At 44.6% G+C, this 144,179-nt stretch overlaps 2 protein-coding genes across 4 annotated transcripts; both read left to right on the top strand.

Annotated features, from left to right (window-relative positions):
- The first annotated feature begins 15,152 nt into the window (after positions 1-15,152).
- On the top strand, positions 15,153-42,963 carry RRP15 (ribosomal RNA processing 15 homolog). Of its 2 annotated transcripts, none has more exons than XM_056110720.1 (5): positions 15,153-15,268; positions 21,895-22,163; positions 25,989-26,086; positions 28,076-28,271; positions 41,658-42,963. In XM_056110720.1, the coding sequence occupies exons 1-5, from the start codon at positions 15,154-15,156 to the stop codon at positions 41,781-41,783; spliced, it is 804 nt and encodes a 267-aa protein (XP_055966695.1). In that variant the 5' UTR covers position 15,153; the 3' UTR covers positions 41,784-42,963. The 2 variants fall into 2 exon arrangements, with proteins under 2 accessions (XP_055966695.1, XP_055966696.1); XM_056110721.1 differs by having other exon boundaries at positions 15,153-15,322; positions 21,913-22,163.
- A 13,683-nt stretch (positions 42,964-56,646) lies between these two features.
- Positions 56,647-134,503, top strand: TGFB2 (transforming growth factor beta 2). 2 transcript variants are annotated; one of them, XM_056110734.1, is made up of 8 exons: positions 56,647-57,310; positions 74,629-74,715; positions 104,130-104,293; positions 123,783-123,915; positions 124,032-124,142; positions 125,821-125,998; positions 128,597-128,750; positions 131,768-134,503. In XM_056110734.1, the coding sequence occupies exons 1-8, from the start codon at positions 56,965-56,967 to the stop codon at positions 131,924-131,926; spliced, it is 1,332 nt and encodes a 443-aa protein (XP_055966709.1). In that variant the 5' UTR covers positions 56,647-56,964; the 3' UTR covers positions 131,927-134,503. The 2 variants fall into 2 exon arrangements, with proteins under 2 accessions (XP_055966709.1, XP_055966710.1); XM_056110735.1 differs by lacking the exon at positions 74,629-74,715.
- Positions 134,504-144,179: the final 9,676 nt, after the last annotated feature.

Genomic DNA, 144,179 nt, shown 5'->3' with positions numbered 1-144,179 from the left:
GGATTCAGTAACTCATGTCTTGTGAATGAAGAGGACAAGATTCAGGAACATCCAAATGGGCAGAAGGAATCTAGAATGCTAAACTTCAGAGGATGTTCCACTTTTCCTAAGAGAAAATTCCCCAGGTCTGTGAAAAAAATGGAGTTCTAGTTCATTAAAGGTTTTCAAATGCCTTAAGGTAATGCCCATGGGAGACTCTTGCTAGGAATTCCTTCTGTCCTGAGGGTTAATTTCCAAAGAGATCCAGAGGATCATGTGCTCATAGATATCTAAATTCCAGAAGTCTCCTCCCCTAAAGGAAAGTTATCAACTTGACTGTATTTGAGTCATGAGGTTTTGTGAGGAAGTGACAAGAATGCTAAAGAATATAGTAATATGGGCCAGAGCCATAGTACAGCGAGCAGAAAGACTCTTTCCTTGCACATGGTCAACCTGCTGATCCCTGACTTTTCATACAGATTTTTGGACCCTATCAGAAGTGGTCTTTGAGCACAGAGTCAGGAATAACCACTGCTGGATACAGCCCAAAATCCAAAAGAAACTTTTTTTTTTGTATTTTGGGTCATACCCAGCGATGCACAGGGGTTACTCCTGGCTCATGCACTCAGGAATTACTCCTGGTGGTGCTCGGGGGACAATATGGGATGCTGGGAATCACACCTGGGTCGGCCACGTGCAAGGCAAATGCTCTACCCGCTGTGCTATTGCTCCAGCCCCTAAAGAAACTTTTTAAAAATAAAGAATATAGTCATAGCAGATGGGCTGGAGTGATAACACAGTGGTAGGGCATTTGCTTTGCGCACAGCCAGCCTGGCCCAGCCGGGTTCGATTCCTCCACCCCTCTCAGAGAGCCCAGCAAGCTACCAAGAGTTTCTCGCCTGCACGGCAAAGCCTGGCAAGTTACCCGTGATGTATTCAATATGCCAAACACAGTAACAACAAGTCTCAAAATGAGACATTACTGGGCCTGCTCGAGCAAATCTATGAACAGCGGGAGGACAGTCATAGCAGATTAGAGAAGTCATAATCAAGATTCAACACCCAATACACACACACACACACACACACACACACACACACACACACAGAGTCCAGACCTAATTGCATAGGGTAAGACTGTGTCTCACTTGATCACTTGATCACTTGACATCCCGTTACTTATCGATTTGCTCTAGCGGGCACCAGTAAGGTCTCTATTCGTCCCAGTTGTGTGCTAGTGTAGCCTAATGGCGTCTGCTCACTCCAGGAACATGAAGAGCCTCAAACCGATCATTCAGGGTCTTTTTATTTATATAGGAGTACTTCTATTTATTCAGCCACTTATTAACTGATTGAATTCGGCATGAACTCCACCTTATTTTTTTTTGTTTTTTATAATTTTATTTATTGAATCACCATGAGAGCAGTTACAAAGCTTTTGGGTTTAAGTCTCAGTCATAAAATGAAACACCAGTACCTTCACCAGTGCCCATTGTCCACCACCAAAACCCCCAGTATGCCCCCATCCCAAACCCTCCCCCTACCTGTGGGGCAGATGATTTCCATATTATTCTCTCTCTCTACTTTGATCACATTCAATATTTTGAACCAGACCCACCATTATTATTTGGGATTTTACCCCAACACTCAGATCTGCTGAAAAGGCAACAATAAACAGTTTCTTTTCTATTGCTGGTTAAGAATAACATATTATGTAGTGTGGCTGCAGTAGTGGCCACACAATTTTGAAATTCTGAAATTTTAACACTTAAATCTGGAGGGATTTCTGCCAAAAGCCAGTGGGTTTTGAGATTTGTTTCTGAGCCTCTGGGATCTTGGCCATTAAGCAGCTTGATCAGGAGCCAGAGAGGCCATTAGTGGGCGGCAACTCAGGGTTTCATTGGGGTGGGGGGAAAAGGCCGGCTCCACCCCCATCCCGTGATGCCCTGCGTTTCTCATCACTGTGATCCTAGACTGTCCAGTGGCCTCTGGAGGACGGCGGCCACTGGGCCACCAGGGGAACAGGCCAAGGGACAAAACCTAATCCTCCCTGGGTTGGCCCAGAGCCTGTAACCTACTGCAGGGACTGGACGCATTTCTTCCAAAAGCCGCTGGGTTTCAAGATTTGTTTCTAAGTCTCTGGGATAATGGCCATTAAGCAGCTTAATCAGGAGCCAGAGAGGCCACATGGGCGGCGACTCGGGGTCTCACTGGGATGGGAAGGAAAGGGCTGGCTCCACCCCCATCCCGTGAGGCCCTGCATGTCTTGTCACTGCGGGCCCAAACCTGACTGTCCAATGGCCTCTGACAAATGGCGGCCACTGAGCCACCAAGGGGGAGCCAGTGGAGGAACAGCACCCTTTCCTCCCTGGAGTGGCCCAGTGACAGTAACCTACTGCGGGGTCCAGACGCATTTTGGCCAAAAGCCATTGGGTTCCAAGATTTGTTTCTGAGTCTCTGGGATCATGGCCATTAAGCAGTTTGATCAGGAACCAGGGAGGTCATGCCTCCAATTATATAGCTGAGCCTGAGGTGGTTTGTGGGTGTGTCTTCCACATACCTAACTTCTGGCCGTTTACTTTCTTGGTAAACTTTGCCCCAAGTTTTTGGGGTCTGGCCAAAGGCACAACAGCAATTTTGGGGTATCTGGAAGTCTGAAGGTGCCATCAGAATGCTGATGTACTCGCCTCATAGTTACAGATTGACCTGCTGGTGGCACCATACCTCCTCATTCAGGGTCTTGACGAAGAAGTCTGACCATCTCGTAGGTGGGCAGCCACGCGATCTTTTGACTTCCGTGGAATCCAGTTGGTAATGGCTCTAGTCCAGCGGTTGTCTCCAAATCTCATTATGTGTCCAGCCCATCTGATTTTCAACGCCTTGGCAAACGAGACAGCATCCCTGATTCTTAACCATCAATGGAGGTCAGAACTAAGAATTCTTTCTCTCATTTGAGTGAAGCGTGATACTCCGAGCATAGGTCTTTTGAGACCTTTTTGGGAGACCCGAACAGCGTTCTAATCCTGTTTTCGTAGGGCCCAGGTTTCTGAGACGTATGTTAATGAAGGAAGAACAGTGGAATCGAAGAGATGAGTCCAGAGCCAGAGGTTCTTCGTTCTCTTAGCTATTTCTTCAATGCTCTTGAAGGCGTTCCAAGCCGTTCTCTTCCTCCTGCGCAACTGAGGTGCCAGGTCATTTGTCATGTTGACTTCTTGACCTAGGTACACATAACTGTTGCATTTGGAGATGTTCGTTCTATTGAGACTGAATGGAACATAGGAATGAGTCCATTTATCATAAACATTGTCTTCATGAAATTCAGCTGTAGACTGACCTTTCCATGCTCACGGTCGAAGTTGGCCAGCATTTGTGCCACTTGGCTAATGTTTGGTGTTATTAGAATGATGTCATCAGCGAAGCGGAGGTGGTATAGTTGCTGACCGTCTAACTTCACTCCCATTCCTTCCCATTCCAGTCATCACATGAAGTTCTCGAGGGTGGCATTGAAGAGTTTCGGTAAAATGGTATTGTTAGGGTCCGAGCTCAGGACAGCCTCACCTGTCAAGGAAAACTCTGAGAGACCAAGTCCATGCAAAAGCAAGAGGTTTATTCGAGCATGCTCGGGCTCACAGCATGACCACAAACCATCAGTGACTGAGAGCCCCGAGACTCTTCAAAGGGGGCTTTTTATAGGGCATCTTCCTGCACATTTCAGAAAGCCCGCGCACAAATCACCCAATACATTTGAATTATCACATTAGATGCTGCACGCAGGAAGCCAATCATTTTGCAACAAGCCATCAGCACCAGCCACTCTCTTCTGTACTTGTCACCAGGCCCTCCCACCGGGCAGTCAATTAGGCCTTTTCATTAGGCCTTCTCGGACCTTGTAGCCTTATCTGGTGAATTCCAGGTGCAAGGAGGAGATGGGGGTACTTGGTGTTGGGCCTTGTTAGGCGGATTCCAGGATAAGGAGATGCCTCATTAGGCCTTCTCCGGCCTTGTGGCTTTATCTGGCCAATTCCAGGTGCAGGGAGGAGATGGGGGTATTTGGTAGCCTGCAGCAGCTGCAGGACGGAATATGGGCTGGGACTTGCTTTGCTAGGGCCCAATTGTCATGGGGCTATCTTTCATCCCCCCCTTTTCTTCTAGTAGGTCTTCTAATCCTAGAGACCTTCATTCTGTAATGCCTGGTATTGCTGCCTCATCACTAATAGCTTGACCTTTCCCAGTCGGTTTTGTATAAATGCAAGCAGGCGACTAATAAGGCAAGGGCCAATTGTGATTATTAGGAGGAGCAGAACGAGAGGTCTCGCTAGGGCCGAGAGTAAAGTGGTCAGCCATGGGGACTCGTGGAACCATCCTTCGAACCAACCCTGCTGATCCAGCAGATGTTTCTCCCGGGCCTGTATTCTTTCTCTTAACTTGGCCATAAAGTCTCTGGCCACTCCAGTGTGGTCAGCATAGATACAACACTCCTCCCTTAGGGCCACACATAACCCACCTTCCTTCAGGAATAACAAGTCCAGCTCTCGCCTATTTTGGAGGACCACTTCTGACAAGGATGTTATATTTCTTTCCAAGGCTGATATGGAGCCTTCAATCGCCTTTAGGTCCTGATTAATAGCTATGTGCAGTTGTTCCAGCTGTTTAGGAGCCTGGATTAGTGAGGCGGTTCCAGTACCTATCCCTGCGGCTACTCTTAACCCCAACAACACTGCCAGGGTAAGGCTAACAGGCTCTCTCTTAAACCGGATTTAAGGGAGAATGACAGAAGGTCCATCTTCTGGAGCTGCTTCATGCTGACAATGGGGCGCTGGCCCTGCCTACATAAGGGGTGAAATCTCATGCTACCTCAGCTTTTTAGTGGCCCTCAGCAATGAATTGGTTATCTGAAAGAAAAGATCAGTTCGATTAGACTGAGGGATATTACTTTGAAATGGTTAGACCCTGGAGGAGTAGAAGTTCCTTTTTGACCCAGTAAGGACAGAGTTGTTTGCTGTCTTAAAAAAAAAAAAACAAGAGTTAACTCTACCCACAGGTTTGGCTGATAGGAAAATGACTTCCTGTGTCCAGATTTTTCTACTGGACACAGAAACACCAAGCCATTCTCTGGCTTTCTCAGTGCAGATTAGAAAAGCTTCTGCCCATACACTAAAGCTATCAATAAGAACCAACAGATATTTATACCTTGACCATATGAGCATTTGATCATTTGCATAAGGTCAAGCTGTGATCCTCCTCTAAGTTCCTTGATGCTGAACAGGTGTTAGGAGAGGAGGGTCAAGATTTCCACTAGGTTCATTAATGGCACAGAAAGCACAGTTCTGAGTTACTTCTGTCTTACTTGCTACTCAGTCCCTTCCCATGGAAGATGATTTTCACTAGTGTTAAAGCATAACTCTTTAATAATATTCCACTGCATTGGTCCAGGAGTTAGCAACTTTCCTTGTTGGTAAATCATCCATCAACTTCCTTTTGGAAACCTCCAATGTCCATCGTTCCTCCTCTGCAGAGCATTCTGGCGTAGAGGAAATATTCTCTGTTGTTAATCCCATGAATGAGACAAGATCATGAACGATCGGTTTGAGGCCCTTCCTGTTCCCGGAGCGAACAGATGCCATTGGGCTACACTAGCACACGACAGGGACAAATGGAGATGTTACTGGCGCCCACTCGAGCAAATCGACGACTAACGGGAAGTTAAGTGATTAAGTGATTAATCCCATGATGCAACAAAAATTAAGAGCTGTTAACATCCTTATTCTCTCCAAATGACTCTTCACAGAAAATGAGAGGCAATACAGAAAGTATAGAAAGAAAATTCACAGTATTTTAGAACTAGATATCAATCCATTCTAATTTAACCAGTTTAGATACCCTTTCTTGACACTTTGGCCAATTCACAGACTGGGGGAAAGCAATTCTGCACTTTGAGATGAGCTCCACCCTAGCAAAGCTCTGGCTTCCAATGCTCTGATCAGACTGGTGACAGCATGTATAACATTGAGTTCCTTTATAGATTAGGCTGTCTTTCTACAGTCAGTAAGCCAAGTTTTATCTAAATTTCCCCAAAGGGGGTACCTTTTAGATCAAGATTAGGATACATTTATTCAATCACCTCTGTGAAATTAGAACCTGATTCTTACAAAAAGCAAGTTACAGAACTATGGTTTTCTCTCTACCTTCCATTTAAAACGTTGCAAGATAGCTTAACAAACCTGGCTTGTTCTTTTGCATAAACACAGTAAGATTAGAGAACTCTCCATTTGGGAGACCCCATTAGTTACTGAGAAGTCCTGGGGATCGGCTAAAGACAGGAGACACACCAATAGTGGCATTAATCTGATTTGGCACATCAGAGCTACCCAGGCCTGGCCAGATGTCCCGCGATGAACTGGATGGATGACCTTGAGCCTTCAGGTTGAGCTGGATGTAGATTTGGGCCTAATTTTTCACAGAGATGTCCTGGCAGAAAGGAGTCCATCCCATCCCTTCTACAGGGCTGGGAGAAATCCTGGTTTCCAGGTTTTTCCTTGACTCTGAGAGTAGGCCCAGACTGAGTTAGTCATTGCAGAGCCCTGGATTCCTCATTCTCCATAGCAGTGATGATTTCCAGTCTTTCCTTGAGCTGGCCTGCCTGTAGGGTCGCCCTGAGGTTTGTAGAGTACTTGAAACAGTACCTGTTAAATCCCTGCTCCTATCATTTAGACAGATCCACTGTTCCCTGGAAGAGGGCTTTGGGGTCCCATAGTTGGTTTTTCCTGTCTGCATGAGGGGCAGACCCTATTACAAAGAGGAAAGATTTATCTGGATTTATGCAAACCAACATAGTGCCATGAAACATCAAAAACATACTGAAGGTACAAAAGAAGAGAAAAGCAAGCATTTCACTTTACTCACAGAGATGTAATACACCTGTTTGCTGTGGGTCCTAGTCAAAGAAGCTAAAATCTGTAGAGATAAAGCATACAGTTTAACATCATGTTTTCATTCCCATGTTGAAAACCTTAATTTCCCATTAATAAGAGCACTGTACCAGGAGTTCAGAGTACAGTTTAACGTGTCTAATTCACTTAACCCCATGTCAAAAAACCCTTGATTCCCTGCAACTTTGGAAAATTCAATTATTTTAAGAGCACTGTAACAGGAGTCCGGATAATCCACCTATCATCTTTTCCATAGATCTTATCAAAAAGGTACTAGAACAATTCTGCATGTGATTTAAAGAGTTTCTTACAACAAAACAATTTGATCAGTTCCTTTTCTTAAGCAAACCTCAAACCTTCTACACATTCCTTTTACATACATTCTGTAACTTTCATTCATTTAAAAATCAACTTAACAGGATTTCTTCCCTTTTTTCCCACAGACGATATCTCCATCTATTACTTTCTGACTTAAGATACACATCTATATCCCTAATAGTCAACCCACAAGTTTAAACTCTTATTTTACTGAACTTAGTACAACATGATCTCCCAAGTTTAGACACTAGTTACCAATCATCTCATTTAACATGACAAAACTACTCTGAAGTACCATTTCAAAAGCATTACATCAGTTTCTATAGGTATTTAAAAGGCTTTAGAGATACTCACAACTCAAGTTCTTACAACATACATTCACTGGGCAAAGGTTCACTTCACATTAGAAATTAACCACATCTTAGAAATCTGATTTCTAGGAAAACACAAATACAAAGAGATTAAACACTCAGATTACCATAGAACAGAAAGCAGTTCACACCTGTGTACTAAGCTCTCTGAAGGTCAGGACTAGGTTGATACCTGGAGACAAAGCTTTGCAGTTATCATAATAGCATACATTTTCATATACTGGACAGGCTGATTAATAGTAAAAGTTCCCACATTCCCATGCCATTCTCCATCTTTTCTCAAATTTTTCCAAGGCACAATGCTATGGCTTAACTCTATCAAGATGACATCTGAGATCACTTACAATTCTTTGCTAAATACCTCTAGAAATTTTAGTTACCAAAAGTCTCAGAGAGCAAACAAAACGCTGGTAAGATAGGTTTTGCAACCAACTTGATAACTCTAGAAACTCATTTTAAAATAAACATGAACCTGTTTTTATGTACCACATTATTTCAACTCACAAGATTTTCTAGGTCAAATATTCTAATAATCCAATGCAGATACAAATATGTGCATTGATATAACAGCATAAAACCTTTTGAAAGAATCCATATTAGGGCATCAAATTTTTGTGTACTTTAGCTAACTTGCAACATTGCTTTCTGTAAAACTGCTTGGCTGCTTTGCACCTGGGGGAGAGGGGACTTGGAAAGTGAACAGGGCATAACTTCTTTCTAAACCAAGTGTGACAGGATTCAGGTGTATTTACTGTTCCTGAAATGTATTGTCTCAGTAAAGCACCCTGCAGATTTGGGTAAAGGATAACTCAGGATGCGGGTGGTTGGGGGAAATTACCCTTTCCTGGAGTGTATTGTCTCACTAAAGCACCCTGCAGACTTGGGTAACTCAAAATGTGGATGGTCAAGGGGGATTACCTAAGGCTTAATGATTCCGGCTATAACCTTGCTTGTGCTGACAATCTATGTACGTAAATGCTGATCTTTGAATCTATAGGCTAAGGAATGAGGTACTTTTAAATGGATTGGTTAAGAAAGTATATGTTGTTACAAATCTATTGGCTATGAAATGTGCGGTCCTTGCTGTAACGGCCAGTGAAGGCCTATATAAGATCCCCTTTGAAGAAGCTCGGGGCTCTCAGCCACTGCCCACTCTGGCCTATGCTGTGGAGACCCAGCATGCTGGTCTAAATAAACCCCGTTTTTACTCCTGCAGGAATTGTGTCTATCTGGTCTCTCCGTGCCTCCCAGGGCTAGGGAACTCCCGATCCCAATACTTTGAACCACCAATTCTTATTAAACATGATAAAACCTTCTTTGGCTTAATTTCAATAGTTCTTGTACCTTAGTTATTTAAAATCATGAGCTTTCTACACCAGATACTTTTACCAATTCCACAAAAATACAAACATGTTTTCAGACACAGAAAAAGGCCTTGGGATTTTTACCAAACTCTGATATTAGCATAAGAAAAAGCACTTGGACTGTCAATGTTTATGGAGACATAAGAAAACTATTTATGAATATGAGGAAACTTTATTTTAGTGGCTTAAGTACCTCTGTTGTTTGTGAAACAGCTAAATTCCTCATATAGATCATGGTGCCTCTAAAGTGCACAATACAGTGATGTAATCAAAAGGAGTTACAGAAAAAAAACTTTGAGGCAGCGAAACGTACATTGTTTCTTTACATCTGCAAGCCAGTAATTTTGGCCTCGGGAAAGAAGATACAAAACCAAACTGAAACCTTTCACAAGCACTTTTATAAGCTACAAGAACTTTCACAAGCTACAAGCACTTGGGCTTGCATCCCAAAGACCAGTCTGCTAGAGCTTGGAATCTACATCCCACAGACAAGTATCTGAGCTTTGCATACCAAAGACTAGCCTGGCTAGAGCTGGGAATCTACATACCTAAGACCTGCTAGGTTTCTGTGAGAAAAGGGAAACTGCCTCTTACAAACTTTTCATAAAAGTTAGCTGAGGCTTGCAAGATAAGTTCTTGCTTTCTCTGAGCTCTTATTTCACTTTAGTTTTAGGCTCTAATTCCGCAACTCTTCCTGGACAGTACAGAGTCTTAAATTCAAAAGAATTAAAACTGTCAATAACTATTAATGTTCTTCCAATAAGAAATTTAGAATGAGAATCCTGCTTTCTCTGTAGGTAACTTTCTGATGAGAAATCTTCATTTAAACCTTGTCTAACAAGTTCCAAAAACAACTGCATTCCTTAAATCACTGAGTTGCATATTACTGACATCTCTAGAATTTCTACTTCTGATTTCAACCTGGTTCCAGCACTCGAGTGTTCCACACAGACAGACAGACAGACAGACAGACAATGAACTGACAAAAGACCACCACACGTACATGTGCACATATCTGCAGTTGATCGATCGATCTGACCCTTCAAAAATGGCAGGGAGAAAACTGATGGACTGAGAAAGGAAGGAGCAGTCCCCAGGGCAAAGAAGCCCTGTCGGCTGATTGGGAACACTGCTCCCCGCTTCCCCGCCTGACCAGCCAATCTCCTGTTTGTTACACGCCAAGGGGACAGGTCTTCCAATTGCTGGAAGGGGTACCGTAAAAACCTCACTGTTTCGCTCTCTGCCTGGAAGGAGGTTTCCATGTCTCCTTCCCCCAAACGGAGACTTCCGGGCGTCCCCGGAACTCCACCACCACTGGAGCGTCCTCCAGGGTTGTGGCCTGTGGTCTCAGAACACGTCTGTTCACCACAGTCAGGAGGTCCTTACGGACCCAATCTGACAGCCACTGCGAGAGTCCCCTGACTGGTCGGCACACCAACTTAGCGATCGCCGGGTATAGGCGCCTTACTTACCACGGAAGGTCTGTCAGGGAGGTCCTGATCAGGTGGGCAGGGGTCCCTTTGCTCCCAATCCCGGGCGAGCCCCCAGATGTTAGGGTCCGAGCTCAGGACAGCCTCACCTGTCAAGGAAAACTCTGAGAGACCAAGTCCATGCAAAAGCAAGAGGTTTATTCGAGCATGCTCGGGCTCACAGCATGACCACAAACCATCAGTGACTGAGAGCCCCGAGACTCTTCAAAGGGGGCTTTTTATAGGGCATCTTCCCGCACATTTCAGAAAGCCCGCGCACAAATCACCCAATACATTTGAATTATCACATTAGATGCTGCACGCAGGAAGCCAATCATTTTGCAACAAGCCATCAGCACCAGCCACTCTCTTCTGTACTTGTCACCAGGCCCTCCCACCGGGCAGTCAATTAGGCCTTTTCATTAGGCCTTCTCAGACCTTGTAGCCTTATCTGGTGAATTCCAGGTGCAAGGAGGAGATGGGGGTACTTGGTGTTGGGCCTTGTTAGGCGGATTCCAGGACAAGGAGATACCTCATTAGGCCTTCTCCGGCCTTGTGGCCTTATCTGGCGAATTCCAGGTGCAGGGAGGAGATGGGGGTACTTGGTGTTGCTAGCCTGCAGCAGCTGCAGGACGGGATATGGGCTGGGACTTGCTTTGCTAGGGCCCAATTGTCATGGGGCTCTCTTTCAGTATCACCCTGCCAAATCCCTCTCTTGACATCGATGATCACTTCTTCGTAGAATGGTGAGATCCTGGTAGTGAATCCGTAATATAGCTCATGGATTGAGTTTGAACACCCTGTTTGGCTAGGGCTTTGATGACCGCTTCAGTCTCAACAGAATCAAGGGCCTTCTTTAAATCAATGAACATTAGACAGAGCAGCATCTTGAATTCCTGAGAAACCTCAATGAGCTTGGTTATCCTGTGGACATGCTGATCGTGTCTCACTAGAACCATGCAAACACAGCATCTATTTGAGATTACAGGAATCAAGGCCCTTTAACATGACAGAAAATTTGTTCACTGAGAGGTGTTCCTTTCTGAAATGACACCCAGAGGACAGAGGATGCTGGGAGTAACTGCTGTCTAGAAGGTGCTGATGGCCAGTATGACTGCAAATGTCAGAGGATAGAGAAACCCAGTGTCACCTGAGTTGATCTGGAGGAGGTGTGGAGAAGGCTAGGGAGCTTGGTGGAACCAAGAAAAAGGTGTCTTCTTACAATGTCAATCTAGTGCCCTCTACTGTCAAGCTGAATATCCCACTGGTAGGATACAGCAAAACAAAATCTCTACCTAAATATATATATAATATTACACATATATATTATATGTTATATGTAAGACCCAGCTGGATTTTCGTAGAGCAGCCAAAAAGGATTAAGATAAAGCTGAGGCTTCAGTGGCAATGTCCAAGAATGCATAGGGGTTATTGTAGTCAGACAATGAACATTCTATTTGCACCATGTCAATGATTTTAGTTCACTATAAAGGCAAAGTTTTTCCCCCTTCTAATTTATGAATTCCAGAGCTTGCCAGAAACCACCACTGTCTACTTTTAACATATGGCTAAATACTAAAGTGCATCAGTCTGAGTGGGCATGAGTAGGTTTGGTGGCATTGTAGCTGAACAGACCATTTAGGTTTGAATGTGTTTCTGTCACTGACTGGCTGCACTGTTTGAGGCCAGAATGTTTCTGTACTTCACTTTCCATGTCCAAATAAAGGAAAGGACAGCATCTAACTCATAATTTTACTATGAAAATCAAACAGGCTAATATGGCTCTCCCTTAACAGCAGAATTACCCCTTTCTGAACATCAGATTTTTTGCCAGAAAATCTAGAACCTATTTAATGTCATTTCCAGAAAAAGAAAACTTAAATTTCATAACAAATTAACTGACCTTACTTCCCCAAGAAATTTCTTAAATTTCATTTCAAAATATAAATTCCGGGCTGGAGCCATAGCACAGCGGGTAGGGCATTTGCCTTGCAAGTGGCCAACATGGGTGACCCGAATTTGATTTCTCTGCCCCTCTCAGAAAGCCCGGAAAGCTACCGAGAATATCTCGTCCGCAAGGCAAAGCCTGGCAAGCTCCCTGTGACGTATCTGATATGCCAAACACAGTAAAAAGTCTCACAATGGAGACATTACTGGGCCCGCTAGAGCAAATCGATGTACAATTGGAGGACAGTGACAGCAACATATATACATAAATTTTCATAGTAAGATGCAAGATGCCAAAACTATTCGTGGTCACAGTATACTGTTTACCAAGAGTGTGTCATATGCATGACAGGTATTTTTCCATTGAAATTAGATTTCTTTCTCATCCTGCCTCCATGTCTACTGTTCTCTTCAATGCTTTCAACTTTGTTTAGAACTCATTGCATAATGCAAGGCAAAAGCAGAGTCTAAATATAAAAGTCAAAGGAACTCAACTTCAAGACCATGGATTGACCTGGGTTCTGAAAACTTTGGGGTGCACTTCTCTGGGTGACAAGACTCTTCCCTTTTAAAATGTTTATGCTGGAATCCTATATTTTGGCAAATGTATTTGGGATATACATTATCCTCCAAACTCTTTTGTGTTAAACTGTGTTGAGTTTGGAGGACGTAAATACCAGACCCTTTCCCTCTTATCAACTGCAATGTAATGAATATTTTTGAAATTTTGAATATTAAAATCCAGTAATCTTTTTGAAAACAATATGGACATTCCTTAAAAAAATAGAAATTGAGCTTTAATATGACACGGCAATACCACTTCTGGGAATATATCCCAAGGGTGCAAAAAAGCACAGTGGAAGTGACATCTGACCTATATATTCATTGCAGCACTGTCCACAATAGCCAGAATCTGGAAAAAACTTGAGTGCTTGAGAACAGTCGACTGGTTAAAGAGACTTTGGTACTATGGAATACTATGCAGTTGTTAGGAAATATGAAGTCATGAAATTTTCTTATAAATGGACGGTTATGGAGAATATCATGCTAAGCGAAATGAGTAAAAAAGAGAGGAACAGACATAGAATGACTGCACTGATTTGTTGAATATAAAATATCATAATATAAGACTAACACCTAGGTTGGAGTGATAGCACAGCGGGTAGGGCGTTTGCCTTACACTCAGCTAACATGGTCGACCTGAGTTCGATTCCTTCGCCCCTCTCGGAGAGCCCAGCAAGCTACCAAGAGTATCTCGCCCGCACGGCAAAACCGGGCAAGCTACCCGTGACGTATTCGATATGCCAAACACAGTATAACAACAAAGTCTCACAATGGAGATGTTACTGGGCTCGCTCAAGAAAATTGATGAACAACAGGAGGACAGTGACAGTGAAGACTAACACCCAAGGACAGTAGAGACAGGGTCAGGGAGATTGCTCCATGGTTGGAATCCTGCCTCATGAGCTGGGGGAGAAGGCAGCTGGGATAGAGAAGGGATCACTAAGTCAATGATGGTCTGAGGGATTGTTTGGGATGGGAGATGTGTGCTGAAAGTCGATAAAGGACCGAATGTGATAGCCTCTCAATATCTGCACTGCAAACCATAATGCCCCAAAATAGAGAAAGAGAGAGAGAGAGAGAGAGAGAGAGAGAGAGAGAGAGAGAGAGAGAGAGAATGGGGAAAACTGTCTGCCATAGAGGCAGGGGGAGGGAGTGGAATGGGTCAGAGATACTAGGGACATTGGTAGTGGAAGATGTTCATTGGTGGATGGATGGGTGTTCCATCATTGTATGCCTGAAACTCAAAAATGAAAACTTTGTAACTTTCTCATGGTGATTCAATTAAAAAATTGATTAAATTGAAAACAAACCAAAAAACCTTCAGTAAGCCCTAAGTGGAGCAAAGAAAAGGGAACACAAGCCATTAGAATATGCTTGGCTTATAGAAAAAGAGGTTAGGGTTTCATATATCAACTTGGGACTCATGAGCCATTACAGTCTTCCTCCTCGACCTCCTCCTCCCCACTGTCCAGAAGGATAGACTGGTGGGACCTGCACTCCCTGCTTCCAAGGAGCAATGCTCTGTCTAAAATGGGCACAAATGTAGGTAGCTGATTCTAGCTAGATAGCGCAGAGCTGCAAAGCTGGGGTGAGAGCTCAGCAAGAAGCTGGCCTCAGGCCATGGAGAGGGTGAGGGTAGGGTGGGGCTTAGAGCTCGGGATGCAGAGATCTCGGTGGGCCTGTCCTGGCATCCCCAGAACCCAGGTTAATTTGCACTAGCTTCTCTCATAGGCACCTATGAGGATGTTCTGCAATCAAAACCCACGGGCAGCATTGATCCAAAGCCGGCAACCTGCTTAGGTCCCTTGCTGTGCAGTTATGGGCAACTTTGGCAGGGATGCCGGGGGTCGAATATAATCATCGAATATGGTCATCTAAGGATCATCTTCTGCTGAGCGACCCAAAATGCTCTTGGTGTCTTTAAAAGGCAGGTGGGGGCATTTGTGGGCCCCCCCCCTACTGCACCCGGGCCAATGGAAGCTAGGCCCAGCGGCTAGCGGAGAAGGCAGAGGGCTGACCGGGGTACGGGTGCGCGTGGGGTGGCGGGGTATCCCGGGGAAGGGCTTCCCCGAGACACACGCCGGTCTGACCTCGCCGGCCCCGGAAGTCGCGAGGAGGCCCCGCCCAGGAACTTCGTGTCGGCGGAACCAGCGGCCCCAGCGCCTTGCTCGGCACCCGGCCCCGCTTTGCAGAGCACTTCCGGCGGGCCAACATGGCGGCAGCCGCGCGGGACTCACGTGGGAGCGCCGGGAAAAAGCTGAAAAGTTCGCTGCAGAAGAAGAAGAAGATGAAAGCGGTGGCCAGGGCTGTGGCGGCGCAGCTGGAAGGTGAGGACGAGGACGCTCCCGACAGTGGAGGGAACGGCCGGCACGGCGCGCCTAGCGCGGGGAGCAAGGGGGAGCTCACCCACCGTTGGGGTTCCCCCTTTTCCCGGGGGCGGCCAAGGGCCGGGGAGCAGGGTCCGGCGAGGCGTCGGGGGCGCAGCTGGTGCTCGGGAAGGAGCGCTGTCACCTGCACGGCCGCCGCGGGCGCTCGTGCTCGCGGGCGGGCTGCTGGGCGCCGCGCGGGGCGCGGCGGATCGTAGCCGAAGCTGAAGCAGCAGTAGGGGTGGGGTGGGGGGAGGCGGGAGTGTCGGCAGGGAGATGAATTCACGGGGAGTGGAGCGAAGGGCCAGGCGCGTGAAGACGGCCGAGGGGTGTTGTGCGTGCGTGCAGGTGACACTTAGAGACCCGCTGGTGACCGTCGGAGCGACTCGGAGGGGATTGGACTCGGTAGAGGGAGATGCGGCGCTCACCGAGGCTGACAGAGGACAGGAGAGGTGTTCCCTGCTGCAAATAGGACCCTTAGTTTTCGAGTGAGACCCATCACTCATGCTGCCCCTCTGCATTGTCGTCGTTGCACAAGCTTCTCTCTTGGGCACTGCAGCGGACACACAGCCCCACCTGCCCTATTGTGAATCCTTTCTACTACCTGAAACCCACCTAAGAGCCATTCATTAGTTCGTTTTGGCTTAGGGCCACACCAGCGGTGCTCAGGGCTGACTCTTGTCTCTGCGGTCGGGGATCACACCTGGCAAGGGCCCTGGAACCGTTACGTAGTGCCGGGGATTAAAAACCCAATTGGCCATGCATGCAAGACAAGGGCCCTACCTCTATACTATCTCTCAGGCTTCCCATTCATTCACTTAAAATAGGTCGTGGGTAGAGAGATGGTGCAGCAGGTAAGACCCTTGACTTGGATGCAGCCCTTTAGGTTTGATCCCCCAGGAGCCCCAAGTGCAGTCATATATAAGGCACGAGAACTGCCAGATGTGCCTTAAAACCCAAAACTACAACCTAGAACTGTGGTTCTGATTTTCTTCAACCCAGTACTTTAGTTTCATGGTTTCCAAACTCATTCGGCTTTCCACCCCTTTTTCAGAAAACATATCACTCATAAAAATATTTGGGGCTGGAGTGATACTACAGTGGGAAGGACATTTGCCTTGCACGCAGCAGAGTCAGGTTCAATTTCCAGCATCCCGTAGGGTTCCTGAAGCACCATCAGGAGTGATTGCTGAGTGCAGAGTAAGGAGCATCACTGGGTGTCACCCAACCCCCCCCAATTTGTTTTTAAAAATTTTTTATATTTTAATGAATCACCTCGAGGTATAGTTACAGACTTACAGACTTTAGTGCTGACGTTTCAGTCATACAATGATGGAGTACCCATTTCTCCACCAGTGCTCATTCTCCACCACCAATGTTCCCAGTATCCCTCCCATTCTCCCACCATTTTCCCATCTCTCCCCACCCCCCTCTGTGGCAGGCACATTCCTTTTTTTTTATTTTTTTAAATTTTTAAAAAATTTTTTTTTTATTTTAGTGAAACACCATGAGGTACAGTTGTAGATTTACAATTTTTTGTGCTTGGGTTTCGATTATACAATGATCAAATACCCATCCCTCCACCGGTGCCCATTTTCCACCACCTGGATAATATCCCTCCCATCCCCATCCCTCCCATTTCACCCTGCCTCTGAGGCACATTCCTTTTTACTCTCTCTCTCCTTTGGGGTGTTGTGGTCTGCAATGCAAGTATTGAATGGCCATCATGTTTGGTCTATAGTCTACTTTCAGCACGCCTCTCCCATCCCGAGTGGGCCCTCCAAACACCCTTTACTTGGTGTTCCCTTCTCTGTCTGCGCTGCCTTTTCCCCCAGCATGTGAGGCCGGCTTCCAAGCCATGGAGCAAACCTCCTGGTACTTATCTCTACTATTCTTGGGTGTTAGTCTCTCATTCTTCATTCTGTTACTTTATATTCCCCAAATGTCCCTCTCCTTCTGACTCATTTCACTTAACATAATACTTTACATGTTGATCCACTTATATGCAAATTTCAGACTTCATCTTTTTTAACAGCTGCATCATATTCCACTGTGTAGATGCACCAAAGTTTCTTAAACGAGTCATCTGTTCTCTGGCACTTGGCTTTTTTCCAGATTCTGGCTATTGTAAACAGTGCAGCAATTAACATACAAGTGCAGATGTCAAAAAAAAAATTTTTTTTTAAAGAAAAACATAGGTCCCTTCCCACATGCAGCTTCTCCCATGCAGTTATACCACCAGTCTGAAATGATTTGGGGATTGCAAAGTCCTTGGAGTATGCCACAGGGCATCTGCTCCTAAGTATTAACAGTAATGGTTATGGCCCCTTTCTGTCTTGCAAAACGAAGTCCCACTGCTTTGTTACCGTGTAAGCCTCCTGTCCTTCGGTAGTGGGGATACTTACAGCCTCCAGAAAAAAGAGAATGTAATTTCCCCAGGCTGCCTAGCATTTGTATTATTTTTTTATTTTTTATTTTTTGCCTTTCTGGGTCACACAGGCCTTGCGCAGGGGTTACTCTTGGCTCTGCACTCAGAAATTACTCCTGGTGATGCTTGGGGGACCATATGGAATGCCAGGGATCGAACTGGGGTTGACTGTGTGCAAAGTGAGCTCCCTCCCCACTGTACTATTTTTCTGGCCCCTGGCATTTGTATTTCATACATGAGAAAAGAAGCTGTGGTTGTTAGTGTTCATCTAGAACAGGGGGCAGGGCGGGGGGGCTAGAAGGCAGGAAGAAGATGGGCCTGGAATCAGGAGAGGAAGTTCCTTAAGTCTGTGGAGGCAGAGAGGCTGCTCCTGCTCTGTTATTCTTGATGTCGAATCCCGGCATTTCATCACGTATGCGTGGGAAGGTCCCAATGAGGGAGAGTGACCCCCCGCTGGTGATCGTCTGCTGTGTTGCTCCAGAGACCCCTTAAAGCTTCTGTCAGCCATAGTGAGTCCCTTCTATTTCCTGTGTGACTCCAGGAAGGCTGAGGACAGGGTGTCTCCAAGTAGAGCTGTACGGTTTGCATGCCCTAGACATGATCAGCCTGGGTCATGCTCGGGCTCCACGCCCTTCTGATGCCTAGGGACTTCTCTGTGGCTGTCTGGGCCCCGCGGCCCTTTCACTGTGACTGCATCTCAGTGGCACATAAGTGACAGAGGTTTTCTGATTTACTGCTTTCTGTACTATAGGTCTGTTGATTATAAAGATGGAACATTCACATTTGGTGTAACTCAGGAATTGCTGTTGACTCTTGGAAATTGTTTTTAACTTCTGGTCAAATCAGTGCTTTCTGAAAAGGTGACCCTTGGAAGTCATTTTTGTGTGTATGTGGCCTTGGCAGAACTACTGAGTATCCAGAGATATTTTAGATGATGTATCCTGAAGAGTCCTAGAGGTAAGAAGACTGATTGTGGCTTCAGACACACAAGGAATCAGTGTGCAAATTGCAGGTGTGTTACTGAGTGTATGACTTCTTTTTGATTTGAGTTTGATCATCAAAATCGATAGGGTTGTATCAGGTGATAAGTGCTGGATGGTTCCTGGATCTGTGATGATTTCCCATTCCTCATGGTTGTGCCCATGTGACTATAAACTAGTACTTAGGAAAGATAACTTCACATTTTCTTGAATTGTTTTGGTAACATGTGAAAAATGGCTGTAGGCTTCCAATACCTAGTAGGTCCTAGGAGCTAATCCTTCATTTCTGATGAACTACAAAGCTGTGTTGGGGCATCCTCGCTTAGCAGATAAATGTGCTTTTCGTTAAACTGTAACTCATGGTCTCTTCTTATCACTTACTTTTTACTTTAACTAGCCTGGGAACATTCATAGTCCCACTCAGGAGACAGGCTGCTTCCAGCTTCATCTCCTCTGCTCTGGGCTGTGCTGAGCTGTGTGATCACGTCTGATTTTGTCCCCCGTAGCATTCCTATGCTTCCATTTCACTTTCAGTTACTTTTATGGAATGACTTCATAGTTTTTTAAAGGAAAGTAAAGTAGTAAAGCATCAATTCTGAATACTCTGAATCTGGTAGTCTTTGTCAGGACAGGACTGTTGCGTGAGCAGAAGAGTGATTTCTGGCTGAGAAGGGGAGCATGGTTTCCTAAAGCTCTTACCTGCTAAGGGGCCATCAAAATGAGCATGTGGACAGAGGTATTCTGGTAAACTGAGACTTAGATCAAAATTGCTTTTTTTAAATTTCAGGTTTGATTAAGTGACTGTTTTCTGTGTTGGTTGAGTACGTGTTATGTCGTAGTTGTAATTGAATCTGATTCAGAGCTTTGCAGGCCCTCAGGTGTCAGACAGTAGTTTTGATTTGCCCTGCCAATTCAATTTTGAGATTAACTATTTGAAGCATTTGAGGTGTAAATAGAAGATTAAGAGCCAGTTCATAGACTGTTGTGAGGTTTGAATGGTAAAGCATAAATTGTAGGAAGGTTTACCCAAGTTTGCTACAATTTCAACCACCTATCTCTTGAGTGTTTACAAAGGTTGATTCCTTTTAAGTTCTGGTCCCCATGCTTTTGGGATTCTGCCTTGGAGTGTTGGTGACGATTTTAATTTTCATGTAGAGCATTGACTCAGATCTAAGATATTTGGGTCTCTTGATGGAGTACCCCCTCCCCCCATCTCTTCATTGAATCTTTCCTTGTGGCCTTATCTCTTCATTCTGACTCTTCTTTGCCCTTATAGGAGCAACTTGAACATTGTGTTTATAAAAGACATCCCCGGGGGCTGGACAGCGGGTGAGAGCAGGTGATCTGGGTGTCCCCTGTGGACCACGAGGAGTGATTTCCGAGTGCAGAGCCAGGGGAGGCCCCCAAACAAATAGTAAAAGATCCCCAGTCATTTTTCCCTTTTTATTTGTTCTCTTAGAAAAACATTTCAGATTCTTGTGCAGCCAGTTCTGCGCTGCCCCTATCCTTGGTGTACTTTCTCCCTCCTTGAGGGAGAGTATAGGCTTTTTAAGCACGCTGTGAACGATGCAGGGCTCTGAGCTCGCTTAAAGCCTAGTCCCAGGGTGGAGGCGAAAAGCCCCCTTTTCTGACTGAAGCCGATGGTGCTGGGAGCAAGAGTTTGCCGAGGAGGAAGGAGCAGGTGCCCATCTTTTGGAAGTTGGAGGGGCGAGGGCAGAGTGTATGAAACAGGCAGCCTCTTTTCTGCAGCCTCTTTTCTGGGTGCCTCGTGCTTCTGGGGTCTGTAGCCTGGATGCAGAGGTGACCCAGCACGTGTGCAGCCCCTGAAGGAAAGCCAGCCTCCAGGCTGGTTTGGAAGGAAGAATTAGCTGGAGGGGCTTCAGACAGCAAGATGCCCAGGCCGCCTGTCTCCCAGCCACCTGGATGGTGGGCTGCAGCATGCAGGGCACTTCCTGGGACGAACACTAGATGTCAGTGTTGTCCTTCCCCTGCTGACCAGGAGCTGGTGGACTTCTCTCAGTGTCCCGCACCGCCATTCCCCACGTGCTTCCCTGGCGCCTTGCGTTTCAGTGCCTATTAGAAGTGCTTTTCAGATAATTGTGTGTGCAGTTAGTGTCCAGGCAGGGCTTCTGACTCAGGAGTAAGACTTACCCTGCCTGAACTACACTCTCTAGCTGCTGCCATTCCATCTACTGCTTCCAGATACTTTGGGGGCGAGGGGGGGGGGGGGGGAGAATTGAATTGTTTTGGAATCAGGGATAGAGTGAACTCTGATTTTTGATACGTTGCTAATGTGACTAGGACTAGCTTTTGTTGGGTAAGATTGGAGTGAATTTTTTCATACTATGGGCAGGAATGTGGCTCATGTACTGACTGTATTTGCATACCAGTCCTGAGCTGTTATGTTGTCTCTGGCTTGTGAATTTCTATTTAAGCAGTGGTTTTGTTGTTGCTGCAGTGCAGAACAGACAGCCTCTTCGGGCAGTAAGAACTTTTTTTTTTTCTTTTTGGGTCAAACCTGGCGATGCTCAGGGATTACTCCTGGCTCTGCACTCAGGAATTACTCCTGGCGGTGCTCAGAGGACCATATGGGATGCTGGGAATCGAACCCGGGTCGGCCATGTGCAAGGCAAACGCCCTACCTGCTGTGCTGTCACTCCAGCCCCATTCTTTAATATTTTTTTATATCATCTCTGAGCATCTTGGTACTCAGGGATCACTTCTGGCGGTGCTCAGGGCACTGTGTATGTTTGTCTGTTTTTAAACCAATAAGCTACTCTTCAGGTAGTTCCTGGGTTGTGAATATGCTAACCAACAGCCACCTCAAAGTCGGCTCGTTTGGGGGACCTTGACTATGTCTCTGCTGCCTGCTCTGAGCCCAGCAGCCCCCCTGTGACTGTGCCCAGGCCCGTTCTTCCAGAGCTGGTGTGATGGGAGGGGATAGGGGTGTCTACTTACTGTCCCGTCCCTGCAGCTATGGAATCAAGGAATCCGGAAGCCAGTCTTGCAAGACCAAAGGTAGATGGGGAGCTATTTGCTCTGTGCAGGATTGTGTGTGTGTGTGTGTGTGTGTGTGTGTGTGTGTGGCGCGGGGGGGGGGGGGGGGAGCGGAGGAGAGGGTTGGCCAGGGCCTCCGTAATCTCTGCCTGGGGTCTGCAAGTTTGATTTCCTGCTCCTAGACCCTGTCGGAAGGAAAGAGAATCCCCTTCCATCTGATGATGAAGCAGTCGAAGCCGACAACGAGGAAGAATTTGAGCCTCAGGCTCCCAGCGGCCTTGAAAATTCTGCAGAGTGCAGCCTGGGAGCTAATGGGGGCTGGGCAGATGCCATGGCCAAAATTCTTAACAGAAAAACTCCTAAAAGCAAAGCCACCATTCTGGTCAAAAACAAGGAGCTGGAGAAGGAAAAAGAGAAGTTAAAGCAAGAGAGACTGGAGAGAAGAGCGCAGGTGAGCCTCCACGCTGGCCCAGTGGGCGGGGAGTCCAGCTCTTGTTTCGCCCTGCCCCACACATCCCGTACCCTCTGCTCAGGTGATGCCCCGCTTCTGTGGAGGGCTGGGTGGCCATGGGGAGGGCTGGAGAGCTGATCTCGCTCACTTGGGTATGCTGATGGTCTAATCATCTGAGTGACCAGAGAGAGATATTAGCCCTTGTATTTATTTATGTACTGTGTATGTAATATATTTTTATTGACACACTGAGATAGACCCTTACAAAGCTTTACAAGGCGGTTCATGATCAGGTTACAGTGATACAGTGTTCCAACACCCATCCCTCCACCAGTGTACATTTCCCAGCACCAGTGCCCCCAGGTTTCTCCCATCAATCCCCCCATCTCTATGACAGGCACTTCTCTCTCTCTCTCTCTCTCTCTCTCCCCCTCCCCCTCTCTCCCCCCTCCTCTCCTCTCTCCCTCTCTTTCTCCCTTTCTCTCTACCTCTCTCTCTTTACACCCCCCCCCCCCCCCCCCCCCGCGCGCTTTGCTTTGTGATTTGAAATGCAAATACTGAAAGGTTATCATGTATGTGTCTTTACCTACTTTAACACTCAGTTCTTGTCCAGGGTGATCATTTCCAGCTATTGTCATGCTGGTCCTTCTCTATATTACCCTCAGCCCCACACTCTTGTGGTTGATTCCAACCATTGACTCATCCTGCTAGTCCCGTTTTTTCCCTGGCCATGGTATTAGTGTTCTAGTGTATTTTTTTTTTTTATATACCACAGATGAATCGAGTAGTTCTTGATCGGTCTCTCTCCTTTGGACTCATTTCACTCAGCATGATACTCTCCATGTCCATCCATTTATAGGAAAATTTCATGACTTCATTTTTCCTAGCAGCTGAAATACTATGGTATTCCATTGTGTAGATGCGCCATAGTGTCTTTATTCATTCCTCTGTTCTCAGCATCAGCCCCCCCCCCTTTTTTTTTTTTTTTTTTTTTTTTTTTTTTTTTTTTGCTTTTTGGGTCACACCTGGTGATGCACGGGATGCACAGGGGTTACTCCTGGCTCTGCATTCAGGAATTACTCCTGGCAGTGCTAGGGGGACCATATGAGTTGCCAGGGCTCGAACCCAGGTTGGCCGCATGCAAGGCAAATGCCCTCCCCTCTATGCTGTCGCTCCAGCCCCAGCATCAGCCCTTTTAAAGTCAAGTTGTCAGTGCAGTGACTTCCTGGGTCAGACTTTTTTTTTTTTCCCAGTTGAGCTCAATATAACGATAGCTTGGTTGGATTCTGAACTTTTAGGATCATGATTGCTTTTTTGCTAACAACCTATTTCATAATGTAAACTGTAAAGATAATGTCGGGTTGATTATAGTTTTGAAAACCAGTGATTTAATTTTCTAGATAGTACAATAATAAGGTTTTTAATACTTTGTGCTTTCTTTCTTTCTTTTTTTTTTTTTTTTTTTGATACCCAGGGATGCACAGGGGTTGCTCCTGGCTCATGCACTCAGGAATTACTACTGGTGGTGCTCCGGGATGCTGGGAATCCAACCCGGGTCGGCCACGTGCAAGGCAAACACCCTACCTGCTGTGCTATCACTCCAGCCCCACTTGTGCTTTCTTAAATGAAGTATTTTTACATTTAAATATTTTGTTTTTATATATATATATATATAGAGAGAGAGAGAGAGAGAGAGAGAGTTAGTTTTTTGGTGGGACCACATAAACAGTGCTCAGCGCTTACTCCTGACTCTGCTCTACTCAGGGATCACTCTTGGCAGGACTCAGGGACCAACCTTATGCTGGGTATCAAACCCAGATTGGCTGCATGCAAGGCAAATACCCTGCCAGCCATATATACTCCCCCTGCATCCTCCGGACTCCTGACGCAATTTTTTTTAATGAAAAGTAACTTTCTACAGTCATACATTGTAAGAGTACTGATTTCCAGGAAGTACTTAATAGGTAGTAATAAAAGAGTAGATTTGAACTGACATAATTCCTTTCAAGTTCATCAGCCCCTTCTGTTTCCAAATGAATGTTTTCTTAATTCTGAATGCTGGTTGCTTGGAAAGTTTTATGAACACAGAACTCTTCAAGTCTGCCTTTTAGAAACAGAATGTACTCTATTGTTATGCACTTACCATACTTCATTTAAGATAAATTTTGTCTCTGAATCTTACTGATAGCTTTCAACTGAAAATTTGAACCTTTATTATCTGGCAAAAACTAGAACAGGCTTTCAAGATATTAGAAGCCTTCCTTGCCTCTCGTGCTAGTGTTTTGGTGAGAGGAAGAATAATATCTTGGCACCACAAAGAGCGAGCGTCTAACTACTGTTGACTGATGCTCAGAGTGCGGGAGAAGATTCTCGCATGTGATGCGGGACCACATGGTACACTTGGTGCCTGAGGCCAGGACACACCACTGCGCCTGCTGTGCATCTTTAGCACTGTCCTCCCGTTCATCAATTGTTCGAGCGGGCCCAGTAACGTCTCCATTGTCAGACTTATTGTTACTGTGTTTGGCATATCGAATACGTCACGGGTAGTTTGCCAGGCTCTGCCGTGCGGGCGAGATACTCTCAGTAGCTTGCTGGGCTCTCCGAGAGGGGCGGAGGAATTGAACCTGGCTTGGCCAGGCCGGACGGATGGCCACACGCAAGGCAAACACCCTACCGCTGTGCATCAGTGAGTGCAATCACTGTGCAAACACCCTATCGCTCCGCATCAGTGAGTCGGAAATCAGCCTATTGTTGCCATGTTTAAGCATGAAGAGCTTCCAGACTTGTTTGCTAATGTGGGTATAAAGATACATTTCCGGGGCCCGAGCAATAGTACAGTAGGGCTCTTGCCTTGCATGCAGCTGACTTGGTTTTGATCCCCAGCATCCCGTATGGTCCCTCGAGCACCGCCAAGAGTGATTACTGAGTGCAGAGTCAGGAGTAACTCCTAGACATTGCCAGGTGTGACCCTAAAACAAAGCAAAAACACATTGTGGAGTTAAATGCTTCCGGGCTTGGGACTGGGGTGCCTGCTGTCTCGTTTCCAGCTGTCCCACAATCACTCTTGCAGGAGATTTTATTTCAGAGTGGGCAGTTTAGTTTTCCTTTGCTCAGACAATTTCTGGTGGGTGATTGGAGAAGAGGAGAGGGAGGAGAGATTCTGGAGAGACTCAGCCCCTTGGAACTGGTGGATACTGGGGAGCTGCTGACCCCACTGCTGGCTGGCCTGAAGCAGGCACAGCTCTGAGCCTGGCAGAGTCCTGTGGGAGTCCCTCGCCTCCTCGCCCCCCTCTGCCTTAGATGGTGAGTCAGTGTGCAGTAGCTTGTGGATGACAGCGAGAAGAGCGGGAACTGAGGTGATTTTTGCAGACAGAAACTTGTTCACTGTATGAAGAGGCACTCTGCATACAAGACTGCTCTTTGAGAAGCTGATGGAAGTTTCTCGCGGGAGAAGCAGTACTCCTGTGGTTACCAGAGAGGCAGTGGGGTGTCTTCCCAGGCAGCCTCTTAGCTGGGAAGTGTGGGTGCTTGGGGTGCTCTCCTGGGCCCCCTCGCTCCCCCCGAGCACTCGGCGGTTGGCAGTGCTCCAGGCCCAGTCCCAAGCCTGACAGCTGCCCACTCGCTGCCTGTGCATGACTCTGAGTGCTGACCGCAGGCTCCCTGTGCTGGACCCCTCAGAGCCGGGTGGTTTTCACATTCCCCCTGACATGCTTAAGCCCGGATGATTTATTACCTTTGTCCTTTCACAGAGTATCATATCAAAGTCTACTGCACTTTCAAAAAGGCCTAATACTCTTTCACATCTTACTGTTTATAACACAGCTTGACAAGAAGCGGGAATGGGAAATGATGTGCAGAGTCAAGCCAGATGTCGTCAAAGACAAAGAAACCGAGAGAAATCTTCAGAGGATCGCAACGAGGTGAGACAGCGAGCCAGTGCTTTGGGAGGAGCCCTGCGAGCTGATGGGCCCCTCTCCTGAAGAGACTGGGTCCACACGCAGGCCTTCTCTCAGCCAGGTGGTTGGTATCCGCTCCGGTCTATCTCGTGCTGAATCCAACCCAGGATCCTGCTGGTCTCACATGAATATAATGTATGAAGAAAGGGGGCGTTTGGCTGTGCCCTGTCTGCAGGGCTCTTGTTTCTGACCATCCTGAGAACAGCCCCAGCAGACTTTCCGCAGCATTTCTTTTATGCTGACTTTCTCATTAGTGGCCTGCATGGTTCTTTCTCCTCCGGTGCATTAGTTTCCTGGTCTAGTACCTCGTCTTGGGAAGCAGTTTATGCTGTCCATAGCCTTTGCTCTTCCTCATTGCTGTCCTGGCCCCACATGTGTGCGGGATGACTTGGGTGACCAAAGCTGAGCAGGATCTGCAGGTTGCTGGGTGCTCCTTGCCTTGCCCACTACTCTGTCAGAATGACAGTCTCTTTCAAAGCAGACGCCCCTGGAACCCGAGGGATACATGGGCACACGGGGTGTTAGGCGCTTGCTTTGCACGTGGCTGATCCCGTTTCAATCTCTGGCACTACATAGAGTTCCCCAGGCCCTGCCAGAATCTCTTGAGTAAGTCCCGAGTGAGCACTGCAGGATATGGGCCCTGCTCCCTCCAAAAAAAAAAAAAGCCCCCAAAAGTGATTATATGCAGAGTAGGAGCCCTTTTTCCCCAAGTTCTTTTTGTGATCCAGTGTCTGAGAGCAGTCGGCTGCTGGGTGGTTTGGGCTGGCACCAGTCCTGCCTTTACGCTGCGTGCCCAGATCTTCTGCTTGGTGCCTCTGCCTCTGTCCCTGTAAAGAGAGGAGCACAATTCACCTTTCCGAGGGCAGACCTGGCACCTGGGGGTGAGCACCATGGGACACCTCCCTTGCCACCCCTTGGCTTGGGCTCTGTCTGAGCTGGCCTGCTCTGGCAGACGAGACTCTGAGTTAGGGACAGCGGGCTTCACTGTTGACAGCAGCAGCTATGACTGAGCGTCCTGTGAGGCAGGAAGGTGCGTAGGGCCTGAGGCAGGGATATGTCCCAGTGCGTGCTGTAGCGGGGAGGTTAGGAGAATGACAGTGTAACTGGACGGTGAGTGACAGTCTCGCATCTATGCTCTCCAGGGGAAAGGGAAGGGAAGCTGCACAGGTAGTTGAAAATGCTGTTGCAGCCCCAAGAACATATACAGAGAGGCGTCATGGATTTCAGTGCTATGTTTTATTTTACCTGATCTTTCCATATGATCAGTAATTAAGCATGCAATCAGTGTGAATACCGTCATTAACACCTTCTTTAGAATGCCCTTTTTCTTACTTGGTCAGAATCTGATGTACATTTAGAACTCGGTGCACTTTGCAGTGTGGATGAGCTGTGTCCATCCCCACATGGGGCCACTGGGCCACGGGACGCTGGGGGTCTTCATCCTCAGCCTCACTGGAGTGAACCTAGTCTAGGACTTCTTAGGTAGGATTTTAAATTAGTTCTGTATCCTAAGAGTCACAGAGAAGACAACCCAATGCTTTTAAAACTACTTGAGGTTTTTTTTTCGCATTTACAAATGAAATTTTAATCCAGAAAAATCTTTCATTGGGGACCGGGGGAGTCAGGCTTATTTCTTTATAGTGCCTGCAGTCATTAATTATGTTTTGAGGCATAGATGTTAGTTTAAAAAGGAATTCTTAGTTCTGATGCACAGAGGATAATTCAGAAAGATCACAGCCGAAAAGAACAATCATCTCAGTTCAGTTCTGACTAGAAGTATCTGTTCATCGTTGAAGTTGATGGTGCTGACCGTGAACGCAGCTCTTGGTCCAGCCTGCGCCTCGCATACTCCCTTCTCCAGGCACTCAAGAGTGTTGTGCTGGCCCCTGCTTGCGCCTGCTCTGCTTGACGTTGTGTTGGCTGTTTCACTGCAATGTCTGGTGGCTTTTGTAGGGGCGTGGTGCAGTTATTTAACGCTGTTCAGAAGCATCAAAAGAACGTTGATGAGAAGGTTAAAGAAGCGGGAGGCTCCATTAGGAAACGTGCTAAGCTGATCTCAACTGTTTCCAAGAAAGACTTCATCAGTGTTCTGCGAGGCATGGATGGAAGTTCGCAAGAGAAAAGTGGGAAGAACCCGAGAGACAAGCAGGTAAGGATCTGGGACCGACCTCCACGCAGTCCACTCTGCACCCTTCATTCTTTGATGAGTGTTCAGAGGGAAGTTCAGGGTAGATACTAAAATATATATATATATATATATATATGTATATATATATGGGGCTGGAGCGATAGCACAGCAGGTGGAGCGTTTGCCTTGCATGCACCCAACATGGCCGACCCGAGTTTGATTCCTCCACCCCTCTTGGAGAGCCCGGCAAGCTACTGAGAGTGTCTCGCCTGCACGGCAAAGCCTGGCAAGCTCCCCGTGACGTATTCGATATGCCAAACACAGTAACAAGTCTCACAATGTTACTGGGCCCACTTGAGCAAATCAATGAACAACGGGAGGACCGTGACCGTGACCGGTATATGTGTGTGTGTGTGTGTGTATATATATATATATATATATATATATATACATACACACATGAATATATATGTATGTATGTATGTATATATATGGACATAAAGATTTTCTACATAGCCCCTACCTCCTGTCAAAGCTGGATTCTTTATAGTGTCCTAATGCCTCATTAGCGTTGGGTGTTTTGTTTTGTTTTAATATTGCTTAAAATTAAGGTGTACGTGCATGTATGCATGTGTGTGCATGTGTGTGTGCGTGTGCGTGTGCATGTGCATGTGTGTGTGTGTCCCAAACAGGACTCAAGGTCTCGGGCCCCGCTGGTGCTTCTCATCCTGGAGGTGCTGGAGTCTCCGGGGACTGTGGGAATCAGACGGTCAGGTGCTTGCCTTGCACTATCCAGCCTGCTGTACTTTCTCCTGGCCCCAGACACCCTCTTCTAGCTCTTCCAAACAGAGAGACTGCTGTGTGCCCTGGAGTTCCAGATTTTGCTACATCTGCTTTCGAAGAAATCTTCATAATAGTTTATTTTCATTTTAGGATCTTCAGTTCTGACACGTAGTTTCCTGTAAAGCAAAGAAGAGAAAAGCATTGTTTTTGCTCTTAACCTGGGGAGGTATGTGGGGGGTGTTGGGGTCACTCCCAGCAGTGCTCAGGGATGAGCCCAGACCTTCTGCTTGCACCAGGCACCCCTGCCCGCCACCCAGCTCTCCTACCTGACAGGTGTTTGTTAAATGTATCTGTTTTGCTTTCCTCTCAGAGAGTTGCCCAGAGTTATTCAGATTCCTCTCTTTGCCCCTAGGTGTGATTTACAAGTTGGGTTTGGGGTGTTATCTGTCCACCGCACATTCATGTTTCCACTCCCACACTTATGTTTCTTTTTGTGCTTTTATAAGCATGACTTTCACGAGAATGCCTTCAAAACCCAGATGATCTTCAAGCGTTTTGGTGCTTACAGTGATTTTTCTATTATATATTTCAAAAGTGCATTTAATCATTAGCTGTTAATTAAGATACTTTTGTTCTTCTGATCCTGCTGAATTGGAGAATATTGCTGCCCTTGTAAAAATTACATCTGCAAATGTTATTTCTGGGGACAGTATCATTTTTAGGAAAAAAGAATGTGAAAGAAGAGTATTGTCCAAGATAGCCTGTGGATACACAAAATTACGTTTGAGTTGGTTGTTACTGTACTCTGGCTTCTGGAACTCAGTCTGAGTGCTGTCAGGGACACAAAGGGGCACTGGATGTGCTTTAGAAGAGAAGATGGGTAGGCAGGAAAGGCAGAATGTTCCAGACACTTCTCACTCATATTTTTCTCCTGTGAAAAATGAGTTCTATTGTCAGATATAATTCCTTTTTAATAAGGACATTGTCCATCTTATATTAAAGCTAGTCATTTGTACTGGCTGTTTTTGTGCATTATTGGTAGTACACTTGTAATGCACAGAAACTCCTTATACCCTTGGTATTCACAAATTTAACAGCTTTTTTTTTTTTCTTTTAAGAATTCTCATACCGGAAAGCTTGTGTACAGACGTGAGTCACTTGGTGACTCACTGCCCAATGTCTACTTCCTACTGATGCTCTTTCTTATTCACTATCATATTGGGTCACAATAAATCTTTTAAAATTAATATAAGGAGCTTAGTTTAATATTAACATTTTTTATTCATGTATTGGTGAGACAAGGCAGCAGAAGGTGATGATACTTAGCCAAAAAATAGAAGTTTGGTTCTGTGGAACAACTCAGTCTTGCCACATATTTCATGTGGAAAAAAGAAGAGCAAACATTTGCAAAAATGTTTTAGTAGGGTTTCCAGATAGTGCAGATACTGCTTGTGAAGTTCAAAAGTGTTCAGCTTGGAGAAATAGTGACAGTCATCAACAGTTCGGCTCTGATTCTGAGCAGTCAGGGCACAGGTGCCTGTCACGGCTTCATGAGGGTCCCAGGTTCTGTCCCTGGCACTGCCAGGAGTGACCCTTGAGCACAGAGCAGGGAGTAGCCCTGAGTCCCACTGAGTGTGGCCCTCAGAACCATTTTTCACTGTGTCCTATGAATTTGGATGGTAACTGGGGAGGTATTTTTCTGTTGGATTATTTCACTCTAGGCTGAAGATGCTCTTTGAGACATTCATAAACCAGGCATCAGCCTGATGCAATTCCCTGTCCTGGGCGAGCTGTGATCTAGTTGGTCTTTGAGGAAAGGGGGACTGTGTCATGACCAGCCTGTCGGGACGGTGGCCTCTCGCCTCTCTGGGGCTGGGCAGGGGAGTGGGTAGGCGAGGGGGCCCCTGATTCCAGGGGCTCCAGGCATTGACTTGACCTGAGATAGGTGAGGCAGGGCACTGCCATGATTCCGAGGGATTTGGAGAAATAAGAAATTGCAGGTTACTGAAGGTGACAGGGGACACAGAAGCAGGGACTGGCATTGTGACCAGATGGCAGTGGGGAAATGTTGGAGATGTGGCTCCTGGGCTGCCTGGGGAGTCCAAGCTGTGATAAAGGAGGCAGCCGGCGTTGAAGACAGGGTGAAGCAGTGGAGCAAGGAGAAAGGGTCTTGGCAGGCACAAAAGCGTCAGCCCCAGAGGAGGAGGCGCTGGGGATAAACACTCTGGGAGCCCATCGGGGGAGGGAGAGGTACCTCTGAGAACCTTTGCCTACTCGAGGGTCACTTCAAGGTTGTAGGTGTGTGCGTTGTCTGGCAACAATTCTCTAATCCAGACCTTAGAATCTTTCCCTTGGGCCCAAATGAAGGAAGCACAACCTGCAGGCGTGTGACAGGCCTGTGTGGCCCAGGCTACCCCAGCCATGCCCCTGAGCAGAGAAACTGATGGGCGCAGTGTCCGCAGACTGCCTGGGCTGACCAAGGGCCAGGAGAGCACCTGAACCCGGGATTCGGGGCCTGCAGGAATCCTGCCTTGTCTGTCCCCAGAGAGAGGCATGCCTCCTGGAAAAGGGGTGAATGGGACTTTGTAGAATGCTAGAGGTTTCCCAGTTGTTGGTCTCCCACTGGCTCTTTGCTTGAAAAAGTTACTAAACTCTAGTCTGAGATTAGGGGTTGTAGGTTGTCCGTTTGCTTTGAGGTGGACAGAAGCAGGACCTTCAGCCCAAGTCTTCGGGAGAGTGCTGGCTCTGGGCTCTGTTTACACTCCTCAAGTACAGACTTGTTGCACACTTTTCATGACTTGGAGTTTCCAGTATATTGATCTCAGCATGGGTATTCTGAGAATGAAGCCACAACAACTTCTCAGTAAAGGGACAGGCGATCTGGTCCCTGGTGGAAAGTAATATCTGTGATATTTGCAGAGTAACAGATTTCAGTAAAAATTCCTAAGGGAGAGAGAGAGAGAGAGAGAGAGAGAGAGAGAGAGAGAGAGAGAGAGAGAGAGAGAGAGAGAGAGAGAGTGTGTGTGTGTGTGTGTGTGTGTGTGTGTGTGTGTGTGTTCTGGTCTTGTGAAATGAGCATTTTCAACAAGGGACCATTTTTCCTGAGGGACAGTGGCGGCTCTGCGTTGCCCAGTGGCTGGCAGTGGGACGCTCTGAAGCAGCACCCAGCTTTCTTGGTGGCTCAGGAGCAGCCTCAGATCCCAGTGGATGTGTCCCTGCAGAACTGCACTGTCCTTCCGGTCTCTGGCCCCCTCAGTTCTTGCTCCTTGGGGCAGGCGGGGACGAGGTGGGGCTTCTCCCCGGACTGTGTGCTTCCGCAGCAGTGCTCTGGACTGCTTTAACATGCAGAGTTGGGGGTCGGGGAGGCAGGCAGGGGGGTGGAGGTTGTCCTTAAATCGCCCTGGAGCCCAGGGCAAAGGCATTCTGCTCTCACAGAAAGTCTGCTCTGCTGGGAATGCGTGGAATTCGAACTTAGTAAATAATTCTGCTTAATGTTTGTTTACTGAACATGCCTAAATAGATTAGAGTTTAGACAGATGGGAGACTCCGAGCTGGGCTGCAGAGGCGGTTGGGCAGCGTGGAGCCAGGTCCCCCTGGGTTTTGCCTCTTTCCCAATAGACTGCTGAGGGTTTCTGAGCCGCCAGGCTGGACGTCAGGGTGCCGGGTTGTGTGGTTGGGGGCAGGGGATGGGGGTTCCGGGAGGACTGTGGGGCTGCTGTCCAGTGTTTGTGTAGTGAAGAGCAGCCATGGTCCCGTGTGAGGGGACGTTCTCCGTCTTTGCAATCACCGGGGTCTCGGTTTCTCTGGGGTCCCCATAAAGACGCTGAGTGTGGAGTTTCATTTTCTGCTGTCCTGCAAGAAGAAAGCTTGTACTACAGGTTTGCACTGATGTGCATTTTTATTATTTGTGTGTGTGTGTTGGGGGAAGGAGTGAACACACCCAGTGGTGCTCAGGGTTCCACTCCTGGCATGCTCCGGGGAGTGACCTATATGTGGTACTGGGGCCTGGAACCAGAGTCCTCTCATGCAGAGCAAGTGCTTCTCTGGCCCAGAGACTACCTTCCTGTTTCTTGCTCACAACCATCCTTTTGGAGTTGTGAGCAGCTGTGGGGATTGGGATGCCTAACACGCATTCTGCGAGGTCCACTGACCACAGCACCTGGGTGGGACCCTTCATACTCCTTGCAGAGATGCTGGGAGAAGCAGCTGAATTCCCAGTGTTTGCGAAGTGCTTCAAGCCAGTCTCGGCACATGGTTGGCTCCAAGTCCGGGGTGTGATGATTTTTGTTTTGCTGGCGTTTCATCCTTAGCATGAATTTCTGATTGACTTTTCATGTTTTCCTAGCAAATTGGGAAACAATTTGAAGTGAAGCTGTTAGTACTTTAGGAGTTACCATATAATCCAAAATTTGTTCATAATTAACTATAAAAATGGCTTTCTTGGATCTGGAGAGTTGTCCCTCATCTTCAGTATGTCTGGTCTGGCAGTGTGTACTTCTTGTAGAATCATGAAGCTGGACTTTGAAGACCTTCAAATGATCGCATTTTGCATCCTGACCAGCGGTGGTTGGACTAACTGGCCCTCCCGTCATATGCCTCCCCGGGGAACTTGCTGTCCCGGGAGCTTCTCTGCTGCTTGTACATCCGTATTGTGGAGAATCTTAGCCCAGGAGGGGTTCAGGGGTCTGCCCCTCACAAAGGTGGTTGGAGAGGGTCTAGAAAAGGCCCCGCCTGTACCACGTACCACAGGGATGCCCGATACACACACCGGCAGTGACTTCTCCCAGCTGCAGAGTGGGTGTCTAGGGGAGCTGGGTCACTGGAGCATGCAGAGTGGAAAGCACCTCACAGCACGGGCCCGAGTCGTGAGTGGCTGCCCCCGTCCCACTGTCTGGAGATCCTTTTCTCAGCCCCCCAATCCCATGCGTAGAGACAGTACAGGGGGTAGGACGCTTCCTTGCACGTGGCAGCCCAGTTCAGTCCCTGGCATCCCTTTGGTTTCCCCGAACCCCACCAGGAGTGATACCTGAGTACAGAGCCAGGAGTAAGCCCTGAGCACTGCTGAGTGTGGCCCCAAATCAAAATCATACAAAAAGAAGTATAAGTGGGCTTGTCGCTTGGAGTCCTGGGAAGCAATTAAAATGAGCTGTCATTTGGTGGAGAACTGGAACAAGTGAACCTTGATAGAGACTATCAGGAATTGTTCTCTGGGGATTTTTGGGATCCAAGGAAAGCAGAGTTTATGCTGGAATGTTGTCTTTCCAGATGATCTTGAATCTTTAGACTTGTCCTTGGACTCCACATATAATCCAGATGGAGAATTTTGAATTCTTTTTTGATTTCTGGGCTGTTAAGTTTTTGCTACTGAAAAGATCATTAGTTTTCTTAGTCTTGAAGATTTGTATCTGACTTCCATTCATTTCTGTCAAGTCACAGTCTTCACCTGGAAATCTCGAAGAATCTCCTGCCAGGGTGCAGCTCTTTGATTCTCTAGGAATTCTTATTAAACAATTCCTGATATTCTTGATCAGTCTGTGCTTTTTTACTCCTCCACTTGTTGTCGCTGATTTTAACTGCTTTACTAGACTCCAAGAACAAGAGTTAGCTTAGATGGAAAACATTTTGCCTTACATGTTTGAGGCCCTGGGTTTGATCCCCAGCACTGCAAAAAAAAAGGGGGGTTGGGGTGGGGTGGGGAATTCCCACAGTCTTCAGTCCTACAGTCTACAGTTCCTACAGTCACAGTTCATAAGCAGCATATTAAGGTTGATGAGAAGGGTGATTGAGGGTTGAAGTTCTAAAGAGCGTACTGACAAATGCACAGCAGCCAAGTTACTGAGATGAATCTGGCCAATTCTAAGACCCTTTCTTAATTTAGGTGAAACAATTGAAATGAAAAGGGAATGTTCTGGGGAAGGCTGTGAAGTCAATTACTTTTGGGGGGACTTGGCCTTAATTCTTCCCCCTTCAATATTGAAACGAAGGAGCCCTATTAAAGGCTTGGTGGGAAGCTGATGATCAGCCCCAGCCTCTGCTCCAGTTCCCTCTGCAGGAGCTGCCAGTGTGGGTCTCAGCCCTGCAGAGTGAGCGCGTGACACTTCCAGAGCTGTCTCCATCGTCCAAACCGACACAAGCTGCTTCTGTATGATCTTGATTAATTGTTGGTCTAAAACCAGGCCCGTGAGGGTGAGGACCATTGTGCTTCCTTGTATCATGTGGCTTTCATTAAGTTCGTGCGTTTAATCCGTTGGACGCTGCAGTTGCTGTCCGAGCAGAGTGATCTTGCAGGCCTCCTTAGGCTGCTGGGCTGCTCCTCAAGGCCGCTCCCCCCAACTTCTAGCGCTGTTGCCGGGGACTGTCCAGTTTGCCCCACAGCACTGACCTGCCTTCCCTCTGGTGGCTGCCTGGGCCTGACATGTGTGGTGTGACCAGCGGTCTCTGACATGCACATTACCACACACTGAGGAAGCTGGGAGGCTGCTTTACATTCTTAAAATCTGGACCTGTAAAACACTCTGATTTGCAATGCTAGAATGAGGAGTGAACTACAATTCAAATTACGATTCTCTTGTCTTTTATTTTTTTTATAAAAATAATCCATCAACTTGCCACTATTCCTACTTTACAAGCAAAACAAAACCTTTCGTTCTCACAATGACTCAACATTTAATGAGTCTCTTTAGTGGTCACCCCGGCAAGCGTTCCCAGTGAATGTCACATTTGGAATTTGCCTTAGGTTTTCTCCTTATGCTAATCTTTGATCCATCTTTTGTTTGTGAGTGTTCCAAATATTTAGGAGGTTTTCATTCTTCATAGTCAATCATTTTTATGGAAAAGATAAAGTTGAGATTATGTAAATCATTGTATGACAGAATTTGCCAGAGTTCTGACTTTTGTATAAATTATCTTAAACGCGGTCTTTTTTTTTTTTTAAGTTTTCATTTTATTTTATTTAGTTTTCTTTTTTGTAGGAGTACTGCTATTTATTCAGCCACTGATTAGCTGATTGAATTGTGCATGAACTCCACCTTACTTTTTTTTTTTCCATTTTTTATAATTTTATTTATTGAATCACCGTGAGAGCAGTTACAAAGCTTTTGGGTCTAAGTTGCAGTCATACAATGAAACACCCGTACCTTCACCAGTGCCCATTCTCCACCACCAAAAATCCCAGTATACCCCCATCCCACACCCTTCCCCTGCCTGTGGGGCAGATGATTTCCACATTACTCTCTCTCTACTTTGATCACATTTACTATTTCGACACCAGACCCACCATTATTTGAGATTTTACCCCAACACTCAGATCTGCTGAAAAGGCAACAATAGACAATTTGTGTTCTATTGCTGGTTATGAATAACATATGATGTCGTGTGGCTGCAGTAGGGCCATGTGGTTTTGAAATTCCGAAATTTTAACACTTAAATCTGGAGGGATTTCTGCCAAAAGCCACTGGGTTTAGAGATCTGCTCCTGAGTCTCTGGGATCATGGCCGTTGAGCAGCTTGATGAGGAGCCAGAGAGGCCGTTCGTGGGCGATGACTTGGGGTCTCGTTGGGGTGGGGAGGACAGGCCCGGCTCCCCCTCCCCCCCATCCCGTGAGGCCCAACAACTTTCGTCACCGTGGGCCCAAGCCTGACTGTCCAGTGGCCTCTGGAGGATGACAACCACCAAGTCGCCAAGAGGGAACAGGCGGAGGGACAACACCCTTTCCTCCCTGGGGTGGCCCGGCGACAGTAACGTACTGTGGAGTCCGGATGCATTTCTGCCAAAAGCCACTGGGTTTTGAGATTTGTTTCTGAGTCTCTGGGATCATGGCCATTAAGCAGCTTGATCAGGAGCCAGAGAGGCCATTCGTGGGCGATGACTTGGGGTCTTGTTGGGGTGGGGAGGACAAGCCCGGCTCCACCCCCATCCCGTGAGGCCCTGTGTGTCTTGTCACTGGGGGCCCAAATGTGACTATCCAGTGGCCTCAGATGAATGGCGGCCACTGGGCCGCCAGGGGGAACAGGCCAAGGCACGAAACCTATTCCCACCTGGGTTGGCCCAGCACCGGTAGCCTACTGCAGAGACCAGACGCATTTCTTCCTAAAGCCACTGGGTTCTGAGTTTCGTTTCTGAGTCTCTGGGATCATGTCCATTAAGCGGTTCAATCAGGAACCAAAGAGGCCTTGCCTCCAATTATATAGCTGAGCCGGAGGTGGTTTGTGGGTGTGTTTCCCACATACCTAACTTTTGGCCATTTACTTTCTTGGTAAACTTTGCCCCAAGTTTTTGGAGTCTAGCCAAAGGCACAGCAGCAATTTGGGGGTATCTGGAAGTCTGAAGGCGCCATGAGGCTGCTGATGCACTCGCCTCACAGGTACAGATTGACCTGCTGGCGGCACCATACCCCCAAACACGGTCTTTTTCACTGTATTTTGATAGCGGTTCAACTGTGTTTCTAGTTGATTGCAGATAGTTTATAAATACATAGCATTCTCACTGAAGATGTTGCAGAGCTGTGTAGTATTGTTGGAAGAACTTGGAATCAGATGGTTGTAGAATTGAGAGTCAGTTCCATTTATAAACTCTGAATGTAAGTTGCTTCACTCCTTTGAGCTTGCTTTCCTTAGATGAGGTGAGCTGAGAGGAGCCTTGCTCCCTGGCCTGAAACTGGAATAGAATTAATAATAAAGTGTTTGGCACTTGAGCATAGCATTCATGTTTTGACCATCTCTCCCCTGTTGAGGAAGAACTGTTCTGCTTCCTAAGCCAGGGGGTTTCTCAGGGAAGAGCTTTTGAATAAAATCTTGGGGGTGAAGCTGAAGATGATGGGTTTCAGAAATGGCTGAGGAATAGCTTTCGCCTCCCCTGCGGTCCTGGGCGTGTTGCCCTCCGTTGGTTTGATTCTCTGTGAGGCCCCTGCTGGCTGGACAGTATCAGATAAAGCGATTCTCTGCCCACTCGCCCTGTCTTGCTCTCTCTCCCTAGCCCGGTTGACTCCATGCTCCCTGCAGCGCTCCTTTCCTGACTTGATAGCACTGGGTTGTCTCTCCTGACTCATTAATTTGGCCTATTACCTCTGGACTTTTGCTCACCCTAAGGGAAGATTTCTCTGTTTTATGAAGTCAGCTTCCCTTGCCCTCATGTTGTGTATATTCTCATGAAGTAAATACTTTCAGAATCTCATGTGGCCCAAACCAGCCTCACCAAAGCTGGGTGTTGCCATGCTTCCTTTTATTCTGAAGCTGTTCATGCTCTTGTCCGTGGCTGTCCCCAGCCATCCAGGGTGCCATTCCGTCTGACAGTCTTGTCTATTCACTTCTGGCACTGCATGCTCCCTGCTCAGGCCGTGCTGCCTCCTGGGACAGTTTTTCCTGGATAGGTTCCCTCTTTCCTGGGTCTTGAGTCCCTGGGTTTGAAACAGCTGCTCCCCCATGGTCTTTCAGGCCTGGCGGATGGCCCCCAGGCTGAATGGTGCCTGCAGCCCTCCTGCCCTCCTGCCTTCCTGCCCACGAGTCCTGACTGCAGCTTGTCCCCCCTTGAGTGTGGATTGCCTGATGGGGGTCTCTGCTCGTTCATCACAGCACCACCCCAGCCTCTCATTGACACCTCTCCTTTTCTCCCCTCTCTCCACTTCCTCTTTTGTGTAGTTTACTGAGAAAGGCTTGGTTGGCGGTGAACGTCAGGAGATCCACAGGTCTGGAAGGACCGCCCTTCTAACTGCAGGATAGTTCTGGAATGATTCTGCCTGGGTTGGACATTCTCCCCCATCAGCACTTGGAGCCCAGTGTGGGAGGAGGGCTGGGCCACATCCTCTGGGGAGGTGGGACTCCCTCGATGCCAGACCTCTGATTGCTGCTCCCCTTCTCTGACAGGTGCCTGGGACTGCCAGTTCCTGGGTTTCTGGAACATTCCACTGTGTCAGTGAGGGGGCTGACAACCTGACAATCGAGTCTCAGTTTCAGCTTCCTTGGCTGCTTCACCTGCCTCAGTGGCGTATCTGGTCTGCATCCCTCCTGCCCTGTCCTTGTGGGTCTGTCTGAAATGTGAAATCAGGTTTCTTTGGCTTTGTTCAATGTGACAGTTTAGCGCGATGCATCATTTCCTTTCACACTGCCACCGAAATACGTGGATGTTAGAAATGAAATGATTGTTCTGTTGCCGGTAAAACAATTTGTGTCTTGAGCTCAAGGGTCCACACCTGTTGCTTTCCCATGTTTTCCCTCTGTATCACTCCTTACAATGAGAAGGTACCAAGGTCACACCATACCGGGTCTCAGTGCAGTTCCAGAATCAGAAACATCTCTCTTGTCCCAGGTGTTCCTATAGTGACTCCTGAGAAATATTTGCCCATTTGGAGACGCAGGTTCTTGGGTTGGTGCACACTGGAACTCTGGAGACTTGTCACAACAGGTCACTGGGCCAGCCCCACCCTGAGAGTTTGAGTCTATCTGGAATGGAGCCCAATTTTGAATTTTCTTAAAGTGAAATTGAAGCCAATGCTGCGGCCCAGAGACCACACTTGGAGGACGCTATGAATGCTTTTTTCAACAAAGGTAATACCCTTTCCAACCCCAGGTCACGCTTTACATCACATCGTCACATCGGACATCTGTGACTGCCCTCCTTACCTTGAGGTCAGGACAAGCATGGAGGCCCTCTGGCTTCAGCGTTTGGGTTACCAGTTCCTGCCCCTGGGGGCCACCTTCCTTCCTTTGTTTCTGAGACCTTGGACTCACATTATGATTCTCCCTGTCTTTGCACCTGCCCATTTTCTGTGACCTTGCCACTCACTAGGCAGGTGGAGTCAGTATATGGGTGGGCAGATGGAAAGACCCTGCCTGGTTGTGGGTCCCCTGCGGTCTGCTCTAGTTGGGAGCACAGGGACTGCCTGGGGGACGCGGTGTCAAATGTGAAGGACAGACTACGAAGTCTCTGGAACCACGAATGCTCATGCCGGGTGCACCTCCCGGACAGCAGGAAGCACCGTACCTGGCGCACCGGGCAGTACAGAGCTGTCGCTCCTCCATGGATCTCTGCTTCTTGGAATCCGCGTTTTCTCTTGGTTGAGGCACTTACCTGGGTTGGGTCGAGGAGAGCAAGCGGCCTTTATCCAGCTGGGTGACTGCCCAGCGGCAGCAGAACGGGGTTGGCGTGGCGGCTTAAACATCGGACCAAGTGACCGGTCTGGTCTGTGCACTTCTGGGGAATGTCACGAGTGACCTTCCCACTTCCTTGCTCTGACAGTGTCATGAAAGGTATTGGGGCTGTCAGGCTGTGGGCTGGGAACAGCCCTGACTGCATCGCACTCCAGGCTGCTCTGACTTGGCAGGCCCACGCTGTGCTCTGCTCCCCTCTGCCGTCCGCATGCCTTGCTTGGTTCTCTGGCCCCAAGAAGATGTGTTGGCCGGTCCACCCTGCTTTCTGGCGCACTGCCCTGCTGTGACAGTAGGACTTTCAGGACTCTGGTGGCTGTCATTAGTTGGTTGTCATTAGCTCAGCAGAATTTTATACAAGTGACCTCCCATAGTCCCGCCAATGTCCTCTATATCTTTTCTCTTAAAAATTGCTTGATTTCTATCCCTGGCCCCACATAAAGTCCCCTGGACACCACCAGGATTGACTCCTGAGCACAAGAGCCAGGAGTAAGGCCTGAGCACCGCCTTGCATCAGCAGCAACAAAAACTGTTCTAAAGAGGGTGAATAGGCCTCCTGGAGATGACATGTTTTTTTACCAGATGTCATGGGTTCTGATCCTACAAATGGGCTCATGAGGTCAGAGTTGGAAAAAGCCGGGACTTACAGAAAAGCAGTACCAGGTGCACCGTTTTCAGTATTTGCAGATTGAAGGAAGAAGTCTTGGTGGAATGTGGATTGTATTCATGCCACAAGGTGGTGGTGTTGCACCATGGAATCAGAGACTCATTTTCGGTTTCTCTCACAGGTCTGTCTAAATCCCATGAGTAAATTGAGTGGACTGCATGGTGTGGCTCTTGACCCACCTCAGTTATTTATAGGTTTAGCATGCAGTTTCTGACCCACATAAAGAACATTTGGTTCAAATTTTTTTATCAATGTTAATAAGATAACATCTGTACAGGTTAACATAATGCCTGGTTGCTCTCCTTTTCTCTCCTTTAGTTTATTCTAGGGGTCTTTAGCTAGAGAGATAGTACAGGAGGTTTACTACCTGGAGATACTGGGGTGCTCCCTGAACAGTGCTTGAGCGGCACCCTGAGAAGTCAGAAATAAGCCCTGGCAGGTGTAGCCAAGGGGGCCCTCCTTCAAATTTCTGTTTGTGTAAAAGGTGGTTTTTTTTTTTTTAAATAACATCCCTGAACACTAAGTAATATTCTAAATTCATTTTGATTATGAGATTTTAAAAATTGACATATAATTATATTTTCTCAGTTCATGAAAAGAAAGGAAAATTTGTTTGTGGGGAGAGGGGGTGTTAAATATTTCGTTAGCCTATAATTTTTAACTTCATCTTTGTGTGTATGTGTTTGGTGTAGAAGTAAAGCCACTCTCCAGTTTGTCTGGGCCCATTTCTGCCGGAAGCAGTGCTGGTCAGCTTGGGAGTTTGGCCTTTCTCTGAGTTAAACTGATGTGTTTCTTCTGCGCTTTCCTCCTCTGCAGAGCACAGGAAACTCAGAAGAGGGCCCCAGCTGGAAGATCTTGCGGGACGACTTCATGATGGGCAGCACCATGAAGGACTGGGATCGGGAGAGCGACGGGCCCGCTGCAAGTGACCCCGACACCTGAGCCCTCAGGACACTGAGCTTCCGGTCCTGTCCTCCAGGGACTGGGCATGCTGCTGTGACAGCAAGAAAGCCCGAGGCTTTGCGGTTCAGGCCCCACTGTAATGTTTTGGACATTTTAAACATTATTCCTCAACATGTTTGTGAAAAGAAACATTTCTGTATGACTGAAGAAATAGGTATTTAGTTGGACTGTTACAGATTGGCATACTGGTGATAGATGTTGAGGTTTGGTTCTATATTGCCTATTTCTGGAAATGCATATGGGAAAATGAACTTGAAGTTCCTATTTTTCCACCATCTAACTTAGAGACTTACAGAATTTTCCTTCAGATGCTAAGTTTTAGATATACATATATATATATGTGCATGTGTATACATATGTATGTATATGCACACATATGGAGATACAGAAATACCAACCTTTGTTAAGTTATTTTTGTATAAGAGATTTACTAAGACAAAGTTCTTGTATTTGTTTTGCCAACAAGGCATACATATTTTTTTAGGAAGCATGTGGAATATTTGTCAAGCTAAAATTCTTTTATGGGCTGGCAGACCCCTAAGACAGTGCCGTTAGGCAGCTGGTCATTCGCATCAGAACATAGCATCTGATTTGAAACTTCATTCCTGAATGTTGCCTCAGAGATTGTTCCAAAAAATGGGGCAAATTTTCATGTGAAATTGTTAAAAAAAAAAAGGAAGAGAAGAAAAGCACTGGATGAGCCCCAAGTTTCAGTAAAACTGAGCCCGAGATTTGTTGAAGGTAGGGGAGTGGTTTAATAAATGTGATCTGTTTCGTTCCTTAAGGGTCCGTTCCTCTCATCTTTCCATAATGAAAAGACTCGCTCTTTCTCCCCAGTACTTGCAACATACTTGCATCTGTTAGGGATCAAAGAATTATTCTCCCCCCCTCAGGACTGTGCTGTGTAGAGATGTTTGTATTTTCAGATCCTTTTGAGTGTTACAAGTATTACATAATGAAAGCTAAATTAGTCCAGCAGCTGGTACTTGATACCATAAAAGAAGGGACATACTTAAAATAACAATCTACTAAACCAGAGAAGATCAAAATTCAATTTTCATATTCCAAATTTTCAGCTTTTGTGATTTATAAAATTATAGAACTACCATTATGTCAATGTAATGAAAATAAAACATGAAAAAGCAAATTTTAGTAGTAACATAAGTGTGCAAAATTTTCCAACTGAGCTATCATTCTAATATTAATATTTAATAAGTAGCACTGTAGCACAGTCCTCCCATTGTTAATTGATTTGCTTGAGTGGGCACCAGTAACATCTCTTCTGTGAGACTTGTTACTGTTTTTGGGATATTGAATATGCCATGGGGAGCTTGCCAGGCTTTGCCATGCGGGCGGGATACTCTCAGTAGCTTGCCAGACTCTCCGAGAGGGATGGAGGAATCGAACCCGGGTTGGCAGCATGCAGGGCAAACACCCTCCCCACTGTGCTATTGCTCCAGCCCAAATATAACAAATATTTTCAATAGAAGATGAAAAATTACCTGAACACCTAAATCCTTTTTCTCCCCAGAAATTAAATCTATAATAAAAATAGCAGAATTGCCAGTCTGAACATATTATAAAAATAGCAGAATTATCAGCCTGTACATATTGGTGGGGGAGTCATTCAAAGAATACAGAAGTACCAGCTGCTTTATCATTTGGTCTGCTCTCTCATCCATGGAAGTAATGATTTCCTTGGAATATTCTCTTACTGATGCCTCTGTAGGCTGTAATGACTCCTTTGCTATATGTTGATACATGTGAGTCACTCGAATTTCATTTTCTAAACACTTGGAAATCAGGAGTGTGTGGACCACCAATAGGCTATGTCTTCTCTTGAGAGATCTTCTCTCACTCTCTTCATAAGGGGTACCAGTCTCCCCACAAAGGGCTGCCCCTCAGATACCAGTGTATGTGCATAGGGAGGGGGTGAGAGAAACGTTGAGTCCAACAGCAGTGGAGGAAATAGCCAGCTGGACATGCTTGGCCCAGCTATGAAACAACTTGCGCTGCTATTGTAACATTTCTGAATAAAATTGGAGTAGAAATTTAATGGACCAACTTAGGCAGCTTTAAGTGGGCATGGCATCCCAATAGTGGCTCACATTATTTGGGTGATGATATTGTTTATGATGAGATAATCTCTTTACTCCTTCAAAGACAGAAAAAGTTAAGCTCTTTCCAAAGCACAACTGCAGTAAGTTCTTACTGATTTATTTGAATAGTGTAAAGATGGGCTGGAGCGATAGCACAGCGGGTAGGGCGTTTGCCTTGCACGCAGCCAACATGGCCAACCCGAGTTCGATTCCTCTGCCCCTCTCAGAGAGCCTGGCAAGCTACCGAGAGTATCTCGCCCGCACGGCAGAGCCTGGCAAGCTACCCGTGATGTATTTGATATGCCAAACACAGTAACAACAAAGTCTCCAATGGAGACGTTACTGGGCCCGCTCGAGCAAATCGACGAACAACGAGAGGACAGTGACAGTGACAGTGTGAAGATAGGGTTTAATGGCAGTTACCTGAAATAAAGCAGCGAGCTGTCAGATTTGAAATGTCTGTTAAAAAATAACCTTTAAGGAACTTAAAAAACAAAACCTATTTTAAGTACATAAACTTTGAATTAAAAAAATTTACTATTTTTTACTTTTTTTAAAAAACTTACCTTTTATGGAGCAATAGAACAGCAGTTAGGGCACTAACTAAATTTTGGAATCAAGTGTACCTTTCATGAGACAGCCAGGTTCGATCCCCAGCATCACATAAGATCACCTGAACCCCTCAGTCAGGAGTGATTTCTCAGTACAGAACCAGGACTAAACCGTGTGCCCCTTCCCCCCCCCCCCCCCCCACACACACACACAAAAAGATAACCTTAAAGAACTATTACAATGGAATAGATTTAGATTAATGGGCATGCTATTGTGATGTTAAGCCTGTTTTTATTGGGGAGCAGAGTTGAAGGAAACAAAACTTACTCTGCTCTTTCCTTAACTTTGCGTAGGAGAATCAGAATGATTTTTGTCTCCACTTGGTATGTTAGTGATAGGTACTGTCTTTTAAGCCCTGCTTAAATGGGCTTTTAGTTTTCTGATAAATGTTCTTAGGTTTTCACCCCAAGAGGCTTATTAGAAGAGTCGGGAGAGTTTCTTGTATGACGGACTCTGATGGAACTTATTTCCCCATTATCCAATATGGCAGCACTGTGACAATAGAAGGTCCATGTGGCCATTGACACAAAGGAACTGAATTCCTCCTTCCTCATTTTCATTACTTGGAGATTCACCGTCTACAGCTGGCTTGTGATGGCCTAGTCAACTATGAAGAGAATTGAGGTATAGAGCATATTTAGCCCAATAAAACAATAAATTTGGAATCAAGCGTACCTTGTGTTTTCCCCATAACTTTTATGAATAGATTTTAGACATATAAACATCCAGGTGCAATTTTGTTGATGGAATGTTGGTTCCTTTTCCACAGTATGTTTTGAAAGAGAGATACTAACTCACTTTCCCCCATATTACTTACAAGGTAGATTGTGTCCTCAAATTATGTTGCTCTTAATTGCAAATGGCACCCAAAGAAATTCCAGCCCTCTGTTAATTACAAATGGCACTTGAATTTTTAGCAACAAGGGCCTGCATAGACCAAACAAGGCCTGAATAGGCCTTTTAGCAACAAGGGCCTGAATAGACCCTTACAAACATGGCATCTTACTGCTGTGTTCTTGAGAAAACAAAGGCTGAGGATACCCGGGACAGAAGATGAGAACTACCAGAGCAACAGATCTGTTGCCAGCTCTTAGCACCCTGGGCTTTGGACGTATCAGGGAAGCCTCCTTACTCTGTTGTGAGACGGTCGGAGTTTCCAGCAGCCCTAGCCTGCTCCAGCTCAGGCTGGACATCCTGCCAGAGCAAATGGAGGTTGGGGGAGGGGGTCAGCAAACAAAGGAGCAAAATGACCGTTATTAATACAGCCAGTTTACAATGATGAGGTGTTAACCACATTCCTATAAATAGCAGTTTCTCTAACCTCTGAATTAGGAGCCTGTCTTTTATGCAGTTCAGAAACATCAAAGCAGGCACACCGAGTTTGTGCGGGGGTGAGGTCCAGCCTGGGCTCTCTGCAGAGACAGCTGAGCCTCACCCTTCCTCGTGGGTGGCCTCACAGCTGTTGCTTTCACCCCATGGCCACTAGACAGTTGCCACTCTGACTGGGAGTCAGACTCCAGTCCCTGCAATAATGCATCCCCTCCCACGGCGCGGACATAAACAGTGGATCGACATCAGCTCTCAAAACACCAGTAAGGCAGCCAGACCCAGCGGTTCCCCTGAAATGCCGAGGAGTAAGTACCAAGCATAACATCAGGGCTGTTTCTACATAATATTTGTCTTTGTACAGTAACACTGGGCTCCCTGAAGTGTACTGTAAACATGAAAAGCTCAGAAGGGTTCAAGGTGATATCCTTTCCTAGAAATGGCAGAGGCCTAGGGGTCACCCATGGCCGATCACACAACTGTCGTGGATTGCCCTTCGCGCTCTGCCATATGTATGTGCCTATGGATCAGGGAGATGATAGTGCTGGCAGATGTGTTTAGAAACATCGTGTGCATTGTTGGGGTGCCAGGGCACAGTTTTGGCATTGGCTGAGCTTTAGCGGGTGTGTCTGTGCTACAAATCCCCTGTCAAAGGCACCCCAGCAGAGTGAGCTGAGATACCTGCCCTTATAATGATGTCTGTCTGAAGCCTGAAGCCTATTGTCTGAAGCCTATTGTCCAGCTGTCTGGAACCTATTGTCCAGTGCCTGGTGATGGGATTTCATCCTCTCTTAGGCACTTGGATGAAAGTGAAAGGGTGAAAGCGCATCCAGTGTGGACTTGCCATTTGTTTCTGATTGATTGTAAAGGTCCGTCTTCTGGACCATGTCTGCCCCACAGCGCACACACGTTTAAAGGCTGGAAGATAGCAGATACTTAAGACTAGTAATTCTGCTTCTGGAAACCCTCCTGATCTCTTTCTACCTCTCCCTCTCCCTTTCCTTCTCCCTCTCTCTTCTCTCTCTCTATCTCTCTCGTCCCTCCCTCCCTCTCTCCCCTCCCTTTCCTTCTCTTTCTCCCTCTCCCTGCCTCCTTCTCTTTATTCCCCTCAACCCCTCCCCCCCCACACACACACACTTTGGAAATAGTTCTATAGTTTTGTTGGGTTTTGTCACTGTGGTTTTTTGGTTTTTGTTTGACATCAGGAATCCAGAATCTCAAACAGAGTGTGTACTCTACCCCAAAGCTCACATCCTTGCCCGCTCATGGCAAGAAATTTCAGACAACCTGCAAGTGCTGTCACAGAAGCACATTTCCAGAAGTGCTAGCCCTTCCACTTTTTAAAATGATGTTCCAGGCTATGTTTGTGCCAGAGCACTTGCGCTTCTTCTGTGCAGCCCTGGGTTCTGCTCCCGGCACCCCCTAAGATAAAATGCAGACCGGGACAGCACAGTAGCCAATAAAACATTCATTAAAGATATAAGATTAAAAATGGAATGTGAGAATCCCAAGAGAGGCTAGAGCAATAGTTGAGATAGTGTGACTGGCAGGGTGCTTTTTCTGCACGTAGTGGCTCAGATTCAATCCCCAGTACCAGATCTGGTCCCCTGATCACACCAGGCATGATCCCTGAGCATAGAACCAAGAGCAAGCCCTGATCACTACAGGATGTGGCCCCCAAACATAAAAATAAATAAAGTAAAATAAAAATTTTAAGTGTCAACAACTTATTTGGTACAAATAAAACTATTCTTTCTTAAGAAAATAAGTTTGCTGGTGCTAGAGCAATAGCACAGCAGTAAGGCGTTTGCTTTGCACAGCAGCCAACCCAGGTTCAATTCCCAGCATCCCATATGGTCCCCCGAGCACCGCCAGGAGTAATTCCTGAGTGCAGAGCCGGAGTAACCCCTGTGCATAGCCGGGTGTGGCCCAAAAAGCAGAGAAAAAAAAAAGAAAGAAAAGAAGTTTGCTGAACTGGAAGGATAATTCTCATGCTGATCCTGACATTCATTGAGGCTTTTTGCATCATTAGACAATCCTGAACCTAAACTCTACATCTTACCAGAACACTCTGAAAATAGAGAGGGTGATGCAATAGATGTCTGTGTGCAGAGTACTGGTTAAGTTTCATTAATTCACCAGCTTTGAGCAATCAACATAAATTTCCAATAAGCGTAATTTGTCTTCTTGTGTCACTATTGTTTCTCTCTGCCTCTTGGTAAATATAAATGTATTCTGGATTTTTCTACAAAGTACTGCTATTTTTTATTTCAGCCATTTTATTCTGATAGTTGCATAGGTCATTCAAGTAAAGTTGGAACAGATACATAGTAACAGCAAACATTCCCACTTTATTGTCATATGGTAGGTACCTAGGATGCGTGTAAGTCACAGTCATTCGTAATGACCCTATAATGCAGATCCAGAAGCAGATAATAGATGAAATCCACAGTGATCTGGCCAAACTCGGGCTTGAGTCACAGTGTCTACACGCAAGGTCATTTCCTCACATTTTGAGGATGTGAAGAGATACTGAGCACTGGATTCCACCATGGACAAATTCATGGACACGTTCGTTCAGTCCTGTTTCCCGATGTAGAAGAGAGGCAGGCTGACTCCACGGATCGACTTAAGGGTCATTTTCCTAACAGCAGCAAGTTCAAGTTCAGAGTAGACCATCCTCCAAGCTTCACTTGGTTGGCCAGTTGGGGATCTACAGTGTCCTCCTGGAGGTCAACTGGAGTGTGTCCTGTAATTTTGTTAAACTATTAAGATGCTGCGCAACAAAATCACACTTTCTAGAATGGCCTAGCATTTAGTACAGGACTTGCTCCTTTTACTACAAAGTTTTCCTAGATTGCCCATAAACTGTTTCTTTGGATATTCATTAGGTGGCTTATTAAAGTGTAGCACTGTGGCACTGTCCTCCCATTGTTCATCAATTTGCTCGAGGGGGCACCAGTCACATCTCCATTGTGAGACTTGTTGTTACTGTTTTTGGCATATTGAATACACCACAAGGAGCTTGCCAGGCTCTGCTGTGTGGGCGGGATACTCTCGGGAGCTTGCCGGGCTCTTCGAGAGGAGAGGGAGAGGAATCGAACCCTGGTAGGCTGCGTGCAAGGCAAACGCCCTACCCGCTGTGCTATTGGGAGGTAAGCATGAAAGTGTAAGTGCTAATATTTTTGCTCAAGATTATACTTGAGCAAAATTACTGCCTGATCCATAAAGAATGGATTTTAGGTCAGAGTGTTGTTGACCCAGACAGAACAAACAGTTAATTGTTGTAATGGGGAAACATAGATAGTTCAGGAGGTAAGTTACTTACTTGCACATGACCCAGTTTTGATCCCCAGCACCCCAGATGTTTCCCAAACCCCACCAAGAGCCAACCCTGAGCATAAAATCAGGAGTCAGACCTGAGCATCACCATGTGCCCCCTCAACCAAATTTTTGCAAGAAATGAAATGATGTGGGAGCTTTCCAAAAAGATGTATGTTTCAATATGTACGTGAAATCAATAGTTGTCATCTTAAGTGCAATAATATTTTTCCCATAATGCTCTTTCTCCAGCAGCCCCCCCCCCAAACTACCCATGAACAAGTATTCTTTACGTATGTGAAAGAGTTTTGAAAACAACTTTATAGCAAAATGATACTGCATCATGGATGAAAATACTCAGAGAAAATGCTGAGCATGTTGGACTTCTCTAAATGCGAGTTGTAAGTCATTCCCTCTCTCCTCTAGGTGGCATGATTTAAGCTCTCTTTGAATTAAATGCTAAAACTCCCACAGCCTCAGGAGCTACAGAGATGTCAGTTCTACAGTGGTGTGAGTCAAATTGGTCACTAATAACCAGACTGACCTGTTTTTTTTAATGACTCCAACTAATGGCTTTAAAAGACAGAGACCTCTGAAACCCAAACAAGTGAAAACCGGGCAGCCAAGATCATTTTTGCACACTGCAGATGTTTCTTTGGGTTCTGGTACACACCCATCACTTCTGGGTTTCATTCTGGGTTGATGGCTTTCTGTTTGTTAGGAGCTGTCAAAATAACTGCCTCCGGACTTAACAGGATGCATCCAGAAAACTGCTAGAGTGAGAAACCAGCGGCTCAGCATCTTGGTCACGAAAATTCCCAGAAAACACTGTTACAGTCTGGTGAAGTTTACTTCCCAAGTCTCTGTGGCCATGTGAAGCCTTTATTGCTCATTAGGCAGGAAAGAGTGTCATATAATTAAATTGCTAAAAGGCGACCTGAAACCAGCAGAAACATTCCATTTTTTTGTTTTTGTTTTTTCCTGGGTACTAAAAGGGCCAGAGGACAATTATTTTCACTTTTCAGATTCTTTATTATTTCTTTTCCAAAATGTGTAAAGAAATTTGGTTTTCATGGTATACACAAAAGGACTTGTCACTCCCCAATCATTATGATCCTTATTCTTCTCTTTCCATGAGGAGACTGGCTTTCATGGCACTCAGAAGAGTCTGGATCACTGGTCTTTCAGGGACTTTACCTTGGGGATGGTGCATGCTTATAACAATGATAAAAAAGTACAAGTTAATATTTTCAAACTCTGATAGTGATTGTTAGAATTTGCCATCAAGGCAAAGAAAGCAGGCTTTAAAAATTTGTAAAATGAGTTACTATTGTAATCTCTTCCCCTAAAAAAAATCAGAAATGTGAATGTCTAACTGATGAATGAATATTTAAAGTGGTATCATCTGAATAAATTTATGAATGGTATTCTCCACTGGGGAACGCACAGGTTTATGTGATAAAAACTTTCTTTTCAAGTGAAACAAACACCCCTAGCAGTTCATGGTGTGATCATCAGTCTTCAGTTTTGTAAATCTTAACTCTCTCTTTAGTTTTGCTTATAAATTTATTTAGTAAGTAGACTTGCCTTTTAAAATTCTTGTATACTAGTTTCCCATTCTGACAACAACTTCATGATTTTCTTTTTATGTTCAGGCACAATTGCCTATTGGTTTGTTTCGATTTTTAATTACAGGATAAGCAAGGCAGAAGCAACACAAGATGGTTTGAAATCCAGATCATTGGTAAAGTAGCTCAGGAAAATGTACACATTCAGAATTTTATAGGATTTATGGAATTATGACAAAAAATGTTCATTTGAAAATCATATCTTGGATTGGAGAGATAGTACAGCCCAGCTTCAATCCCAGGCACCACGTAGGGTACCCAGAGCACTTCCAGAAATGAGTGATCCTTACAGCCAGGAGTAAGCCCTGAGTACCAACCGAGTATGACCCAAACAAAACATTTTTAATGACAAAATGTTACATTAATTTTAGTTATGATAATATAAATCTTATTTTAAAAAATGTTTTTTCTTCTCTCATGTTTTTTCTATTCTAACTCCATTGACTCTTCCTTCTCACTCACTTTCCCTAGCGACACAGTTGGGGTTTCTTGATTTGATGGGTGCATCTGAACACTGGGGTGGAGGGAGGAAAAGTGGCATTAGTTTCATTATTGTCTCCCCAGCCCATCCATACTCGTACTTTACTGTATGACAACTGTCCCCATATGTTCATTTATTTATATCAGTCACTACATGCTATTTATAGCACTCACTAAATGCTATTTTAGTGCATGAATTTCCCCAGGAGTAAGAAACCAGACTCCACAGACTTCAGTAGACCTTGGGGGATGAGAGAGACCAGACCTCTGAGAGCCTCCTCTGGACACGAACGGGGAACTCTCACTGGGCCCAACGAGACTCAGCAGATACATCAGACCCCCAGGTCACAAGCAATCCCCACACAGCAGCTAATAATGTGAGGGACAGGCCCAAAATGGACCACCAGAATTAATTTAGCATAGCTTAACAGGAACCCGCATTGCAAAATAACTGGTTTTTCTGCCCCTGAGAAAGGAATTCAGATACAGGTGCCCTGATTTGCAAGTCACGAAAAGGGGGAGGAGGATGGTCAGACCAGATGTCTCTCACAAGATCCATGTCACAAGACCCAGGACTGCTCTAAAAACCAGGATGTTCCTAAGCACTGGCACAAATGCTGATCTTTAAACTATAGGCTGTACCCTTAATTGGATTGGTTAGGAAAGTATCTGTTTTTACAAATCTATTGGCTATGAAATGCATGGGCTCTGCTGTAACGGTCGGTGAAGGCCTATATAAGATCTCCTTTGGAGAAGCTTGGGGTCTTTACCCAACCTGCTGGACCTGCGTGTCTGTGCAGTCGGTTGGACCCTGGCTAACCAGTCTTACAATAAACCCTGCTTGCTGTTTGCAGTCTCTGGAGTCTCTTTGTCATTAAAGGGAGATTTTGATCTGCGCCCTAACAATCATAATTCCAAAGGGCAAGGTTCCAGGAGCCTCAATAAGCGGCAGTCTATCTGTTCATGGCCTCAGGCCCTATTGGTATGCCCCCTGGTCTGGACCCCACCTTGTGCTTACCCCAGATTGTTGACCAGCTCTGCCTTTGTTCTCATCACCCTCACTATCACTTCTTTCTTCCATTAACCCCTGGGCACAAAGGGTAAATGATACTTGGATTGCTTTTCCTGGAAATCATTTTATTTCCCTATTCTAAGAGCAAAAATATAGAAATACCTATAGTCCCTGAGACCAAAATTGTATAGACTGAATCCAGTTTTTTAAAATGTGGTATCAAAGATAAAATTTAAAAAAAAAAGAGCAGGGAGATAACAGTGGCTGAGTAATTGCCTTGTATGTGTGAGGCTCTGGGTTCGAACCAGAACCACAAAGTAAAAAGGGAGGAAGAACTGAGAAGGCTTTGGGTGAATTTTGCATGAAGGTTATTTTTTATGCATTTGTATTCAACGCACTCAGTGAAAGTCTCAGATTTCTTTCCCCAACCTCCACCAAGTCTGAAACCATTGCAAAAAAATGTCGAACTCATCTCAAATGAAGTTGTTTTTATCACTTAGGATGGGCTCTTTAGTTGGTAAACCTCTGCCTGTGTTCCTCAGGGCATGACTGGGGTGGGACTCAATTCTAGGTGCACTCTTGTTTTGATATCAAACATTTGTTCAGCCTCTTGTGGGAATTACACATTCATCCAGAGACATCCCATTCCGGAGCAGAGAAGGGCTAGTGGTTAGAACTGCTGCCCCAGTCTCTCAAGGAGATCTGGAAAACAAAGACTTCCATCTCGGGGTGAAAATTTGAGATGTGAACCTAGTCTTTGGCCTTGGATGGGCTTTTTGAATTCTGTTTACCAAGAGTGTTTCTGCATCCTTTCTTCTTGCAGTGTCTCAGGGTGAATGCCTTCAGGAATGACTGGGAGGCATCCCCATGAAGCAGCTCCTGAGGGGCTCCATGGTTGTTTTGTGAGAAGGAGGAAGGGACCATATGTGCCCTATACAGTTGCTGACAAAATGGAGAGTGTCAGGGTAATGTGACAGTCTACAGCATTGGGCGAGCAGAAATGCAAGCTGGCATCTGCTCCTCAGAGACAACGTAATTCAACTCTCTGGAGAACCTGAGGTGGTTAGTCCTTGTCAGCCCCATTTCACAGAAGAAATCAACACCAAGTGGAGAACGTGGCTGGGATGACAGAATCTCTGAGAGTGATAGAAAATAGCATCCAAGAAGTCTTGCCTCTGGGAGCCTCCCCTTCAACCACTTATGGTCCTCTGCCTCCTTAAGGTCATCCAGTAGGGTGGACACAGGACAGATGACCTGTAGAAGGTGATCAAGATGCTTTAAAAGGATTAAGTGCTCTTTGACCTTGTATAGAAGTCCTCAGCAGAGCATAAACAGTCAATAAACTGAATGTTCTACTTTTTAGAGACAGATGAAAAGGTTCCAGAGGAGTTATGAAAGAACGGGAAAGAGCCAGACATAGCTACCAAGGAGATCCTTCCTGCTCTCTTAGTGGTCATTCTCCGAGGACTGAGAGGTAATATTATAATAATTTAACTATGCTTAAGGCCTCACCAAGCTGTCCCACCTTCCTTGAACTTGGGGGCATTAAAAGTAGCCACTTGGACATAGGTCAGGAGTCAAAGGGGTTGTGGGATGAGGTAGAAAATATTACAGCATATGTTGTTTTCCCCAAAACTCTGTCCTTCCTGAGCTCAGGGATAGTTGACCGAGGTCATCACTATGTGCCAGAGTGCTTTCTGCCCTCAGAGGCTCAGAGGTGCAGCTCTGCCCTATATTCTGGGTATAAGACTTGGTGCTGGCCCTTATTTTTTGTGTCGTGGAAGCCTCCACTTCTTACACTGAGCTCCAGCAAGAACGATGCAAGAAAGTTCTAGCCCAGCCATCATGTCTTGAGTTTACTTTGCTCTGCTTTTGGAATGGGAGCTGAATATCTAATGCCTTTCAAGCTGCTTCCATTTGAAATTGGCCTCAAAGAAAGCAAACTGCTGATACTGATTTAGAACCTAATTTTCAGAATTATTAAGCAGGGGACTGGAACAATTTCTTTATTCCAGAGCTTTACAAAAAATGGCTGTTAATAGGGAGAAAAATTCCGTGCTCAAGGAGTTCAGAATATGCCGGGTTAAAGATGAACTATTTTTTTCTTTTCCTTTTTCTGCACTACCTCAGTCTTTTAAGTGATGGGAGGTTGGAAGCAGGCAGTGAGTAAGCACCGTTTCCATGAGGTGCTCCCAGGAGGTAGGTTTACCAGACTTCTGAATTTTACAAGGTCATATATAGACCACAGATCCTGGCCTGGATGTCAGTCCTTTGCTTCCTGTGGCCTGGATACTGGGTCATCTGTGCAGAATAGTGATTGTCCTAATAGCCTCACTTCCTAAGGGAGGCTGTGAAGCTGAGCTGGCCCAGTCTATGCATCCGTTCAGTGATTTATATTACCTATCTCTGCCATCCACCTCTTCCCTCTCTCCACCCATGTGATTGTCCATCTATCTCATGATTTAGTAATCTATAGTCCTGTCACTGTCTCCTGTTGTTCATCAATTTGCCCAAGCGGGTCCAGTAACATCTCCATTTTGAGACTTGTTATTACTGTGTTTGGCATATCGAATATGTCACGGGGAGCTTGCCAGGCTTTGCCCTGGGGGGAGATACTCTCGGTAGCTTGCGGGGCTCTCGGGGTCTCTGAGAGGGGCGGAGGAATCGAACCCAGCTCCTCTGGGCTGGCTGTGCAAGGCAAACGCCCTACTGCTGAAATGAGTCTACTAGAAAGAAAGGAGGTGAATCCTAGATGTGGAATAACTTCAGGACTGGCCAGGCTCAGTGCAAAGCGATGCACAAGTCACTAACTGTGGGCGTGGGTGTACGCGCACCATCAAAGGGACATATTCCATTCTACAACAAGCGCTTCCATTCCAAGGGAGACCTGCGAGCCAGCCACACTAAGTCCAATGGGAAGCCCGGGACTTGTCCCTCATCAGACGGGTCCAAAATGACTATATAAAGGAAATGCAGTAAATCACTACTGTCAGGGCGTGCGCCCCGCTCCTCCGCCCTTCCCCTTAGCTGCTGCTTTCCACACCCCCTCACGGGTCGGGGGGAGCTCCCGGGCTAAGTAAACGAGAGCACTTCTGACTATAATCCTAGCACGTCACTTTGGTGAAGGCAAACACGTGGTTCCGAGAGAATTTATAAATCTCTCTTCCCCGGCGAGATCGTGATGTTATCTGCTGGCAGCAGAAGGTTCGCTGAGGGGAGCTCCAGAAGCTTCCGACGGCAGAGAGGAGAGCGAGAGGGGAGGGAGGAAAGAGCGAGGAGAGAGAGAGAGAGAGAGAGAGAGAGAGAGAGAGAGAGAGAGAGAGAGAGAGAGAGAGAGAGAGAGAGAGAGAGAGAGAAGGAGAGAGAGAGGACAGAGAGGAGAGGGGAGGAGAGGAGAGGAGAGGAGGAGCGCGCGAGTGAAAGCATGGAAGCGCTGGAGAACGTAGTATAACGGTCTGGGAAGCCTCTCCGGAGCCAGTTGGGGCTGCCTGGCTGCAGCAAGGAGACCGAAGGCAAGGAGGGTGCATTTCGGGGCGCTCCGCGCCCCCCTCCCCCGAGAGAGAAAGTCCAAGTAGGAGAGACGCCCGGCGAGGGGAGGCGAAGGGCTGCGCCCGGGTACCCCTCGCGACGCCCTTAGGAATAAAAGTCCCGGGCCGGGGCTGCGGCTGCGGCGCGCACGGGGGCGAGCGACGGCGGGGCGGCGGCCGCGGGAGCTCTGTCGCCGGCTGGGCGACCGCAGCGAGCGGAGCCGGAGGCGCAGGAGGAGGAGGAGGAGGAGGAGGAGGAGGAGGTGGAGGAGGGCGCCGGAGGCCGGACGCGCTGCCCGCGGCCGCGGCAGCAGCAGCTGCAACGTGGAGTGAGCGGGCGGCTGGGCTCGGCGCCCGAGTGTAGGCCCAGCGCGCAGCCCCGGGAGCCGGATCGTCGCCGCGCCTGCGACCCGCGGGACCCCTGCAGGAGCCGGCCCAGGGGCCCCAGCCCCCCTGCCCGGCGCGCGCACAGACACGCACACACGCGCGCGCACACACGCGTGCGCCCCCGCGCCCCGCGTTTCCCCCGGAGGTGCCCGCTCCTGCGCCGCGGGGCAGAGCCCCCAGCCCGGCCCGCGCCCCCGCGCCCCTCCCGTCGCGTGCCCGCTGCCAGCCCCGCGACCTTTCCGGATCGTCCCTTTTGGCTGCAGGAGCCGAGTTCAGATCCGCCACTCGGCGCCCGGACACTGACACACTGAACTCCTCGCCCTCGGCGCACACTGACTCCTGCTCTCAGCCACGCGTCGCCTTCTTCCACCCCTAGCTCGGCGCTCCAAGAGAACAATTTTTTTTCCGGACTCAACCCTCCCTCACCCCGAGCCTCCCCCCGAAGTTAAGCTTCCCCCAGCCCCTGGTACGTTCACATTTCCACCCTGGGGACGACTCGCATTTTCTTTTTTAAAGGAATTCCAACCAGATACGTTTCGCCCCCCTCTTCTGCCTCCCTTCTCTTGGACGTCGGCTCGCGATTGCTTGCAAACATTTCGCATTAAAAAACAAACAAAACCCAAACGACCCGACCTGCGTTTTGAGAGTGGTTGATTCTTTTTTATTTTTAACTTTCTTAAAAAAAAAGATACAGACCACCAGCCAACAAAACTTTTGCTACCTTTCAAAACCAAAACCCAATTCTCCCCCCCGACCTAAAAAAAAAAAATGCACTACTGTGTGCTGAGCGCGTTCCTGCTCCTGCATCTGGTCACCGCGGCGCTCAGCCTGTCGACCTGCAGCACGCTCGACATGGACCAGTTCATGCGCAAGAGGATCGAGGCCATCCGCGGGCAGATCCTCAGCAAGCTGAAGCTCACCAGCCCCCCCGAAGACTACCCGGATCCCGAGGAGGTCCCCCCGGAGGTGATTTCCATCTACAACAGCACCCGGGACTTGCTCCAGGAGAAGGCGAGCCGCCGGGCAGCAGCCTGCGAGCGCGAGCGAAGCGACGAGGAGTACTACGCCAAGGAGGTCTATAAGATCGACATGCCGCCCTTCAGCCCCTCGGAAAGTAAGTACCCGCGCCGCCTTATCGCTGCCCGGACGGGGTCGCCTCCCCGAGCCCCCGGACCCCCGGGTCCCCGCGCGCGCTGGCTCTCGCGCACGGGCGCGCCGTACCTTCTGCTCCTTCCCACCACCCACTTCCTTTCCCGTGTCTCTCTCGGCCCCAGGATCCCCAAATCTTGACCTTCCCCATGTCTTTTCCTCCCCTCTCTCCTCCCCACGCCTTGGTCCCCATGCGGGCGCGATTCTTTCCCTCTCCCTTGAAATATTTGTCTGGGCCACCGGCGGGGTCTTGTCCCTTCTCTGTCACGTTTGAAACGCTCTGCCGGGACATAGATGATCAGGAAAATCTGGGAGGGTCTTTGTTTCGTGTGTGTGTGTGTGTGTGTGTGTGTGTGTGTGTGTGTGTGTGTGTGTGTGTTTTGCACCCCTGGGTTCGGAACACGAAGGGTTAAACAAAAAAGTAGCAGCCCCCGAAGAGCCCTCTTCTGATGACCCCACCAGGGGGTTCCCTCACCCCATCCTAGCTTGCAGAACTCCCGAAATCTTACAGAACAAGGCGATTGGGAGATGCCTAAAAAAACCCTACCAGAACCCACCCCCCCTTCCCTCCCTAAATTCTTGAATCTATTGCAACAGCAAAATGTTGACAGACACCCCTCCCCCCTCCACCTCCCAAGGCAGGATCCAGGGACCAGGACACCTTGGCTGTTCACCTGGAGCAGCCAAGGCCACATAGCCTTTCTCCTTTATGACCACCTTGGTGGGGAGGATGGGGGAGGGGGGTCTGTATTATTTGAGTTCACCCCAACTTGCCTTATTAAAATCTCTGGGGGATTTTTCTTAGCGGCTTGCACTCTGTCTTTTCACTTGGGAGCCTTCCTTCAGTGGGTTCTTTGCACTTTTGGTTGTTTCCCTGAATCTCAGAGTAGAAGACAGCAGATTTAAAAAAAAATACTCTTTGAAGGGCAGTGCCCTAAAAACCACCTGGCAGACAGTAGCAAAGGGAGTAGGGAGATGATTTACTGTGTAGCTCCTTGGGTGGGGGGAGGCGGTAGAGAAGACATTTAACATAGAATTATTTCCACATCTTTAAAGAAAGAAAGAAGAGCCAGCTGCATGCAGTGATAGATACCTGAGAGGGTTAAATACCAGGACCGAGAAAAAAGAGAGAAGGGAGGGGGGAAGAAAGAAAGGAAAAGAAACCACAACTGGAATATTTTCTGTTCCAAACCCCTAATTCATTGGCTGCTTGGTTCTCTCCTCCCTTTCCCATGCCTTCTGTACTTGCTGGCTGTCTCCACCATCTCTGTGTCTTGTCTAAATAGATAATATGACCATCTTGGTAATTTTATCCTAGAGATTCTAATTGCAGGGTGGTGTTTTTCTTTTTTAATATTTATTTTTAGTTTAACAAGTCGGAACTATGTGACATGCCGTGTCTTGTACGCGATGGTCTCAGGATGTCAGCCGCTCATGCAGCACCAACACTTCGGGTACACTTTTGCCCTGGCTTATCCTTGTTCAAGAGCAGAGCAAGGAGTCCAGAGATCCTGGCATTCCGATGATTGTGTTGTCACCCAGCATGCCCAGTACAGCAGGGATCATAAATACTTGCTATCCCAGGTCTTCCGGGCAAGGAAGTTTTTATTCTCCTTGTTCTAAGAGCCAGAGAGCTCTTAGGAAAGAAAGCTCATTGTAAGGAGCCACAGGCTCAGGAGACCAGAGCTGAGTTGAGCCGTTTGTTTTCTCTAGCACGTGCAGAAGTTCACTGGTATTTAGGCAAGCATGTTCTATAGAGCCTTAATAGCTCATTCCTTTCAATATTTACCTGAGGATCACCAGTGAACAGCCAGCCTTTTTATCCAGAAGGGAGCTCTGATTTCACCAGCAGAGAAGGTGCAGAGAGCAAATCCCCCCTGAAGGTTTTAGTTCTTGATTCTTTGAAATCTGGTTCAGAGAACTGAGATGATCCAACTAAGATGATCACAGCTTCCAAACTGGAAACCTTCTCAGATTGTTAAGATTTCAGAGGCTGGCATCAAACATCAATGCATGAGATTCTCTTTTCCAGCCCAGCCACTAAATAAATGGAAACTTCTGCAATAAGTCCAGTATGTAAAAATACCTTAAGTTATCTGTAAGGGTGTATAGGAGCAGAACCTGCCCATATTAAATTATATTTGATATGATAATGAATAATTTTATTGAAAATAAGTTAGCTGGTGTTCCAGCACTTTATAGTTATTCTGGAATATAGTGAGCCCTCCCAACACCTCCTACCCCCACCCCCCACCACCACCCCAGACACACATGAGCAAACAGAAAGAACAGTATTGGTTTCTGTACCATTTCTTCTTTAAGGACTTTACACCCAATTTTTAACTCTGTGGTCCCTGAAGTGGATATGGGAGGGAGCCTGGGCCAGTCATTTCTTGCAGTGAATTGGCAGAGGTCAGAACCCCCAGAGATGAAGGCATGGGAAAGATCACTGCTTCACTTTTTAGCACCAACTTATTAGCATTCAGGGAATGACTTCAGCTCAAATATTACAAATATGCTCTAATTATACTCAGTGAGCTATATATCATCACGAATTGCCGATAGCCCATTGTGGGACAAACTCTCTGGTTCAGATGAAATATTTTTAGCCATGGGGAGATTTAAAAGTAAAAATATAAGAGATATTGTATATGCCTTCAGGCATATTTTGTCTCAAATGTTATCCTTGGCCAAGCACACTATATAAATACAGTAAATATGAATAGCACTGGCCAAATGCCAATCTCCTAGGATGACTTTGAGTTGAGAGGTATTTATGGGATATAAATAATACTGTGTCAACATTTAAAGAAGGGGTCTGATTAGTTTTGAATTCATTCATATTGATCTTTTCACATACTGTTAGTTTAAGGCTCAAAGTGGAGTTTTGCTAAGGTTTACTGGTCTTTTACCCAGTGGGAATTAGCACACTTCTGTTCTGTGACAATCCATTTGAAGTTTAAGGGGCATCTATTCATTCAAACGACAGCACAAGCCTTTTTAAGAAACATTCTAGAGTGAGTCTAGGAAACAGGATGAAAATTCAAAAGATTTACAATTAAAATCAATAAAGGCTTGGACAATGAAGAAGAGAGAGAAACAAAGTTTTCATTTTATTTTTCTCCTCTCCTTTTATTTTCATGAAAACAAACCAGACTCCAGGCTTTGGTTCTAAGTGGAGGCGTTGGTGATGCTATCATTGAGTGGGTTTACTGACCTAAAATGCTGAGGTCAGGTCCCCCATCTGTCAGCACCTACACAAACCTCAAAGAATTACCCTACTTTAGCCCCAGGAATATAATATTGAGGTTAAGGCTCTTGCCTTGCATATGGCCAGCTCTGGGTTCAATCCCCAGCACTGTATATGGTTCTCTGGGATCACAACACCAGGAGTGGGTGGATGACAGCAACAGGAGTAAGCCATGAGTACCACTGGGTGCGGCCCCAATGCCCCTCCAAATTATCCCAGATTTAACATCCATAATACTCTCCTTGACAAGTTCTTGTAACCCTAATATTTGTCTTCAATTACTGAATTCTGCTGGTAGTACCAGTTAGTAAGTGATAAAATAGAGATAAAACCTTTTTTTCCTCAAAGAGGACATTAAATGAGGTTTGTTCTTAGTGAAGCAATATAGTTTTTATTGAAATTTAGAGAAATTGGGGAGAGGAGAGAAAGGAGAGAGGGTTAAGTGTTCAGGAAAGAACATGGGCTTTTTCAGAGGGGAAAACGAAAGGTGACAGTGGCTTTGTGAGAAGATTATATACAATTTCTCCAAATTGTCTTGGCCTGGAGTTCTAAAGTGAGAGCATTGAACAGAAAGATGATCACAGAATTACACCACATTAACAAAAGTTTGAGTGAGACTGTTTTGTGGGGTCTCTATTAGAGTGAACTTACTGTGCCTGAAGCAGAGCCCTCTACATGGCCCAGTCATTAGCCCTGGGGAATAGGGTAACTATCCTCTTTATGACTTCAATACCCATGGCCTTTAGGTGAGAAGAGAGTAAAAAGAAGCAAGAAATTATCTCAAATTTTCTTCCCCTCCAAAACAATCAGTTTGTATTCATGAACAACAGACTCCCCTAGCCAGGCAATTGAAGAAAGCAAATAATCATGTTGGTTTATTCTACCATTTAGAATGAGAGAAATTCAAATATATAGTCTCAAAACAACAACACAATGAGGGTTTATTTGTAATTATTCCACATGAATGTAAAACACTTCAGATGGAGTAATTGCCTTGTCTGTTTTCCTTGTAATGTCCCTGGTACATGGGGTGTAGGGTAGCTGTCTGTGCTTTTGTGTATAAGCCTATGCTTCTTGGGAATGGTGCTGTAAACTTCTCTTCATGGAGAGGTAGAGATCTTTCTCTAGGCATGTTGCTGGACTCTTCACCAATTGTCTACTGAAGGCAGACATTAGTAACTGCTGAAAAATAGTAGTTCAGCAGTTGCCTTATGGGTCTATGTTTGTATATGTGTGGGGAGAGAGGCACTGGGTGGGGGGGAGAGAGCAAGTGAGTGAGAGAAAGAGAAAGAGAGGGAGATCATCAGAGATAGACGTTGAAGACATTGAATCCTTGACCTCCACAGTGATTGAATTAATAATTCTCAACAGGCCTAACATAAATCCCCTTCCCTTTTTTTTGCATCATTTCTTGTACTAACTCTAGTGCCCAATTGCGGGTTGCCTTTAATTTGGGTCATAATTTGCCTTTAATTTCAGGATTTTCTCTTTCTTTTGCTTTTCAAAGACAAAGACAAATCCTCCAAGAAATGCACTGTTTATAGCTGAAGTTGTTGGACAGCCTTGGCTGCCAAGTAAGGCCAGCTTGCCCCAGGCCTCCGGAGGAGGAGTCCTTTGCAGGAAAGTGGAGGCCAGGATTGGGGAGGGGGCAGGGCAGGTGGTAGGACTTGATCTCCTCTGCCTCCTGGCATCTGAGCTTTCTGTGTCTCCGCAGCGCCTCCTGGGGTCTCCTTGCGGAGCTGCACTTTTTGTAGTCTGCCTGTCCTGGTGGAAAGCTGCTGATGTCACCCTCTGCTTTCATAGGAAGAGCTCAAATAATGACAGATCATTTTTCCTAGAGGAAAAGGAGAGGTGAAAAAAAAAAGAAACCAATGACTCACTGTAGATCATAGAACCAATCTGGATTAGGACTGAGGAGGTCACTGCCTCCTCCTCCTGGGCCCAGAAAAGAGACACCCCACCCTTCAGGCTGTGCTTCCAGAAGGGCAGGGAAAGCAAAGTGGGGGCATGTGCCAATCCCGCACCCTGCCCAGTCCCAGACATGGCCTCACCCACTCACTGGGGCTGGTGTGCAGGCACTGAAACTCCAGCATGACCCTTGCTCTCTGGTCACTGCATTTCTGGGCCAGGGGTCCTGGTGTGAGGGTTTGCATTCACGAGTTGTGCTTGTTCTGCTCACACAGGCCTTTGGCTGATAGGGAATTCTGCTCCCAGAGCCTACACAGCCTAAAAACGGCCCCTGGCCCTGATAAACAGACCTTTCTATGGTCCTTTCGAAATGTGTAGTGGGCTTTTGTCTTAGTGAAGAGATTGTTGGTAACCTACTGAGGCTTTCCCTGTGCCTCAGGTTATTTTAGGCGGTGGGCAGAGAGGGTATACCTAGCTGTGCTCAGCACTTTCTCCTTTTCCTGCACTCGGGGGTCACTCCTGGTGGTGCTCAGGGAACCTAAGGGGTGCTGCAGTTTGAATATGAGCAAGACAAGTGCCCTACCATTATACTATTTCTCAAGCCCATAAAGTCATGCTCTTGACAATGCATATAAGCAGCTTTGGTGCCTTCTGTAAAATACCATTATACAATTGCTTTGGCCCCCTGCCTCAGGTATTTTCATCAAATGCTGGGGGTTATGGGAGGTGTCGTATACACCTATTTTCTTCAACAACTTGTTCCCAGACTCATCCTGTTCACAGGTGGAAAGGCTAAAAATCACAGGTCTACCTTCTTGGTTATAATTGTGGGTCTGTGGACCAGTATTTAGGACAGGTGCCTGTCCAGAGGTGTCAAAAGATTAAAGAATATGTGTAGATGGAATCGTGTGCTTCATTTGTTTTTGAGAGAGGCTTTGTTTTTGTCTTTAAAAAATAATTTAAAAAAAAGCATTCAGTGTGATTTACAAAGCTCTTGAGAACAGAGTTTGGGGCATTGAGTATTCTACATCCAACACCAGTGTAAGCACCCCATTACCAAGGATGGCAGGCTCCCTCCCTTCTATCAACCCATATCCCCCAAACTCATTTAAAAAAATCACTTGTTATTCTCATTTGGTATACTCATTTTGTAATAATTTCATATAAAAATTTATTATATCATTTTGTATACTCAATAGTGTGAGCATGTGACCCAAACTTTTTTTTTGCTTTTTGGGTCACACCTGACAATGATCAGGGGTTACTCCTGGCTCATGCCTCAGGAATTACTCCTGGTGCTACTCAGGGACCATATGGGATGCTGGGAATCTAACCTGGGTCGGCTGGTACAAGGCAAACGTCCTACCCACTGTGCTATTGCTCCAGCCCCAGTGACCCAGACTTTTATGGATCTCATCTCACATTGGTGGTTCTGATGAACATAATGATATTATCTCCATTCATGTCCCTCAAATTACCAGAGGACTTGACCAAGGTCCTATGTCTTCGCCAGTCAGTCTCCACAGGCTTCCCCCAAGCCTCCTCCTTCTTTGGAGTTCTTGTTTCTATCACACAGGTCTATCATCCTTTGATACATCTCATTCCTTAGTTTGGGATAGATCTAAAGAATACCCAGGCCACTTGTGGGTTTGGGGGCCTTAGTTCTGTCTGGTTTATTTTCTGAGCTCCAGGGTGACTTTTGAGGCCAGGGGTTGTCTTTGTGGCCCTATTACATACAGACCCACTCTCACCACAATATCTGCACCCCCTTGTGTGGTTCACTGCACTGGACTCCCTGCATGTGTGGAGGCAGCTGCGTTGAAACAGACCCATGCCGAAGGGGGGGGGGGGGCAGAACCATCTCGTCCTTCACACCCAACTGAGGCCATGAGTTGCCTCCAACAAGCGGCTCTCTCCGGCTCAGGCACGGCACCAGAGGCACATGGACTTAATCCAGAGCCCAGCAGCTTGCGGCAGAGATGTGAATGGACTATGTGTTAAAGTATGGCGCCTTGCTCCCCCCCCCCACCCAAGGGAGGGAAAAGGTGTCTGTCTCTTCTGTCTAACCACCCCCTCAACACACCCCGGGCAGCAAGGTGGCTGCCGCCTCAGAGCTTATTGGAAAGCCAGGTATGAGCTGGCATGACAGGGCAACTGCAGCCTCATGGGAAGGGGAGCAGAACTGGCTCATCCTTCACGCACAACCGAGGCCATGAGTTGCTCTCCACGAGCGGTTCTCCAGCACGGCCATGGCACCAGATGCACAGAAACCAATCTCGTAACTATCCGGCTCTTGGCAGAAATCCCTCCAGACTTAATTAGTAAAATATCAGAAATCCAAAATCGTGCAGCCACTATTGCGGCCGCGTGACATCATATGGTTTTTATAACCACTAATAGAAAACAAATTATTTCACAATGCCTTTTCAGCAGTTCTGATTGTTGGGGGAAAATTCCAAACAATAATGGTGCATCTTTTGTCGAAATAATGAATGTAACCAAAGTTGAGAGAGTTAAGTAAAAATCATCCACCTCACAGGCATTGGGAGGGGTGAGGAGGGGGGTATATTGGGGTTCTTGGTAATGGAAAATAATTACTGGTGAGGGGAAGGGTGTTTGATCATTGTATGACTGAGACTTAAACCTGAAAGCTTTGTAACTTTTCTCATGGTGATTCAATAAAAAAAAAAAAAGAAAAGAGAAACAGACCCATGCCTTTGACAGATTGTGAAGGTGCAGGAGACCCCTTGCTTTCTCGGCTGTGAGTGCTTGGCCAGGAGGGACACAGAACTCAGCTCTGTTCTGACTCTTAGCAGGTGTGATCAGCTATCCAGTGAGTGTCCCACACCAGTAATTTTAAGAAACACCATCCCCCCCCCCTCGTGCCCCTCAGAAAGAAACATTAGTGGCAAGGAATTTAAACATGACATCCATCATCAAGCACTTTAAAGAGATTTATGAGTTATTAACATGGGATTAAAAGGGTTATGCTGAGGGCTCCATCTCCCCCTCATCCTTGTAAAGTCCCCTTCAGTGAGAATGTTTGCCTGGCCACCATGATGGCACCTGAGGAGCCTCTGGGAACAGAGAAGACAGGCTGGCCATTGAAGATACCTCAAACTATTAAACTAATTGATAATGGCCTTGGGAATTTAGGTGTATATTGGGTTAAAAAATTCTGATTTCTTGTGCTGTTTTACTCTATTTTCCCTTTAGGAGTTTTTTTTTTTCTCATTGGCAATCTGTCTTTGAATATCTCTTTACATCCCTCTGGGTTTCCCAACCCAAACCCTCCTTAGAAAACTAGGATTTTTGCCTCATCAGGCCAGGGAAGCACTGAAAACACACACTCAGTCCTTGGATTTGAGTGTCTGACCTTTGTTCTGTGACTGGGCAGAACTCAGGCTGACCTCTGGAGATTCTTCCAAAGCACACTGTATCTGCTCAATGAACACTTACTAACTGGATGAGCATTTCTTTTTGGCATGTAAAATGGAACCTCAGAAGAAGGATCTCAGGGTTGAAAGCATCAGGGCCAGGAACTAAGAAGGGATGAAACGGATGTTCAGGGGTTACCAGGGAATTTTGCCCGGTGGATGATTACTCCGGGCCAGGAGCTCTCTATATTTGACATGCCTGAACTCACACGATCCTCCTATGAGCCTACAGACTCCAGACCTGTGTTTTCCTTGGGTCATCTGAGGACGTGCAGAGAGCTACTTGGGATTTCCTCATGAAAGTAAGTCTTTAAGTAACCATAGAGGATAGAGACCCTGCCAGAGGACCAGGAGTTCCTGTGTCCTCCTGCAGAATGTCATGGTGCTTCCATGGGAGAGCATGAACTCTGGCCACCTGGAAGTACATTTATACGCTCTGAGCTCTTTCCTTGCAGAAGAAATTTTCCTATGTGGCCTCCCCTATGTCCTGGTCTTCTTTCCTTGCCTCAGATGCCTTCTCCAGGGACTCCTGTCCTAGGTGGAGGTAAAGGTTCTGATTCATCAGGTCTCTTAGTCTCTTCACAATCATTTATTCTTGTCTTGCAAACTTTGTTCAGTTGGAGGAATGAGGCTTCATTTTATGTCTTTTGGAGAATTAATTTATCTGGGAAGGCAGCGTGGTCTCATACAATGACTTTCAACCTGCCAGATGCCAAAAATAAAAGTTAGGGAAGGAACTAGTTGCTGGTTGTCCTGAAGGACTCTCAGAGAGAGGCAAAGATGAGGGAGAACTGAAGACCACAAGCCCCACTCCAGGCCCGTGGCAGTTGCTCAAAAGTGTTGTTTTGCTTAGCAGCTGGGCTTGCTCAGAGCAAGTTATTAAATCTGCATGGTGGACATTCTAGTTATTTCCTGCTGAACTCAGATGTTGGCTTTGCCATTGATGGCTGTGCAGCCAGGGTAGTCCCCCTTCCTTAAACCCAGGCTCCAATTGCCTCTTCAGTCATCAAGATGAAGAGGATAGCACCTGCTCATGGGAATGAAAAGGACTGGTTGGGCGCAGAGAGATAGTTCAGGGGTTAAAGTATTTGACTTGAATGTGATTGGCCTGGGTTCAATCCCTGGCTCTAATCCCCTAGGAACCACTAGGGGTGATCCCTGAGCCAGAAGTAATCCCTGAACACCACAGGTAAAACAAAGCAAGAATGATTGATCCGTGTCAAGAATGCCTGTGTCCAACTGACCCCAGAACTCATGGACTTCTTTGCAAGGCGACCATCACTCATTGATGCACAGATACCATTAGAGCAAAGAGACCTCCTTGATTAGTTTTTTATCAGGAATGAACTTACCATGTCCATCTGTGATCATGTGCCATCAATCAAGTGCAACAGAACTGCACTTTATAAATATTAAACTATGAGAAGAAATTAAAAGCCATCAGACACCCTCTGCTGAACTTGAAGCCTGTATAAATAACGTTGAAAGGAGGTCTGAGATTTGTCCTTAGGAAATGTTCTTATCTGGTGACTTCTGAGAACCATCAGTTACTAATGCACACCCTAAAACCCAAAGCTGAGGGGCTGTGTGACAGGTTCCTTCTGTCCAGAGTGCTAGATGCTGCAGACTCTTGCAGTCCTACCAGCTTCTATAAGCAGAGACAGAGAAACAGAGGCCACTGAAGATGTCACCAGTTGCTGTTCAGAGTATCTGCACTTAGGGAAACCTAGCTGACACGACCTTCACGGTCTCTCTCTGACTCTCAGTCACGTCAAACCTGCCCTTCGAACTTCCTGACTCATCCCAGGAAATGTAACCTGGGTTTGAGAGCATAGGGTCCCTTGGAGAGACAACTTCTGTGGGCTGAGTTTCTGTGCTGTCTCAAGTCCTCCTCCCTGCTTCCCGTCAGAGTATGCTGAGATGGAGGCCGGGAGAGGAAGGCCAGTCCTGGTTGCAGGCAGGATGCTGGCCCTGACTTCAATTCACCCCTCTTATTGGCTACGGCTGTGTCTTCACTGGCAGGTGATTCATTCTGAAGTAGATTTGAAGAGCGAGGAGCATTGAGGACTGTGCAGAGACTGGGGCGAGAAGTCATCGGGAGTTGCCATACATGCTCTGGGGAGAAGGTAGAGCTGTAGGGTGGGAGCAGAGAGGTGGGGTTGTTTGGTGGTTGGTTTCTGTGTATGGGGCCAGGGCCACAGTGGTGTGGAGGTGCTGCTATCTGTGTAGACTCAGGAGCTGTTGCCTGATATATTGGGAAGCATATGAAACTGGGAACTGAACTCAGGACTTCTGTGTGCAAGGCCTTGCTCCCGGGGCAGGGGGAAGAGAGAGAGAGAGAGAGAGAGAGAGAGAGAGAGAGAGAGAGAGAGAGAGAGAGAGAGAGAGAGAAAGGAGAGGGGGGTGGGGAAAGGGAGGGAGAGGGAGATGGAGAGGGAAATGGGAGATATGTTTGTGGGGCACCAGATCCAACACCAACATGCCCGGGAGAAGGCGTCACTGCATCTCAGCTTTTAGTGTTCATGAGAAGGAGGGACAGCCTGAGAGATTCCTGTCTGCAGCCATGGTACTTACTCTCATTCTCTCAATGAGCCCAGATACCCCCAGAAGGCCAGAAATGTGGGAGTGGAAAGTGCAAGGAGAATGATGTGGTGACTGTGGGAATTTATAGAAGCAATCATGTTGCCCGTTCATGCTGTACAGGCAGTTGCATCCTTCCTTCCCGAGTTTCCTTCCCTCAGGCCTTCCCCACAGCCTCTGTGAGGGGATCTGGCCACAGGTCTGTCCTGGAGAAGAGCCAATGTCTTTCTCTCTCTGACAGGACCAGACTCCTCCTGTCCTGGAACCTGCACTGGGTCTTTGTCCAGCCTGGCACATGTCTCCAGGCTCCTGGAGAAAAGGAGGGATGTGAATGGGATCGTGATTATGTCCCCCACACTCAGCCAGTACTGACCTGCTAGTGGACTGGGAACCATCACTCCCAGGAGTGATGCTGCTGGAATCCTTCTCACTTTCCTTGGGGCAGGAGAAGCTGCTGAAAGACCATGCAGCTTGGGGTTTCTGCAGATCTCCAAGGAGGTGCAGCTAAGAGGATGCTGTGTATTTTTCCAAATGTTCCTTTTAGGGAGTCAGAGAGAGGTTCAGGGGGCTGGAACCCGGGTCCCTCCCCAGTACCGTCAGTGCCCTAGAGCACCATTAGGAGTAGCCCAAACTGGGAGTAGCCCCTGAGCATCACTGGGTGTGGCCCCAAAACACACAAACAAAAACCCTCCCCAAACTGCCATTTAGATGTGCGAAAATATCTATTGTTGCCAAAATACAAATGGGAATTTTCTGGGAACTAGAACTTAATTTTTTGCTCTTGGATTTGTTTCACTGTTGGTAATTCAATGCGCCTTATATGGAATCCATCAGAGAGTGTTCTTTCTGTACTAGAAATGGCAATAATTTCATTATTTCTCTCATTTGGGGACTTTATTTCAATTTAGTCATTTATATCTTCATCCGTTGGCTTAACCTCATTCTTGCTTTCTGTTCTGACATCTTCATGACAATGCTATTAAAATGGCTTCTGCTTTCTTTATAATCAATGGTTATGATTAAATTGCTGGCTGAAAGTGTCCAAAAGAAAAAGAGTAGATGGTCCATTCTAAGTCCACTCAAAGGTAGGGGAGGGTGTGGACAGAGAGGGGGAGAGAGAGAGAGAGAGAGAGAGAGAGAGAGAGAGAGAGAGAGAGAGAGAGAGAGAGAGAGAGAAATAGATGAATACAGACAGGCATCAGACAGAGGAACTTTTTTTCCTCAAAAAGCAACGTTCCCTTAATGTCTATAAGGGACATCTGGAAGAAAATGTTTTCAAATCCAAGATCATATCTTGACACTTGGGACTTTGGGGTGTGGGAGGAGGATGCAGGGGGGCTGCTCCATTGCTCTTGACTTGTCCAGAAGCTGTGGGGGGTAGAAACACTGATGAACTGTAGGCACTACCTTCATTTCTGAAGCAGCAGTTATCACCTTCAGATATGCCTATTAAAATGTGTGTATACCAAAGAGACATTGAGAATTTCATTGGATGCTTCTTGGATCACAAAGCCCATTCATTGGCATTGTCAGTCACATCTGAACTAGTTCCTAGCAGTCAACTCCTCTCGCACCTCCCCTTGTGCCTTCTCCTGGAATGACTCATTACCAGAGTGTGTCTTGGAGAGAGCTATAAAGAATTCCACTTCCAGGAAATAGCACCGTTGTTCATGATATCATGCATAGAAGGCCATGTCTAAGTTCATTAGTTCTGCAGCATTGGTACTGGGATTCTAGGAAGAGGGGATGCTGACCCTAAGTCATTGGACCTTGGGGATCAGCCCTTTGCCTTTCTTGAGGACATGGACTGGGGGGAATTCTCTGAGCAGAGATCCGTTGTGGCTTAGCATTGGGGAGGAGTCATTCGTCCTTTCTTTGGAGTTGTTGTGAACCCAAGAGAGCTGCCTTAAGTGTTTGTATGTCAGAGTTGGGAGGTATTGAGGCAGAAACTAATGAATCTGCATGGAGTTTTAGTTGAGTATTTGCAATGAGTTTTACTTTGCTTAAGCAATCACTGCAATAAGCCAGAATAGCTTTCATTTTGATTTTGCAGCTCTTCATAAACCCTATGTTTGCAAATAATATCCTGCAAATAAGAAGATCATTATGCCTATTCACTTGATTAAGTGTTTTGAGGTTGGTTGAAAGTTTGCCAAAGGGTTTTCTAACCTACAAGTCATAAAGGCCGATGCCAGTGATTGTTGTGTTTGATCATGCAACAGAATAACCTGCAGGACTAGTATCGGTGCCCACCCCTCAAACCTTCCCTCCATCCAAGACTGCTATTCTGTGGGTCTTGGGTCTGGAGAAACCTTCTTTCAAAAAAAAAAAGAACAGCCCCCCCCCCCCCCCAAGAAGCTGGCCTAGAAACATACTCTGGCTGCTCTTGATAATTGTGTTTTGTTGCTTTATTTATTTAATGTTTTAATGAAGATAGGTAGTTTTTATTGAAGAAAATTTACTTAGATGTGATAGGAAAGAAAGAAAGGAATACCCGAGAACACAGGTTTCTCCAGAGTGGAAAAGGCAGAAGTGAGGGAGAAAGAGGTATGTGTTTGAGAGAGAATACAGGCTTGAAAAACAAGCATGACTGTTGGCTTATATTTTATCTGCTTCATCACTCTTAGAATTAATTTCACATCTTCTTGGTATCTTGGATATCACTCAGAAGTGATTTAACTCCAGGACTGTTTCTGACTTAGAACTTAGGTGAACCCTAATCCCTGAACTTCACTGGTGAGTGCCTAAGAATTTCTATAAGATATTATTTCCCCCCATGACTGTTGAGACTAAGAATGAACACTCAGGTTTTTCATCAGGTTCCATATTGCTTTACAAAACACTTTTTTGCATCCACCAAAGCTCCATTGATCCCCAAAATCAGGAAATCACCATTCAGGGCCCATTTCAGTATATAAAAAGTTGACAGTTGATTATTTTTAAACCTAAGAACTACTTTCTTGGGCCTAAACAGTCACTATAAGCAGCACTTGTGTCCTTCATCCAAATCATCTTTATGTTCAAATTAATCTTGACATTTAGAGCTCCTTGAACCTGCTTCACAACCTGCCAAACTCAAATGACCTCGAGGTGGCAGAGAGTGGGGGAAGACAGGAAAAGAAGAAAACGGTTTTCATCATGCTCCAGTTTCGCAGAGTGGTAGTAAACCAAAGGTGCAGATTTGAGAATTCAGAGCTGGAATCTGCGGCCTTTATCTCTTGGCTCCCCAGACATCCTCAGCCTCCCCCAGGACTGAGTCAGCAGGAGACCTGGAACTGGGTGGAACTGTCCCTGCTGCATCCAGAACCCTGCTGGCCTAAAGAAGAACAAAGAGGAAGAACAAAGAGGGGACTTCCCCCCAGTGCATACAACTCTCCTGGGCTTAGGGATAGAGCACAGGATCACTGTACCTCTGCCTTTCTTGGGTAGATGCTTGGAGATTTCAGTGTAAGCTAACTTCCAGTCTCTGTTCTGAGTTGTTCAAGGGGAGAACAAGGAGTTTGTTTGATTGGCTAATCTTGTGACAAGCAGTTTACACCCAGGGTAGCTTCCAGTCTTTGCTGCCTGATGCTGGTAGGCCGTTTTTCCCTGTAAGGCAGTGGAAAAAGTTCTGAAAATAAACAACATGGTTGCTTTCTGGGGAGAACATGTGTGGTTAGATGTCAGCTGAAACCACATATGGTGCCCGCATGATAGCAGCATGGGGGTGCAGAGGCCTGGGGTATGGAGGGGATGCCCCTCCTTGTCATGAAGTCCAGAGTCTTGTGTTTCCAGGAAGGAGGGCTCTCACTGTCAGGAGACCCCATTCAGGTGTCAGATCTTGTTAGTAGGTAGAATGTTCCAAAAGATAAGTGACAGGCTCTGGACAAAATCTAACACCTGTGTTTACTTTTTCTATTTTTAATGATCTAGCTGAGATGTGATGAGAGGCCAGTTTTGGGCGTTCACCAGCATGATTCCATATTTGCAGATACTAAATTATTTTTCCACCGGATAAAGTTATGTTTTATTTGTCTTTGGGCTACATCCAGTGGTTCTCAGGGCTTTCTTCTAGCTCTTCCTTCAGGGGTCACTCCTGGAGGGGACCATATGTAGTGGCAGAGGTAGAACCCAAATCAGCTGTATGCAAAGCAAGTGCCTTGTCAAAAGCTGCACTATCTCTTGAGTCCCATAAGTTACATTTTTTTCCTCTGTTAGAATGAGAAATTTACATTTGATGCTCTTTGGAGCTGGGAGATAGTACAACAGTGAGGGTGCCTCACATTTGTCTGAGCCAGGTTTGATTTCTGGCACCATGTGGTCCCCTGAGCATCGTCAGGTACAACCCTGGAGCCCCCCACCCATTGCCACTGGGTGTGGCATCAGCATTGCTGACTGACCCAGATATTCCTGGCACCCCAGGGTTTATGCAGCACCATATCCTCATACCCTTGAGCAGACCCTGGACCTCCTGAGCACTCCTTGGAAAGCCCCCAGGGTGGAAAAAATTAAAAAGATTCATCCTGTTAGCAACAAAATTGCCATACGTGTTGTTATCTTTGTTTTTTGATTTTTTTTAAAGTTGTAGGATCACACCTAGTGTCATATGATGGGGTTGTGCTGCAGGGATCTAACTCAAGGCCCACTCATGCTAGGCATGTTCTTTGCCACTTAAGCCACATTCCCAGCCTCTTACTCTCTATATTTTTAGTGGAGAGATGAAAAAGAACAAATTGGGCCAAAAAACTGAAACAAACAAACACTGTCCTCCCATTGTTGTTCATCGATTTGCTTGAGCGGGCCCAGTAACGTCTCCATTTTTGAGACTTGTTACTGTGTTTGGCATATTCAATACATAACGGGTAGCTTGCCTGCTTTACTCTTGGTAGCTTGCCAGGTTCTCCGAGAGGGGTGGAGGAATCGAACCTGGATCGGCTGGGCTGGCTGCGCGCAAGGCAAATGCCCTACCACTGTGCTATCACTCCAGCCCCAAATTGGGCCAGAAAACATAATAAAAGTAGGACCTAAGGTCTGCCTTTGTTATTTATCAAGTCTGATCAGAAGTGTGGCTGAGTTCCTTCCAGAATATTCCCTGAGGTGGGATCAGCTGTGTGACTTCTTTGTATCTGTATAAGGTACAAGGTGGACCAGTCCCAGACTCTCCTTAAGAGAGAGATAGAGAGAGCTAGAGATAGAGAGGATGTTGTTATTTGCCTTGGTCACCTCTTTATTTGTTAGTCTCTTATTAAATCTGAGCTCTTATTTCAATCTTCTCAAATTCCTTGGCAGTGGCCTTCTGTCTGCTTCATCTCACAAAGCACAGCGTTGATGAATGGAGTAGAATTGTGCCCAAATTGTCAGGAAACTGACTGACCAGAGGTTTTGAGCTGCATCTCTTCATGCAAAGATCCCATAATGGTTATCAGCTCGACCGCCCATGCAGAGGACGGCCTTTGCTTGGCCACCAGTGTACTCATTTTTATTTAACTGTTTGGGGCCTCTGTTCTCTTTGGTAAGGATGTGCTGGGCAAGAGAGAGTCAAGATTCTAGTGGTGGGTTCTTCCAAGAAAGCAATGTGCAGAGCTTTAGGCTGTGTCCCCCCCCATGGTGGGTCCACGGGCCCCTCCTAGGAACCTCTGCTCTTTCTGCACTGTGGTTCATCAGCCCAGGGTTGCTTTGCTCTGGCATTTTGGATCTTTGGAGAAGGAGGTTTCCAATTAGTAGTGGTGATGGCTGTTTAGAAGAGAACTGAAATGTAAACCAGCCAGAGGGAAGGCAGCCTTCTTCACAGACAGGCTGTCTCCTGTCTTTATATTCATCTCTAATGCTAGTCTCAGTATTATGGGACCATGTCTGCCTAGACATTGTGTATTTCTCTCACAAAAATGTGTCAGATGGGAAAGGGGATTGAGGAGCCCGGTTGTTGGTTAAGGTCTCTTGAATGATCTGAGACTCAGAATCTGGAATCTTCGACAGAGGCTTAGTGTCTCAGTAATGGGGACTATAGATTTGGGGAGGTGGGGTAGGGGTGATGGTGAGAGCTTTCATGAGCCCCTCTGGTGCTGTGAATCTTTGTGTGAGTCTGTAGTCAGCGAAGTGGCTAATGCCTGTGCTTTTTAAAACTCCTAGCTGTCTGCTCACTTGTTGCACCACCCTCTGGCTCAGAGGGCATCTTCTGCTCCTCCAGAAAGTCTCAGGTGCTCTGTGGGTACTTTGGTGAGTACACTTGACCCTTCCTACCTCCTTTCATGTTGGGAGAGCGGGGCCACCTTTGCACTGATCATCTGTGGGGATCATGACAGGGGAAAGAGTGAATTCTGAGATCAATCCCCACCCCCTTCAGGTGCCCGAGTTTTTTGGTCTTTTGAGTTTATATACGAAAAATGATAACTCCCCTGGCTGACTGTTGCAGAATTGCATGGATGGTGGGTGGGTGGGTGAGAGATGCTCGAGGGGGGAAGAAGGGAGGGGTAGAGAGTTTTGAAATGGTCCTTTTCTACTCCTCCCAGGGAGGCTGCTCACTGGAGGGGGCCACAGTCTGACCAGGCCATAACTGTTCATTGTCTCTTACTTGTATCTCTGTCCTTATTCCTGGCCTACAGTCATGGCTCAATGAGTGTTTCTTATGCTTGAAATGGAGGGAGAAGACTCTCTCTTGTGATGTTGTTGTGGACCCTAGTGCTGCTTTGTGCTGTATGAGAGATGGGTTTGCCAGGTGCCCAGGCTTTAGTGGGTTGGACCTACAATCTTGCCATGGGCTCACACCACAGGTGTGATCCTCAATTGCCAACTCCTCAGAACCATATGGAAGGTTGAGCGGGGGTGTGGTCAAGCAAGCCCCCAGTCTCACCCCTTTCTGATTTGCATATGACTTGATGGGTTCCACCAGTTTTTAAGGGCACCATATGACCCTAAAACACTGAATGGGGCTAGATGACCTCACTACTGTTCCTGCTCAGGGCACAGGGAGAGGAATACTGGCCCAAAACTCATGGCATTTTGGTGGCTCTGTAACACTCTGGGTTATAGCCACATCTTCACTAGTCACTGGGGTAGAGTTTGAGAAATACATCCTTAGGTGTTTTTGTCCTTTTGGCAACAGCTAGAGTGCGATGACAGAAAGGGAGATGGTGGGTTCTGCTCCTCACCAATGCTTTGTTCCAGCTTTTATAGATCTCAGGATTTGTTTCTATTGGGGATTAGCGAATCCCTTTCTTTGTTTAAATATGCTTTAATTACCCTAGTTCTGCTAATAAGGTACTGTGATTGCTCACTATGCCGTGTAAGATTCAATGTACCTGGCTTCTTAGGCATCAGGAGAGTTTATTCTATTTATTTACTTTTTTTTGGGAGGGGGGGGCGCACATTCTGCTGTGCTCAGGGGCTTACTCCTGACTCTGTAATTAGGAATCACTCCTGGTAGAGCTTGAGGGACCATATGGGGTGCCAGGGATTGAACCCAGGTCAACTCATACAAGGCAAGTGCCCTGCCAGCTGTACTATGGCTTTGGCTCCAGGTAAGTTTATTTACACTGGACTCAGCAGGGTCCAAAAAGTTCTTCAAAAGGAACTCATAGTCTTTAAACTATGCATTTAATTTAATAAAGAGAAGCTCAGAGTGACTGAGGGCTGGCATGTGAATGGAAGGAATGGAAGAATGAAGGCATATTTTAATTTTTATTTATTTTCTTTTAGTGGTAGCTCAGCGGGTAGGGAGTTTGCCTTGCACGCGGTTGACCCAGGTTTCATTCCTCCATCCCTCTTGGAGAGCCCGGCAAGCTACCGAGAGTATCCCACCCGCATGGCAGAGCCTGGAAAGCTCCCAGATATGCCCAAAACAGTATCAACAATCCTCACAATGTAGACATTACTGGTGCCCGCTGGAGCAAATCGATGAACAATGGGAGGACAGTGCTACAGTTTTTTAGTGGTGGTGGAGCATGTCGGGATACACCCAGTTGCGCTCAGGAGCTACTCCTCACTCTGTGCTCAGGTATCACTACTGGCAGTGTTCAAAGGAACATATGCAGTGCTGATGATCAAGCCAGGATTGGACGCATGGAAAACCAGTGCCTTAACCCCTTTAAAAATATATTTATTTTGTTTTGGGGCCACACCTGATGATGCTCAAGGGTTATTCCTGGCTCTTCACTCAGGAATGAGTCCTGGTGATGCTCAGGGGCCTATATAGAATGCTGGGGATTGAACCCTGGTCAGCTATATGCAAAGCAAATGCCCTCCTGCTATATTAGTCTGGCTCCTAAAGGATACTTTATTTATTTTTAGTTTGGGGATTTTTTGGAGGGACACACCCAGTGGCGCTCAGAGCTTATTCCTGTCTCTGTGGTCAGGGATCACTCCTGGAGGTGTTCAGTGGGGGCCCATGTGATCAAGACAGGAGCCCTCCCCACTATACTCTATCCCTTCTTCTTAAATATTTTTGGTAGAACCCTCTCACTCCTGTGTCCTTGGAACTGAAGACACCTTATTCTTTTTAATTTTTTAAAACATTTTAGCATTTATTGAGATAATAATAATAAACATATGATTTTTTTTTGCTTTTTGGATCACACCCAGCGATGCTCAGGGGTTACTCCTGGTTCATGCACTCAGGAATTGCTCCTGGCGGTGCTCAGGGGACCATATGGGGTGCTGGAAATCGAACCTGTGTCGGCCATGTTGGCTGTGTGCAAGGCAAATGCCCTACCCGCTGTGCTATCGCTCCAGCCCCAACATATGATATTTTTATGTTAAGGGGTTTACCTTTACAATTTTATAAACTTTTTAAATTGAATCATTTGACTTGTGGGACCCCAGGAGACCCCTTCTAGTGATTCTTGGCTGACTGAGCCAGTGATTCAATGCAAGGACCCAAAGATGTGGCACTAATGGGGTTCTCTGAGATAGACCCTTACCAAGCTGTTCATGATCAGATTTCAGTCATGCAGTGTTCCAACACCCATCCCTCCACCAGTGTACATTTCCCAGCATCAGTGTTCCCAGTTTCCTTTCCATCACCCCCTTAGCCCCCTCCAAACCTGCCTCTATGAAAGTTGCGTTTCTTCTTCCCTCCCTCCCCCTGCCCCCTGTCCTCTCGCTCTCCTTTTGGGCATTGTGGTTTGCAATAATACTGAAAGATTATCAGTATCCATTTACCTACTTTTAACACTCAGTTCTTGTCCACCGTGTTGATTCCTAACTATTATTGTCATACTGGTCTCTTCTCTATCTTACACACACACACACATGCACACACACACACACATATACACACACACACATATATATATATATATATATATTTCTTTTTGGTTCACACCCGGTGATGCACAGGGGTTACTCCTAGATTAGCACTCAGGAATTACTCCTGGAGGTGCTTGGGGGACCATATGGGATGCTGGGAATTGAACCTGGGTTTGTCGCATGCAAGGCAAATGCCCTACCTGCTGTACTATCATTCAGCCCCCTCTACTATATATTTTTATATACCACAAATGAATGCAGTCATTTTGTATCTGTCTCTCTCCTTCTGATTCATTTTACTCAGCATGAAACTCTCCATGTCCATCCATTTATAGGCAAATTTCATGACTTAATTTTTCCTAACAGCTACATAGTATTCCAGTATGTAGATGTGCCATGTTTTTTTTTTTTTCATTCGTTTGTTCTTGGACTCAGGTTGTTTCCAGATTCTGGCTATTGTGAATAGTGCTGCAATGAACATAGGAATAAAGGTGGTATTTCTCCTGTATGGTTTTGGCCCCCAGAATATATTCTCAGAAGTGGTATTGCTGGGTCAAATGGGATCTCAATTTCTAGTTTTTTGAGAAATGCCCATATTGTTTTCCAAAACCAATTTGCATCTCCCTGATGATTAGTGACAAAGAGCATTTTTCTCATGTGCCTTTTGGCCATTCAAATCTCTTCTTTGAGATAGCTACTGTTCACTGCTTTGCCCCATTTTTTGATGGGGTTGGATGTTTTTGTGCCAGTCAGCATTTCCAGCAGCAATGAAGGAGAGTCCTTTTTTCATCTGTGTGAGCAGTGGTCGCTCTTGTTCTTTTGGATAGGTACCAGTCTCTGTGGTATGAGATAATATCTTATTGTTGTTTTGATTTGTATCTCCTTGATGATTAGTGATGAAGAGCATTTTTTTTCATGCGTCTTTTGGCCATTCTTCTTTGAAAAAGTTCCTGTTCATTTCTTTGCCCAATTTTTTGGTGGGGTTGGATGGTTTTTTCTTGTTCAAGCAATGCCTTGTATATCTTTTATACCACCCCTTGTCAAAAGGGTATTGGGTGAATAACCTCTCCTATTCCATATGCTGTCTTTGTGTCTTGGTCACTGATTGTTTTGAGGTGCAGAAGCTTCTTAGTTTAATGTAATCCCATTTGTTTATCTTTGCTTCCACTAGCTTGGTTAATGGTGTTCGTTAAATCTTTAGCTTCAATATTGTGGAGGGTTTTGCCTACATTTTCTTCCATGTACCTTATGGATTTGGGGAAGACACCTTATTCTAATTATCCTCTGATTTCTAGAGGGGAAATGGGGCAAAGAAATGAACAGAAACTTTTTCAATGGTGTTAGGGAAGGAATTACCTTGCTCTTGGTCATTGAAGCAGCCAGAGGCCAGCCCTGTCCTTGAGTTTGTAGCTGAACCGGATATCCTTGACTTCTATTGATTCTTGGCTGACTGATTCAGTGATTCAGTGCCAGGGCCCAAGGATATGACACTGTGAGAGTCCTGTGGTTCTGGGGTCCTTGGGCCACCCCAGTATTGCTCAGAGCACCACCTGGGCAGATACCCATAATGTTTGTAACTTTGTGTAGTGCTGAGGAGTAAATTGGGTTTCCAACATGTCAGGGGACCACCTTAACCCCTGTAATCTCTCTCCCACTCCTGGCAGATGCTTTCCTTATACCCAGAGATCCCACCCCTTTCCTTCTGTCTCCCTCCTAATTGTTCATCAAACATATATTTGTCATGAATTTCCTTTCATCCTTCCTCCCCCATAAGCAAGCTGAGAGGCCTCCCTCTTGTTGAGATGATGAGGGTGGCAGGAGGCATTGAGGGAAACCCACCCTGATCCACATGCCTGGTAGGCCAGGAGCTTCTCTGAGGGAGGGGAATAGGAGACAGACCCTGAAAAGGGGGAACTCAATCCTCACAGCACTCTACACTTGTGCCTTTCAGGTCTGCCTCCTGAGAGTGCTGAGCACTTTTTTTTGGGTCTCTGTTCTTAGAAATAGTAATGGAGGAAAAATGTCAGTGAACAGACAGATGCCAGAGGCTGGCGTCCATGGTGGGCTGAGTTTTTGTAGGGTGCATGTGACTCCCACTCCCCTGCAGAGCTGCAGCCTCTGCCAAGCTGCTCCATGCCATCCCTGTCACCTTGCCTGACCCCTACTCCCTTTCAGGCAGTGCAGCTCCCAATGCTTCTTGCTCCCCTGCTCCCACCTGGGTGTTCTACCTACTCAGTATCCTGCCCTCCAGCCCCCAATACAGATGCAAGTGGCAGCTGGGCCACCCCCTGGGCTCCAGCTGGAACCCTGGGAATGACCCTTTCCCTGCTCCTCGTGACCCAGATGGCTGCTAAATCAACTCTTCTCCTTTTTGATTCATGGCTGCCCCCAGCATTGGTTAAGATGAGTTTAACTTACCAGTTTTTTCTAAAGTGTAAGACCATCTCATAAGATCTGATATTGTCAGAAACTATTATTGGGGTTGTGGAGATGGCTTAGAAGGCTGGAACAGCTGCTTTGCTCATGGGAACCTCACAAGTTTGTTCCCTGGTACTGCAAGGCCCCTCAAACAATGCTGAGAGTCTGCCCTCTAGAACACACACGCACAGACACACAGACACATACACACACACCACCACCACCACCACCATCAAAGGAGAATACTCTTCTATGTGGTATTTTTGAATTCTTCCATAAAACAGTTCTAGCCTAACAACCTGGTACAATGACATCTTCCTGTGATAGAAGGATCTGGAAGGAAAGCAGTAGATATACTCATTGAATGAATTCAAAGCCATGAATTAATTTCAGTTTTCTTTTTCATTTATTTACAAAGCAGGTAGGTTTAAGTAGCTCAGTTAAGAGTTAAAGAGGAGGGGCTGGAGGGCTGGAAAGATAGTACAGAGTTTAAGGCATTTATTTGCCTTACATCTGGCCAACTTTGGTTTGATGCCTGGTACCACATCTGGTACCCTGAGTACACAACAAGATATTGACCCTGAGTATCTCTGGGTGTGGCCCCAAACAAAAACCAAAAGAACAAAAAAAGATTTAAAAGTGATGTTTTGCCAGCAAGAATAGCCTAACTATGTACAAAAATAACAAATGACACAGAGAAGCAGCTGGGGTCTATCACATATCCCAGAGTGAGAGCAGTCGGGGACAATGAGCCCAGGATCCTGGGTCTTAGGGAACTCTGTCCAGGGGTGGCTGGCTCTCCAGGCTTTGGGTATTTGCAAGAGGCAGATCTGTTTGTTAACTGTCTCCAGCAAGGAGGGCACTGGGGGTCCAGCATGTTTCTCTTGGATCAGCTGTCATTTTGCTTAGGAGCTGGACCCATAGCCACGTAGAGATTTCACTCTGTTCTCTGTATTTTCCATTTCCTCAAGACTGACTGTAGTTAATAGGATCACACACTTCCCCTCTCTGTTCCCCATGGAGGTAGGGGAAGTAAGCTCTTCCCTGGCAGAGGTGGATGCTGCCTGGCTTGTGAGTTAGAGGCCCTCCTCATTCAAGGGCCCACTGCTGGGAACTGTGGCTGGGGAGCAAGGGGTGCGGTGTGTCATCCCGAGCATGTATTCTATTTGTTTGCTCATTTGGGCGCCACACCCAGTGATGCTCAAGGGTTACTCCTGGCTCTGAACTCAAAAATGATTCCTGGCAGCGCTTGTGGGACCAGATGGGATGCCAGGGATTGAACTGGGGTCAGCCTTGTGCTAGGCAAGTGCCCTACCCTCTGTGATATCATTCTAGCCCAAGCATGTATTCTAGAATGTACTAGTTTCTGTGTGATTCCCTGATGTAGTGTTGGTCAAAGCCTTGCAGACCTCTTTGTGGCTTGAATCCTGTTCGTAGACATTCCACAAGGCAAGGATCAAGCCAATGATGGAATGTAAACTCTACTATCTGTGCCAAAGACATCTTGGAGTAACTGCACTTTCTCTTTCCAAATGGTGTTTATCTCCACCAGATGTTTGAGGACAGGTGAAAATTGGAGCCAGAGACTCAATGACCAAGTAACTGATAAATAACTTTGTGCAGTACCCCCTCCTCCTTTTATTCCAGTGAGAGCTTTTGGGCTCTACTGTATTTTTGATTGAGTCATGGTCTATGGTGTTTCCATAGTGACTGTTGTCATTTTGGTCATCCAACTTTTTGGAGAAATGCTTTGTCCAGTCCTTTTTTTGTTGTATTCATTTTGTTTATTTTATTTTTATCTTAAAATTTGAGATTAACTTTTGTAATCTCAATTTTTAATTTTTTTATTTAATCACTGTGAGATACAATTACAAAGTTGTTTATGATTTGGGTTCAGTCATATAATGTTCCAACACCCAGTCCTTTCACTACTCTATATTTCCCACAACCAATGTCCTCCGTTTTCCCCACCCTGTACCCTCTAACTCCTGCCTGCATCTATGGCACTCTGTGAAAGGCACATTTCTTCATTGTATCTGTCTCTGTCTCTGTTTCTCTCTCTCTCTCTCTCTCAAATGCCCAGTCCACTTACATGGCATATGTCATTGAATAGTTCCCAGAGCTATTCAACATGCAAGAAATGACGAGTGCTCCTTCTACTCCCCACCACAGCCTTCGAGGAAAGAATTTCAGCATGAACAACACATATATAATGTTGGAAGATACATGTTAAATTCATGAAGAGGTCATGAGAAGTCAAATGCTATGGCAAGACATTCTTATACTATATTAGCTCATTGGGCAGCATTTTCTGAGTGTCTATTATATATCAGATGCACTAAGTGAGGCCCCTGTGAACCATTGGTGAATAAAACAAAGATAATGTTGCCTGTGGAGAACTTCATATTCTGGAAGAAGAAGATCATTCGTTAATTTAAAAATAAAATAATGTGCTGGAGGGATAGTACAGGAGATGGGGCTCTTGACTTGCTTATAGTTGTGCTCTGGCAATCTTTGTTTGAATCCCTGGCACCACAATGGTACCCTGAGAAATGCTAGGTTGTGCCCCAACAAAAGCAAAAATACATCAAATAAGAAGGCTGGAGATGTAGCTCAAGTGGTAGATCTCATGTGTTGGCTTTGATTTCTTGGTACTGAGTGACCCCCAAGCACTGCCCAAGTGGTTCTCATTGCAATAATAGAATAATAAGAAGAAGAATGCTAAGGAATGATCAAAGTTAGGTCAGTGGGGCAGGGATAAAATCATGAAGTGGCTTCCAGTGGTAAATCAGCTACGAATGGAAGTCTCAGTAAGAAGGCAGCATTGGAACAGAAACTCAATGATCAAGAACATCTGGGGAAGAGTATATCTGACCACAGGATTAAAAAAATTATTTTTATTAAGTTGTTCACAGTAACTTATTAAATTTAATATTCCAACACCAATCCCACCACCATTACACCCTCCCACCACCATATTTTGAATGTTTCCACCCTGACCCCCAAAGCCTGCCCTCAAAGCAGGACATAATTTATTTCGTATTGCTTGTTATGAATAATCTGCTAAAAATTATCTAAAAAATGTTTTCTCAGAGGAAAGTATGTGATGATTTCTGTACTTCACCCTAGAGCCATTAAGCCCTTGAATAAGAGATTACTAACATGTTGTTAAAGGTTTAGTCTTTTATGCTAATAGGTATATGTATATATGCACACACACATATAGATATAACCTATTCCCGAGATTTGTTGCCTTCTACTTTACACCCCATCAAATATGGTGTGTTATTCTTGGTGCATCAGTGGTGTAGAGTATGTAACTGGCTTCCTGGGTTTCCATTTGTGTTGACAAGTGTTAAATGATGGTAGCTGGAGTTTGTACTTGGCATAAATGCCTGGTCTCAACCATCTCTGAAGCAGTGGTCAGAGACTCGTGGTCTGAGCTCAGAGGTGACTGTGTCCTGGCCTTAGTGAATGACAGTCTACTTTTGCTGTGTGGGGAGAAAATGCATTTAGGAAGCCATTTGGATCTGTCCAGATGGCACTAGCCTTTGCCTAAACTTTGAAGTAGGTTCATGAGCCAGTGAAGTCAGAAAACCCTGTTTGGTGTTAGGGGAAAAGCAAGTCTCTGGGACAAAAATGTGCTTTGTAACTTTTTGAGTTTGGAGAGTAGCATTTGACAAAGGGTGTTGATGCTTCATCTGTTATAGTGGAGATGTCTCTTGAGTCTGCTGAGTGCCAGCCTCTGTGCTAGACCTTATCATGGGGGACAGTTGCCCTGGGTTCTGTCTCCAGGGATCTCATACCTCTGTGAGGCCACTGGGCATGCCTGACCCAACACACAACAAAGGGCTGCCATTCTCAGCTGTGGGTGACATGGGAGTGATCCAAGAGGTCAGAGGTGAAATTATTTCAGTATTCTAGAGAAGGAAGTGAGTTATTTTGCAGCAGGTGACTTGCTCTCCTTGAGAGGTGACTGCTCAGTGATGCAGTTGGAAAGCAGTGCCAGAAATCACTTGTGTTTCCCTGACCAATCGCCCTTTGGCAACCTGATTTTCCTCTGAGTTTGCCTGTTGATTCTTTGGGGACTCCTGGAGACAGCCTACAAGCTCAGTGTGGCCTCTAAAGCCGTTGCAGTGACACTGCAGAAGCTTCACTTTGAGATACTGATTAGGGCGAAGTCAGACAGCAGGTATTTGTTAGTGCAGATTGAAGGCGACATTGTCAGGGTTCATAGAAAATTCATGTGGTATTTGAGGACTCTGGAATATGACCTTATTTTATTTTATTTTTTATTGAATAACTGTGAGATGCAGTTAGAAACCTTCCATCTTCGAGTTTCAGTCAATACAATAATCGGACACTCATCCCTCCATCAAAGCACATTTTTCACCACTAATGTCCCCAGCATCCACCCTCCTATCCCACGCCTCCCTCTGCCTCTATGGCAGACAATTTCCCCCATAATTTCCTACTTCTGGTCATTATGTTTTGCAATATATATAATGAGAGGCTATCATGTTTGGTCATTTATCTACTTTCAGCACATGTCCCATCCCAATTATTATTCCTGGCCCTTGTGTCTATTGTCCTTGGGTGTCAGTCTCATATTATGTCATTTTGCATTCCACAAATGAGTGCAGTCATTCTATGTCTGTTCCTCTTTTTCTGACTCCTTTCACTTAGCATGATACTCTCCATGACCATCCACTTATAAGCAAATTTCATGACTTCATCTTTCCTAACAGCTGCATAGTATTCCATTGTGTAGATGTACCAAACTTTCTTTAACCAGCCATCTCTTCTCAGGCACTCAGGTTTTCCCAAATTCTGGCTATTGTGAATATTGCTGTAATGAACATACAGGTTAAGATGATGGTCTTATTTTATAAGCTCAAGATCATTTGGGAGTAGACTTTCTCTAATGGGACTTTTATGGACCCTCAGGATATTCCAAGGAGGCCACAGGTGAAAATCTTGTCAATGGTGGTGTGCATAGCACAAGATTCATGGCCTACTTGATAGGAAGGAAGAGCACAGGAGGAAATGAGGTTGGAAGGGGTCTGTGTTCAGACAAAGACTGAGAAATAAACACTGCTCCAAAGCTTTGCTCTTTCTCCCTCTTTCCCTCATTTGGATCATTCTATTATAGTCACTATATTACAGGTGCTATAGGCTGGTAGTGAGTTTTCTACTGGACTCTTAGTTGGGGACTCATTGCTTGAGGTGCTAAAGAGACAATCTCTACCCTGTTACCCTATCTATGTTGACATTCTTGAGGGGGGCAGGGCATGAGATGTACCAGTCACCTGCACCCCTGCTCCATGGGCCACACTGAGTTTAATATGGCAGGCCCTGGGGTGGGGACTGAGTCTATGGAGGAGAGAGAAGAGAAAGAGATAGAAAATTGAGCATTTTAAACAAATGATAGAGTTGACCACAGTGTAGGGGGAAAGTTGGGGTTGGGGAAGAGAAAAATTTTACCCATGCTGTAAACTTTCTCCATGGTATGACATGATTTGACATGGTATGGCAGATGTATAGTTAGGGGGCACTGTACACTAGGTAGTTATTGAGTAATAAGCAGGTGGATTCTCAGCTCATTATCCTTATCATTCCTGCTACTTTTATGTCTGACTTTTTCCTGTATCCCAAGTTAATGGGGTATAAAAGGCCAGGGGGAGGAACAAGTTTCTGAAACAAGCCTTGACGTGGTATGTGAAATTGATGTATCCAGGAAGCTCTCAAATCAATGCATACCTGAAAACACACAGTGACATACCTCAGCCTTGGGGTCCCCTGGACTGAGATGGTCCAGACATGCCCAGAAGCAGCTGTTGCCATGTCCACAGAAAGTATTTGGGATGAATTTCCAGGAGAGAGTGAGTCTCTTGATGCTTTCCCATTGGCTAGAAGAAGTACAGTCTTCCTATTTCTTATCTCTCTTGGGTGAGTTCCAGGCCTACACAGTGATTTCATCTTCATGTACCATGCAGCTCCCCAAGACAGCTGTCTAACCTGGACCTGGGTCACTTGACAGTGACTGAGTAGGAAGGTCGCCTGGGCTCATAATGCTTTGCGGGCTGTGGAGTAAGTAAAGTGGAGTGCCTCCAGGCCCGGTTCACGGTGGTATCTCCCCTCTCTCCCCTATTTCCCACCCTGTGCTTAGGAGGCACAGATGCTGAGCATTCGCATCCCACTCTTGGGGTCAATGGTGGAAAAGAAAAGTGAGAGCATGTTTTTGCACATGGGTGACCCCCGTATTTTTGAATCGCTCTGTTATGTGTGTGTGAGATGCAGTTGCTGGAGCTGTTTTGCTGAATGTGAACTTTGTCCACTGACTGGAGTCTAAATTGATTTTGGATCCTTCTGGAATAGACATAGTCAGACCATATTTTTCTAATATGCACTTGGATGGGAGCTTTGCTCTAACGTGGAGCTGACTCCACGTTGAATTGACAGCAGGACTTGCTTCATGATTGTCCTGGTCTGGGTTTGCTGCTTCTTCCAAGCTCCTATGTTCTTTGCCCATTGTCCCCACTGTGGAGAGAGGATAGTTTCCTGCAGACCTGTTGCCACTATGGCTTCGGGGAATCATCTGCTCAAGGGGCCCCAAGGTCGTAGTGGCTACAGGGAGAGAGCAAGTTGTTTTGAGAAATGAAAAAGGTGAAGCAAGCCTTCTCAGTCACTAGTTCTGAGGCAAAGGCTTGCTTTGGGGTGCCAGAGACCCAAGGACCCTGCCCCTTCTTTGCACAGATCACTGTGTCTATGGTCTCTCATTCATAAGGGTGGCATTGCTCAGCTTGGCTGTGGATCAGTTTCCTCAGAGGGTACAGATATATACTCATGCTGGGGTCTCCTGCCTGCTATTCAAACCCACTGGTCTGGGTCACGGCCATAGCTGTGATGTTTCAGAAGTTTCCTGTGTAATTCGAACATGCAGCAACTCTAGAGAACCTCTATTTTTTTGGTGGGCAGGAGGGGGCTGCAGTTTGTTCAAATAGCTTTTGTTCCCACTCACAGTTTCTGTCTGGTGATCTGTGTTTTAATATGAGCGGATTTCTGCATGAAGCAAAGGCCTGTGTTTGATAGGGGTGATGACAGATGCAGAGGGTGGAGTCTGTCTCTGCTAATAACAGAATGAATAATGATGATGCTAGCCATCAACAATTGAATCCTTGTATTAGGCATTGTGCTAATCTCCATGCTAGCCTGAGGAGATAAACACGATTCCTCTCTATACTGGATGTAAAGAAACCGAGGCTTAGAGGCATCGCGCAATGGTCCTGCAGGTGTGAGGCTGTGACAGAGCTAGAACTTGATCTTGACCTGCCTAACTCTAAAGCTCAGTCTCTCTGTTACCCCCTATGATGACACACTTCAGAATAGAGAAGATTTTGCATGGAAGAATGAGGCATCAAAAATAAAAAAGAAAAGAGCAAGAGAATAATATAGCACTGTAGCACTGTCCTCCTGTTCATCAATTTGCTCAAGTGGGCACCAGTAACGTCTCCATTGTGAGACTTGTTGTTACTGTTTTTGGTATATCGAATATGTCATGGGTTTGCTGTGCGGGCGACATACTCTCGGGAGCTTATCAGGCTCTCCGAGAGGGGTGGAGGAATCGAACCTGGGTCAGCTGTGTGCAAGGCAAATACCCTATCCACTATGCTATATCACTACAGCTCAGAGAATAATTATATATATGTATATATATATATATATATATATATAGAGAGAGAGAGAGAGAGAGAGAGATGAGACCATTATTCTTTTCTGAAAAAGGAAGTGTTTGGATGTCAGGTCTTTGTCTTTGACATCCAACATTACTCTCCTAAAACTCAAGAAAGGAGTTCAAGAGAAAGTGACCCTGGTTTGATCCCCAGGACTGTATATGGTCCTCTATTGACAGGAGTGAAGGAATGAGCACTGAGCACTTCCAGGTGTGACCCTAAAACCAAAAAGAAAAATATTCAGGAAACTTCAAGGCAAGCAGCTGACACCAGGTCTCTGTGCTGTTTCTCTTTTGTAGGACAACAATATAGTTTTCCTGATAAGCACCTCTAAGCTGAATGTCTGAACTCTTCAGTTAGACTGTTGAGACATGTAGAGATGACTGCTTGGTCATCTCTAGGGTATGGTGTATTCAATGGGGCCAGTTTGCAGCTCATTACCTGAATAAACATTTTTCTTCCTTTCCCTGGGCTCATAAATCTGAGCACTTACTCCAATCGGCTGCCTTCTGTCCTTTAATGCCTGTTCAAAGACCAGAATGGTACCTGCCAGAGTCTGAGACACCCCCTGGCCTGCTGGTGTCCCTCTCCCCATCTGCAAAAGGGAATGTTGCACTGGGACGGGGGCAATGGACAGACCTTAGTAGGAACCTAACTAGGACCTTAATGGGAACATGTCTTACATTTGGCCAAAGACCTCTTAGAAAACGAGAGAGGTCTAGTCTATTGGTGGGCTCTGTGTTTCTCCTGGGGGCCTCTGGTCTGAGTCTGCTTCTCATGGACTATCGAGGGCAATTTTCTGTACATTGAGAATCATCATATGAATGGGCATATTGGGGGGTGGGTGGGAAATGGGCCTCCCAAGCAGTGTTCACTCGTGGTACTGCTTAAACAGGTGGTTTGCTTGGTGTTAGCCCCCATGGTACTGTGGGGGGCGGGGCTTGATGTTGGGGCTTACTTGGAGGCCTCCAGGTATACACCTAGTGGTGCTCAGGAAGCTGGTAGTGCTGAGGATGGAGCTCAGGGCCTTGATCATACAAGGTATGCACTCCTGCCCTCAGAGCTCTGACCCAGCCGCAGGAATGGGCTCGAACACAAATGCGATCATCGCCAGCATCTGCATTTACTTTGCTCCTTCGATGGACTTTCTGTTCACGCTCAGTAGCGCTTTTCAGTCTTACAAGTTAGGAAAAGTGCAGCATCCCCAGGGCCCATCCATAGGTCCAGGCCAGCTTGTGTGAAAGAAGAGAAGGTCTGCTTGGATGCATTCTTGTCACGCAGAGTTCTCCAGGGACACCTGGATTAGCCCGTGCTCCCTCTGTGAGTTCAAATGACTGTCACTGGAGCGAGAAAGGGACAGACAGGACATGTGCTCAGGTCCTTAGCCAGACAGCGCAAGTATTTTTAGAGCTCTTGGTGTTTCCATTTGATTTCTGCTTGAAACGTTAACACATGCAGGCTGCACCAAAAATGACTTTTAAACTACTCTCTGAGCTGTGTAGGAGGGGTTGGATTAACATGACAACCTTTAAGCATTCTTTTTTTTTTCTTTTTCTAAATATCCAACAGACTGAGCGGAGGAAATTCAAGTCTAACCCTGGAGGGACCCCTGTTTAGTCATCTGTCTAGACAGACGAGTTCATATAATGGGCCTTTCTGTTCCACTTGCTTTGTTACAGCAGACGGGGGTTCCTTCCGTGAAATCCTGTGCAGTTGTCGACCTGGGGTGCTTGGATCCCCACCTCTTGTTGATAAGCCAAGAGTGTGACTCACAAGCACACCCAGGATCAGTCTTAGGGATGACACTTTGTCTACAGCACTGCAGGAGGAAAGCACAGGCAATGCATCAAGTAGATGGGGACTTTGGATCCTGACTCAGCTTGTCCAGCCAGTTACATTCTCCAAACCTCGTTTTAAATTAATTGGCTGGAGGCTGGGCCTCTCCTGCTTACTGTTCCTTAAGAAAAAAATTAATTATGTAACATGATTTTGGGGGTACACATGGTAGGGCCTGAGTAAATGATTCATTTTTTCACTTTAAGGGGCACCGTGAAGCCTTTGACTTTCTGGCTTTTGAGTTCTGAGAAACATAAGAAAGCCATAAATTCCAGATTTTATTATCAAGCTGGCACACAGAGACAAACCAATGTTTTTAAAGAATTGGGGAAACAAGGTAGAACCAGTTGTGGCAAGAGGAAAATAATACTGGTGACAGTGTTTTATTTACTTATTTGGGGGGCTCCCAAGTAGTGCTTGGGGTACATGCCTGTGGTTCTCGGTTAGTTGAGCCAATTCTATTGGATACTTGCTGTGCTGAGGAGAGGCCCCGCTGTGGGTACTGAAGGCCAGGTTCCTAGGGCTGTCCCCAGAGCTGCTTCCAGAACCGTGTGGCACCTAGCATGCACCCGAGGTTCTGTCCTACCTCCCCCATCCACCTCCGAGACAATGGAAAATGTTTGAAAGAGTAGGACAAGCTAAAAAGTTTGAATGAAATTGTTGGTCTGACCAGCTAACACAAATTGCTTCAATGTGGGTATTAACAGCTATTTCCGTGACTAGGCATTGCCCTCTCCCATCTGTCCTTAAACCTCCAGAGCTGCCTGGATTGTCCCTGAGAAGAGTGAGTTGACATATATATATATATTTTTCTTTTTTTTTTAAATTTTTATTGGTGAGATACCATGAGGTACAGTTGTAGACTTACAGATTTTGTGCTTGGGTCTCAATTATACACTGATCAAATACCCATCCCTCCACCAGAGCCCATTTACCACCACCATGGATCCCAGTATTCCCAGAATCCCAGAATCCCATGAATTCCCAGAATCCCACGAATCCCAGAATCCCTCCCACCCCCCCATCCCCCCATCCCACCCCGCCTCTGTGGCAGGGCATTCCCCCTTGTTCTCGCTCTCCTTTTGGGTGTTGTGGTTTGCAAAAGAGGCATTGAGTGGTAATCATGTTTGGTCTATAGTCTACTTTCAGCATCCTTCTCTCATCCTGGGAGGATCCTCCCAACACCCTTTATTTGGTGCTCCCTTTTCTATCTGAGCTGCCTTTTTCCCTAGCATGTGTGGCTGGCCTTCAAGTCATGGAGCAAAATTCCAGGTACTAATCTTGGCCAGACACATATATATTTTTTGTGGAGGAATAATGAATGTATCATATCAGTTTTGGACATACAAAGTTCTTGGTTTATTACTTTTATGATTCTCAGGGAGCCTCTGTCTGTTCAAAGGCTTGTATTCAGAAGCTCAGAGTCTCACCCACAGGTGGAGAAGTTGGTTGGGATCATGTGACCGCTCCTTGGACTGGGCAAGCTCCCTCTTTACCCATTATATTCCAATTAAAAGGAATGTAATGGGTAAAGTTACCCTCATCCACTGTAGGTGGTAATGTTAACTGCCCCCAGCCTTTTTGGAAAACTAACCTCTATATTTAGCTTCCACCAAAATGGGATCATTCCAGAGGGTACAGGACAATTGCTCCTTAAAGCCAGTAGTGGGAATGAACCCAGAGGGCTGGAGGACAGGCTCTGCAGCTGGAGACCTGGGTTGAATCTCTGGTAGGACACGCTCCCAGACTACCACCAGGAGCCTCACAGGGTGTAGCAGTGTTGCTTTTGTAATTGTTATTCTTTCTTTTTATTGCTGGGCCAGGGATGGAATTCAAGAATCACACATGCAAGGTTCTACACCTAGATACTTCCTTCAGGGTCCTATTGTGAGCCTTTCTATGGTTATTTTCTTCTGCAGCACCTCAAGGAACTTAAAGAGTCTTTGGGAAGACACATTTGTCAAACTGATTGTCCTAAGCCAAGCAGATGAATAGAAAGTGGTTGAGTGATATTGACCAGTCCCGAGATCAGAACAGAGGGCTGTTGGTTCAGAAGAAGGTATCTCCAACACCCATGAAGCTCTGTCTCAAAGCACCAAGGGGACCTAGCCTTGTAATGAAGGGGCCTGGATGACCCAAGCTCTTCTCTGGCCTAAGCAGGACAGAGGCAAACAATCTATGTGGATAGTGAAGCTCCTCCTGCTACCCAGCACAGCCCTTGCCCTCCTCATCCATTCAGATTCCATTCGAATTCTGTGCTTGACGAGTCTTCAGATACCGGAGGCCTGACTCACGTCTCTTTCGTCTCTTTCAGTACAACTGCAATCAATAAAAACTCCAGTAAAGTGCGGTTAACCACAAGGATATCCCTCCCCGCCCCCCTGTGCCAGATCAGCTCAGTGATTCATTCTGTTGGAGCCTTGCTCCCCATCCTGGGTTGCATCTTCCAGAACACAGAGCAGAAGCAGACAGACACAGGCTGGTCTCCTGACCCTAGCTGGCCCCATCCGGGTCCCTGGGAAGCTCAGTCCTGGTCTGTCCCTTGGGTAGCTATGGTTAAGAAGAAACTCTGTCCAGCATCAGTGATAGGCAGGAGAGTCACCTCCAAAGAGACAGGATGGGGTCTCAGAGGCCTCATCTCTCCCAACCTCTCACTGCGTTTGTCTCCTCTGTGAAATAAGTAAGTTTGCAGTACCAGCATCTTCCTCCTTCCCTTGCTTTTATAGCCTGACATGTGAGTGTGGAAGGGTGGGGAGGACAGTGGAGAACTCCAGAGAATAAGGAATGTGGCCAAAGAACAGGTAGTGGCATCTGATGGCACTTTGGGACTCAGGGCAGTGACCATAGGAACAGTCCCCTCCCAGCCAAGCCAGCGGGAGTATGCCAGTGACTCTGGCTATTGCTGGTGAGAACAGGCCTTTGTGTCACCCTTGGGGGACACTTGCCTCTACCCCCCTGGACACAAATTCGTTATATCATTGTCAGAAATTCTTTTTATTCCCCTCCCCCTCCCCCCTTCTGTGGTATGGTTGCACAGAGCATGCCACAGTCTTCTGGGCTATGCTGGGATCATGGAACACTTTGTTGTGACTCTGGGAACTCGAGCAGCTGGGATCATGCCTGTACATTTGAGGGGTGGCTAGGAACTGGGATCATGGCCATGCAACTGCAAGGCAGGTATTCTCCCCCTGAGTCATCCATCCCTGGGCCTCACGTTTCCATTATGCCTTGGGGAAACTCGATGATCCTTGCTCCTCTCTAGTGCTCCCCTTCAATTCTCACGTGTCTCTGCAAGGTGTTCATGAGGGAGGAGGTTTCAAGTCAAACCCAAGAGGTGATCTGGGCATGTGGGCATGTGGTTCGTAGAGTACAGGCTTTTCCTGCACAAGGTTCTGACTTCCATCCCAACACCTAGAGGAAAGGGAAAAGAATTTCCCATTTTTAAAGCAACAAAACTGTCACAACATAACAAAAATAGCTCTTAGAAAGGAAGTCTCAGATTGTGAAAATTGGGGAGTCTCCAGAAGGAGATGGGTGGGAGGGAAGGCAAAAGGGGGCCATTTGGATTGGACAGTGGTTCTGGACTTCAGTGGGGAGCATGATGAGACTAACTCATAGAGAGGTGAAAGGCTGTGCTCTCCATGTTTTATACACATTTGGAAGCAAATGGAAAATTAACCAGATTGAGAAGGAAAAGCTCCGAGCTGGTCTCTGAGGAGGGTAAGATGGAGTCCTTTGCAAATAGACCCCTTTTCCCTGTTGTCATAACAGAGAGAAGCTGAGTCATGTGTTTCCCCCGTGAACTCTAAGTTGTTTGCTGTGATTAGATCTAAATTGAGCACTTTCTTCTCCTGGCTCTTTTGATAATAAGACAGAGAGGGAAAAATCCAGTTGCATCTGGGGCTGGAGAGATAGTACAGTGGGTAGGGTGTGTGCCTTCCATATAGACAACCCAGATTTGATTCTTGACATTCCATATGATTCTCTGAGATCTGCCAGGAATGATTCCTAGTGCAGAATCAGGAGTAATCCTTGAGCATGACCAGACATGAACCCCCCCTCCAAAACAAACAAAAGTAAATTTTTAAAAATAATTTTTATTAGTGAAACACCATGAGGTTCAGTTGTAGATTTACTAATTTTTGTGCTTGGGTTTCAATTATACAGTGATCAAATACCCATCCCTCCACCAGTGCCCATTTTCCACCACCATGGATCCCAGTATCCCTCCCACCCCCCATGTCCCCCATCCCACCCTGCCTCTGTGGCAGCGCATTCCCTTTTGTTCTCTCTCTCCTTTTAGGTGTTGTGGACTGCAAAATAGGCATTGAGTGGCAATCATGTTCGGTCCATAGTCTACTTTCAACATGCATCTCCCATCCTGGGAGGATCCTCCAAACACCCTTTATTTGGTGCTCCCTTCTTTATCTGAGCTGCCCTTTCCCCTAGAATGCCTGGCTGGCCTCTAAGCCATGGAGTAATCCTCCTTGTACTGATCTCGGCTATTCTTGGGTATTAATCTCCTATTTTGTTACTTTATGTCCCCCAGATGAGTGCAATCTTTTTATGTCTATCCCTCTCTTTCTGACTCATTTATCTTAGCATGATAATTTCCATGTAGTACCACTTGTATGTAAATTTCATGACTTCATCTTTTCTAACAGCTAAAAGTAAATTTTTAAAAATTTAGTTGTATCTAAGTTCTCCTACTGACCTAAGGAACCAGTGTCCCTTTGCTAAGTACAGATGTTCTAACTTCTAATGGTTCTACTTAGATGGGGTTTCAGCTGCATAGTAGTCAAAACCATGCTATGATTTCGAACTTGACCTGTTTCTGTATTCCACGCAAGAGGAGAGGCCTCTTATCCAGGGCTGGGCAAGGCTGTGGCTGCAGCCCCAGGGAGTTATTTATGATGAAGGAAATCACCCATGCCTCTTGACTGTTTTCCTCTCTGGGTCCAGTGTTTAGTCCATTCTGAGATATTTATACATCACCATAAAGCGGGGTGATTTACCACCCCCAATGGTGTTGAGAGGTTGTTCTTGGCTGTGTGTTCAGGGAGCCCTCCCTGGGATGCTTGGGGGGAGAACCATAGTTCATGCTAGGAATGGAACCGGGTTTGGCTTTGGCTGCATTTAGGCAAATGTCCTACCCATTATACAGTTTCTCCAGCCCCTCCAATTCGTTTTTGACTCAGCAATTTCAGGTGGGTTTATCAGGCTGAAACTCCATTGTTAATTGAGAAAGAGGCTACACCTAGTTTCTTCATTCACTCTTGGCATTAGGTTAATAATTATGAGAATGATGATAACAGTACTCAGATGCGATGCTTTTATCCTATGGAAACTCATGTAAGCCCTTAGACTCATAAATTCACGTGATCCTGGCACTAATATGATGGGCATTATTTTCTCTTCTTCACATGTGAGAAACCCAGACCCAGAGAGATTCTTTAACTTCCTCAAGATCTATAGTTAGCATGTTGCAGAACCAGGATAACCCCACCATGCCCAATTTAGTCCTCATTGTTCATAAAACAGGAGTGTGGGGTCACTAATAAGGACACCACTTCTAGCAGTAGAGTCCACCTGGCTGAAGTGAGTCAGAATCATCAGCATATTAGAAACTTGTCCAATGCTGCAAAGAGCCAAGTTCTCCTTAGAGCGCTGTTTGAAAATGAGGCCCTTTCATTTGCAAGTAGTACACATGGTTATAGAGTTGGAGGATGTTTAATATCTTTATTTGAATTGTGCAGAGCAGCCAACTTCAGTTTGGCCTGGGGGGCTGCAGCGTAGATGTGTCTGGGGTGCCAAGAAGCCACTGTGCACCTCCTGAGATGCCAAGCATTCCAGACCTCTTACCTTGTAAGTGTAATATTTACCAGATTTTTGTTGCATCTGGAGATGTAGAACAGAGCTGCACGGGGCTGGGGGCGGGGCTGGTCTCTGGGGAAGGAGTGCATGTAGAGGAATTGCTGACCAAGGAGGGAGCTGGGAAACTGAACTGGATTTGCCAGAATCAGGCTTCTGGCTGGCAAGTTGGAACCTGGGAGAAGAGTAGGTTGGGGTGTTTCCCTGAGCCACAGTGTGCTTGAGTCTTTTGCTTTCATGGGCCCGCCAGAGTCGCAGAACTCTGCAGGAGACAGAACACATGAAAGGACACGTGAAGACTGTCCTTTAGTGAGGAGAGTGGACTTTTGCTCAGTGTTTAGAGACTGGTTCTGCTCCAGCTCTGTCTTTAAACTTCATCAGTCTGGTCTATAGGAAGGTGCCAGTTTCCAATGAGGTTCTCAATGAGCTGGGGAAGCCCTGTGTCCTCTGCTTTTCTGTTTTGTTTTGGGCCACACCCAGCAGTGCTCAGGGTTTATTCCTGGATCTGCACAAAAGGATGGCTCCAGGCAGTGCTCAGGGGACCATACAAAGTGCCGGGGATCAAACTGGGGTCAGCTGTTTGCAAGGTGAATGCCTTACACCTCATTTTACATCTCTAGCCCCTGTTCTCTGCTATTGCTCCTGTTTTATGATTTTTTTTTACTTCCGGGATACAAAGGGGGAACTTTACATTTTACATAAGGAAAACTATTTCTGTTCATCTTTCCAGTGAAGTGTATTTGGAAACCATTCCCTGAGAGACTGGGCATTCTTGGGTTAGGCTGGTTCTTTGGAGGATGGATATTCTGGAAACTTCCTCCTCCCTGTCCCATTGGACATTTCCCTTGGGTACTCTCAGTAGGAAGCAGCTGACCTTACTGGTCCACCTTGTAAGAGATATGTCATTAGGCTGCTCAGAAATCTCCTCATGGCAGTGGTGTGAGATCAGTTTCACAAGGCTTCCTGTAGACCTGCCTGCCCTAACCTCTCAGAGATGGTGAGCACAGAGGGGCTTCTGGGACAGTGAAAGGAAAGAGTCCTGGTGTGGGTGCAGGGCTCTAATTCCATCTTGCAAACTTGAATCATGATCTGTGGACTGAAGAAGTAGATGAACAGGACATCAAGAAGGTTCTGAAAGACATTAGTCCTACAGTATCAGTGAGCAAATGAATATACAGACTTATCAGAGGAGACTTTAGGTCCATCTTGACATATTTGGAATGTGGAATCAAGTAAAATAAATACACGCAGAAGGCTGGATGATCAGTTTATCACTGGGAAGCCTGGAGCTTGTGACACAGAGCTAATAATATCTGTAGAACAATTGGTATTGTAATACTTAAGTGCAATTTTTCATGACTTCAAAATACAGAGGAAATAGGAAGTGATCAGAAAGGATGAGGGAGAGAAATTGATTCACTGTGCCACCTGAATTGTGCTAAATTGATATTGGGGTACATTAAGGAAAGTATAAATTCCTTAATAACAGAACCTAGATTGTTCTGTTTTGGTTGAGAATTAGGTTCACTCTTAAGGATCTCTGAGTTGGAGAGGAGAACAAGGAAGAATTACCACAAATGTAAGTGACCCTCATGGGAAAAATAAAGGAAGCAAGTAGAAATGAACTGCTTAGAAAAGTGATAGAAGGACATGAGGATGGCCTTCCAAACTACATAGCACAGTTCAGTGTGAGAACATGACTTAGCTTGAGTGGCAGATCTAGGCCCATATCTGCCCATCAACTGAGCCCAGCCCAGGGGAACCTCTTTGTACATCTGGAGCCTTCAGAGACCAGAGCTGTCAGGATCTCTGCACCCTTGCCTGAGTCCATCTTATAGAGAAGACTGCACTTGGAGGAATGAGGCGACACCAAGGATGCTGACCTGGCTCCTTGGTATCTAAGGCAGTGTCTGCTTTGCTCCAGCTCCAGCTCTAAGTAAGAGATGCAAAGATGTGGTAGATCTGCTGCCTTAGCTGCTTCTGTCCCACTGGAGAAGCAGAGCATGGGCTCCTTAGGAGAGTTATTCACATCTATCCATGAATGTGGGTGATTTGTACTAAGCCATGCCACTTGGTTCAGATGGTAAATAGTTTGCAATTTTAGCAGGGTGTGTGCCCTGCCACTTATTAGCTTAACGTTAGGGCAGAACAACAAATCACCACTGTGCTATGCCTAGGTGTAATTAGGTGGGTGCCTGACTAAGAAATTGGGCCATGAGCAAGCAGCTTAAAGGAAACACAGAGACAAATTCACTGTCCAAGACATGCATTGGACATGATAGGCATCATTGCTATAATTTGGGAGTGATTAGGGAAGGATTTTCAGAGTGGGAAGGAGTTCCTGTACCTATTAAGCATGTCCAAAGTCTCAGGTAATCATTGCAGAGCTTCAGGGGAAATGCAGTGGTTTCTACATGAGGATACTGAAATGTACTCTGGTCTAAGAACTCTCTTTGTAGAGATGAGCACCAGATTGTCCACAGTTGTAGTTCAATCTTTATTTTGCTGGGGTTTGGTGTGGTCCTGGGAAAAATCTGATTTCTCAGTTTCTCAACCTGTAGTGTGTATGTTTGTGTGTGTGTGTGTGTGTGTGTGCGCACGTGCCTGCACGCATGTGTGCTGTGTTTTGGGGAGTTGATTTGGGCCATACCCTGTGGTGCTCAGGAGCTACTCCTACCTCCTACCTCTGAGGGTTATCACATGTAGTTCAGGGATCTCACAGGGCCTGCTGAATGCAGGGCAAGTGCCTTACCTCGTGTGCTATCTCTCAGTTTATCAACTATAAAAAGGAATAAAAAGAAACTGTACTCTAAGTTTTAAATTTCTTAGGTGGTTGAATATGATATCCTCAGTCTCTGAGTTTAATTTGTTAGGCGACACATATTATCTTCTTTCTGTGGAGCTTGTTGGGTGCCATTGTTGAATTATAGAACTATTGTATAAAGGCCCTCCCGTTGATCGTCGATTTGCTCGAGTGGGCCCAGTAACGTCTCCATTGGAGACTTTGTTGTTACTGTGTCTGGCATATCGAATACTCTCGGTAGCTTGCTGGGCTCTCCAAGAGGGGCGGAGGAATCGAACTTGGGTCGACCACGTTGGCCACTTGTAAGGCGAACGCCCTACCCGCTGTGCTATCACTCCAGCCTGGATACCTCTATCCTGCAGTCTCTGGCGTCTTGAGAGGCCATAGTGAACCCCAATCATGACTGTCTTGCCTATTGGGTAGTACAAAGAACAAAGGCACAAATAGACGAAAAGTTAGAAAAAGAGGAGAAAACTTCTTTTTTGACCCAGATCAGGAGAAGGAGAGAGGGTGGAGGGAAAAAAGGGGACAGAGAGATATCTCCTAGGGTGAGCACACTTGCCTTGCATGAGGGAAACCTGGGTTTTATCCTTGGTACCACATGATCTCTGGAGACTATAAGTTTTCTCCCTTCCCCTTCCCCACAAAAGGAGGGAGAAAGAAAGGAAACCCCAAGGGAGCATCCTGTACTTTGAGGAAGGAACTGGAGCCCATAACGCTTACTAACATTGCCTGGTCCTACCTTGGAGCTATTAGAGTTTGCCACTGTGAGCCCATCCAAAAGGCTGTGTCTCCATTCATGGACAACAAATTGTGTCCACACACCTCTTCCCTCGGCCTGTTGTCTCCAAGTCAGCTCTTGGCTTTCCAGCCTGAGAGTTGCCACCAAGGTTCTTCTGCTGAATCCCAACATAGAGCAGCAGTTGGTCTGTGAACCTTGCACAGGCTGAGATATGTACAAAGTAGCTGGGTTGAAAAAGGGATGAGGGTGTGGAGGGATGTTGTTATTAAGGTGATGGAAACTTTGGAGTAGAAACTGGAAACCCCAAGTGTAATTGCCATGGAAGAAGCCTCTGGGCTGGCTCACTGTTAGTTTCCTACTCTTGTACCCTCTCCCAGGAGGTTCCAGGCACTCTGGTTGATAGTACATGGTGTCCCAAATAGCAGCTCAATGGAGGCCAAGGCATAGACTTATGCTGAGACTGACATAGTCCATCTCCCAACTGCCAACAGCATGTCAGGTTCAACCCTGACGTACACAGAGGCTCCTAGTAAAATCGTGGAGGCTCAAGTGCTAAGTTATACTTTATCAGAGGGATGGTAGGAGAGAAAGTCAGAAAACCGGGCTGATGGGCTATTTATTTCTCAGTAATTTTGTGCTAAATTGCTGTGACTTGAATGTCAGCAGTGTTTAGGATGTAGTAGTAAAATAAAGTCCAGATTCAGAGTGCCAAGACAAATTTCACAAAACACCCAAACACGATTGTCTTGGTTGCTAGCTAGGTGGGTAGATATGTGCACTTAAGAGCAACTGATTTGCTGCCCTCTGACTATTCAGTGTCTTTTAGGTCTTGCTACACTCTGGGGGGTTTCTAATGACACCAAAATTGCTTCCCTCAAAGCTGTGCATGTCAGGGAGGTGGGGGGTCTTTGCATCCTTTTAGCAGGTGGAGAGTCCACACCCATTACTGCCACATGGCAGGGAATGTACAGGTCTTTCTGCAACAGAGGAGCTGTTTTTGTTCATTAAAGGGCTTGGGATAAGAGTCTTTTGGGGTGAAGAGTGTGAACAATGCAATGTTTATGCAGGTCCAGAAGCTTCTGAGCAATTCTGCTATTAACAAAACACTTCTGGTGGTGGGGATCTTCACTCCATGCTGAACCCCAAGCCCCCAAAACAGGCCAGGATTTTAGAGGAGACTCCACGAGGTTATGGATTTGTAAAGGATTTCTCAAGCTTTATTGCAAGGTCAAACTGATATCTAGGTGAGAGAAACGGACTCTCTTTTGTCCGCTGTTGCATTTCAATGCTCAAATACAGGTGTTGGATGTTGGCGTTTCTGCTTGAGATGGTTTATGCCTTCAACTCTGGGGCCTCTTCTCTGCCCAGTGTCAGACTATGTAGTGGGAAACCAGAGCTGGCACTGGACCAAACATGCTTGCTTTTACCCTAGTCAACAGAAATTTCACTGTCCTCACTCTGGATTTTTTGTTCGTTTGTGTTTTTGCCATACCTGGCAATGCTCAGAGGTTACTTCTGGCTCTGCACTCAGAAATCACTCCCAGCCATGCTCAGGGGCCCATATGGGATGCTGGGGATCAAGCCCTGGTTGGCTGCATGTAAGAGAGGATTGCTCTACCTGCTTTGCCATCTCCTGGCCTCTGGATTTTCTTCCAGTTCATGAAGTGGGGATTCAGAGCACCTTCTTTGCAGTAAGGGAAAGAGAATACAGGAACTGTATGTATATATGTGTGTGTATGTATATGTGTGTGTGTTTGTATGTGTGTGTGCGTATTGGAGGGGTGGGGTGGGGCGATGTCCAAGGTGGGGTGGGGGGATGTCCAAGTAAGACCACACTGTTCTTTGTTAGGACATGGACGGAGGGTACAGATTGATTTTATTTATTCATGACCAGTTCCTGACACTGAGGACTGGGAAGGAAATGTCACATCATTGCATGCAGAACAGTGTGGAGGGCAGAGATAAACCTGCATGTCATGGAGCTCCTGGACTTGACTGGAAGGAGTTGGCTTAGAAAGACCTGGCGGCTATTCCCAGACAGGGCAGGCAGTGAGTGACAGTTGCCTAGTGCAGCAGATATTGAGGAGAAAAATGACTCCCAGGGGGCCTCCAGCGATGGAGAACATGAAGGCAAGATGATGGCAGAGCTCAGTTAGGTGAGGTCCCATGTGCCCCACCCCCCATCTGGACTGTTCCTATAGGTGAGAGCACTCCATCTTGGAGGGCTGTGTTTACAGTCCCTGTATTTTTTAACTCTTGTGAATTATGTGAAGATGCTCTGTAGTTGGAACTTAGCATGTTACTCTCTGGGCTTACAGTCAGAACTTCAGTGAAGGGGCCTCTCATGGGATTTGTTGTGTCTAACCCATTGCTTATTTATGCTGAGTTTGCTGTTCTCTTCATGAGGGGTTCCATCCTATGGGGTCCTGAGAATCACCAGAAACATCCTCTCTAGCCCAATCCAACAGATGCTTAGAGCCCAGGTCTGGTCTCCAATCTTGGAAGCAGATAGGTGCTTGAACAAAATAACCCAAGGATGTCTCGGGTTGGCTGGACCCTTAGAGGGAAATTGCATCCAGCACTAAGATGATCTCTATGAGGTTTCTAAATCTAGGTGGTGGCATAAAAAACCTGCAAGGATGGGTATTTGTGTAAACAGAAGGGATAGGAAACAGTATGTGGATCAGAAGAGAAAAGAGAGGCTGTCTCCTCAATGAGAGGACTCTGACTCTGCTTTGTTCCTTTAGGAGGCATTGTTGTCTGACAGGAAAGCCAGGTGAAGGTGAATTTCTCAGGACCCTGTAGAAGGTTCTGGTCCAACCAGAAGGTTTGTGAAACTGCACAGGCAGAAATAGTGCTGCCCAGTCTTCTTTATGCAGGCGCCAGACTGTTTTCAACTTGTCTTGGCAGGGAGTGGCACCCTGTATGCCATGGCTGGGCAGGTTCTGGAGAGAAGAAAGATAGATTTCTCCTCAGGTTTTCAAGTGGCTATGCCAGGGGGCTCCTGTAATTTTCTTTTTTTGTTTTGCTGGTAGAAGTTATGCTTTTCTGAAAACTTTCTGCCAGCATCATCCCCCCCCTCCTGCCGCTGCATCCCCCCATGCCATCTTCAAGCAGTACCATGGCATGAGTTACTGAAGACAGATACTTTTCTGCAAAATTTGCATCATTTTTGGAGTCTTGTGGATGGGTTGGTTTCAGAAGTTTCTGATTTTCTACAAATTTTTGACTCACACCATGGTTTTCGGAAGTTTTCAGGGTCAGAAGCATGACTCAAAAGGTGCCATTTCCTTTGAACTGCTCTCACAGTGTCCCTGGAGACAGCACAAGAGATGGGGCAGGGCCAGAGAGAGAAACCAGGTTCCTAGAGGACCTGGTGTTGATGTGCTTCTCCCCCCAGTGAAACCACCAGGGTTGGCTTCCCCAGAACTCATGTAAGGTATTCACCTCTATTTTAGGATAGGAGAGGTGGCACACTCACTGAGTAACTTAGACTAATGGTCCTAGTCTTTCACAACTACTGTTGATGACCAAGTATGCAAACGGTGGACATTTGGTATACTTCTGTGGTGCAGGGTCCTCTCCAGAATAGTGGGGAGCAAATGAAAGATATGGACAAGGTCATCTTCCGCCCCCAAGTTTCACAAAACTTTATGGGAGGGTGGTGAGGGGGTGCCAAATAAGCAAACTTAATTCAGAAGTCACAGAAATATTTGTAAACAGCCTTAAATAACTGCTATTAACCTGTTGCACTGGAATCTCATCATTGAGGAAAGCATTGGAAAGAACAGAGTCAGTGGTACTGGTGGACCCATGTTTCTCAGCCTTTTCTCTTCTTAGGTCCCCTTCTGACCTTATTTATTTTCTCTGCCCCTATCCTAAAGCTGGCTGCCTAATCTCCTTCTTATGATTTTTTACCTATGCCCCCCCTTGGAATATCCTAATATTCTGGTGCTCCAGGGGGGGCCTTATACTATCAGTAGAGAAATAATGGGGTGGACCATTCCAGAACCCTCCATGTTTATTTATTTATTTTCAAGTAGGTTTGCAGGAGATTTCGGAAGAGAATGGTAGATTTTGAGCTATCACAAGAGGTGTGCCCAGTATGTATTCAGTTTCTGGGTGTTGTACATGAACTGAGAGGCAGGACTAGGACATGTTTGAGTGTAGCCTCAATGGCATTCAAAGGAAATTAGAAATTGATAAAAAATTAATAACCATAATATCTAGTGACCTGTGCACTTGAAAGTGTTATGTACTGTCTGCATTTTTTTTTTTATTTCACAGGACTCCGAAATGATTCTGACTTGGGGCTGATTCTTTCTATTTAGTGGCCAGCTTTTTTGCCAGCCAATAAATTTATTCTGAATAAAGCATTTTAAGACTAAACTTGGTATAGGCAATATGTGGGTTTTATAGGCATTTTTCTTAAAAAAAATCAAAATTCCTCACCCTAACTTGAGGTTATGTGTGTGAAAAACCAAAAACTATTGAAGCCAAGAAAAGATGCAGTGCATGAACCTGGATAGAGTAGAGTATTTGAATGCCAAAATTTCAAGGAAAAAAAATACATGGGCAAACTGCTTACCATTAGGAGCTATTTTCTTGGCACATCTGATTAAAGTGTCTGAAAGCCCGATAGCTCTTTCCAGACATCAGCTGTCATGAACTTGTTCCAATTCATAACCATCTAGGATTTTCCACCACTCTGTCAATTCTCAAAGGATAGGGTTAACTGCATGCCCTCAAATGGAGTTGGAAGTGGTTTGTTAATCTCCATTAATCTGCTACTCCTGTAACCAAACGCACATGTTTATTTCTTTTTCTGGTTAAATTGTTAATGGTATTAAATTGACCATTGGAAACAAACTCATTCTGTAGCTATTTCCCTTATGGTTTGTTGAGTGTATCTTTGTGCTGCACGATCTTTCATGAGAGAACAATGGACTTGATGATTTTCAATGATTGCCCTAACTCTTTACAGATGTCATCCCGCCTACTTTCTACAGACCTTACTTCAGAATTGTTCGATTTGATGTCTCAGCGATGGAGAAGAATGCTTCCAATTTGGTGAAAGCAGAGTTCAGAGTCTTCCGTTTGCAGAATCCAAAAGCCCGAGTGCCTGAGCAGCGGATTGAACTGTATCAGGTAACTTCCTTCTGGGCTGTGTTAAAGCTCCACTAGGTCACGTTTTAGAAAAAGCCTTTCTACTGTTTTAGAATTTTCTATGTTGACAGAAAGCAGTCTGCACTTTCACAGTCAGGGTAAAGGCCCTGGTTGGTTGTTCCTTCCACAGAGCTCACTCTTGTTCTCTCAGTGGAGGCAAATATGATGAAGATCAGAGCACATTTTATTTGTCAACATGAGACATGGAGACCAAGCTCAGGTCTCATGCATGCAAGTCATTGTACGACTGAGACTCACCTCGTCATCACATCTTTTTTTTTTTTGAAAAAAACAAACAAACAAACCAAAAAACAAAAAACAAGATTTGTTTAACATCTTTGGGAAAAGCAGAATGGAAACGTCATCCGTCATCCCAGCTATGTGGGGAGCTCCATTGGTGAGAAGCATAGATCTTCTAGAGTTTCTTGATCCCCTCTCATCATTCTCCGATTCAAAGCACAGGTGGCATTATCCTATCCAGGAGATGGTGGGAAAACTAGAGAGGTGATAGTTGTGTGGATGATTTAATAGGATTTCTCAGGACATGAAATTTAAGCCAGGGATTTATGTGTGTACATGATGGCAGCTCTGGAGGAACTTCATCAAGAAATAGCCACAGTTACCCTTCTCAGAAATTCTCATTCCCCCTGGACAGATGGGGGTTTGAAAACTCTCAGGTGATACCATATCATCATTTCCCCTTCTCTTTAGGGAATCTTTCTTATTTGTTTGGGGACCACACCTGGCTGTGCACAGGGCTTATCCCTGGATTTGTGCTCAGGGATCACTCCTGGTGAGGCTCAGAGGATCATAATTGGTGCCAGGGATCAAACAGGGATCAGCCACATGAGCCACATGTAAGGCAAGTGCTTCACCTCCTGTACTATTTCTCTAGCCCTCCACTGGGAATCATTTATTCTGGATTTTATTGGTCATTTTGTTCCATGAAATATAGCCAAGGATTCTTTCTAGACTAAGAATACCAGGCTGAAAGGATTCAGCAAGTATTCTGTGAGTTCAATTTGTCTAGTCTAGATTTGTGTCTTGGCTGGTTATCTTTGCAGGAGAAATTGGTGCTCCCAGCTTCTGTGAAGGTCATGTTATATTGGCAGAATAGAGCACCAATTAAAGGCAATAAAGTGAATCTTACTGATCCATTTCTTTCTTCCTTGTGTTGTGTAAGAGTTATGTTATCCAGAAAGCTTATAGTCCAAGCATAATTTCAAATGCAACCAGTATTGTAGAGAGTAAAGGAGAGATAGCATACAAAGATAAATGAAGGAAGAGAGGAGAAAAAAATGAAAAAGCCCCTTTTATCAATAAAGGTCGCTCTGACTATTTATTTATTTATTATTAGTGAAACACCATGAGGTACAGTTGTAGACTTATGTATTTTTGTGTTTGGGTTTCAGTTATACAATGATCAAGTACCATTCCTCTACCAGTGCCCATTCTCCACCATCAATGAACCCAGTAGCCCTCCCACTCCCTCCATCCCCCCACCCCACCTCTATGGAAGGGCATTCACTTTTGCTCTCTCTTTCCTTTAGGGTGTTGTGGTTTGCAATAGAGGTATTGGGTGACCATCGTGTTTGGTCTATAGTCTACTTTCAGTGTGCGTCTCGCATCCCGAGTGAGTCCTCCAAACACCCTTTGCTTGGCCTTCCCTTTTATATCTGAGCTGCATTTTCTCCCATCATGTGCTGCCGGCTTCCAAACCATGGAGCAGACCTACTGGTAGGCTTCCAAACCATGGAGCAGACCTACTGGTACTTATCTCAACTATTCTTAGGTGTTCGTCTCCCATTCTGTTACTTCATATTTCCCAGATGAGTGCAGTCTTTCTATGTCTGTCACTCTCTTTCTGACTCATTTCTCTCATACTTTCCATGTAGAACCACTTGTTTGCAAATTTCATGACTTCATCCTTTCTAACTGCTACATAGTATTCCATTGTGTAGATGTACCAAAGTTTCTTTAACAGTCATCTGATCTTGGACACTTGGGTTTTTTCCCCAGATTTTGGCTATTGTAAACAGTGCAGCAATGAACATACAAGTGCAGATGTCATTTCGACTATAATAAGGTTTTGTGGAGGTAATGGTGTAGACGGGGTTCACCCATTATGAAGTATTGGGAGAAGAATTGCACATTCTCCCACGTGAGGGCACAAAACCTGGGTCTGATGGGGGAGTGGACATGTAAATGATGTCTGAATGATATGGGGTATAGACAGACTTACCACAAATAGTGGCCTACCCAGGGTTCTCCTAAAGCAACATATGGAGAGCCCTGCATAATGCTCCAAAACTCCCTTCAAAAGGAAAGGGAGTTGAAAAATTGGTGGATAGCTGCAATCTTGGTTGGGCAAGCACACAAATCCAGGGAGTGAACCTGAATCAAGAAATTCCTTTGAGAAGAGTATAGATTGGAGAGATATATCTGATTCTGATAGATAGGCACAGGTTTTTATGTGAAGAATTTAGATTATGTCAGGATGATCTTTTGAGCATTACCTAGTAGATACTAACTTTTGGGGGTTTACCAACTTCATCTGTGTTTTGGAGGCAGTGTTGGCATAGAGTTCAACCCAAGGTGTGGTGTATGATGTGGGGGGTCAGGTTTTCTTAATCCTTTAGTTAACCTAGTGTAACTGAAAATGAGGACGAAGAGTTAGGCATTCACTATGTTAATCCCACTTTTTACACTGGATATGAAAATCTGTGTGTGTCTTGAATCTCTCCAAGAGGAAGAACTCTCTGCATCACCTGCCAATTTTGCCTAGGGTCATTTTTCAGATGAATTTATTCGCCCAAACTGAAAGTAAAGGTCATTTTTCAAATGAATTTATTTGCCCAAACTGAAAGTAAAATCATGCAGAAAATAAGGTTTTGTGGAGGCAATGGTGTAAACGGGGTTCACCCATTATGAAGTATTGGGAGAAGAATCGCACATTCTCCCACGTGAGGGCACACGTGTTGGTGTCTGCCAGCCTGGTAGAGCTCAGTCTGCGCCTGGACCCCTGCTCTTCGCAAGAAGATAACTGAATGGAAATAAAGTCAACTCTTGACTTCAAAGAAACTTTAGGTTTCCTGACCCTGGCCTTGGGAGAAGCAGTGAGCAGTTCACTCTGGTGAGAGAGAGCATCAACTTTAGTTGATGTCCCTGTGGCTTTGACCAAAGAACTCTCTCTTTGTCCCAGACACCTTCAGAACTTTGGTGAATGATAGCTTTAAAAAAAGGCAGCTGTGCTTTCTCTGACTTTCATTTTAATGCCAAGTTGAATTTGGATTTAGAATAACCAGTGTGTCAAATGTACTGAAATTTCATTTTAAATGCAGTTTAGTGGCTGAATCTTAAGGTCATTTACAGCTATTTACTTTTGTCCTCAGGCTGTGTAATAAATATGGTATAATTTTCAAATTTTAGGTCCAACGGGTGAAATGATATCTATGTAACAAAAATAGGCAAAGATTTCAGAGGGGGAGTGGTGCACCGGGGGCTACCTTAACGGGATCCTGTGTCTTTACAGGGCCAGGGCCATCTTTTGAAAGACATGCTAAATGAAATCAAAATTTCTGTCATTTCAGGGACTGCAGCACTGATGGGGTTAAAGAAAATTGCGCCGTTTCCCCCAATTTCCAACCCATGCACATGCGGCATGCAAAGGCACTCCACACACAAACACACAGAGTTCAGCTTTCATTTCTCCTATTGCCCAAGGGTGTGTAAAATGAAAAGAGGTCAGCCAAAAACTCGGACTGTCTGTTCAATTAGACTTGCAAAAAATGCTGCTGAAAAGAAGAAGTTAAACTGTGCTGCTCTTGTGCAGAATTTTAGAGTATACAATCCCCTAAAAACTGATCCCAAAGCTGGCGCCACCTTGGAGACACACACACCGGGTATAGTAACCCACTTGAAAAAAGTGCCAGGTGATCCACTTTGAAAGTCTATTTTCCTCCTAATTCTCATTAAAGAATAAGGATTCCTCTTTCTAACTGCTAACTCCAGAGAACTATAGAATGTCTTTGTGGCTTTATAGTTTATATTTCAGAATCCCTGGCTCTTGAGGCCCCACACAACTTGTACTATATCCTAGATTTGTTTTCTGCTTTTTCTGTGCTCTCATTGATGGAATAAAAGCTTATTGCTCTCAAAAAAAAGGAAAGAAAGAAAGAAAAAAAGAAAGAGGAAGGAAAGAAAGGAAGGAAGGAAGGAAGGAAGCGAGGAGTTATAATCCACACAGTGTTTGTACCAACTATTAATATCTCAGGTTTTCTTCAACCAACAGAGGTGCATGCTGGCCTCATAAAGAAACTGGATCATTATAATTTGTAATAGGTTCTGATGTTAACCCTGTATCTCTTAACCTTGTGAGAAGATGGAATCCCCAAAGAATATGACCTGTGGTTCTTCCCCACTCCTCCTTTCAAAAAGCTGTGTGTCATCCTGCAGTAACTCACAATTTATGTTCATTTTGTGTAATGACCCAGCACCAATATTGATGGTCATTGCCAGCACAGAGGGCTTACTGTGGCCTTGGTGCTATATAAGTGTTGGATTGAGGCTTTTAATCCCAGTAAAAGCCCTCTGAGGTAATATTAACTTTGATTATCTGACTATTGAGGAAACAGAGACCCAGGGATTTCCCAGATCATGGAGCTGTAAGAGGCCTAACCAGAACTTGAGCACAGGAAAGGTGGCTCTGGAGGTGAAGCTCTGGTTCACATGTACCTCCTGTGGTCTGTGAGAAGGTGCATCGTTCTTGGGTCCCTCTGAGGTGGTCCATCTGTCCTGTGTCCCTTTGAGGAGGTTAATTTGTCCTGTGTTCCCATGAGGAGGTTCATCTGTCATATGTCCCTGTGGGGAGACATATCTTTCTGGTGTCCCTGTAGAGGTACAACTCTCCTCTGTCTCTGTGAGGAGGTACATGTCTGAGGTATTTATGCATCAGTAAAATGTGAGTAAAAGCATCTTCCCTTTTAAAAACTGATTTATTGGAAGACAGGGGTACATCCGGTGGTGCTTAGGATACCATGTGGTGCAGGGGATTGATCCCAGAGCTCTTGCATGCAAATCATGTACTTTACCCCTGGAACAATCTCCCTCCACTCTCTCCTAAAGTATATTCTTTTTGGAAAGTAATTTAAAAACAGAGAGTGCATGGGCAATATTGTCCTACCCAATGCTTATTAATTATTATAATTTTGATAGTGTTGAAGGCATTGAACTTGAAGTTTTATAACAGTGTCTCAAATTTATGAACCTTTCAAAATTTCTTAACATTAAAACCTTCCACTAGACCCTGTTTTACGGGGGCTGGGTACTCAGTGACTATCCCAGGATTCAGCTCAGGGCTTCTTTGGAGATTATTTTCCACCATCTTGGTGCGTGTTATTGATCTTCTTTGGTGGCTAATGAGCATCTCAGGGAGGAAAGAACTTGGCAGTCATAGCAGCCTTCCATTCCATGTTTTTGACCTACTGGCTTCTAAAACTCTCTCCTCAGATCTGTTCCCTCAACCCACTGTGGATTTTTTTCTGCTACCCAGAAGGATCTATATTTTCATTCCTGTTAACCTTCTTGGAATATCAATGCTCAGAGAAATAATACTGCAACCCCCCCCCCCCCCCACACACACACACAATTGCTCAGAGTTTCTCTGCTCCTGCCTAATCTCTATCTCCATTGTACTTTCTCCTCGCTACTCTTCTTGGCTGCTCAATTTGATCTTCAACTCTACTTTTCTCTCCTGTGTGATAGGCTCCACTTCTAGAGATAAACATTTACTACAGTTCCTGGTGCAGAAAAGATGTCCAAGGATGCCTCTGAATAAGTTTAAAGAAAATTCCTGAGTAAGAATTCAGTCCAAAGAACATTGTGAAAATTGGTGTGCAAGGCTGTGAGGGAACTCTTTGGAGAATTATCCATCTTTCATTAGTGGAGAGTTGGAAATTCCTCTACAGTTATTCCAGTATTATCTCCCTAAGTATGAAGAAAGAAACATATCCATTTTTGTTATTTATTCAGCTCTCATGTTGGTCAAGTGAATAATAACTGTGTTGTAAAAAATAAGATAATAAATTTCAAAGTACCTATACTCTTGAGACACTTTGTTTGTAAAGACAAACTCAGCTCATAACTTGTATTTTCTTTAGATTTGTTACTTTATAGTCACTCTCTAAATTCCAGTGCTCAGCTGAATGTGAGAAAAGACTTAAATTGCTGTAGAAGCTATGTGATCAAAATATTAAGCCAAATCAAAATATGTGATCTTGAAGGTAAAGAAAGGTGCAGAGTGTCTCAATATGTATGTGCTGGTGTCACACAGAGTGAAATTGGAAGAACGTTAAAGCAGAAAATCAGAGAGTCCCCCAAATGCTCGTTGTCTTGAGGAAATTTAGTCCCCTCTCATAACAGCAAACAATTGGGTTATTCTCAAAAATCCAAAAGCATGAGGCTATGTGGTTTGGTCCCAAGACTGACTTGAATTCAGTTCTTTACCTAGTTTTCCTCTCAATTCTTTCATTGACCGTCATGTTGCTTCCTAGCATGCACACACAGACTTTGGTCTACTTGAACCTCCTGCTGTGTGATTTCTATAGGATGGGCTTCTCAAGGCTCCAGAGAGGTGGCTTGAGAGACTTTCTGTTTACACAAAGGCCCCCTTCATTCCCTAGATCTGCAGAAATTATTTACCTGTTTATGCGCATGGTCTGATATCACAAAAGCCCATTTGTAGAGGAAGAATAAAGGAAAGAAAATAATAGAGAAATTATAAGATTTTTTTCACAATTTGTGTGTGTGTGTGTGTGTGTGTGTGTGTGTGTGTGTTATATCTTAAGGACATATCCCATGCCATTTCCATTAAGGTCATTAAAGATCTGTGTTTGCCTTGTTTTCTCATTATTGCCCATGAATCTGTGTCATACAGGATCCTATCAGTGTGCTGTGAAGGCAAAGCTGTCAAAATGGTGCATAATGTTGCCCCCTGAGCTCCATGGAGCAATTCTTTCTGCTATGTCATTATTCCCAGGAGTTGATTCTGCAGACTCCTGCACTCTGGCCAAGCCCTTGGTACTGCGAGTGATTCAGGACTTCTTAGAAGGTGTGGTTACAAGGGAGCCTTGGTGATGGCAGCATGTGGTGGTAGAAGGAGCCAGACAAGTATGGCGCAGACTGACCCAGTGTTGTTACCAGAGTCTGTGTTCAATGGGAGCAAAGAGCTCTGCCTTCTGCTTAGAGCAATCACAGCCACTTACCTAGTTCTGAGTCTCAAAAAGGTCCGATGCTCTGTTACTCAGTTCACTTTGTTCATTTTTCACTTCACATTCTTCTTTACTCACAATAAAATATAAGCAATGAGACAAAATATAGCATAAAACTGCTTACACAGGTGATTCTATCCTTTTTGACCTAGTTATGTAGATATAATGTAGCTATGTAATAATATATAATCTATATCTATAGCATCTCTACTTATCCCATTGGTATATAGTATAGAAAGATATCATCAATATGTAGACCTGTATCTTAATGGACATCTGCATCTATCTGTGCATTCATGAAATTCCAAAATCAGCCTTCTGTCACTATAAATGACTGTTTTGGGAATCCTTTGACACTTGATCTTGTTAATAAACTGTCTTTCCAATAAATTATTAATCAATAATAATTAATCAATGAGGAATAGTCTAAACTGCAGTGGGGAAAAATAAGAAAGAGTTGAAATGTTCTTTGCTTTAAGGACTTCATAGGCACATGAGAATAGTGAATGTAACATATGAGTACTCATCTGCTGTTGTAAGATGAACTGTGTCCTCTCAGAAAGGATGCATTGATGTATTAATCCCCAGGATTTCACAATACTACCTAACTTAAAGGAATTTAACTTCATTTGCAATTAATGTCACTGCAGATGAAATTACTTACATTAAAATGAGACTGCACTGGGTCCAGCTAGGCTCTTAACCCTGTAGGACTAAACATACTTAGTGAAAGGTGGCCTTGTGGATAAGGGGACATGGAGCAGAAACTGTGTGAAGCATTGTGAGACTAAAGTGCAATGGCTGCAAACTGAAGATAGCTACATAGCACTCAGTGCTCAAGGAGGCCTAAGAGCAGAGGAATGTCCTGGCCATCATCTTGATTTCTGACTTCTAATCTCCAGAATTATACAATGGGCATTTCTGTTGGATTAAGAATCCCAGTTTGGATTAGTGCTGGTGGAGAATGGGCACTGGTGAGGGATGGGTATTGGATCATTGTATAACTGAAACCCAAGCATAAAAATTTGTAAGTCTACAACTGTACCTCATGGTGTTTCATTAATAAAAATTAAAAAAAAAAGAATCCCAGTTTGCTTTATTAAGGCAGCTCTAGGGGTCTAAGACACCTCTCAAGCAAACATTTTGTAAATCAAGTTCACCACACTTAGGATAAAAGGGCCCAGAGGAGTAAAAGGATAAGGAGATAATGAAAAAGTGAAGATACTTTTTTTCTGTCCTCTACCTAATCTAATGCATCTGTATTACCAGGCCTGTGTTCTTTTAGTGCTCAGGATCCCTTGCCAGTTCTGTGGGGAATGGATGGGGGAGGTTGATTATTGCTTTCTCTCTCTCTCCTTTCTCCAGGAAATTTTCCTTGACCTCAGGGGAATGGGGCAGATGCCTGGTCCTGGGACCTCACTGTGTCCTGTGAATGCACTGTTGTAATTTTTGCTGAGAACTCTGTATTCCCTTACAATTGCATAAACTTTGGTAAGATCAGGAGCTATCTTTTTGTATCTTTATTCCATGACATTCCAGAAAGGAGTTAGGGTAAAAAGATATAAGTAGGTGGAATGTCTTTCTCATAGCCAGCTCTTGATATTTGTAGAGCTCAACTGGAGGAAGTAAGCTAAAAATAATTCCAATGCATGAGTAAATGAGGGTTTGGGTCAGATGGGATGCTCAGTAGTTATTGAGTAGATGAATAGAAAGATAGATGTACCTTACTCAACACTTTAATCATGTAGGTGTATTAGTATGTCACAAACCCTTCCACAGTTAGTGAAAGTCTTCCAGAGTAAGAGAGTTGATGTGATTTACTGGAGAATTAGTCACTTCTCTTCTAGTGAGCCAAGAGTGTCTTCATGAGTGTGGTCTCTCTGTAGACTACCTGTTGATAATACCAAGATTTCAGCCTAGGAAGTCAAATTTTTCTAAAATGGAATCACAGGACCAGAAGGGGAAAACAGGAGGTGAAGGATTTGCCTTGCATGTTGCTGTAGCAGTTGTGACCTGGTTCCCATTCCCGACGATGCTATGGTTACCTGAAGGCAGTGCCATAAATAGCCCATGAGCACTATTGAGAGTGACTCAGACTTCTCCTCCACAACGGAACTGAAATAGAATTTTTAATAAATGTTCCTTAACCTATTTGTTAATGCAGGGCTGAGGGAGATTTATTTTATTTTTATTATGGTTTTGGTAATATGGTTATGATAGTGTTTAAGTTTGAATATTGATTTACAAAGTTATTATACTCCCACAAAAAATGCCCATGGTCCTCCACCACTGTTATTGTGTCATCTCTCTTTCAATCTCCATTCTCCTCACCCTTCACCCCACTGTTGATTAACAGTTATGCTTGGTGCAAATAGTCACCTCACTTTAACACCACCTATATGCTCAGGATCATTCACCAATCACCTGCATCGTTTCAGTTCTCCTCACCAAACACACCCCCCAAGTCTGGTAGCTTCAGGTCTGCAATTCAGTGCAATTCAGTGCTAAGGGTTTATTACTAATTGATATTGTCTACACCTTTGATTTATTTCTCTCTATACGACAGATGAGTGAGATAATCTGATTTGTTCTTCTCCCTCTGACTTATTTTGCTTAACATGATACTCTCCAATTCTATCCAAGTTGGTTGTTGGCTGTTTGAATGAATATGTTTCTTCCATCTTAGGAAGTTGCCACTGGTCAAATCCCATTGGGAGGATGTAGCTTTCAAATATATACAGGATTCAATGCACTGTATGCTTCATGCATGGGTGGAGAGAAAGGTGGAAGAAAAGGACAGTTTTAGATTTTTAGAGTGACAGCAGTCATTTCATTGAAAAGTTAGATGGAAGAATAGCAAGTTCTGAAATTTTAGTTTGTATTTAGGGTGAAGTGAGGATGACACTCTGGTAAGCATTCTAAAACAGAGTTTGGGACAGGTAATACAAGTTTTAGGGGTAGTGTTTAGATTTGCCTTCCAGGGATGAGAGATGAGTTTCGGATAATAAGCTGGTGATAGGTTATAGTCTAAGGATTAATGGGAGGAATCTGGGGGTTATTATTACCTGGAGAATGGAAGCCTTTGGGGGAGATTTTGACACAGCAGGAAACACGACAACAATCATTATTCACAACTATTGAATACCAAGGAGCATGATAGGACCTATGCCTACTGTCATTTAATTCACTCAACAAACACACAAGAGGGGCTTATTAGTCCCTTTTATAAACAACAAAAGTCTCAGATCCAGTAAACTCAAGCTAGTTTATTTTTCTTGAATACTGTGCTGGAGCAATAGCACAGCAGGTAGGGCATTTGCCTTGCCCACAGCTGACCCGGGTTCGATTCCTCCGCCCTGCTCATAGAGCCCGGGAAGTTACTGAGAGTATCTTGCCTGCCCGGCAAAGCCTGGCAAGCTACCCATGATGTATTTGATATGCCCAAAACAGTAACAACAAGTCTCACAATTTGTTGTGAGACATTACTGGTGCCCGCTCAAGCAAATCGATGAACAGGAGGATGGTGCTACAGTGCTACAACATACCAGAGTGTGTTCATTAAAGAATCAAGGCAATGAGCAAAGAGGTATCAAAGACCCAGTAGCAAGCAAACAATGGCTTTGACTGGATGTAATTCAGTGAGATGTTAATGCCTAGTGGCTGGTATTTGTGACTAAGAGGAATAGCTTATAGGCTGCCGAGCAAATTTAGGATTCCCTCCCTCCCTCCCTCCCTCCCTCCCTCCCTCCCTCCCTCCCTCCCTCCCTCCTTTCCTTCCTTCCTTTCTTCCTTCCCACCCTCCCTCCCTTCTTTTCTTTCTTCTTTCCCTCCTTCCCTTCCTTCCTTCCTTCCTTCCTTCCTTCCTTCCTTCCTTCCTTCCTTCCTTTCTTTCTTTCTTTCTTTCTTTTCTTGTCCTTTCTTTCTCTCTCTCGGTCTCTGTGTCTCTCTGTCTTTGTCTTTCTCTTTTTCCATGTCATTCCTGAAAGGATTTGGGGTGGAAACTCTGACTTCACGGTTTGTGGAAGAACAAAGGTCTTACTTTACAAAAAGTTTATTCTGACTCAAGGGTGTGATGCAGCTGCTGCCAAAAGTAAATAGTTTGTATTTAAAAGATTGACCAGAACAAAGGCAACACAGGCACACCCCACACACTTGGTGTGCTCTGTATGTTCCCTACATCCTGCTAGACTATATCCAGAGCAGGCTGAGAAACATATTTTAAGAGGAATGTTGAAAATGGCCTTGACAAGGAGTGAGGAGCCTCTGTGCCTGTAGAGCAAGAGGCAGCTGAGAGAGGAAGCCACCAACAGTGGCTGAAGCCTGATAGAAGAAAAATGGTTTTAAATTTTGTTCCTGAGCGCAAAGTACAGTTGTGGGAAGCTCTCCCCATAGTATGCAGAGGGTAAGAACTTCCTTTCAGTAACCCAGGGAAGTGCTCCAGACTTTTCTCATTTTCCCAGAACAGACAAACTAAAGAGTCACCAGGCCCACCACACCTGAACCTGGGGAAAGCTATGTGAACACCAAATATTTGGAAAACTAAAATGATTCTGTGAATACAAGGCACTAGCACTATCATTTAGACTGGCTGATGGCAATTAAAAATTTAAGAAAAGGAAGAGTCCTGATAAACATATGGTCTACAAGTGATAAGCTTTCTCAAAGAGCAGTGAGTTCACAGCACTGAGAAATCCTTCAACACAGATTTTGAAGTGTGGAATGTGTTGGGATGAACCAGAGTCCTGTAGGACCTTCTTCAGCTCCTCTATTTTCTATTCAATGTCATGGCCACAGATCAGATAAGCCTCTGACAGGACTTCCCATTTAAATCATTGAAATGCAATAGATTAAAGACATCAAATCCATTACAAAGTTTTGATATCAAATGAGGATAGGTTAACCTCATGGAAGGATTTCTCTGTAGTCGGATTGTTGCATGAATGGCCCTTTCCTCAGCCATCTGGTAAGCCAGCTCCTTGGTTCTCCTATACTTTCATGTAGGTAGGAATATGCCAAGTGAAATGGAATTCTCAGTGCTTTTCTTTCCTTCAACTCCAGTTCATAGGGCTGGAAAAGGGTCTTAATAATTAAGCTGAACTATGAGATGATTTACATCGCTATTGCTTTAAAATTTTTTTCAGTGATCATTTTGCATCTAGACTCCCTCTGCCCCAGCCTTTAGATTTTTGCTCTCAAACTCTTGGGTAACTTCAGTGATTTGTGCCTCTATCCTTGCTTGGCTGTTTTCCAATGGTGGAGAGATCAATAGATCCTTTAGGGAGGGAGTTTTGTATTTCAGTCAAGTCTTAGAGCCTTGCCAAAGGCAATAATGTGTCATTTTCATACATTGTCACTGATAGGCATTTGTTAAGAATGCAAGGAAGGTGTGACATTTAAACATTCCTGTAATGATAACTAAGGGAGAGACGGCTACATTTCAATTTCCAAATCTAAAAGATACCCTCTATTTTAATTTAAGCAGAAATGGTTGCTAGTCTGTTATTTTAAAAGAATAAGTAGTATTGATCTACAATGTATAGAAAACAGCTTGAAGAAAGAATTATTAAAATGTAAGAGTAAAAACGATCTAACCTTTTCTCTTAACACAGACACATCTATGTACACTGCTATGTATAAAACACAATTTATACTCTCAATTTTTTCAAATAAAAGGCCAAGGGATTTTCTTTGATTGTGGCTCATGCTGTCACTGGCATACATCATTTTTTACATAAACCACATCCATAGCACATGATCAATGATTTTGATTGACAATTTTATTTTCTTTGAAGAAGAGTTGGGTGTTTGAGGAAAATTACTGAGCAACCTAGATGCAGAATACTTGTAGGTTTTTATCATTTTATTTATTTTGTTATTTTTTCATAGTAGTTTCTCTTTTATACCTATAGTTAAAAATGTCGTGGTAAAATATACATAACTTACAAGTTAATTTTTAACCATTTTTTTAAAGGTCTCCAATTAGGGAACCTTAATTATGTTCATATTGTCTAACTACTATTCACTTCTGGAGTAGTTTCAGAATCCTAAACCTATTGAACAATAGTCCCCCATTCTTCTTTACCATCCCCTCCCAATCCCCCAGGAATCTCTACTCCATTTTCTTTTTCTCTAAATGTGTCTGTTCTGCTACCTTCCTTATGTCAGGGAAATAATACAAAATTTGTCCTTTTGTATATGATTTGTCTCACTCCCATGTAGTTTTTTTTTTGAGTATTCCTCATGTAGTAATATGTCAGAATTTCTTTACTTCTGGACAGAGAAGGAAAGAAATGAAGGGGGCCAGTAATAATAAATGGTTGCAGGGTGCAAGAAGGATAGGGCCAGAGGCCTCAAGCACATTGGTGGGGTAGAAGTGTGGCATATATCTAAAACACTGAGTACAAAACTACAACAACCAAGCTTTAAAATGTGGCTATTTAGGAGACAGGCTGCCATATGTGGGGGTGGGACTGTGGTAGGGAATCCGGGGACACTGGTAGAGGGAAGTTGATACCAGTGATGGGATTGGAGTTAGAACATTGTATGCCTAAAACTCAACTATGGTTAACTATCATTGTGCCTTAATATCTAAAAAATTTTCTTTGGTGTTTTGGGTACCTGTTGGTATACAGTATGTACTTCTTGCTCTGAGATCAGGGATTACTTTTGATAGGTCTCAGGGAACCATATAGGAAACCAGGGATTGAACTAGGGTCTGCCATGTGCAAGTCAAACACCCTACCCAATGTACTATTGCTCCTGGCCCTTTAAAAAATTTTATTTCCTGGGGGACCACACCTGGCAATGCTCAGGAGTTATTCCTACCTCTTCACTCAGAAATATTATTCCTGGAAACCTCAGGGTACCATATGGGTGCTGGTGATTGAACCTGGTCAGCTGTGTGTAAAGCAAGCACCCTACTTGCTGTACTATCTTTCTAGCCTCTCTGAATATTAAAATGTAATTCAAATCTTTTTGATGACTGAATAATATTCTATTGTATCTTGAATATATTCTATTGTATCTGTCTATAATTTACTTTTATGTTTATCTACTTGTGTAGTTTCAAATTTGAATTGTTGCAAGTATTCTTCTCTAAACATTGATACATAAGAATATGCCTGAGTAGTCCCTGTGTTCAACTTTGAGGCCTATATCTAGTTGTGGCATTGTGGGATCACCTGGTAATTATGTGTTTCCCTTCTTTGGAAACCACCAAACTATTTCCCAAACAAAAAATGTTTTTGAAGCAATTTGTTTTATGAACACTTTGTAAGTCATTAGATTTATTTTATGCAGAAGAAAAAAACTCCCCTTTTTTGCATCAGATTCTAGATTATTTAGCTAATTTGTAAAATTATAATAAAACTATAATAATTATAATATATAGTTTATAAAATCATATAGCTAGTATGAGAATAATAAACACTTTTAGAAACATACAGGTACTTGCTATGCATATAGCCTTGGAGTTCTAAGCCGTTACTGCAGAGAACTGATAAGACCAGAGGGCTTAAAACATTCCCAGAGGAAAAAACGTGTTTATTGTTCTATCAATAAACACTTTCTTAAATTCAAGAGTTTATACACAAATGTTCAGATCTATCAACTCCCCCTTTTATTTTAGCCTGTCTGCCTTTATGTTAAAATTTTGAACTTGAATATTTCAATGTTAGATACCTGTTGGGCTGGAGCGGTATCACAGTGGGTAGGGCGTTTGCCTTGCACACAGTCAACATGGCCGACCTGAGTTTGATTCCTCTGCCCCTCCTGGAGAGCCCGGCAAGCTACCTAGAGTGTCTTACCCGCATGGCAAAGCCTGGCAAGCTACCCGTGATGTATTCGATATGCCAAACACAGTAACAACAAAGTCTCACAATGGAGACATTACTGGGCCCACTCGAGAAAATCAATGAACAATGGGAGGACAGTGACACTGACAGATACCTGTTGAGTCTTTAACAATGAGCCAGATACTGTATTAAGGGCTTTCACACACTGTCCTGTGGAACACTGTGAATTCACAACTCATGTTACAACTATTAAGTGTGAATAGAGATCATTGATAAATCAAAGGCTACAAAATGATTTTTCAGCAATGCAACATGGCAGTCTGTGGGCATCAGCTAAAATATTTTACAGAAGGGACAGGGAATCCTGGATAAGAGAGCTTTTTGCTAGTCTAAATGTTCTTTGCCCTGCTAAGATATATAAAGGAAGTTAGAAGCGACTGTGGCTCTTGAACAAGAGAGAAACAAAACAACAGCTGCATATTGGTGACTGTTAACATTCAGTACACTTGTTGGCAGATCGGAGAGAAGCAGACAGCACAGGCTAAAATAGAAGAGGGAGTTGATGGATCTGAGCATTTGTGTATAAACTCTTGAATTTAAGAAAGTGTTTATTGATAGAGCAACAAGTTTTCTTTCTTTCCTGACAGTTGAATTGATGATGGGAAATAAATGGAAGTTAAGTAGGGCTGATAGGGAGACTGTGCTCAGGCTTAGAAAGAAGATTGCTTTCGAGGTAAGATGGGAGACCTGAGAGCCCTTTGAAGGGTTTCTAGCCAGTTCTGAGCACACTCATGGATCTGGAGAAGGAGGATTTCACAGGGCACAGTTCATCCTGGCAAGTGACCCCAGCGATTAAGGGGCTCAAGAAACCGGGTTTATTTAGCCAAGCGGGAGTGAACTGAAGGAGATTTAATCACAGCCTCCAAGACTATGAGTGATATTCTATGAGTGATGGAAAGCAGCTGTTTCCTGTCTCTGCAGAAGACCGGGTAAGACCGAATGGAGTAAAACTGCAACATGTGGGTGAAGAACTCCTTGGGCATAAAGTTAGAGACAACAAGTCGCAAGACCAAAGTCATGGGTCCATCTCAAAGTTACATAACTATCTTTCTTGTGTGGTTGACACAGTCCAATTGTTCAATGAGTAAAAGTTGCCGAGGGTCTGTGACCAGGGGAGAATGTGAAGTCCAGTGTCAGAAACTGCTCATCTGCTGTAAGCAAGGAAGAACTTAATTTGTAATGAGATTTTACTTATTTTTATTTATTTATTTTTTGCTTTTTGGGTCAGACCTGGCGATGCACAGGAGTTACTCCTGGTTCATGCACTCAGGAATTACTCCTGGCGGTGCTCGGGGAACCACATGGAATGCTGGGAATCGAACCTAGGTCAGCTGCGTGCAAGGCAAACGCTCTACCCACTGTGCTATTGCTCCAGCCCTGTAGTAAGATTTTAAATAGGAAACACTTTCAGGCTTGCTTTGCTCCACTTAATTTGCTTTTAAAGTTTCATAAGCTAGACTGACCCCTTCTCTGTGGGATCAGGGATTTGCAAAGGTTTGGCCATGTGTGATTTTTCTACCATTTGGTCATATGAATCTGATCTTTAAAAATTCTGTATCTTCATGGAGAATCTATTCTCTACTTTTTTTTTAATCATATATCTTTTAATCTATTGTGAAAGAATGCCTCACCGTGGAAGACTGGTAGGGGAAGAAGTATAAAGATAGAAAACAAACTTTTAGTCAAGGAGGCAGAAATGCCTTAAAAAATTCTTCTTGACCAGTGTTTTATTATTATTATCCTTGATTAGGTTCATTATGCCATTTATTCTGTTTTTGGCAGGTTTTATTTGTTTGTTTTTCTTTTGGGGCCCATCCAGTGCTGCTCAGAGGTAACTTTTGGTTCTGTACTCGGAAATCACTTCTGGTGGTGCTCGGAGGGCCAAATGGGATGTTGGGGGTTAAACCCAGGTTGGTGGTGTGCAAAGCAATTATCTTAACTGCTGTACTATTGCTCTGGCCCCATATCCCATTTATTATGATTTGGAGTAAAGATGCTTTTTTGCCTCATTGGGAGTGATATGAAGGCAAGTTTAGATTTCCAGATGGTTGACTATTATTATCTGTTTATATTACACATCCTGCATGTTACAGCTTCATCTTGAAAATATTATATTTTGAATAGTTTTTTAATTTTTAAATTCATGGAAAATTTATGTAATTTAATACTGATTTATTAATAGTATCAATAGTCATAGAATTAACTTTAAATTTAATTTTAAATATTTTTGTTTTGGGGTCACATTTTGCTGTGCTCAGGACTTACTCCTGGCTCTATGCTCAGGGCTTGGTGAACCATTGGGTTCAGGAACTGAACTCAGGTTTGCTGTGTACCAGGTAAATGCACTACCTGCTGTACTATCATTCTGGCCCCAAATCTATTATTTTTGGACCATACCCAACAGTGTACAGGAGTTAATACTGTGTTTATGCTCAGGAATCACTCCTGGAGGTGCTCAGTTGGTGCCTACATGTTGCCAGGGACTGATCTGGGTCAGCCCCATGCAAGGCAGGCACTCTAATCAAATTAAAAAAAATCAGTTTTATAATCAAACTAAAAAAATCCAGCTCTATAATCAAACTAAAAAAAACTTTCTCTAGCTTTGACATATTTCCCCTCATCTGAAAAGGGGGAGGGTGAATCCTGATCCAACAACTGATCTCACTACTCTTCTGAACTTCAAAAATCCAGCAGGAAGTGGGAAAGTGGCCTGGGATGTCTTTAAATCTACATACCACTCTAAGGCCAGGAGCAAGTTGCTTAATTTCTCCATGTCCTAAAGTTAGTTTTCACAATCTACCTGGTGGCAAAACTTGGGCATTAAATGAGAGGAAATCACATGTGCCAAATGCACAGGCCAGAGTACTGTTTCAAGTCTTGTTCATGTACACCATGAAAAATCACAAAGAGCACATTTTGATTGTGGTAGGATCATGGAGACCTCTACATTTTCTTTACTCAGCCAGCTTGTTGAACTTTATCAGGCTGATCTGTAGAGGAGAGTTGGCCTAAAACTCATGAGGGCACCCCAAAGCCCAATGACATGGATCAATTTTCTTTTCTGAACTGGCTTAATCATGTCCCCCAGCCCCACAAGTCTTATATAATGCCAACTACTCCAGAAAGCATTGACTGCCAGATTACCTGAAACAAATTATGTATTCACACGGAAGGAAAGCGTATTTCAAAGTCAGTGGGAAGGTTATGCATTTTTTTTTCATAATCTTCCAAAGAGACCAAGTAAATCCTTGAGATATTCAAATAGTCATTTAATAGACAGTGATTGAATCGAGGGCTATGCTTTGAAATGGTATTAAATGGAAGATTTGATCCCTGCCTTGGGAAAGCTTATGAACTTGTTGGAGAAACCAAACCCAGATGTATGAAATGACCACAGAACAGAAGGATGCAAAATTAAAAAGGTGGTATATAGCACAGCAGGCTGAAACCCCAAAATCCTGAGGAAAGGCAGATTGTGCATTGGGGAAAGGATTTAATTTAGCTCTAGGAGACTGAGTATTGTGGTTTGACTGGTTCATAAAACACTCTCACTGAAAGGTGGACAGAATTTCTAGAAACTGCCTAAAATATTCACTTACTCTAGAAACCCAAGCTTGTCACACAGTTGCTTATATCTGAGAAAACTGCATCCCATAAAGTCTCAGAGTTCAGTCTGATTTGGCTTTCAGACTTTCAGAACACATTGCACGAGACTACTCCTGCACCAACTCAAGTCTGCGGGGTTAGGAATAAATCATAACAAGACCCACCGAGAGGAGATATTCCAGCTAGATACTCAACTCAAAAGCTGAGGAGTGCCCCAGGTTTTCATGTTAGTGGATTTAGGAACCAGAAAGATGGGATTGGTGCATTTCTCTCTTTAGCAGAAACAGATTTATGATGCAAGGCCTGTAAATGGTAAACGTAGATCCTCCAGCTACCCCTGGAGGGGGCTCTACCCCATTCACTACCCTCATCCCCCAACTCAGAAAGCAGCAAAGTCAACCAACACTACTATTAACTTAATAGCAGAGAATTTATGGCTGAAATCTTGCAAAGGTCATGACCGAAAAGTAAAATAATTACTGTCACTTTCTTTTAGACACTTGGCTTTATGGTTCCTGTCACCTTTATCATAACACACAGCTGATTTAGTAGCTCTATTTTTTATGGCAAATGGCCTGGTGTTCTGTTCTGACACATGTGATAGTGCTGTTGAGATGACAGCGCAGGGGCAGGCTTCAGCAGAACTCAATCGAGATAATGAATTGGAATATTGTTAATGGTTTTGGTTGAGTCATGTTGTCCGGATGCCAACTTCGCTCTTTCTTTTACTTACTCCTGCTCTAGATTCTCAAATCTAAGGATTTGACATCTCCAACACAGCGCTACATCGACAGCAAAGTTGTAAAGACGAGAGCAGAAGGAGAATGGCTGTCTTTTGATGTAACCGATGCTGTTCATGAATGGCTCCACCATAAAGGTTAAAATTCCCTCTTCTTTTCCTCCTTCGATGTGACTCAAGTTATTGTAACTGGATAGCAGTTTTCAGGAAAGAGATACGCATACAAATGACCTCCGTGACTTAATGTTTTCCAGACAGGAACCTGGGATTTAAAATAAGCTTGCACTGTCCTTGCTGTACCTTTGTACCATCCAATAATTACATCATCCCAAACAAAAGCGAAGAACTAGAAGCAAGATTTGCAGGTAACTGAAATATGATCTTATGAAGTGGGGGAGGGAAGGGCTTGGGTTGTTAATCTCTGGGGAGATGAAGTCAGTTTGCTTGTGCAAATGGGATTTTTTGATGAGGTCTGTGGGGCTTCAGGGATTTCATTTGTTTGGGCCAAGTAGTGTTTTAGTGAGATAGAAGAAAGAATAAAGGATTGGTTTCAGTTTACACAGTGGGCTTGGTCCACTGATGACTTGCCTAGTATTAATTAACTACCCCACCAACCATCCAAACTATGAAATAGTTGGCTAGTTCCCTTACTCATCATTTAAGCAAGGTAGCTTTCCACCTATACTAACAGCATGGAAGACAGCATGCTTTTGGGGAGACCCATGGACATTTCTCCAAACTCAGTGCTGGGAGCCTGCAGGTATATGTCAGAGAAGGAATCATCCTAGTGCCATTTACAGCTTCTGTATTGGGGTCACATCTGGCAGTGCTCAGAGGTTACTCCTGCCTCTGTGCTCCTGCCTCTGTGCTCAGGGATCACTCCTGGTGAGGATCAGGGATTATATGGGATGTCAGGGATTGAATGACATAGAAGGCCACATAGAAGAGAGATGTTCTACCTGCTATACTGTCACACAGGTCACCTGTGGTTGCTTTAACTCACACTCCCTGTATTGGAACATGCCTATATCTGTGTGTGTTTAGGTCTATGCCCATATTGGAAGTGATTTCCTCATCAAACTTAAGTTATAGTTGATAAACATGTAATGTGGTTGGCACTTTCTCTGTCATTTTGCTCATTTTCAGTTAGAAGTTCAAGATAATGAGGAGAGGCCCAGGGTTCATGTCAATTTATGCTTCACATCAGGGTTCTATGTGCTAGAGACAATGAGAGATGGGAAATCCACTCCACCAGCCTAGACAGCTAATTTTCCTTCCCTCATTCACCACACCCTGGACTTCTCCCACTTACTCGCAAAAGGCAACAGAGGTCCTTGCTCATGGAAAAATACTCCCTGAGGTCTTGAGATTTATTTCAGTTTCCAGCCTAGTCATGATCCTCTAGAGTGTGGAGATTAAATGCTTAAATTGGCAGTCTTTGGAGCATGCTTTTGGGAGCTCAGGTTTCTAAATCGCAGATGGAATCAGGAAAGTGTTGAGGACATCATAAAATAAATGAAAAAGCCCTTTCTTCCTAGTTTCACCAAATAGCGTGAGGTCAGGGGAACTTCTGTTTCACTGGAACTGAATGCCCTGCAAGTTGGTGTTAAGTCTCAACTTACTATGTTCAACAGGGAGACTCCTTTGAGTTTGCAGTCCCAGGAAGAGAGGGACAGAGAATACCAAGACATAGGCTCTGTCATGAGTGATGGGTCATGATTGGGGTTGGGGCACTCTGTCTCGATGCTTGACCAACAGTAAAACCCTCAGTTACCTTGGAATGATCAGACACAGATGTCTCTAATCAGGAATCACTCCCTCTCTTAGACTCAAAACTGCCTCTGTCAAGGGTCCATAAGATGTGCTTATTGTCACCTGTGCTTACCCTGTTCTGTCATGTCAATCTCCAGGGGGAATTCACTGTAGCTAGCAGATGCTAGGGTGGTGTCACTGGTATGTGTGACAATAAGCAAAGAGAAAAGTAGAGCTGATATTTGACCAAGGTAAAGCTCCATGTTTATGATCCAAATGCATTTTTTCAAGGTATTGATGGCACCTCCACATATGGCAGTGGTGATCAGAGAACTATAAAGTCTACTAGGAAAAAAAACAGTGGGAAGAGCCCACATCTCCTGCTAATGTTGTTGCCCTCCTACAGACTGGAGTCGCAACAGTCGAACCGACGGAAGAAGCGTTCTCTGGATGCGGCCTATTGCTTTAGGTAAAGGAGAGCAGTGTAAAATAAAGCCACTGTGTCTGTTCACTCTTGTTCTCTCTCTGTCCTTTCTTTTATCGCCCTGCGAACTTGCTGGATCACACGTTGCCCAAGGGAAGTGAAGTGTAGGAAAGCTGATGTATCTCATAGCATTATTCTTTCCCTGTTTTGCTGTGTTCAGGAACTATTCCCAGCTTTGTGCTTGAGTAACCCCTGGCAGTGCTTGGGAACCACAGGAGGTGCTGGAGACTCCAATAGGAATCAGCAAGATGCAAGGCAAGCCTCTTAGTCCCTGCACTATCTTGTGGAACCCCTTGAGCCCCTTGAACCTTGAACCTCTTAACAGTTTTTATCTCTAATGTCTTTGCTAGCTCTTTAATATTGAATCAAGTGTGAAGGGTAAAAAATGAGCCACCCTAACCCTCCCTCCTGCCCCACTTCATCCTATAGAAAATAAGCTCTATACTCCCCACAGTAGTCAGCTTATTTGCGGTGCTTGCTGGATGCTCCTTATTTAGAAAGACTTACTGGCCTCGGAAGCCTTTGCCTTTATGGCAGGGTTTCCAGTCACTGCTCTTAAGAAGAGAAAAGATTCTGTCCAGACTGTAGCTTTAGCATGTGAGAGATGCAATTTATTTGCATGTTCATTTCATGGGTAAACTCAACAGCAACCAGGGGAATGTCTTGTGGTTTCTTATTCAGCCTAGAAGAGGAAGGCTCTTTTTCTTTAAAAAAAATGTGGGGCCAGGTAGATGACTCAAAGGGTTGGAGTCCATGCTTTATGCAAGAGGGTCCTAGAACTATGATAGCCAAATATGGTCTCAAACACTACCCCTCCCCCAAGATTATAATTGAAGCAACATTACTTTATAACATTTTGAAAGTCTCAGGTGTACATCATTGAAAATTAACATGTGTCTGTATTATGTTCAGTTAACCACCAACAGTCCAATTCCATTCTTCACTATATTTTGATCCTTTCACCCTAATTTAAATGCCCCCTTTCCCTTCGCTTCTAGAAACAATTGATACTGATCTTGTAGTTTTAAACTTTGCTATTATTTTACTAAATTCATTGGTTTCTTTTTTTATTTATGTACCAGTAAGAACGAAATCACACACCTGTCTTTCTCCATCTGATTGCCTAAACTGTGGTATCCTCTAAATCTGTACTAACTGCTTCAAGAGGCAGAATTGAGTATTTTTATGGGAAGTATTGTTGTTGATGTGTATGAGTATGTTAGTACTCATGTGTATAGATGCTACATCTCCCATATTGCTCCTCTTTCCCTGGCCACTTAGGTTCTTTCCAACTCTTGGATCTTGGGAATGATGCTGCCACAGGTGCGGGGATATCAATTTCTCCTCAAGTTTGTTTTTTTCATGTTTCTTGGGTAAATTCCCAGAAGTGGATAGCTGAATTCTATGGAATTTCCATTTTTAATTTTTGAGTCATCTCTGTGCTGATCTCCATCATGGTACACCAGTATACTTCCCACCCACTGTCCAGCAGAACTTTATTTTTATCTGTATCCTTGTAGGTGATGTCTCTTCTTGGTTTTGATTTCTATTTGCCTAATTATAAGACATGATGGGTTTGAGAGTTAGTACAGGGACTATGCATTTATTTTGCATCTCACCCCTGATTTGAATCTCCAGTACTACACATGGGCCCACCAAGCACTGTTAAGGGTCACTTCTGGGCTCCAAACCAGACAGTTTTTGAGCAGGGGTGCAGGTGTTCTAAGCCCTGACAAAAGAAATTAAAAATAAAATCCCAATTAAAAAAATCTTATTAATGAGACAACATGAGGTATGTTGTACCTTTTGTCATGTGCCTCTTGATCATCTGTCTTTCTTTACTTTGAGAGTTCTGGGGACTGTGAAGTATGAAAAAGTGTCAGAATTCATGAGCAAAATGATGCTTTTAAAATTGTTTTTGTTTTGGGGCCAAATCCAGTGATGCTCAGGGGTTACTATCATCTCTGGACTCAGGAATCATTCCTGGCACTACCTGGGGGACTATATGGGATGCTGGTGATCCAAGCCAGGTCATCTGCATACAGGGCAAGTGATGTACTTGCTTTACTATTGCTTTGACCCCCCAAATGGTGCTTGTTTAATGCTGGATCCTGTGGTTTCACTAAGCAGGATTCTGTGTTTCATGATCTCTGGTTCACTCTACAATCAGGAACATGAAGTGAAATATTTACCTCCAAAGGAAAATGTTCTATTTGGGTCTTTGGAGATAGCTGTTGTCCTTTATTTCTTTTATATTGGAAAGGGAAATTGAGGCTGGATGACAACACTGGAGTGTTGGTTGTAAAAGATTGTCAGCACCTCTTTGTTTATATCTAGTCATATAAGGGAAAGATTCAGTTTTTGGGTCACAATTAAAGGGATCAGGGACAGTAGTGCAGTGTACCACCCCTCAGGAAAGTCACTTGAGATCAACATAAAACCATTAAACCTTGGTTCATAATACTTGTTCATTGGACAGAAAAATAAGTCATTTTTATGTTTTGGAATGGGGGAAATCAGTTTTGAAGTATTCATTGCTTTCTCTCTCTCTCTCTCTCTCTCTCTCTCTTCAAAAAACAACAGAAATGTACAAGATAATTGCTGCCTACGTCCACTTTACATAGATTTCAAGAGGGATCTTGGGTGGAAATGGATACATGAACCCAAAGGGTACAATGCCAACTTCTGTGCCGGGGCATGTCCCTATCTGTGGAGCTCAGATACTCAACACAGTAGGGTGAGTATTGGCTAATATGTCTTTTCTGGTCTTGAGTGTTAGTGTATATCCACAGATGTATTTCCAAATGAATTAGCCAGAAGTTTTCTCAGCATCACACATAATGGGTGCTGGAGAGGCCCTCTGAAGGACAGGGAAGAATGATGACTGTACGTAAGATCAGAACACAATTCTATGGGCTGGAAAGATAGCTGAAAAGAGGAAACTTGCCTTGCACATGGCTGATCCAGGTTCAGTTCCCATCATCTCAGAGCTAGGTGAAACCCCTGAGCATTGCTGGATATGCCTCCCCCAAAAAGGGAAGGAGAGTGAGAGAAAGGAAAAAAGGGAGGAATGAAGAAGGGAAGGAGAAGAGAAGGAGAAGGAAAGAGAAGCAAAGGGAAGGGAGGAAAGAAGGGAAGAAAGGGAAGGAGGGAAAGCAGGGAAGGCAGGCAGGCAAGCAAGAAACACTGGTTAATTTGAGGAGTTTGTAGTGTCTTCTCAATGAGATTATAGACAACTAGTTAGTTTTGCTTCATTTTCCCTTTGTTGTATGTGCTGGGCAGCTGTAGGCTGACAGGTATCTAGGGAAAAACTTCTGGAATCAACACATCACTTGATGTCATATACAACTAAGATGGGAAGAATCCCAGGCCCCCTTCTAAGAAAACATTTCTGGTCACCAACATTAGGAACTATTTTATTACAAAAAAGATTGAGGACTTCATTGGTGCTTTGGAATAGTGAATCACTAGTGTGTGACAGAAAGTCATTTAGCATCTCTGAACCTCAGTTTTTCAGCTGTAAAAAGGAAAATAAAAGGGAACTGGAGAAATAGTTCAGCTGGTACGGTGTTTGTCTTGCATGGGGCTAACCTGGGTTCAATCCCCAGCATCCTGTGTGATCCCCCAAGAACCATCAGGAGTAACTTCTAAATACAGAGCCAGGAGTAACCCCTGAGCATCTAAGATGGTTTGTAGCCATACCATCCCCCACCAAAAAAAATAAATAAATAAAAGGAAAATAGGAATAAACTTCAAAATAATATTGTCAAATTTAAGTGTTCAAAAAGATGCTCTGTGTAAACAATGGTTTGAAAATATTTTCTTGAAGATTTTTAAAATGTAACCCAAAGTAAGTAAAAATTTGAGTGTTTATACAATTGACTTCAGTGAGGTAAGAAGATTATCCTCTGGTTGATTTTAATACTCTGGGTTCCCAGCCCCAGTTAACCAAGATTTTTTCTATGTAATAATGTTATTTGTATGTTGCCTCCAGAAGGTAAATGATATAGGATTTTGTATAGGAAAGGACTTCTTAAGTTATCTTGTCCACGTTTTCCACTCTTTTAAAGAAATGGGCCCCAGATCATGCATATGACTTGCCTGAGATCAAAGGGAAAGTTAGTGACAAATCAGTGCTTGGAATGCCATCCCTGTTCTTTTATAACCTGATCCCCTTTCCCTGTTACTGAGTTTAATTCCCAAAATGTGACCACACATTGGGATTATGCTGTGTAAGCCTCATTAAAGAGGCATTAGAAAAATTGCCTTCACCACAGGATAGGAAAATGAATCTGTGATCCCTAAAGTCACATAATACATAAATTCAAATAAAAAATTTGGAGAAGTTATCAATTATTTGAGAAATCTATGTAATAATTGGTCTATTCAGATGAAAAATCTTGTTTTGGTGGAACATGCAGTGCATTTATTTACTTATAATTCCCCTACATATATCAACCTTTAAGCTGAAAATATGATTCCCTTTACTTCAGTTTTTTTTCAATTCTCCTGTAGATTTTTGCATTCAAAGGTGACTCTGTGCTTAGCCACGTATGAGAGAAGATTGCTCATGCCTGTCCCTCTGTCTGATCTCTCGGGCCCAGCTGCTCCATCTGGGTTGTGGCAACAGTAGCTGTAATGTGGCAAGGCCTGGTTGCCAACTGGAAACATAATTCTCCTCCCTGATACACAGAGGGAGTGTGTGAAGGCTGAGACCATGTTGTTTTTCAAGAAGAGAGGAAGAATAGCTATGGTGGTCACAAATATGTGGTTTGGACTGTTCCCCAGGAAGGCAGAGGTAGCTTAGTAGTATAGTCAGTGTGGCTGCCCCGGACAGACCTACTGTCTTAGGCTGAATCTCGAGGAAAAGGTCACTTACTTTTGGATTGGTCCTTTAATGGCATTCTTGGAAATGCCTATCATCATGGCAAACCCACCATACTTGGCACTTGGAAAAGCCACAGATCACTTTGAAAGAGAAAGACAAACTGGATCGAACGAGAGAAATTTCTCTTCATGTTGTTTTGGAACTGGCCTCCAGTGGAGCCTCTACCACTAGAGAATTGATCATTATTAGTCACCTTTCACTAATAGTGTTAGTAAAGTGGTATGAAGACAAGAATTCAGAGGAGCAAATTTGGAGTGGGGGTGGCACCTGGGAAGTGTGGGCAACACAACAGTAATCAAAGTCCCAACTTATGGAAAAAATCTGTTGATGGAGCTATTTAATTCAATATAACTTTTACAGAATCACTTGTATATGCTATCTGCAGAAAGGAGGCTGCAGGAAAATGGTGAATTCAGTGATGACTAGAGGCTCTTTCAAGTTTGACTGTAATTTGGTGTTTAGAAAAGAAAATCAGGGGCCTGAGAGGTAGCATAGGGGTTCAGGTGCTTGCTTGCATGCGACTGATCCTGGTTCAATCCTTATTACTACTTATGTTTTCTGAACACAGACAGGGTTACCCCTGAACATGGAGCCAGGAGTAAGTCCTCAGTACCACTGAGTGTGGTACATTAAAAAAAAAGGGAAAATAAGCCATTATTAACAACACTGTGAATTTCAGTGCCTAAATAAATACTGGGGAAGAAGTGGAAAAAAAAAAGAAAGTGAAATAGTAAGCCAAAAATTAATATGAAGTGCCTACTTGTTTGATAAGATAACCACATGCCATGGTAAACTACTTTATTCATATTTATTTATTTGTTTGTTTATTGGTTTTGATTTGGCCTTTCCCTCTCTTTTGTACTCAGGTTCTCAGCTTATATAATACCATCAATCCAGAAGCATCTGCTTCTCCTTGCTGTGTGTCCCAGGATTTAGAGCCTCTGACCATTCTCTACTACATTGGCAAAACCCCCAAAATTGAACAGCTGTCCAACATGATTGTAAAGTCTTGCAAATGCAGCTAAGAGTCTCAGAAAAGTAGCAAGACAAGAATCACAACAATGATGACAACTACGACAATGACGACGACTATGATGATGATGATGATTATGATGATGATGATGATGACATTGACAATATCAGTAACAAGAAAACAGGAGAGAGCCTTGCTTCATCTGTGTTAAAAAATTGCAAAAGCGGTACTAGTTCAAACATTTTGGAAGTGTGTGTGCTGTTTGTTAAAACTGGCATCAGAAAAAAAAAGTGAAAGCCTTAGTCTCCATTTCACCTCCTCTGTAAGGGAGAGAAGTAAGAAGCCAAATCTTTTCTTTTTAAGAAAATAAATAAATAAACACTGGAAGAAGTTGTTAGTGTGAATTACACAAAAGAAAACAAACCAACAACAGGAAAATTCCATGAAGTGGATGTCTGTGCACACCGTCCTATCCCATGTCTCAGCTGAATTTTCTGAGTTGCTATGATTAGGCATCCTTTCCCTTCTTTCTTTAGAGTTCACAGTGAGTTATTTATTATGTGTTACTATATAATGAACATTTAATTGCCCTTGGAAAACAAACAAGTGTATAAAGTGGAGACCAAATATTTTGCCGGAAACTCATGGATGGCTTAAGGAGCTTGAACTCAAATGAGCCTGAAGTGGAGAGGTCAGATCAATGACAGGAAAACCTGAACGAATTATTGGAAGACCGAGCAAGTCCACTTTAAGATGGAGACCCTGGAAACACCAGCTCTTTCTCTACCACTGAAGGAATCTTTTTAAGGTTCAAAAAGAGAAAGGCCTGTAAATTAAGTATAATTTCCATCAGAATAAGTCTGTAAAGGTTTCTTTTCCCCACTTTTTTTAATTGTAAATTATTCTTTGTCCATTTGGTAAATCAGTGGAATGTTGAAATGTTTGACTATGTCCTGGGCAAACTTCAGCCTAGAATTCTTGCTGGATAGCTCAGCTCTGTAACCCTACTTATGTTATTGGAATTGGTGAAACACAGCTGCAGATCTTTTGAAAACAATTCAATCAAAATGTTGACTACATTTAGTATCATGTGGCCATCATTGCCCTATTTTTCATAGTTCGTAATAATGTTGATTAAGGTTCAAATTAGACTGACTTGGGGATTCTTTCAATGATGATTGCTCTAAATTTTGTACTTCTTTTGGCTGGCCAGTACTTGCAAGTAAAAGCCCTGTATTTGGACATGCTCTACTAATCCTTATTCTGGAGTCTTTGTTCTGCCTCATCCAGTGTCGTCCTCTTTCATGTTGTTGTATGAGTTATCCATTCTTATGCATGATAGAAGCAACCTGGATACATTTTTTCCTTTTTATAAAAAGGAGTGATTTGAATTTATAGACTTTCTTTCTCTTCTAAGCATAAGTACCAGTCAACCCAGATGTGGAAACTGTTATGTAGATAATAGAGGTTAAGTGTTTTCCTTTTAACTAGGGCTCAAGGAGCAGACAGAAACCCCAAGTCTTAGTGACTAAATTAGAAAAGGTTTCTCTAATTGTGTTCAGTTGGCACTTGGAAGAATTCTATGGGTATAAAACAGTAGATTATTGGTAAGACATCTTTTTCTTTAATCAGGTTTTTTAGTGTTAGGAGGAAGTGGAAAGATTTACATTTTGAATGATTTTTTTAAAGGGGAGAGAGTGTAGAGTTCAGGTTGGCATAAATCATTTTGTTTATTTTTCTCTGAAGTTAAAGTATTTCTAGGTGTTCTTTGAAGGGTTTTGGAAAGGCACCAGTCAAATTCTCCCATGATCAAAAAAGAGAATTATTCTCTTACCTAAATGAGAATTATCTGTACTGGGGGCTGGAATTTTCAGTATAATGGCAGAAAACAAAAACTTATTGTAGGGTCTGTAGGATGAGTCACTTTGTCAGTTGCACCATATTGAACTCTCAGATAAAAGTTAGTAGGTGAGACACTAAAATCTTTGTAGTTTCACTTAATGAGGAGCACAGTGAAATGTGAGTCCCAAGAAAATGTTTTTGATAGGCTATAATTGTCCTCCCCCCAGTTGCAAATAAGGGATTGAATTAGCAAGTTTAAAAACTGGAAAAGCAAGAGATGGGGATTGGTGCCCCCAGGAGGTTGGAGGCTGCCCAGCCCCAGGTTTGAATGTGTTGATTTTGAGTCTCTCTTCCACTTTTCTTCCGTTCACTCTATGTAAATCACTTTTTTTCTGCAGGTATTTTTCCTTCTTCAAAAAAATGACATTTTGTTTTGTAATATTTTGTCTCTTTTCATGAATGCACTGATAATATTTTAAATGCTCTATTTTAAGATCTCTTGAATCACTTTTGTTTTCATTTGGGGTTTTTCTAAAGGCCTTGTTTTCCCATAAATAAATATTACCAGGATAGGGGTGGGGTGAAGGGAGATGAAGGAAATGTTAGTATGGGGTCAGGGTATGGTTTCTCTGTGTTAAGCAGTACAATGTTAAGGTTGGCATGGTTTTAAAAAAATGGAATATAAGAATAGCTGTTTTGTATTTTGGTGGCCAATGATGCTGTATTTTAACACAATGTATGTCTGTTTTTGTGGTGCTCTAGTGGTAAATAAATTATTTCAATTACATGTTGATGTGTTTTTCCTGTCATAGTGCCCTCTTGGAGATTGAAAACACCTCTCACCATTGAGAGCCACCCTGACCCAGAAAAGCCATTTCAGCTTGAACTGTATGTTTTCTGCAGCAGGATACTCACTCTTGGTCTCCATAGTCCAAGAACCAGCACTTAGCTGTAAAGAACTGAGGGAAATTCTGTGCTGTGCTTGCACTCTCTCCTCTATTGCCATTTGGTCATTGTTTGAGATTTTTGTTTCCATCCATTTAGACAGTCTACCAAAAAAAAAGGCAGAGATGTTTGGACCATGATTTAGCTTTCTGGTTCTATGTTCTGCCAACCCCAAGGCCAAAAGAACTGGTCTAGACAGTATCCCCTGTAGTCCCATAACTAGAATCATGGCTCAGCTTGCCAGATAAAACAAGACCCACGTGATTTTGGAGCTGGTCTTTGGGAAAATGACTCTCTGCTTTACCAACCATTCTGCACCCAAACCCCATTCTCTCAAATTGCTTTCAAGACCAGACATCTCAAATGAGTTGCCAGTCTCCTAATAGACATGGTCATAATCATAATCATAATAAAAAGTAGTTGTGGTTTAATCTGTTGTCTTGCTTTTTCCAGTGAAAGAATTGGTTTGTGCACACAGAAACAAGTACTTAGGGTATTTGGAAGATGACTCCATTCTTCACAGTCTGTGCTTGATCTCTTACACTCAATTTATAAATAGGAAGTTTTGGGGTTTAAAATCATTAGTTCTTTCTTCTCTGCAGAGAGCTGGCCTCTGGCCAATCCATGTAGCCCACATCATCTTTATGGGATATCAAAGGGTGATGAAATTTCATCTAATGTACACACCAACGTTGGACACTTGTCAGTCATTCTGAATTTTTTAAATCTTTAATATGAGAATGAGTTTATTGGCTTTACAGAGGTTTGTGTGGGGGCTGAATGTGTGTTTGTTGTATTCTCATTGTCAAGTGAATGGATTTATGAAAAAGACTTTGCTTAGTATTTGGTCTATAATTAATTTTAAGTGTATGGTAGCCAAGATATTATTACCCAATTTCCTGAAACCATATTGTGATGAGCTGTTTGTCAGCAGATTATACTTTGGTTTTAGCTTTTCTATCATGACATTGAAATAAAGTCCTCCAGACCTTCATCTCATAAATGAATCAAGTCATTAGTTACTCCAAGATCATTTCTAACTATGTTTGTTAACTGATAATGTTTAGGTTATGCTTTCCCTAATCTTCCAACTAAAATTTAAAGTAGAAGAGACAGAATGACTAGTTAGATGGCCATTTGCTTAAAGAATAAGAACAGTTAGTGCAATCTATGGAGTGCTTACCTAGTACTGCTCTCTGCTAACTAGTTTACCTGGTAGGTAGTGGAGGTGAACAGAGAAAAGAGCAGACTCAGAAAGTTTAAATTCTGCATCCAAGATCACTCAGGTTGTACGTGGGGAATCTAAATCATACCTTTCCAATACTCTGACTCCTATACATACGTGAGTCCCAAGCAATTGAAATATAGTTAATCTGAACTGAGTTGTGCTGATTTTGAAGATATACTAAAAATGTAAAATGTTTTATTAATTTTTTATATTTGATTATGTTTCTAAATACAATTTTTGATATATGGGATTGAATAAAGTTTACCATTAAAGCTAGTCTTACTTGTCTCTTTTTACCTTTTTAAGTATAATTTATAAATGCACATACTGCTCATGGCACTCCATGCTTTATTTCTGTTTTAAATTTTAAAATTTTTGTTTATGGGACACACTCAACAATGGTCATGGATTGCTCCTGGCTCTGCACTCAGGAATTATCCTTGTGGTGCTTGGGAGACTATATGGGATGTTGGTGCTCAAACTCATGTAAGTCTTGTGCAAAATAAGTGCCCTACCTGCTATACTCCACAGTGTATACTCATACTCCCCATACTCCTCTCCAGTCCCATTGCAGTTTACTTCTTTTTGCGTTCTATTTTAGGATTTCCAGGTCTCTCTTCTGTTGTCCACCTGCTTTTTGCTCTCAATAAGAACATTTAGAGCCTATAGTGTCTTATTTATACTTGTTTTAGTTCCTTGACTGACAATTCCAAAACCCCTACCTTGCCCAAGTCTGATATTTTCTCTGCCTACTTAAATTGGGCTTTTATCATTAACACGCTTTAGGAAAAAAATTAATGGGTGGACAAGATGTACCCAGGTAAAAGGGACTTCTATAAACAGGCCTTGGTAACACGAAGGTGTGGTGGGTGAGGGGTAAAACTTTTTGTTGTTTATGATTAGTTCTCATTTTTTGTGCCTCTAGGCTGTGAACTGCAGGAATTTCTATTTTTAAATTCTCCACCACCCCTGAATGTGGGACAGCATGGTTAGAGTGGGCTAGAGTTGGGTACTTCTCTTCCTGCAGGCTGATGGACTCTGACAATTCCCAATGGTTAGTCTTGGATTAAGTATTTCCTTCTGAAGCTAGGCATGGAAGTGTTTCCTTTTCCCTTCCCTTACTGGAAACTCAGAGATTTCTCATATATTTTTTGACTGTGGAGACTCTGCTTGAATCTCACACTGGGAATCTCTCATGCAACTATGTCTATACTGCACAGTTCCTGATGTTCACAGGTGTCCAAATCATGCTCCAGCAATCCATCCAATACCCATCAAGGTTATTGTTGTCACAGTTTTTTTTTTTGCTCATTTCTCTTTTTGTACATGTCATATGTGTCTGTTTGCTCCATCTGGGAGGAGGGGAAAGAGATCTATAGCTTCTCCCTCCATTACGAATACAAGAAGAGTTGCCGATTTTTCAGTCTGTCCAATTGTTTGCTTTTTTGACTGGGATGGTGACTTCAAGTATCCTAATATGCAGACCTGAAAATAAGTTTCTTTCATCTCTATTTGGTATCTCTAGCTTAGAAAAAAATGCTGAACAAATTCCATAAACGTTGTTATAGCTTTTATTTTTGTAATGGATAGCTGGTTGATCTTTACTAGGGTCCTATGAATCTTCTCTGGAGGCATTAGGGACTATTATATCAAGACACATGTAGATTAGCATAATTCTTATTAGGTTCTTATTAGATACTGATTCAACATATGGTCATCATATACAGACATCCAAACTCCCACCCTGACCCAAGCCAGAGCACCTGATGCTTGCATACCAGTCCCCAAAGAGACCTACTTCTAGAGTAGCTGAACTATTATATCAAATGTTTTCACAGAAATTTTGACAACTTTTTGGCCTGTACTTAAAGGGGAAAAAAGAGTGGACATACTTGCTCATGGTGTTACGTGTGTCCCTGGTCTGGAAAAGATACAGGCTGTTTAGCTGGAAAGAAATGATTTAATCCTGTTTAGTTGCCGGGTCTGGAAAGAACCAGGCTTTGTGTAGCCTGCAGGTGACACAAGGGAAGGCTTTTGAATTTGCTTGTTTGAGAGAGTCAAAAATTGGGGCTGGAGAAATGGTACAGCACAGTAAAAAGAGCTTGCACACGGCTGACCCAGGTTCCTTCCCTGGTCTTCTCATATATTCCCTGAGCACTACCAGGAGTAATTCCTGAGTGCAGAGCCAGAAACAACTCCTTAGCATCACCAGGTGTGGCCCCAAGACAAAACTAATCCAAAATAACAAAATGTAAGAATCGAAATGGAAGATGCTAAATTTGATTTATGACAGGGCCCATGGAACTGGAAAACTGGGACTTTGGATGCTTCTAGAGTGTTGCTGCACATTTGCCTCCAGGGTGCAAGCTTATTCACACCTTTATTTCTACCACAGACTGCTGTCTGGTAATGCTACCTTGAACTTGATCTCTTTTGATTGCTAATGTATTAAATGGGTTGCTTGATTATCTGCTTTCCATGTCTCAACTTCTTACATGTCAAGCAAAGGAAAAGAAGGTCTAGTTTTATTTCCATATCTGGGCAAAAGCAATGGGGTAAATGTTATTTTTATGCCTCTTTTTGGAACATCCTAAATGGATCCTATGATATTAGAAGAATTTACTAATTAATATATGAAGCAATTGTCTTGAGAGCTGTAAGCGAATTTACCTGAAATTGCAGAGGAAATGCTAGTCAATGACCCATTTTGAATGGATGGATTTCCACCCAGTTCGTCTTTATTTCCTTAAGTTTTTTGTGGTTGGTTTCTTTATTTCTGCAAGAAATGGCTTTTTGGAGAAGAAATGCATGTGTTTCTGTAATTGGGCAGAGACAGAATAAAAGGAACAGAATGTACCAAGGAGGATGTGCTGGGTGATCAAAACTAGGAAAATTGCTTAGCCTAAAAGAACAGACAAAATCAGAGGGGGCAAGACTAAGTGGTGAAGAGAAATGCCCAATAGAATCTCTGTTTCTTCCCAAAGTAGAAAACTTTTTTCTCTACAGAAGCCAACCTAAGTGAAAGAACCCAGATGTGTTGCTCAGGTGGCATCATGATGGTCTGGCCAGCCCTCAAGGTAGAAACCCTCTCCCTCGACCCAACTCTCCATTCTGAATCATATAGAAAATCCAGAGTCTCGGGACCTTGGGAGAAAACAAGCTAAGAGGTTGTGCAATTCAATCTTGCTTCAAAGGCAATGTACTCATGCAGTTTGGCTGATCCTCAAATCTGGGTGTAGCACTCATTTCTTCATTTGAAACAAAATTTGGCAGTTCAGAAAGTGGAGGAGAACTTGAAATCAGGTGGTGGTGGTTCATTTCATTGCAGATCCAATTCTGCATCACGTGTGAGTATGTGGGGTGTGTGTGTGTGTGTGTGTGTGTGTGTGTGTGTTTCTCTTACTGTTATCATTGGTATACCAGAGGGAAAACAGACATAAGAGGTTGTGGAGGTGTAGTGGTCTAGAGCAGCCCTTAGAGGGATCTGGCAACCCTCATATTTCTGCTTACCTGTTCAGGGAGGTTGAGTTAATCATAAAAAAATTGTTTTTGTCAGATTTACCAACAAGGAGACAGAGTTTTGTATCTTAGTATCCACAGAGATGTAGCCTGGAAAGCAACCCAACTCAAAGGCACTGGTTCCTGAGTTACCTACTCTTGATCAGGAATTTGGACACATTTCTAATGGGGGGAAGAGGGCATACAAGGAGAGGTAAGGAAAAAGAGTTCCTAAACACCAAATTGTTTTTGTCTCACACCTGACTATGCTAAGAGTTTAGTCTTGGCTTTGTGCTCAGGGATCACTCCTGGGCATGCTAGTGCTGGCAACTGGGCTGGGGTCAGCTACATACAACAAGGCAAAGACCTTTCGTATTGTACTATCACTCCCATCCCCTGAGCACCAGATTTATGTGCATAGTACAGTTAGTCAAAACTGTGCCTAGCATCAAGCAATTAAACTGCAACAAGGAGAGAGACAGAGCAGACCATCTGTCTTTGCCTTTTTCCCAAGCAACATGCAAAGGAGGAGTTCACTATGTATGGTCTTTCCTGGCATATTTTATGCTGTGTGTTGTTTTTGTAACCAATGGAGAGAAATAAATGATCGTTCTGCTGTACTGGGTCTAGATAAAGTTCATATCCCAATCCAGGAATTGGGGTGTAGTGGAGGTCCCCATCAGTGAGAGGGATGACTTGATCCTATGCTGCCTAGCCTGGATCAGTTCTTGATCATCTTGTGTGCAATCTAGTACACAATCTGACTTGTGGCAATTGAGCAGATGTTTTTTAAATTTAGTCCTGGAAGGAGTATGGGATTCTTGCCCCCACTCTGCCACGGGCAAACTCTGGGTGCTGGAAACATCTCTTACCTTTCTCTGGGACTCCTGAGACAATATAAAAACTTTGCTTTATGTGATCTCTAAAGTGCTCTGTGGTCTCTAAGAGGTTGTCTTCATGCATTTTTTCACTTGTAATAGTGAGCAGGAAGTATCTACTATTCACATTTTCTTTCATTCATTAAGTACCTACTGAGCATATACCAGGTATTGCCTGGTGTTGTAGCTTTAAGGTGCTAGGTTCACAACAAAATAACTCAAGTGTCAGCCATCAGTAGATTCTGTTCAAGGTTGGAATTTTATTTCCACTAAAAACCAGAAAAAAGATGCTATTGGGTGTCAGCCTTTCCTAAAGGCTCAGAGAGGCTCATTAGAATATGCCTGAAGTAGGTTCCTTGCGATAGCACAGCGGTAGGGCGTTTGCCTTGCATGCAGCCCACATGGCCGACCGGAGTTCGATTCCTCCGCCCCTCTCGGAGAGCCCGGCAAGTTACCGAGAGTATCTCGGCCGCACTGGTGGCAGAACCTGGCAAGCCACCCGTGATGTATTCGATATGCCAAACACAGTAACAACAAAATCTCTAATGGAGACATTACTGGGCCCACTTGAGCAAATCGATGAACAACGGGAGGGCCTTTACCTTTACCTTTAGGTTCCTTGCAATATATATCTCCTGGATGAGGGAATAAGGGCTCACTGAGACCCTGCAGACCTGAGAAGTTGTCCTTAAAGGGGTAGATTATTTTAAGTTCAAGAGGCTGGGAGTAACCTCACCTCCTTATCTTGAGCTGCCTTTTTCCTCACCAAAGGAATCACTGTTTTTCCTCCTGTGACTTAGAAGAATTAAGTTTGGGGCACTCTCCAGGGCTATGTTTGCCTACAGTGGACAAGTCCTTCCTATCTGAGAAAGGCATCCTATGGCTCTCAGTGTAAAGATGATGTCTTCCCCCCACTCTTCCTAGGCCCAATCACGGGAGGTTTCCTCTTCTTGAATCCTTAGGTCCCTTAATCCAGAGAAAATAGTGCAGGCTCACTCTGTTTTTCTTCTGAATTTACTGTCATGTAAATATTTCACACATACTTTATTAAGTTTATTTCCTTTGCTAACCTGTCAAATGCTGCTTTGAAGTGGGGTTTCCCCCTGCACCCTGACACTGCCATGGCTCTCACAGGGTCCACCTTGTTGCCGTGACCCTTAAATCTTTAACCTACAACTGAAAGGTGGTTAGCTTTTGTGGAAGCAAATTTATAGCTGCTTCTTTGGCATGACTTTAGAATAAGAAGAGTCTCTACCTCCCCAGATGCGTTCTCTGGGACAGTCTATAAACAGGCAGACTTTCGCGGCTCACCAGAGAGGAGGTTAGCATCTAACCTGAGACTGCCAGTTCACACAGGGTAGCACATTTCCTAATGAGAGCTGGGGATCTGGTCTTCACAGCAAAGCATCAGCAAATAGGGCTGCAGTAACTCCTCTCTAATCCTTTTTGACTGTCCACTGTAATTATATCTGTATACTAGGATCATAGAGCTTACAGTGAATCAACCTATCATTCAGATGTGTTTGTCACTAGAAATACCATTGCAGTACAGAAGAATATTATTATTTCTGGGGACATTCAAGGAAGAGTAAAGTACACCAAATGAATTTTCCTAATCTGTTTATGGAATTGCTTTTTTCTTGCCAATTATAGAGAAATATTTGGGTCCACCAGACCAAATTCTTTTGCCCCACCACTTTGTAAAACACCTTGGAATACTGGCAACTGTGAGGCAGAGCAAAGTCACTCCCATTGGATGACAAGAGCTCTCTGTCCTCAGTTGTCCCAAGTCCCAGGATACACAGCAGAGACACCTGCAGAATTTTAAAAATGATTTGTAGGTCTACCATAGACCTACTGACCCAAACTTGAAGTGAAGAAAAAGGGATTTTTACAGTAAAACCAAATAAGAACTCTTCTAGATAAATATGATATAATCCAGTGCCAGCAGCTGTCAGTTTCTGTCTAACCAAATGGGAAAAAAACTTGACATGTTCCTAAAAAGGGGACTATTTCAATGAGAGCTATTTCCAGACACTGACAGATGGTCAGTCAGAAGACCCATGTCAACAGTGCTATCTGGAAAGACACAATCATGTCTCCAGGGAACTTGACAGTCTTCTCTCCATTCTCTCTAGGATAGGATGCCTGACTAGCTCTTCACAGCAGTGCTGACCATCTCTAGAGAAGGAACCACTTCATGGTGAGAGTGGGGTTTGGTCTCTTGGGAAAATGTCAAATAGCAAACATGAAATGTTTAGAGGACCACAGTTTGTCAGCTCCCAAGAAAGATGAATCCCAGTATGAAAACGAGAACACTCTTCAGATGGGGTGGCTACAGGAGGTTGTCATGGACATCTGGCAAATGGGGCCTGGGACCCGTCATCTCAATGTGATGTTTCCTGTGGGGCAGAGTTTGCTATGGGAACTTTCTTGCAAGTTTCTCTTGTAGAGAATCCTTCCCTGGTGGTGGTTTGGGATGGTCCAGCAGAAGCAGTTCTGTCTGCTACCCAGCTCCTGTCAACTCTCTTTTGATAGGTAGAAAAATGTATTTTTCCTATTCCCTTTGCAAAAAAAGTATTTTATCAGTAAACAAATTGATTTGAAATACAATGAATAAAACCGCTGTCTGGGGCCTGTGTAATTAATGAAGAATCTTTGTGAGCCAAAAGGAACATGATCTGGGTCCTTAATGTCTGATAAAGATATTTTTCCTTATGCATTGTAGTCTTTGGGGCAGGCTTCTTAGTTTTACATACAGGACAGTGGTGAGAATCAGTCAAGGGCAAAGTTGCCTAAGTTCTGAGTTTCTGCTTTCTTCGCTTATTGGCTGCCATAATTTACACCTTAAAAGGATACACTGTGAAGGAAATGTGGGTGCTTGGCCTAAAAGACAATAGGCACTCCTGGGTGTTTGGTGTCCTTCTCGCTCCCCTGTTGTGGCACTTCCTTTCCCTATGGCATCCTTTGTAAGGGCAAATCTCCTTCCAAAGATAGTGCCTGAATTTGCCTCATGCCTGTTTTGTGGAGGCTTAAGTGACAGTCATTTCCTCCCATCAAGCAATACAAGGGTGATTTGTGCATAATTAGGAGATGCACCCCAAAGCAATCCCAGATTCATAAAGCCTCAGTTTGTCTTCACAGTTCTCCAATTACCCATTATTTGGGAGTGCTGCACTGGTGACTACCATACCCTAGGATACCAGAAGGTAATTGGCCAGTGTCTGACGGTTCTTGGAGGGGAATAGGAACATTCCTTCGGGGAGGCCAGAGGAGAGGGTCATGTCCTACCACAAGCTGGAACTTTAGCATTGTGGGAACTCACTTTGCTGTTCCCAAGTGTCTGCCCGCCCCTTGCCATGACACAAACACAATATCTTTTAAGGAATGCATGAGCAGAAATGTTTTCTAGGTAACATTTGTTTCTCTGAACCCCTAGGTTATATGGAACAACATTCCAACATTGGAAGTGTGGCTGGTGCCAGTCCACAAGGCGATTTGAACAGATATATTCTGTGGGCTATTGGTCAAGGCTTCAAGAGGTCAGAAAGCAAACCCACAAAGAAAGCTTGACCATTAAGGGAACCAAGAGAGTTATACGGGGGCTTTTGCTTACAAACATCTTCCTTAATTTGCCTAACAGGCTTCTCCCACTACCTTCCCATTCCCCCCGCCACTTGACTCTTACTATCCCCCCAAGACTCAGTGGGCAGTGGTATTGCGCTGAGTGCATGCCATATGGTTTGGTTGTGGGCTCTCATTGGATGTGACTCATTGTAGATGAACTTACCATACTCAGTTTCCATTTCTGAAGAGTGAAATGATTTGCATTCAAATCAACTGCAGTGATGTCATAGTCACCCCAAGCAGCCTTCACATCCCAAAAGATGGTCATGGGGAAGGCTATTGTTCTC

This window comes from Sorex fumeus, unplaced genomic scaffold (genome assembly GCF_029834395.1).
Source record: "Sorex fumeus unplaced genomic scaffold, SorFum_2.1 ptg000010l, whole genome shotgun sequence".
Taxonomy (NCBI): Eukaryota; Metazoa; Chordata; class Mammalia; order Eulipotyphla; family Soricidae; genus Sorex; species Sorex fumeus.
This window is presented reverse-complemented; position numbering and strand designations above follow the sequence as displayed.

Bases quoted from the DNA above. Each gene is read 5' to 3' on its own strand.
- RRP15 (XM_056110721.1), top strand. From the start codon at position 15,154: ATGGCGGCAGCCGCGCGGGACTCACGTGGGAGCGCCGGGAAAAAGCTG. The intron at 22,164-25,988 runs GTGAGCCTCCAC...TTTATAACACAG, and splicing joins GACTGGAGAGAAGAGCGCAG to CTTGACAAGAAGCGGGAATG. The intron at 28,272-41,657 runs GTAAGGATCTGG...CCTCCTCTGCAG, and splicing joins AGAACCCGAGAGACAAGCAG to AGCACAGGAAACTCAGAAGA.
- TGFB2 (XM_056110734.1), top strand. From the start codon at position 56,965: ATGCACTACTGTGTGCTGAGCGCGTTCCTGCTCCTGCATCTGGTCACC. The intron at 74,716-104,129 runs GTGAGTACACTT...AACTCTTTACAG, and splicing joins GGTGCTCTGTGGGTACTTTG to ATGTCATCCCGCCTACTTTC. The intron at 123,916-124,031 runs GTTAAAATTCCC...AATGTTTTCCAG, and splicing joins TGAATGGCTCCACCATAAAG to ACAGGAACCTGGGATTTAAA.